The 127,853-nt window shown below is 41.8% G+C and overlaps 1 protein-coding gene across 1 annotated transcript; it reads left to right on the top strand.

Annotated features, from left to right (window-relative positions):
• Nucleotides 1-18,630: 18,630 nt before the first annotated feature.
• Enpp6 (ectonucleotide pyrophosphatase/phosphodiesterase 6) lies at nt 18,631-104,249 on the top strand. The gene is made up of 8 exons (XM_042702044.1): nt 18,631-18,871; nt 52,075-52,254; nt 71,150-71,261; nt 82,213-82,354; nt 83,535-83,714; nt 87,494-87,631; nt 98,829-98,952; nt 104,044-104,249. The coding sequence occupies exons 1-8, from the start codon at nt 18,631-18,633 to the stop codon at nt 104,247-104,249; spliced, it is 1,323 nt and encodes a 440-aa protein (XP_042557978.1).
• Nucleotides 104,250-127,853: the final 23,604 nt, after the last annotated feature.

The raw sequence follows: 127,853 nt of genomic DNA on the forward strand, positions 1-127,853 counted from the left end.
CTTATTCTGATTGCTTCTAAGTTTTATTCTAATTGCTTCTAAATGAGATGATAAGCCACGTAAGGGTGGCAAGTCATATCGGAGGAGGAATTGATTAAAGAGAAAGAACTCAAGTCCCAATGGGAAATTGGCTGGATTAAAGAAATGGTAGGGCAAATTCCCACTTGAGGATTATGACCATAAATGATGGTAAGCCCAGCTAGTAGGCTTTAGTGATTTCCTCTGATCCATTTGCTTGCAGAGTATTTGGGCAGTTGGAATGAGCCAGAGTCATGGTTCTGCCTGGTGAATGATGAGCAAGGGGCAGAGAGGGTTGAAGGTCAGGTAAGGTAGGGATGATAATGGTCACTGAGAGGTTAAGGGAGAGGTCATCAGATGGAAGGAAGGAAGGACATAGCAGAGTCAGTTGAGAGATGGACTGGTGTGGAAAGCAAATTCTATGAGTCAGGATTTTAGAGGAGATATGGAAAAGATAAATAATAATGGTTCAAAAGTGGTACAGATCTTGTTGAAGCTATGGACAGTGGTAGTTATTGGTCATGGCTCTGTTATAGCTCAGGTTGGGACTGATCATTTATGGAATAGCCATATTTCTCATCAATAGTTTCCACATAGAGAGGACTAGCTTGGAAGAATGATTGAAATCAGTATTTAGCAAACTGTGACCCAATGACCAGACCCAGCTTCCTCCCCATTTCTAAAATCCAGTGGGCTGGGACCCACAGCTGGCCAATCCATGCTGTATTTTCTGTCCTTGCTTCTTGTGAAATAATCACAGTTTTTTTGTGTGCGTGTGCCAATCCTGGGGCTTGGGTTCAGGGCCTGGGCACTGTTCTTGAGCTTCTCTGTGTTCAAGGCTAGTGCTCTACCACTTGAACCACAGCGCCACATGAGCAGAAAAAGCCAGAAGTGGTGCTGCTGTGGCTCAAGTGGTAAGAGTGCTAGCCTTGAGCTGAAGAGCTGAGGGACAGAGCCCAGGCCCAGAATTCAGGCCCCACAATGGACCAAAAAAAAAAAAAAAAGAAAAGAAAGAAAAGAAAAAAATATACAGAAAAAGTATGTTTAACTTGAAAGACAAACTAATGGATCTGTAAATATTCACTAAAGTTTACTTAATTTTTGGAGCGATGTGGGAGGTCTGGCTGCTATAGCTTCTGAAACCACTTAAATATGATCCGGGGCAAAGCAGGAGCAATCCGGCACATGGGTCTTTTTAGTTCTTCAAATATGCACAGTTCTTCGCACCCCCAAAGTATATTATTTACTCTGCAGTCATTTTTTCTTTAGTTCCTCTTTTTGTAACTGCTAGATTCAAGGATACTCTCTTCCCTGACTACCTGATATAAATAAGCCACTGTGTCTGACTCTACCAATGACAGGTTGAAAATATTGAAAAAGAATTGCATCTGTACTGGACCTGTTTAAATTTTTTCCTTGTTGTTACTCCTTAGTCATTACGGTGAGACAGCCATTTGCATAGCGCTAGGTATTGTAAGTCACCTGGTGATTCACTACGGGAAACTGTATTTAGCTTAACTGCTAAGTTCTTGTGCCATCTGCTTCTTTGATTCAGAATTCTGAATCCCTTTCACTCCCTCTACACTGCTAAACAGGTGTCTTTCCTACTCTTCCCTTACTAAAAGGACTATAGGTATAAATCTATTCTCTTCTATGTAAGTGGAATCATAAGGCATGCAAAGCATAAGTCAATAGAATTTAAAATGTATAATATATGCAACTATAGGTACATACAAATTATACATACATGTTTTATTTTATATATAATGTGTATATAAAATTAGAAATCACATATCATCAACTATAATATTTTCATGCTAAGATATATTTAAGTATTACATAATATACAACTGTATATACATTCATTAAAATGTATTTCAGTTCTAGTTATATACTATACTTAAATGTATATGATACATTTTAATATATTGACATATTTATACCTATTTCTGTTTCTATGTATATGATTTCTCCATTTGAATAGTCATTCATATTTCTAAAATTTATTTGTCAAATAACAATATAAAATTAAACTTTGGGCAGTGTTAACAGATCAAATTAGGGAAACAAAATAACAATAAGATATATATTTAAACTCTCCTCTGTTGCTGAAGTAAATGTATGTTTTACAACTCTTGTGGTCTGTTTTAATTACACCCACATATACATACACACACGTGTGCATTTCCATTGTATTTACTTTTAAGAGAATCACCTAGGAATCAAAATCGAAGGCTCTAGCTCACAGTGGCAGTATAGGTTGCAGATTGTAGACAGACATGAAATCCCGAAGGGAGCCAGTAGATGTGGTGAGCAAACCCTTCCCAAACACCTTTCTAGCTTTTGAAACTAAAGCCATTTCAGCTATATTTGCTGGGCGGGCTGAGGGACTGAGCTGTATTTTGGAAACGGAGCGCCACCTAGTGTCCATTTTCTTTCTGACGTCTAAACTTTGAGGAACTGCTGTTTCCCAGGCACCCACTTCTTCAGACTTCGTTTCTTTCTGCTCTTATTCATAGTCAGGTACTGAGCTTACCACAGTTCGTTGACATCATAGGCCTTGTTTTTTAAAAGTCACTGATTTTGTGTTTTCTGTTACTAGCTTCAGTTAAGCAAAGCCTGGAACTATTCAGCTTCATAATGAGAATTAAGACACAAACAAGCAAACAAGTCCCAGAACTGAACACAATGTTTTGCTTCTCAGAACTTGGCATAGTCCATGTTGTTTTCAGAACATTAGTTCTGAGGACTTTGCTTCTCTGCCTGCTGCTTTCAATTAGCGAGTGTGGGCAGATGCACACGCAAACTGCCCAGATGGGGATTGCCTTCCTTCCCTTTACATGTTGGTGTGTTTCATTATTGCTGAAGCACAGATCCTTTCCCCTCAGTTCATTTTAGAACTTACATGAGAGTATTGTTACATCTGAGCCCTCAGAAGTTAGATGCTGAGCCAGATGCTAGGGGCTCACACCTGTAATCCTACCTACTCAGGAGGCTGAATTCTGAGGATCATGGTTCAAAGTCAGTCTAGCCAGACAAATCTGAAAGTTTCTTCTCTCCAATTAACCAGAAAAAAGACAGGAATGGAGGTGTGGCTCACCTGGTAGAGTGTCAGCTCTGAGTAAAAAAGCCAAGTAAGAGCAAGAGGCCCTGAGTTCAAGCCCTGGTACCAGCATACACACACACACACACACACACACACACACACACACACACACACAATGCTGATGGTAAATATTGTTTTACAAAATATAACATTTTGAGAAAGCTATTCATTTGAGCCTTTCAAGGACATAGAATGCTCAATAAGCAATTATTGACGTGAAAACCATCTTGGTGTAAAGGCGAGAAAGTAATATGGAGATCCTTTCTGTTGAACATTCTTCTTCCCACATTCTACAAGAATTTGAAAGATAATGAAGAGAATCAATTTTTTGGGGGGTAATTCATTGGAGGTAAGAGTCTCATGGACTTTCATGCCTGCCCTGGCTTCAAACCACGATCCTCAGATCTCAGCCTCCTGAGTAGCTAGGATTACAGGTGTAAGTCACCAGCGCCTAGCTAGAGAGTTAATTTTTAATTTGTGTCTCGAATTTTGGAAATTTTTTTGTAACTATTTCCAGTATTCACATCTCATCAATATCATAATAATAATTATTATTATTTTGGGTCCAGTCGTGGGGCCTGAACTCTGGGCCTGGGCGCTGTCCCTCAGCTCTTCAGCTCAAGGCTAGCGCTCTACCACATGAGTCACAGCACCACTTCCGGCTTTTTTCTTTTTGCTTATGTGGTGCTGAGGAATCGAACCCAGGGCCTCAGGCATGCAAGGCAAGCGCTCTACCACTGAGCCACTTTCCCAGCCTTCGTCAATATCATAATTATGAGCGGGGAGTTTTTAAGCAGAATTCAGAGGCAGCTCCTGCTGCTACTGCGAGGCTTCTTAGCAAACTCACCAAGGCTGTGTTTAAGTTGAGGGGCCTTTCTGTTCAGAGGTCATGGCACACAATGGGCTGAGCAGCTCCTGTGCATCCTATGCCTGGAAGATTCTATTTTCCTCAAAGCGACTCCCGTTTCTGCCAGTCAAAGGTTGAACATTGCACACACAAAGGTCAGGATAGGATTTTAGGTAGTAGCCTGGGTTTCCATAGAAACTAAGTACAGTCGAATCAAAGCCATGAGTGAACTTTTCCGCACTCGTGAGAAGCCAGGCATGAGGCTGGAAAGGGGTATTCACTGAGCCTGCAGATGGTGTGAGAATATCACCTGCAGATTTCCCCAAATGACTCAGCCCCGGCAAATGGAGATGTCTTCACATACAAAAGAATACACGTGGGAGTGCCAGCAGTGGCCTCATGGGACACAGCTGGGCATCGAATAGTGCAGGATAGTCCAGCTTGAGGAGTAAGAGTTACCATAGCCTGGCATGGGTACCTCCAGCTGGTAATCCTAACTGCTCAGGAGGCTGAGATCTGAGGATTGTGGTTCAAAGCCAGCCTGGGCTTGGGAGTAAAGTTGGAAGGAAAGCTATGGCTCAGGGGAAAGAGTGCCACCTTTGAGCAAAAAGGGATCTATGGAATAGTGCCCAGGCCCTGAGTCCCAGTACTGACAAAAGAAAAATTGTACTACCCATTCTGGAAACATACTATCCCTAAACAACCCTAAATGTGCACTGTAGTTGTAATGAAGAATGTGTGTCTCTAGGGTTTTGTGTGTGTGTGTGTGTGTGTGTGTGTGTATTTTGTGTTTGTTTTTTTGTTTTGTCAGCTATGGGGCTTGAACTCTGGGCCTGGATGTCCCTAAGCTATTCAGCTCAAGGTGAGTGCTCTACCACTTGAACCACAGCACCACTTCTGGTTTTCTGGTGGTTTATTGGAGATAAGAGTCTCATGTACTTTCCTGCCTAGGTTGGCTTTGAACTGCAATCCTCAGATCTCAGCCTCCTGAGTAGCTAGGATTACAGGCGTGAGCCACCAGTGCCTGGCTGTCTCTGGGGTTTTAATGAAACACACATCGCATTTTGCTGGCTCAAAGCTTCCCATTTCCTGGGGTGGTGGGCAGTGGGGGGGGGCAGTTAGGGGAGTTGGAGGCTCAGCAGCTCTCTTAGTAGCTGCATGGAGCTGAAGCCCTGAATCATGATGTTGGCACCCTAGAGCCTGTCTGGGGTGCAGAATCCATCTCCCACTTTTCCCTCTGCATGCTGAAAACTTGGGAGCCTGAAGGGTGAAGGGTTGAGCTTGCAAGGTGGGCTGGGACCGTGTGGAGCCACGCCTAGTGCTTCCTCCTCACAGCACACAGGAATGGGATCCCAAAGAGCTAAGTGACAACATCTTGTCTGCTTCATTTTAAATATATCCATTATTTAATGAGGTTCTGTGTGAGAATTGAGAACCCCAGTTTGTAAAGATCAGCTCTTGTCTATGAGCGAGAACACAGAACACAGTAGACCTAGAGTCGAAGAATGGCTTTGAACCCCGATTCCTGAGTGCTATGGTTTGAATGGCTGTCCTTCAAAACCTATGGCTTGCCAGGTACTGGTGGCTCATGCCTGTCATCCTAGCTACTCAGGAGGCTGAGATCTGAAGATCATGGTTTGAAGCCAGCTCCGGCAGGAAAGTCTATGAGACTCTTATCCCCAATTAACTATTAAACACCACCACCACTACCAATAACAGGAACACTCTTCCCCACTCCCCAAACCAGAAGTGGAGCTGTGGTTCAAGTGGTAGAGTGCTAGCCTTGAGGACAAAGCTCAGGGACAGTGTCCAGGCCCTGAATTTAAGCCCTAGGCCAGCGAAATAAAGCAAAAACCACAAAACAAAAGAAACTGGTTTAATTGCCTTTGCACCAGTGTGAAAAGGTTGGACTTTTAAGAGGAGGGCTTCATACTCATGTGTGTCATTAGACACGGGAGACCTCAACCCCCTTTGCCCTTTCTTGCCTTCTTGACTTCCACCACGTGCTGATACAAGAAGCCCATGCTGGAGGTCAGCAACTTGATTGTGGACTTTCTCCAGCACTGTGAGGCATACATTTCTCTTCCTTATAAATTACCCCGCATCAGATACTCCGTCATAGGATGGCAGAATGGTCCCGACACTGAGTGAGCTTGCACTTTTCCGCCAGCTCATCTCTCTTTCTATGTGCTGAAGATCTCACCTTCTTGGAATCTGAACTTTTGTGCCTTCTTAAATGCAATGCACTGCAATGTAATCTACTTTAAACTCGGGTTGCAGGAGTTAGGACAGGCTTGTGGAGAGAGCGGCTGCAGTTTGTTTAGGGTGAAGCCCCTAGCACACCTGCAGGGATGTGGCTCAGAGGCAATTCATTTCAACCTCTTAAGGGCAGGAAAAAAAATGAGGTCTACATCACATCATCGTTTGCCATTGTACTTTTACACGACCAGGCCTTAACCATCTGTAACGCATCTCAGTACTGCTTGCTAGTGTCCGTTATGGAAACTCATTGCTTCTTATGGGAATCATTTGAGTTTGATATTATCCTTTCTTATGTTTACTGGAGAAAGTTAAAAATCATATGCTGTCATTGCTATCCATATTTAATAATTATTTATATATTTCCCACAGCATTTTATGCCTTTGGCAGCCCTAGGGTCCCTGGCATGTCTTAAAAAACCAACAACAACCAAACTTTGGCCACTAGAGGGAGACAACTCTTTAAAGAATGGAGGCAATTTCTCAGGTGTTTCTGATTGCTTATGTGAACAGTGGTCCTCACTGGATGATGGTGGGAAGGACAGAATCTCTGCTCTCATTCCCTATGCAAAGAAGCCAACACCTTCATCCCAGCCTTTCCCCCCCCCCCCAATCCCACCCCTCTTTCTACCACAGCTGCACTCACATTCAGAGTTCAGGGTCTTTTAACCCAGGAGCTGGCATGATAACATTTAAAAATACTTTTCTAATCTTTTCTTATTGAAGTCTAACTTTGTGGAAAGAAAAAAAAAACAATAAATTGTCAGGGCTGATACAATAGAAAAATGTAAGAATCCTGAAGTTTCTACAAGTGTTGTCACATACAAGTGAATCAAAAGCCATTGCTCACCCAGATTAAACTCTGTCATGGGTTCTGAAGTGGGAATGTTCCCTGGGTTTCTGGAGTCTCTGACACAAGAATTGCTCCTGATAGCTTATAACTTAGAACACTTGATTTATAGGCCAGGTTCAGTGGCTCAAATGTATAATCCCATCCACTTGGGAGAAAGAGAAACAGAGGGTAGTGGTCCTAGACTAGCTTGTGCAAAAAGTTGGTAAGATCCTGTCTAAACCAACAAACCAGGCATGGTGGTTCCTACCTGTAATACGATAGCCTATTCAAGGAACATAAATAGGAGGATCAGAGTTCCCAGCCACGCTGGGAAAAAAAACCAAAAAAATAACTAAGGCAATAAATGGCTTGTGGATAGGGCTTAAGTGGAAGAGCACCTATCTAGCAAGTGCAAGGCCCTGAGTTCAAACTCCAGTAGCACGAAAACAATGAATAAATGAAATATATAGTATCTGTGTGAAGGGTTCCAATTGAACTGTATGAGTCTGCTTGAGGCTCTATGGAGGAAAACCAGCCCCTGATGCTGAATAGTCAGCGTAGGCCTACAGTGACATTCAGTAGATGGGGCAGCAGGATGGACAGATGTTAGTGCTTGTTAGGCGAGGGTAGATGCCCACTGTCTTCTCCCTTCCCGACACTCCAGCAGATTCCGATGCATCTCTACAAGCTCCAATACAACATGCACTGTGATGTGGGGGTTCACCACACTGTTTATGGGTTTTGAGGAGATAAAAGGGTCTCAAGCTATAATTTCCCCAGATACCTTATTTCTATGGAGGTGACATTGCTTGTAGGCCTTTGTGCTATAGGATCTTGATTGGCATTTCCTATCCAACTTTTATATGACGTGGGTTTTCCCTTAGCTTTGTTGATTTGATTATACTATCTGTTTCCTGTCTGACATATATATTTAAAATTTCCAGTACTCTTAGAATCTGGTAGTCTTGAATCAGCTTCTGTAGATTATTATTAGTAGTAGTATTTTTAGCCATTTGGCATTCTTTTAACTTTCAAATTTATTCAATTTTAGAACTTTGTACTTTTTTCTCTTTGACATCTATAGGACCTGTAATTATGCTTCTTCATTCTGTTTCTATTTGTTTATGAATGCGCTTTTTCTTTCTCTCTTATCAAACTTACCACTTTTTGTTTTTTTTTCATTTTCCATGATACTATAGCTTTATATTTTAAGTAATGTTTTGTGTGTGTGTGTGTGTGTGTGTGTGTGTGTGTGTGTGTGTGTGTGTACTGGTACTGGGGCTTGAAATCAGGGCCTAATGTTCTTACTTGGCTTTTTTGCTCAAGGTTTGTGTTCTACCACTCAAGCCACACTTCCATTTCTGGCGTTTTGTTGGATCATTGGAAGTAAGAATCTTGAAGATTTGTCTGCTGGGGTTAGCTCTGAACCTCAGTCCTCTAATCTTAGCCTTGTGAGTAGTTAGGAATACAGGCATGTGTCACAGGCCCCCAGTGTAAAGAAAATTAAGTCAATATACCAGAAAGATACCTGCTTGTTTAGTGCAGCTCACTCACAATGGTCAAAGTGTGCTCAGTCAGGGTGCCTAAAAACTAATGAATTGATAAAGAAAAATATGCTCTCCCTCCATCTCCCTCCATCTCCCTCCATCTCCCTCCATCTCCCTCCCCCTCCATTCTTCCCTCTCTCTCTCTCTCTCTCTCTCTCTGTTTGTGTTTGTGCCATGGAGTGTTACTCAGCCATAAAGAAAAATGCAATCATATCACTTATAGGAAGATGGGTGGATCTTGAGATCATCATGTTGAGTGAGTTAAGCCAAACACAAGAAACCAAATATTGCACTCTCTTATATATGTGTGGAGTATAGAACTAAAATGATGCAGCAGCGGAAGGGAGAATGGATGGGATACCGCAGGATTAAAAACGATTGAAGGATGGTGCATGTATGTATACGTATAGATATCTACACACATATGTAAATACACATAACGAAATCCACCAAGCACTGTCTGAAAAGTGGGGAAGAATGAGGGAGGGATAGGAATAGGATGGAGGTGTTGAATTTGTTCCTAGTACATCTTATGTATGTATGGAAATACCGCAATGAAAACCACTCCTCACAAATGTGTATTAACTAAAAAATACATTAAAAAAAAAGAAACATCCCATTTAAAACATGGGCCAAAGACTTGACTAAAGAAGTTATCAGATGATAAATCAGCATATGAAAAGATGCTCCCTGTCATGTCAACAGTAATGTAAATTAGAATAATAAGATGCCACCACGTTCCTATTAGAATGGCCAAAATTCAGGACTCTGACAATGCCAAATACTGGTGCAATATGGAGCTACCGAGACTCTCACTCAGTCCTGGTGTAAATGCAAAATGACATCCACTTTGGAAGACTGATCTTTTCCTTATAAAACTAAACACTCTTATCATTTAACCTGCCAGGTTAAATGACAAAGGAGATGTGCACTTATGTCCACACAGAAGTCTGCGTATAGATGTTTATAGAAGCCTTATTTATATTTACAACAACTTGGTCCTTCAACAGGGAAACGAATAAGTAAATTAAGGTACATCCAGATTATTAAGTATTATTTAATACTGAACAAAAATGAGTTAGTAAGCTATAAAATGACACAGAAGACTATATGACTAAATGGAAAAAAACCAACCTTAAAAAGCTTTACACTGTAGGTGTGTACTTGGTACACTGACAGCCAAAACTATGAAGACTGTAAAACAATCAGTTGTTGCCTGGGTTTAATTTGGGTGGGGTGGGGGAGAATATGAATAGGTAGAACATAGGAACATAGGAATTTTAGGGCAATGAAATTTTTTTTGGGGGGGTCACTCATGGGGCCTGAACTCTGGGCCTGGGCGTTGTCCCTCAGCTCTCCAGCTCAAGGCTAGCACTCTACCACTTGAGCCACAGTGCCACTTCCAGCTTTTTCTGCTTATGTGGTGCTGAGGAATCGAACCCAGGGCCTCATGTATGCAAGGCAAACACTCTACCCCTGAGCCACCTTCTCTGCCCCAATGAAAGTATATTTATGATGCTATAATGAGGCACTTTCCCCAACTTATAGAATGACAGTACCAAAAGTAAACCATAATATAAACTTTGAACTTTGATGTGTCAGTGTTAAGTCCATAAATCATTATAAATGTACAATAAATGAATAGATGGGAACAGGGGCTCAGGAGGATCTCTGTGACCTAAAACTCAATGACAAAACAAAATCCGTTGCTCATTGTATGTGAGCTAAGTGCATGGCCCACACTTATCCTGTTTTCACTTTACTATGATCTTTGCTGATGCCACTTACTGTGAATATATATGTATTATATAAATACACACATATTTCTATTTTATACATATATTTCTGTTTTATATATATGTACAGAATTGGCTGTTCTAATAAATAAGCATCACTTACATGGCTAGTTCATAGATAAATCATGAATCTAATCAAGAATCAAGAATAACTTTGGATGGAAGAGCTAGATGCCAGTGGTCCACATCTGTAATCCTTGCTACTCAAGAAGCTGAGATCTGAGGGGTTACAAGACAGCTTTAAAAACAGCTTATGCAGTAAAGTCCATGAAACTGTTTTCTCCAATTAACTGGCAAAAAGCCAAAAGTGGAGCTGTGGTTCAAGTGGTTGAATACCAGCCTTGAGTGGAAAAAGCTAAGCAAGAGACCCTGAGTTCAAGCCCTAGTATTGGCACAAAACAAAACGTCAATAAAACTAGGTGAAAGAGAAAAGCAAATTGCAATAACCACTGGTCTTGATCATTGGGTGAGCAATCGGGCCTTGTTACATGTGTTTGAGTAACACACTCTGTATATATCATGTTACCTTGTGCAATGTTAAAAAACTGAATTTCAAAGCACAGCTGACTGAGTCTCAAACAGAGGTTGTGGACCTATATTAATCAATACAAGCAAGTGGCAAATGCTTTACCAGCAAATAACAAAAGATGGTGGGGTGAGAGGAGGCTGAGCTTTATTTAAAGCTGCAATCTGCAAAGTTATATAATTTATCTCCGCATGCCCTCAGGCAAGTTCCTTTGTTTATGTGAACCTTGCTAGCTCTTCTGAAGGATAAAAAGACTGCAACTGTATTATATCTACTTCTGTTCCAGGCTTGCAATTACCTAATTTGTTGATCCTTAGTACCTTCTTTCAAAACAGTCTTCTCATTCAGCACAACCAAGACACAATGACTTTTTGTGAGGGCATTTTAAGTTAACCTACTGCTTCATTTCTTTGCCTAGTCCACATTTTAAATGTAAACTCATTTTCCTTTGACAAACCATTTCCGTCCCCCCCACCCCCAGTTTTCTTAAAAAAATAACACTAAGCAGTTTCTATTGGTTTTAAATGAGTTTTTGCATTTTGACTCTTGTATAATTATTAAGTAATCAATCTTACTTTCCTCTGCATACATGATGATTTCCATTTAGCCAGCAAAGACATCAGGAAAGAACCTTGGTCATTTGTACAGGAGAATTTGAGCCAGGACTCAGAGTTGCTCATTCTTGACGGCTGGGCTGAGATCACTTCCCTACTATATTGAAGATAAAGTTCCTTTGTTACCTTGGATGGTTTAAATTAGGTTAACGTCCCCCCTTTTTCTGATTTATATGATGAGGTGATTGCTTAAAGATGGCAATTCTCCTACAGTCACCATCTTGACAAATAGTACTGCTCTGTCATTTAAGGCAGAAGCTTGGGAACCATCCAAGAACCTTCTCTCTCTCCTGCCACCCACGTGTTTAATTCATCACCAAGATCCGCTGAGTTTTTCTAAGTTACGATTCTGGCCTAGAGAAAACCAGAAAGCATAATATAAATGACTTCTATGAACTAATCTTCAGGTTTGTGGAATTTTTAGCATGTCTATGTATATGTATATATAGGATATATATATAAGAGAGATATATATGTATATCTCTCTTATATATATATTTACTTTAAGGGTATTTTGACTTTTTTGTTGAGGTGTTTGGGTTTGAAATTAGGGCCTTGTACTTGCTAACCACATCTCACTCCTAGGGTTTTGTTTTGTTTTAACAATCAGAACATTATATACAGATTTGTAGCCCTTGCCCCAATTTTGACATTTATAATTTCCATAGATTCTGTACTATTATTATAGAGTATTGTACTGTAGATTTATCTATTAACATTTTGTACTATATGCTTCCCTCTGCAACTTGCTCATCTCATTCAATTTTGCTTTTGAGAGTCACTCAAAAACCACTTGATCTAATTCACACTTTTGAACTCTGTAAACAAAATTTGCGTTTGGTAGGGTCATAAGCCATTTGTCACTGGAACCACTAAAGTAAGTATTTTGATATTACAGACAAATCTCTGTGTGTTTCAGTAAAGACACTAGAAACTTCACCACCATGAGATGCAAAGTGAATAGCTTTATTTAAGGTAGTAGGGTCATGGAACACATATATTTGAAATAACCTTCTCTCTTAGATGCTAAACAAAGGGTAATTGTTATTTTGTTGTTTTGTATTTTCAAAAAGCATTTATATCTTCTAAAGTTTTCTGCTACTGATGCCTAGGCTTTTGGTTGGAAATTTTTATAACTGTTGAGAAAAATTTTAAGCTTACTGAAAATTTTCTATAAGTTTATAGATTGTTCCCATAAACCATTCACTCAAGTTCCCTTACTGTTACCACCATACATACTATAGCTTGGTTACCAAAACAAAGAGGTTAACATTAATAGATTACTCCTAACTGAACTACAGACATTAGTTGGTTTACCGACATTTATTTTCTTTTTTTGCTGGTCCTGGGGTTTGAACTCAGGGCCTGGGTACTTTCCCTGAGCTTCTTTTCCTCAAGCCTAGTGCTCTACCATTTGAGCCACTATACCACTTCTGGCTTTTTCTGAGTAGTTTATTGGAGGTAAGAGTCCCATGGCCTTTCCTCCCTAGCTGGCTTCAAACTACCATCATTTGAGCTCAGCCTCTGGAGTAGCTAGGATTACAGGTGTGACCACCGGAGCCCAGCTCCAACATTTTCTTAATGTCTCTTTTTATTTAGGGTCCCTGGCATTTTCATCTTTTCAGTCACTCATTGGACATCTGTAGGTTTGTGTAAAGAGTTCATTTTTTTCAACGCAACAGCTTTGAAGTCCCTGGAAAGTAACGTAGGCAACTCACACAACAGAGGTGTTATTTGTAGCAACTTGTATGATTCCCAGAACCAAGTCAACTAAGAGTACGTAAAGATTCAGGGTTTTCTTAGATTTTTTTCCTTAGTAACAAACACAGCCAGCCAATCTCAGCTTTCAATTCAATGGGTCCTTCATTTCATTTGGAATCAATCTTCCTTTGGATATTACAACTCTAAACCAATGGTGTTACTTACACCTACATTTTGGCTGCATTTAAGAGAAGACTCAATGTAGTTGAATGAAAGAAGGTTTATTTCTTTATCAAGTAAAAGAAATCCTGAAGTGGAAAGTCTAGGGAATCAGAGTTCATTTGCTTTTCTTTTTCATTGTCTTTTGCATGTAATTTTACCTTGAAGATCACTATATGGTCCAAGGTGATGCCTGGAGCTCCAATTATCATCTGAAACCAAGGAGGACAAAGAAGTTCCTACTGGGTCCACTCTTAAGAAGAGTCAAATCCTTAAAAAAATTCCACAGAAATCATACCTAGTGATTCTTACTCTCATCTCATTGACTTTGGTAAAGGAAGTAGAGATATGTTTGTTATGAAATTAAAAAGTCATGAAAATCACCATCTAAATAAAAACATAAAATATATTCTACATCCCAGAAACTTCCTTCTTTTTTTTTTCATAATTACCAACTCCTTCCTCCTAACCAAGGTAACCATTGACTTTTATTGTAATTATACTTTTTTGTCAATAGTTTTATGAACTATACATTTTTCCTTACATATTTAGATTTGCTTATTTGTTTGGGTTTGGTATAAATTGAATCATATAATAATTTAAGAAGTCATGGTTGTGTTGGGACAGAAAGGGGGAAAGAAAGAACAGGAAGTTAGTGGCTAACAATCTCAGGACCTAACATTAAGACTTTTCAAACCACTGGTTTCATTAACATATATTTGTGATTTATCTAGATTCCAATCCCTTATGCAGCATAGTCTTAGCATTCTAGGAGAGAGTATTAGCATTTTTCACCTTCTCTAATCACTTGAGGAGCTCTTGGTGGTATTTCCTTGCTCACTGAGAGCATACTCTTCCTCCAGCACTTTTCCTGGAAGAATGTGAGTTCATGCAGAATATGAGATGACAATGCATGAATTAAGAACTCTGAGGCCTGTGCATCCTTTGCCAGACCACTGCTGGGTCCACAGGGACAAGTAGCTAAATCTGCCTATTGATCCACGACCCACTGATGACTCTGCTTCCATTACTGCAGGGATCTGCTTGGACTTTACTCTACTTGATGGATGTGCCACAGCTATGATTATACATCCCAATGCTGTTATACCACAGCAAAAAATAGGACCCTGTCATTGAAGTGTTTCATCAGTTTTCCAAAATGGAGGTTCAAATATTCTGATGACATTGAATGACTTAGGTGGAGATGACATCACACAGAGCTTGGTAAAGCAGACTTCTTGATATCTATTGGTTTCCCATCTAAGTATCATGAAACTGGCTAGGCAGGTAAGACCTGCTCAGTATCTGTGGAAGATATAAATTGCACTTATGCAGGGAGGAAAACGTGCTTCACAATTCTTTTCCTTTTAATTTGGGTAACATAAATAACCTGAGAAACTGTAAGGCAATTCTCTTCATGTTGCATTTGGATTGTTCATGATTAGCACATAGAAACACGACTGAGTTTGACATGCTTGTTTTGTGTTCTGCAATGGATGAGTTTGTATACTAGTTTTAGCAGGTTTGTTAATTTTTAGGGTTTTCTATATGGAAGATCATGTCACCTGAAAATAGAGATAACTTTATATTTTTCCTTTCCAATTTGGATGTCTTTTATTCCTTTTTCTTGTTTAATTGTTCTGGTTAGGCCTTTGAATAGTACTTTTAATAGAAGTAGTTACAATAGGCACCCTTGTTCCCATTCTTAAAGGAAGAGCTTTCTAGGTTTTAGCATTGACTATGATGTGAGATGTCATTTTTTTTTAACATATGGCCAATACGTTGAGGTGGGTTCCTTCTTCTCTATTGCTCTTTTAGCTATGTCTCTTTAAGTATTTTAGTGATTGCTTTTGGAGTTGCAATATACATCCTTATTACAGTTTGCTTGCAAATTATATTTGATCTCTTTTTACTTTACTCTATCTATTGGTCTCCTCCCATTCCAGATTAAAAACTTCACAATAGTTTAATTTAAATGCTTTACTCTCACCTTTTAAGGTATTATTTTTAGTTCCTTTTTGGTGGGGGAGGGGTTAGGTCTGGAGCTATACTGGGCAATGTATCTGAGCTTTTGTGCGCAAGGTTAGTGTTCTACCATGTGAGCCACAGCTCGACTTGCAGCTTTTCTTTTGTGACGATTAATTAGACATAAGAGTCTCACAAAGTTTCCTCTCCAGGATAGTTTTGAGCCATGATGCTCAGATCTGAGGATCCTGAGCCTCCTGAGCAGCTGATATTCCAGGTGTGAGCCACTGGTGCCCAGCTTATTTTCGTTATCTTAAAGTACATTAAGAAAATAAAAATAGGGGCTGGGAAGGTGGCTCAGTGGTAGAGTGCTTGCCTTGCATGCATAAGGCCCTGGGTTCGATTCCTCAGCACCACATAAATAAAAAAAGCTGGAAGTGGTGCTGTGGCTCAAGTGGTAGAACACTAGCCATGAGCTGAAGAGCTGAAGGACAGCATCCAGGCCCAGAGTTCAGGCCCCATGACCAGCAAAAAAAAAAAAAGAAAGGAAATAAAAATAGGACTTGGGGAGTAGCTCAGAGGTAGAAAATTTGTCTAACATGCATGAGACCTTGGATTTGGTTCCCAGAACCACAGAAAAGAAAAAGAAAAATATATATAGTTCATACTTTCCCACATATTTTCCATGTATTATCCTTGTTTCTTCCTTTCTGTGAATCTTACATTCCCTCTTAGTTTATTTCCCTTTGATTTGAAGAACATTCCACAATATTTCTTCTAGTAGGAGTCTATTGGTGGCTAATGCTTCAGCTTCTATCAGAAAATATTCCTATTCCATCTTAATTTTTTGCATAACATTTTGATGAATGTGTGTTCTTTCAATTCTTGAATTCTAGATTCTGACCATAAAGAAGGCAAAAGAACATTTCCAACTGTCAGGGATTGGGACAGGAATTTTGAGGAGCTGATTTTTTTAAGTTTTAGATAAAATAAGGATGGAGATGGGCCAACCAGGGCCAACACAGGCTTCCAAAATTGGGGTGGATTAAAAACAAACAGCAAGCCGGGTGTCGGTGGCTCACGCCTGTAATCCTAGCTACTCAGGAGGCTGAGATCTGAGGATCGAGGTTCAAAGCCAGCCCGGAAGGAAAGACCGTGAGACTGTTATGTCCAATAAACCACTAGAAAGCCAGAAGTGGCGTTGTAACTCAAGTGGTAGAGTGCTAGCCTTGAGCTGAAGAACTCAGGGACAGTACCCAGGCCCAGAGTTTAAGCCCCACGACTGACCAAAAAAAAAACCTCAAAACAAAAAATGAACAGCAAGGGTTGTTATTGGCAGACACGGACTGACTTCTACAGACGAGAAGGACTTTAAAGCTTTTGTTATATTTCAGAGTATAAAACTATGGAACTTGAACTCAGAGCCTGGGTGATGTATCTGAGCTTTTGTGCTCGTGGTAGAGCACACAGATCACACAATTGCTTGGTTCCAGAATCTCTGCTGTGGAATCATGCCTTCTGTCTCCCATCTCAGCCAAAAGTGAGGCCTAGAAAGCTGACCTATTAGATGGTTCATTTTAGGTATTAGCTGATTGGATTAAGGATGATAGATAATATAGCAAAAAAACAATTATTATAAGAATGACATGGTGAGAATTCTCTCTCCATGTGTCTGTGAGGGGAGCTTGACATGGGAGCCAATGGTCTGATTGGCCCAGTGGGGACTGGCACCATCCAACCAGCTGGATGATCTGGTAGAACAATAGGAAGACACACACTCATTCTCTTTTGGAGTTGGTGGACATACTCCTGTTGTTTGCCATGAGAACTCACAGGGCCTTTGGCCTTTCAACTCTAGACCTCACACCAACAACTCTAAAGTCATTTAGGTGGTTTGCTTCTGGGAATTACACATCATTGCTTCTTGAATCCTAAGCTCTTAGCATTAGCACTGAGCCAGATCCCAGGGTTTCCAGTTTATAGACATTATGGGACTTGTCAGCCTCGTTTATCCCATGGGCCAGTTTCCCTAACCAGGGTCACCTCTCATATAGCTACCTCTATTCTATAAGTTCTGTTTCTTGAAGACTTTGACTATGACATATTTCTGTATCAAGATGTGCATTGGCTCATTGCATAGAGCTCATGCATGTCCCTAGTAAGATTGGAAACAGATGAAAGAGCTGCTATGAAGAAGTCTTGAGATTTGGAGACTTGGCAGTCACTGTCTCCTTGCTCATCTGTGCCTGGTAGTTTCTCTCTACTTCCTTTCTGTCATTCATTCCCTCCTTTGCTTAGTTCTTTCTTCCTGTCCTGAAGTCTGCTTGGTTATTTCCAGCCCTGCTTTTCCATTTCAAACTCCTGTTCTTCAGCTCTCCATCTCATTTTTATCTATGTTGGGCAATGCATTTTCAGACCAACTGGCTCAGAATGATTTCCCATTATGCACTTCTGGAAACTTCTCTGCGGCTCTGGCTCCTCTGTCTACGGCTCCTCCTACAAATGGGTTTTGGTCACTAGCAGCTTATTTACATTTGGATGATAAAATAGTAACACTGCATAGAGATGCATATGAAGAAAAAAATTAGTGGCTGAGACCTAGACAAACAATTTTTTAAACACTATGGCTATGGTGGACAGTTCTGGAAAGCTCATAGGCGCACTAGATTTATGGTTTGTTGTTTACACCCTAAGTGAACAGGGTTGAGTTCTAAATTGTAAGTAAAGATGTTAAAAAGGTTAAATTGGGCAACAATGTGGGAGAACAAATTAAAAGGTGGTGCCTCTCCCGGGCCCTTCCCTTTGGTTAGCACAATTGCAAAATGCGGATGACTTCGTCATCTTCCAGAATGCCACCTCTCTGAGTATTTGTATTTCTGGAACATCCACCCCAAGCAGTATGATTGTATTTTCCCCCTAGTGTTAATTCAAGGTTGTTTAGGAAGCCAAAGTGTACTCTCTCTCTCTCTCTCTTTCTCCCTCTCTCTCTCTCTCTCCCTCTCTCTCGACTTCGTGGGGTGAGCAGAGATGTTTTCAAATATGGGTGCTGTTCCTTTAAATTCTGAAAGTAAACTTGGCTCAGGGAAGGCCAGCAGCTCAAGGTCCAGCCCCTAGAAAAGAGAATAGCTACAGATTGTCCATCCTCAGTCTGTGGAAGGGGCCAGCTGTGCCAGCTGGGTTGTGCCAGGCTCCTGGCAAGCATGGAAGTAAAGCTTGGGACTGTCTTGCTGGTCTTGTGGCTCAGCCTGGCTCAGCCAGCTTTTGCCCGCAGGAAGCTCCTAGTGTTTCTACTGGATGGTTTTCGCTCAGACTATATCAGTGATGAGGCCCTGGAATCCTTGCCTGGCTTCAAAGAGATCGTGAGCAGGGGAGTAAAAGTGGATTACTTGACGCCCGACTTTCCTAGTCTCTCCTACCCCAATTACTACACCTTAATGACTGGTGAGTACTGGCCCCGCTTCTTGGAGTTGAGGCTAGAACCAAGCAGGGAACACGGGAGACAAACTAGCATGGGAGATTTACCTGTTTCGGTTTCCATAATTCCTCAGGACTCCAAAACAGGCAGGGGGGTATTCATGGATGATAAGACTCCCCCGTCCGTCCCTCCCCACCCTACGTACTCCAGTTGTATTGTTTCCCAATATTTCTCACAAGGTCCTCTTTCAGATTCTTAGTATGGAGAAGAGACAACTATAGCAATGGATGATAGCTGATGCTTTTGCAAGTGATTGTTGACAAGTGACAAATCCTGGCTAACTCTATGTTTTGTAGCTTCAAGTATAAAACATGGACCAGTGTCCACGTGATCACATCAAATTCCCCGTGTCTCTTTCTTCTGTGTTCCCCTATTGTCTTGGAGTGGTGCTCCTTGGTTTTTCAATGTAGTGGACTGTGAAGGTTTCTCATAGGAGTCCTCAGATAGTCCTCCTGGAAGGCCAGGAGAGGAATTTTAGGCCACACCCTTTGGTATTCATTCAGTAATGCTGCTTTCCCTTCTTTTGCTTATTTTGGAGTTCAGCAAAATGATGTAGAGATGAAAAGTACTGTGTAGTTCAGGTTCCCTATTTTCACTTCTAACCTCTATAAAGAGCAATCAGACAAAAACTAACAACAAGCTCTGAGTTCAAGCCCCAGGACTGACAAAAAACAAACAATAACAACAAAAAACAAACAATAACAACAACAAAAAGTCCTCTAACAAAACAAAGGAAAATCCAGCTAACCAGGCTACATGCTTTGGGGTAAATGGACTTGCCTAGGAATGCCCTTCACCTGGAATTACCACAACTGGAACCACAAGCCCTCCAGCCTGGTCCTCCATCCTGCCCCTTCTCTGTGCAATTATATATGCACATTGTGTGGCCCACACAATGGGATTCCCAGCTTTTGGTGTGCTTTTCACTCACCTTTATAAGAGCCAGCAAGAGACTCAAAGAATTTAGCAAGTTATCCAGAGAGGCTATTCCAGTTCACTGTTATTGAGGGTTATGCAGGCCTTAACTATGTGTTCTGAGGCCAGGGAGAACTTTGTCAATTATGTTAGCAAATCAGGCATGAGAACTCTGGTATCTCATTACAGATAGCTCCAGAACACCAAAGCTAAAGGAGTCTGAAAAAATAGACTGATCTCTTCACCTGTGTGCTCTGAGCACAGGGAGAGCCTAATAGATGATAGGAACAGGAAAAAAAAAAAGATGAGAATTCTGAAATCTCTTACTTCATGTGTGGGTACTGTAGACAGGTGCACATAAAAATGCTCTTAACTGATGTTCAACATTACAGGAAGAGATAGTTGTGTTGCTCTTGGAGGAAGAGGGGGAAAAAAGGCAGAATGCACACAAACACCACATATATTATTTATTTATTGTTCCCCAACAGACAAAAAACTCCCAGTATCTAAGATAAACAGAATTAACAAAAGCCTCTCTGGTCCTTGCTTGGCATGCCTCTCCCTTGCAGGGAAGCAGTTTGTAGGCTGCTAGGCCACACATAGAAGTTATTGTATGGTCCAGCCTGACTTCAGCTCTTTACAGCAAGTTTCATACACATGGACTACCCCCTCTCCGCTTGTCCTCCAGGGCCTTGCTGGGAGACGCAATTCATAAACTGCCACGTGCAGCTTTCTCAATAACAGTGGAAAATGAACAAAATCTATTTTAGAAAGACTCTAGTAAATTAAAACAAAACAAAACAAGACGGGGTGGGGGAGGATCCTTATAAGCTCCACAGAGGCTCCCAGTCGGTGACATGGTCTTTTGTTTGTCAGATCTACATTCCCCGACACTGGCACAAAGCCTCTGCCACACTGAGACACACTTACTTTTCAGGCAATGGGTGTTTTCATTTCTGGCCTTCTGATGGGGAGAAGGTCCAGCTCCATTGAATACTTGACTATAATTTCACCCTTACTGTCAAACTGAGACTGGCCATAAAAATCTTCATACACATTATTTCTGTAGATCTTGTAAATGCAAAATATATGATGTGATTTGAAAGTTCTGTTTGGGATACAAGTTGGCCTTTCCACTTTTTGTAGAAGCAATACTACATACAAGACCTGTCTAGCAATGCTCATGTTTATGTACAAATGTCTTCGGGTGTGATTTGTGTATATCTGCTGAGCAAATACACAATTCAGGGGCAGAATTTGGAGGCTTTGGAAGTTACCTCACCTTTACTGTCCTAGACCTGACTCAGCGATCAATTTGAACTGTTTTCCTCAATCACCCTGCTTATTTTCCACCTGATGTTGAAAAATGATTTTTTTCTTAAGTAAGAAAACTATAATTCCATTGAGAATGATACTTAAACTATTGGTTTAAACATTTGAGCATTTTATGAACCAACCAGATCTTTTGGGTTCTAAAAGAGAGAGGCTGTTTTAGGATTTCTCATCATGCACAAGAGAATGCACTACCATCTCACTTCATTATATGAAGTATTGTATGAAAGACATAAACCCTTGATATTCTTCCTCTTTACATCATCAGGTTACCGGGTGGGGAGGTGCTTGGAGTCCACACAACTTACTTGGGCATCGGTCTTTGCAGGAAAGACTTCAGCAGGCCTTTGTCTTGCATTTGGCCTCTGTTTCCTCAGCTGTAAAATAAAGTGAGATGAACTGCAAGGTCTGAATCAGGCAGAGGTTGCAGGGTCTGTCAGATGCAGACATAAAGTAAGCAACGCAGAGAAAACTACAAATGCTTCCAGGTGCTGGTGGCTCATGCCTGTAATCCTAGCTATTCAGGAGGCTGAGCTCTGAGGATCACAGCTGGAAGCCAGAGCAGGCAGGAAAGTCTGTGAGATTTTTTTTTTTCATTTAACAAGTTCTTATGTTTATTTATTTATTTATTTTTTAGTGTGTATATTTTCTTTTTTTATTATGAAAATACTGTACAGAGGAGTTACAATTACATGGACAAGATAATGAGTACATTTCTTATCAAGCATTGTAGCCTCCTCCTTTGTTTCCCCTTCCCATCCTCCCCCTGCCCCCCCCAATCCTCCCTGCCCCCTGGCCGCCCCCTCACGAAAGTTGTAAAGTTCGTTTTCGACATAACGACTTGTACATCTCATTGTTGCAATGGGTCCACCTGTATCCCTATTTAAACAATTTGTTTTTCCCCTTCCCCTCCACAAATTATACCAACATCAAATACAGTGAAAGCAGGGGTTATACTGTGGGGGAGGGACATACAAAGCAACAAAGAAATAATCTTATAAATGTGTTAGAGTCTGTGAGATTTTTTTTTTTTTATCTCCAATTCACTACCAGTAATCCAGAAGTCTTGCTGCAACTCAAAGTGGTAGATTGCTAGCCTAGAGCAATAGAACTCAGGGACAGTGTCCAGGCTCTGAGTTCAAGCCCTATGACCACCAAAAAAAAAAAGTTAGAGAATTACGAATGTTAGGTTGGACTTCTTGCTCTTTCTTATAGGTTAGATGTGGTTTGTGCCCCAAGAATCCATGTATTACAGGATTGGTCCTTGATGTTGAGAAACAGTGTGGGTCCTAGTGGGAGGTCTTTAGGTCATTGGGGGCTCAGCCCAAATAAAAACAACTCTAACTTCTTAGGAGAGTGAGCCTGAATTCTCTCTGGCTTCCTGTTTCAGGCTGTGATTTCTTCCTTCCACACGCATTCCACCATGACAACTTTCTGCGATCAAGCCTTTGCCCAAAACCATACCAAAAGAATTACTTAATCTGGGACTTTCAGCTTCCAGAAATGTGAAACTTTTCTTTATGAAGTTACCCAGCCTTAGATATTTTACTATAGCAACAGACAAATACACTACTCTGAGAGGCCATTGTGTAGAAATTAAGCAAATGGCTAAAACTCCTTAGAGAAGGAGAATTTCATAGGGAAGTCATGTGGTTGAGTGGTGAGAAATTCAGCAGTCATATTTGTAAGGAGTCTTGGAAAACCTCTAGCCCAGTCACTGACATGAATACACTATGGCAGAATTGTTTGGTTTTCAAAAATGTGTTTATAAAGCTAGGAACTGGTAGCTTATGACTGTAATCCTATCTACTCAGGAGGCTGAGATTTGAGGCTCACGGTTCAAAGCCAGCCCAGGCAAGAAAAGTCTGAGATTCTTATCTCCAAATAACCAGAAAAAGACAGAAGTGGAGCTGTGGCTCAAGTGGTAGAGAGCCAGCCTTGAGCAAAACTTCTCAGGGACAGTGCCTGAGTTCAAGCCCCAGTACCAACACAAAAATAAAGTGTTTGCTGTATTAAAAAAAATTCCATGAATTTGATCAAGAATGTCAATCCAACAATTAATTGCTGGGAGCACTGATTTCGAGCCAGTAAAATGGTTTAAATTTTGAAAGCTCACCTTTTTACCCAAGGAGTTTACATTCAAGTTAAGGGAGAAAGACTCTCAGAGAATGGGTACTCAGTAATAAGTTAAAATGAATGACAAGGTGTGAGGAGCAGACTTGTGCCTTGTGCTCTTCCCCATCTCTAGTTGACATTTTCAATACCTAGTCAGGATGTAGCTGTACTTGTAGATAAGATCTTTAAAGAGGGGATTCATATAAGGTTGTTACAGTGGACTTTGTTCCAATATAACTGTTTGTAGAAGGAAAGAAGAGACTCTAGGGTTATCTGTGCCCAGAGAAAGGCCAACTTTTGAGTTATGAGATGGTAAGAAGAGGCCATCTGCTAACCAAGAAGAGAGGCCTCAGAAGAAACTAAGTCAGTCAACACATTCACCTTGGACTTCTAGGTTCCAGATGTTGAAAAATAAAAATTTCTGTTGTTTAAGTCATTCAACCTGTGGTGTTTGTTATGGCAACCCAAGCTAATTCAAGCAAATAATAGTTGCCCAATACACTATAGAAAACAGAGGAAAGGAGAATGACCTTCCAGTTGGAGTAGCATGAGAAGCATTTTGAAGATAGGATCTGAGCTGGAGTAGCCATGAGCATGAAATCACTAGCTTTTTTTTTTAATGCATAAGCTTTCTGAAGAGCTGTTTGTAAATAAACTTAAGGTTAGTTGGTATACAACAATAGTTTAAATGCCATTGAAATGCTGTCTTACTTTATCTTACTATGGACCTTTGTGAAAAACTAGTCTCTTTTTGAGGATGAACCCACATTGGAAGGAAAATAATGATTTATTCAATCCAGATCATGGTTAAGAGAACATACTACATATGTTTTAAGGCAGCATAAATTAGTTTTGTTTTGCTAAGGCTGATGGCAACATTTGTTTGTAATCCTTGCATATTTCTTGCTAAGAAATTGGAGAAAGTGACCCAGAAATGCCCCAAGTAGCAGGGAAGCCGTTGTAGAGCTTTGTTTTATGTTTGTGCCAGTACTGGGCCTTGAACTCAGAGCTTGAGTGTTGATTCCTTAGTTCTTTTTCTCAAAGCTGTCATTTTATCACTTGAGCCACACTTCCACTTCGGCTTTTTGATAGATAATTGGAGATAAGAATCTCACTGACTTTCCTGCCTGTGTTAGCTTTCAATCATGATTCTCAGGTCTCAGCTTTCTTAGTAGCTAGAATTACAGGCATGGCTGCTGGTACCCAGCTACAGTGTAGAATTGTCTCTTTACTGCCACAATCTACAGGGCATGAAAATATGCTGAAATAAATTTGGTACGTATTATCATCTCAACACTTAAAATTAGTAAGTAAAGTGCTATGAGGTTGTATGTTTGCTTCTGAGCACTCAGAATGCCAGCAACAGCTGAGACAGGAGGACCAGCATCAGAGGCCAGGTTCTCAGCCCCAGAGCAGGGCCCTGGCCCTGAGTCTTGAGGTAGCTAGGAAGTCATGCATGGGACTGAGACCCAGGCCAGACATCTTCCAGAACCAGCTCAGGAGGCAGCCTAAGGAATAATGGCTCTTCATTAATCCTCTGTGAGTTTCAAAACAAACACCAGGATGTGAATTGCTTAGAATTCCTGTTTGTGCCAGTGCATTTCCCATTTCACGTTCAGAAATTACGTGTGACACAAATTCCTACCAGATATTAGTCTGACGTCACAGACTGCAAAGGGAAAGGTATGCTTTCCTCTCACTTTAAAGAAAATGTCGGACTTAAATGAAAAACAGCCATCCCTAGAAGCAAAGGAAATCAACGTGGAAAAGACTTGAATGCTCACATGTTGAAAATAAACCCACATTCTCAGACCTTCTGTAGAAGTCAGGCTACACAAGCCTCTACTCACCCACAGCGCCAGAGAGGAGAGAGACAGTGTTTCTGGTTCCTTCTCCTCTCTGTCTTCCAAATCAGCACTGACATAGAGACATTCACCCTGAATGTCAGCTTCCTTAGGCTCCAATAAATGAGCTGTGTTTGAAGTGCATACATCCTCTCTTCCCTTCTCTTGGGTACCAATTCCAATTTACACTGTTTTCATAGGTGACCTTCTAATGGTCCGCAGTCCATCCTCAACTTCCATATCCTTGCCCATGGTCAGCATAGGGTACAGTTTAGACTCCTCCATTTTGATTTCCTCGTTGGGTTCTGAGACTCAATCTCTATTCTCCATTTCCTCTTAGTTCATTGACACACCCCCTGCCTTCCTTGCTCCCTTCTGGTGGTCTGCCTCATCTTATTTTTCTGTCTGTATCAGGACTTGAACTTGGGCCCTCAAAGTTATTTGGCTTTTTCTTGTTCGGCTGGTGTGCTACCATTTGAGTTATACCTTACTTAAATTTTGTCACTTATTTTCCTAGTACGCCTAATAACATCCACATTCCTACTTAAAAACTACAGTCTCTGTAATGAGCCTTGATGAAGCTGCCTGAAGAAACAAACTGGTTGGTGACGTCTAAGGCAATAGAAGTCATAAAGAGCTCAAACTAGCATGCTCTGAGGGAAAAAAAGATGTGTTGAAAACATCTAGAAAAAACAAGTCTTTGGGCACATCATTATTGAAACTCCCATCAACCAACCTCTCCCCACTGAAGTGCCACTGTTCAAAAAGTATGTTGCTTTTGGCTTCAGTGGTGATGAGGAATTCTTATTATATGGAATTTCACTTCTAGGCACTTGGTCCCTAAAGGAAATAGTGGTTAAAGTAGAAGGTAAAGCTTTAAAACGTGGTGAAAGTTTTTCATTACTGTAACAGTGAACCCCTTTCCAGAAAGTTCTTCCACACAGAGCCCTTGCAGTCTACCCACTATGGCCAATTTCATCCTACTCTTTCCAAAGCTTCTGGGAATTATCCTGGACCCTACTGCTCTCAGAACCTGCTTCCTCATGGATGCTGTGCCCAAAATGGGTTAAAGCCATTTAAAATTAATTTGGAGGGAGCCTGACTCAGCACGTGAACATTTCTTTCAGACTCTTTAAACAACACCTACTCAGGTTTCGGCGTCCCCTTCTGTGAATACAACTATTGTGTCCACAGTTCAGCCAGGTGGGGACTTGGGGCAGGTCAGGGCTTCCTGCACGTCTTGTGTTAAGCACTTGGCTCTGGCTGGAGACTTTGCTTGATCTTAATCAACTCCTGTCTTCAGCCCAAGAAGAAAAACAATCCACCAGCCTGAGTCTTGAAGAAGTGATACAATATCATAAATGGATTTGTGGCTCGGAATACTGCACATAGTTCATTCTTGGAGGAAGCTGTTTCCCGCAGTGTCTTCGGGAGGAAGTGCTCCTGTGCTTGCTTAGTATGAGGCAGGGTGTGTGGGGTCACTTGAGAACATAAGCAAGTGTCTGCCACAAAGTGACCCAACCTGTGCTTTGTGGGTCATCAGTGGGTTGGGCCAGGCAGGTCCCACTTTGGTGATAGGTAACTTTGTCCACAAATCCCAGAGTGCACAGTCAGTGTTCATGGTGAACCAGAAAGGACCCGAGACGAGGAAGCAGGGGACCTGAGTCTATCATGATCAGCTAGGACTTTGCAAAAGTGATACTGCCTTTCTAGTCCTGAGTTCTTGTTGCTTTAAAATGAATGATTGGACTGGATAGGGGGAAGCTGGGGGTTAATTTTTCTCTAGAGAGTGTGACATGTGTACTGGAGATGCACCGGGTATTGAGGATCCAGTTGTGAGGGGATTGTTAGGAGGAAGCAGAAGGGGAGAATAAGCAGAAGCCCCTTCCCCCGCTTCCCATGACTTTATCTCTTACCCGGGAGGATCATTTGTTAGGGTGACCTGCTTCTCACATTTGACCCCACAAAGATGCCAGTGGTACAGGACAAGGACTGTGGGCTAAGAAGGTTGATGGGGGGGGGGTGCAGGTCAGATCCCCATGTTTCTAGATGTGGTGATCAAGACATGCATTGAGTTTGCCCAAGAGGCTTCTGGACCTCAGCTTCTTCTTTGAGAGTCTACAAATCAAATCAAAGAAGTTAAGCAGGCATGCTGTATAGCACATGTAGTTTTCCCTGAAAGCTTATCTGTATATAAATATGTTAAGCTTTGGCTTTCATGATTGAAGGCAAAATCCTTCAACAAATAACAGGTTTGGGAGGCAAACCTCCGCTACTATGTTCTGCAATCTGTGGGTCTGGTATGGGATGGGCTGCCCAGTCTCTTCATCCCTCCCTCTACCCTTGCAACTCAGACTAATGAAAAAATGGCAAAGGATCACTCTTCAGAAGTGCTATGTGAACGTGGACACCCTCTTACTTCTCTGGGGGTTGGTTTTCTCCTATCAAAAGTAGATGGCCTGCAAGATACCCTATCACTGAGTATAACAAAGAGGAAAGGCGTGAGCTTGAGGTCAGCAGAGGCAGCCTCTCTTCCTCCCTCTGGGTAGCCAGACTTTGCTATAAGACAAGAAGCACTGAGCAGCTTCTGACATTCCCTGGTTCAGAGGCATCAAGACCCAGCAGAAGATTTATGCCAATTGGAGGCAAGCAAATATGCCTTTAAAAACGCATACAAAATTAGGAATCTTGGTTACTGTTTGAACAATATCTTTTTTGAACAATATCTGTCTTTTGGAACAGTCTGAAATATTAAATTGAAAACATATCTATATCCAAAGCAGACTTTGGGTGGGGAAAGCAGTTCTGGGTTTGAACTCAAGGCCTTGTGCTTTGTAGGCTGGTTCGAAGCCAGCCCAGGCAAGGAAGTCCACAGGACTTTTATCTCTAATTAACCATCAGAAAACAGGAAGTGGCACTGTGGTTCAAAGTGGTAGAGCACTAGCTTTGGGCATAAATGTTCAGGGACAGCAGTCAGGCCCTGAGTTCAAGCCCCACAACTGAGAAAAATAATAGCTTTTGAAAAAGATGTTTCTCTGCCTAGTGGGGATACAGAAAAGTTTTGTGTCTTAGTTGGGCTGTATTGAAGACTGTTGAACAGCAACAAGCCAGAGCTCAGGAGAGTGTGGCTAAGATTGCCATTAGCCCTTGGACACCACTACCATCCTTCTGAAGAGAAAGAGAATCTACAAAACTCCATCTTGTGTGCAGCCTCTGAAGGGCTTCCATCTTCCAATGGGCTTCTGGAGCTACCCTGGCAGGCCAGACGAGTCTACATAGTAACTACCCTGTTATGGGTCTCAGCTCCTCCAAAGACATCAGAAGGGGACGGGAAATGGCCATATCTGAATCTTAAGCTTGTTCAGAAGCTTTGATTGGTTGGTTACACTTTCCTGGCTTGGTGCCAGTCACTAGACATCTATCTGACCTCTTGGAGGAAGGCTTAAATTATCTATTTTTCTAAATAGACTCTGGAGTTTTGTTGCTGAGGCCCAACTCTGTTGGTTGAAATTATCCTTTTTATTTTCTTCTACTAAACAATCCAGTGCACTCATCTGTTTTGACACTGGATTCTGTATTCCTCTGCTCACACTCCCTAGACCTTTAGATTCTCTCTCACATCTTCACAGTGGCTATCCTTCTCATTGCTAGGGCCCAAAGCAACACCATCCCCATGTTCCGTCTGTCATCTCAAACTTTCTACCACTCCAGGGTCTCCCTGGTTTTTGCTGGATGCTGTGGGTGGATCAGCTGTCAGTTTGCAGTTACTCCCAGTCTGGCCCTTTCCCCTGCAGTTGGCCTTCTCCCAAACCATGATATCCTTTTCTGAACATATCTGTGGAGAACTCTCATAGTCCATGGTTCCATGCATTTGCCTGTGTAATATATGACACTCAAACTACAGGAATGAGTTTGGGAATACATAATACAATCCATTCTACTCCTATCCAGTTGCCCCCAAAGACATCCAGAATTACAAAATGTAAAAAGCAGAAAATACTTTGGGCATGCTAATGTATTTTTCTCATTGAGAAAAACCTGACACCCAGGTCTGAGATTCAGATCCAATAGCTAGCTTAGGTCTGCCTCGGTGAGCAGGTATGGACGTCCAAGAATTCTTTCCCAGAGTTTCTAATCTGTTTGACAGACTGGCTCCTTCACTTAAGTTCTCAACTTTTGCTCTGCCTCTTTTCTCACTTCCATACACAGCTCCCAGAATATGCAAGTACAAATGGAGATGAAATTCAAAGCAATGTGTGTGTGTGTGTGTGTGTGTGTGTGTGTGTGTGTGGTAGATTTCATCAAGGTCTGGTCAGAGCTGGGCACCAGTGGCTCATGCCTATAATCCTAGCTACTCAGGAGGGTGAGGTCTGAAGATCACAGCCTGGGTAAGAAAGTCCATGAAATTTTTATCTCCAGTTAACTACCCAATAACCAGAAATGATGCTGCGGCTCAAAGTGGTAGAGCACTAGCCTTGAGCACAAAAACTTAGGGACAGTGCCCAGGCCCTGAGTTCAAACCCCAGGACCAGAACAACAAAAGAAGGAGGTCAGGGAACAGATGGACCCACCGCCTAGAAGGTTGTAAATAGTGTTCTTAGTCCTCCTCCCTCCCTCCTCATGCGATGGATAATAATAATAGCTGAAAGCTGGGCTGTGATTTCTTTCACTCCTTGCATAACCTCACCAAGTTCCAATGGAACAGATGAGAACTCACTCCCAATCTGTGTCCTAACATCTTGCTAAAAACTGGAAGGATGAAATGAAAGCAAAAGTGACTTAATTTACCCACCTCCCAACCACCTGTTCTATTACTCTTTTGTATTCTGTGTCTTGAAAATCCACCCCAGCAGTGGATTTGCAGTGGCCATCAGCCTTATTCTTAACCTTCATCCAAGGCCAGATGTGAAATTCCCAATAGGACTAGACTTTAATAATGACCTCTCCCTCTCCTGCTCCCTCCTCTGTTTCTATTGGAGGCCTTCCTAGAACCCAGTACTACCCTTTGCTGATACTACCTATTACCTCAGGAGCCATCTCCTTCTGCCCCCAAACAGCCAAAGCCAGCTTCTTACCACATACCTTGCTCTTTGAATCCAAAGTAAGACGTCCTTCTTGCAGGAGGCTTTGACCAACAGATTTGCAGAGTTGATGAATGTCTTACTTTATTTATTTGTTCATGCCATTATCATTTTCTTTCTGAGCCATAGATATTGCTAGTTAATTCCATCACCATATAGAGTGGAGATGTGTTGATACAGTTGATTCATTTATAAATTTAACCCCTTGAAGGTCATACTGGCCATCTACTATGTGAGCATGATTGCCAATATAGTGAGGACATAGTCTCTATTTCAGACAAGTTTTGGATTAAGTTGGAATAATTAAATATATGTTGAAAAAATATGACCAAAAGACACAGGAGAAGCAGAGATAATTTCTGAGAGTCTGATGTGTGGGGAAGGTTTGCTGAGTTTTGGTAAGTCCAGGAGGATTTGAACAGATTGAAACCTGAGGGAAAGACCTTGCAGGTGGATCACAAAACACAAGCCAAGGGACAGAGATGGGAACAATTCAGACCAGATCTGGGCTTAACACCATTACTCTCCCAGCTCTAAGCAGTGTAGGTTTGAGGATCAAGAGATTGGCTGCTTCAATCTAGGATGAAAAGGCTGCGAGTTTAAGTCCTCAGTGCCAGAACAAACCCGAGGTAAAGAATTTGCTAGACCCCCGTGGAGAGGAAACTGGCGGTACTGATTGGATTTGGAGAATTAGAAAAACATCTCAGGATCAGATAAGAATTCCAGCTGGTCTGAAGGTAATGTCAATGAATCACTCTGTGTATAAATTAGATCCAAGTTCACAAACTGGGCACATAAGAAATACATTTTACGTATCTCATATCTACAAATACCTATGACTGATTCTGGAAAACATTTTGCTAGGTGAAACAAGCCAGACATTTTGTATCAAACAGATACTGTATGACTCTATTTATATGCAATTGCCTAGAATGGTCAAATTCACAGAGGCCAAAGGGAGAGCTCTGAGTGCCAGGATTACGGGGGAGACTGGATGGAGAGCTGGCATTTTGTGGGCTCACAGAGTTTGGGGTGGGGTAATAAATGTTCTGGAAGTGGTCAGCAAGCATGATGAAATGGCAATGGGAATATACAAAGTCACTAAAATGTGTACCTCACGTGGTGAACCTGGTAACTGTATGTATATGTCACCACAATGGAAACATTAACCTCTCTAGTGAGATGTGAAGTGGCATTTCACTGTGTTTTGTGTTTGTGTTTCCCTAATGACAAATGGTGTTCACAATCTTTCCATGTGTTTTCTGGCAAGCTGGTAACTTCTTTGGAGAAAGGTCTCTTTAAAAACCCTTTTGCTTGTTTTTAAAATGGATTTTTTTTTTGGTCGGTTGTGGGGCTTGAACTCAGGGTCTGGGTGCTGTCCCTGAGCTTCTTTTGTTCAAGGCAAGTGCTCTACCACTTGAACCTCAGCACCACTTCTGGCTTTTGCTGTTCATGTGGAATGGAATGAGGAATGGAACCCAGGTTTCATGTGTGCTAGGCAAGCACTCTATCACTAAGCCATTCCCAGCCCCTTGTAGGAGTTCTTTAGATATTCTAAGTTTAAATTCTTAATGCGATATATGATTTTGGAATCCGGGCTGTGGTTAGTCTTTTGACTTTCTTGATGGAGGATCTGGAAATACCAAAGCACTTAATGTTACTGGAGTCTATTTATCTTTTTGTTCTATTAGCACTTGCACTATGTCTGTCATATCTGAGAAATAATTGCTTAACTCATCATCCTAAAGAATTATCCATAGTTTTCTTCTAAAAGTTTCAGACTTTTAGGAGGCGTGTGTGTATGTGTGTGTGTGTGTGTGTGTGTGTGTGTGTGTGTGTGTGTGTTCGTGTATAGTGTGATGTAGTATCACAGCACCATTTGTTCAAAATACTATTCTATTTCCATGGATGAAAAAATACATACTTATCTATTTCAACTGCATATATAAATGTTAGTTTCTTCTTGGGTTCTCAATTTTATTCCACTGCTTTATGTTCTCATATAGATATAGATAATGTATCCATGTATATATTTTTCCTTTTCTTGTGCAAGGATTGTATTGTCATGAATACTACAGTTCTGTAGTGAGTATTGAAATTAGGACATATGAGTTCCCCAACTTATTTTTCTGTGAGATTGCTTTGGCTATGCTGAGTTGATGATATCTTCAGAGGAAATTTAGCATAAGCTCTTTGATTTATGCACAAGAGCTGAAATTTTGGTAGGGATTGTGTAGACTCTGTAGTTTAGTTGGAGAAACATTACTATCTTAATGATATTAACTCTTCCGATCCTTGAATATGGAATGTCATTCTATTCATCTCAGTTTTAATTTCCATGCATAATTCTTGCATTTTATTAAATAATTCCAAATATTTTCTTCTTAGAGTTATGAATGGAACAAGTTTTCTAATGTCATTTTTACAGTATGTAAAACACAACTGATTATCTTGTGTTTTGTTACCTTAATTTTTAATTAACTCCAATATTTTAATGGATTTCTTAGGATTGCCTACATACAAGAATATACACAAACCTATTTCCTCCAAGTAACAACTTCTTCCTTTCTAATCTTGATGCCTTCAGTTGATCTATATAATCTTCTTAGCAGCTATGGCAGATCTTCCTAGGAGCTGTGTGAAGATATTTTACTGGTGGGCGAATTTAACTCTCGAGAGGTTAAGTACCTTTTGAGATCATTTGCCAGGAGGTGAGTGAACTGGGTTCAGAACAGAGAACTCTGTCACTGTGTCCCTGTTTTACCACACCACCTCTGGCTGGCTGACAGAATGAAAAGACAATGGATGGTCTATATTTCTGCAACATTCCTACTGTCTTCCTTTGTTACATGAAGCCAGCTTCAGTCAAGCAGGGAGCAGAAAGTTCACTTCCCAAATGTCTACCACACTTTGTTCCATGCTCAGTGTGAGGCACATTCACACGTAACCTTCCCAAAGGCCTGTACGGCAGTCACAATAGTCAAGTCACCAATGAGGGAAACAAGGCTGAAAGATATTCAATCAGTGAAAGAACTGTGGCAAGTATGAAATCCTGTGCTTCTTCTAAGTCATCATGCTACCTTTTCCTGATTCCAGGAAAGTGATTCTCGGGGCAGCACAGTCCTGTGCATTCAACTCAGCATTTATCCCACAGACAGTGATCTTGCAGCTGTATGACGCACAGAGCACACGCCTGCATACAGATCCCCAGCGTGCATGAGTCCCTGCCTTTCCAGGCTTCCTCCCGACTAAGAAGCCTCATGGATAACTATTTTTTAAACCCTCCTTTGTGTGCCTCAATGGACAATGTGAACAATAAGTGCCTCTGGAGTTGAGGACAAAGGAGAGAATTCAACCTTAGACACTCAGCCTCTTATTTCAAATGGTGGAGGTTGCACAGTTGTGAGGAGTGGTTCACACAAGTGGTTTTTTGATAAGTCACATCTGGGATCCTGCCCTAGACCACCAAGATGCAACTCTGAGCTAGCTGCTTCTAATCACACTTGGTTATGGAGCAGGCATGTGGAGCGCAGGGAGTCTGAATGGATCTAGGACAGCACCCAATGAGAGGAGGATTGACTCCGCCCACTCCCCCCCCCAACCTGCCTGATGCTCCCCTTCCCCCCCCCCCCCCCCCCCCCCCGTGCCCCTTAGCAGAAAGCTCCTTGCCAGCTTCCTGTCAAATGGATGATGATCTCTTTAGTGTGACAGCACATGAAAACTCTAATAAGATGACAAAGCTCACCACAGATACAGCTCTATCATTTTTTAGAGGTGACACACACACACACACACACACACACACACACACACCTTTACATACTTCAGGTAATAAGCACATTTCCTTCCTTTTCCATAGTATCATCTGTTCCCTCATTTTCTCCCATTCCTCCCTCCCATCTCTGCCCACGAGTTGCATGGTTCACTTTCATCAGTGTCCAGTGCAGCCAGTGGGCTCTGCTGCTGTACTTTTTCACCTATTTTCCATTGATTCTGCGCCACCCCCTTTCTCTCAGATGCACATGTGTATTCACCATACATGAGGTAAAGAATAGAGTCATCTGAAAATGAAAAGACAAATTAAGAAAAAGTCCTTTGTTTCCAAGTTTGTTTCAGTATGTATCTTATTCCATATACATATGAAGAGGTATTTGGGTATTACCACTTGATGATTTTCTCCTAAGACTATCTTCTTTTGGTCTCCCTGCATGTGAGTGTTCAGAATCCTGTAAAATTTGTCATATCTTGTTGTGTTTTAAATCTAACTTCTACATATCAGGGAGAACATGTGCCATTTGTCTCTCTGATCTTGGCTTACCTCTCTCAATATGATTTGTTCTAGTTATATTTGTTTCCCTGCAAATGACATCATTTTTATCCTTTCTAATAGCTGGGTAAAATTCCATTGTATATAGGTACCACAGTTTTTGGATCCATTCATCTATTGTGGAGCATCTGGGTTGTCTCCATATTTTGGCTATTGCGAATAGTGCGGCAGTGAACACGGGTGCGCAAGCGTCCTTGGAATATCCTGGTTTACGATACAGCTTTGTCATTTTCTTTGTCCTCTTTTCCCCATGGCCAGTCTATACTCAACCCAGGATATGTTCTGGGATCACAAAGCAGAAATCGGTCTAATTATGTATTTCATAAATGCAGGTATGATAAGAGGCAAATAGGCAGCAAAGACCGGTGACTGGTATCAGTATTCTGGTGTCTTAAAACCACTTCTTGCCTTTCACTCAAGAGATTTTAGGTTTTGGAGTTTAAGCCATTCATCACCAAGAGTCTGGAAAAGTCCTCAGAAATGTCGGCTCCCTGAGGTGTCTCGGTGTGAGGTAGAAGGGCTCCTGATTTAACGCTGCTCTTGCTTCCAGGTGGCTTCGTGGTCATCAGGAGAATACGAACCTTTAATAACATGAAATAAAAAGTCAATGCATCTGCCAGAATAAGATTGCCTTGTATTTTATGTAGCCATAGTTTATATTCTCTCAGCTCATTGCCAAATCCTCATCCTTCTTATACATCCCCTTCTTAACATTCACATGTGGATCATAAGCTTTGGCCTGGCTCTTCTCTGTCTCTTGATATTCATGAGAGGAGAGTCTTGCTAGAAACATGGGTCTGGTCTGGGTTATGAAGATAACTCAGACTTGGTTTCCTGGGATGAACCTATCTTGATTCAGTTTTCCCTTCCCTCCCTCCCTCCCTCCCTCCCTCCCTCCCTCCCTCCCTCCTTCCTTCCTTCCTTCCTTCCTTCCTTCCTTCCTTCCTTCCTTCCTTCCTTCCTTCCTTCTGTCCTTCCTTTCTTCCGTTCTTCCTTCCTTCTGTCCTTCCTCCTTTCCTTTCTTTTTCCCTACCTTCCTTCCTCTCTTCTGTCCTCCTCCTCTTCCTCCTCCTCCTCCTCTTCCTTCTCTTCCCTCTTCCTATCAATATTGGGGTTTGTACTCCAAGCCTCATTTTTTTGCTAAGAAGGCAATCTACCACTGAGCCATGCCTCAAGCCCTTTTTACTTCAATTATTTTTCAGATAAAGTTGTAAGTTTTTCCAGGGGCCAGCCTTAAACTGTGATGCTTGTACTTTCACCTCTTGAATAGCTAGGATTACTGGCTTTCCACACCATACCCGGCCCTTCAATTTCTCTTCTAAAATATCCAAGGGATTAAAGACTTTATGGAATAAGTTCAGATGCTTCTGCAAGGTCTTCTTTAGTTTCTGTTCTTTTGCTTTCTTGTCATCTGTTTCCACGGAAAATCTTCTGACCTTTTCTCATGGGCACAGAAAGGCAAGGTTTCTATCTGATACCATGGCCCTGTCCACTGCTATTGCCACGGAACTGAACTGGGAACTTGGTTTAGGATAGCACACGCAGGCCCATGTTTGTGCCTCAATTCAGTTTTCATGCACCCCCTTCTTCTAGTGGCCTGGCTTGAAGTGGGATTTGAAGGGAGCTGGCTAGAAACCTAGGCCAGATATTTCTGTTTAAAATCACATCTTTCACTCCCAATTTCCCTGAGAAGCAAAGTTGAATTTGGAGGGTGGAGGGCTATCTAATGGGTTCCATCCCCCTCTGTGTGCAATAGAGTACCGCTCACTTAGAGCTGTGGCATTGAAGTGAGGGCATCCCCTGTGTAAACATGAGGAACTGTTTATTACATCAACGCCAAGCCACCTCCCAGCTCAGCCCTGCTCACTCAGCATGGGAAGCTGCTCAGCCCCACAGCAGCCCAGCAGCCTCAGACCAAGTGGCCACTCCGGCGGGGAACCAGGGGACAATGGCAGGTACTCAGCCACCTCCTCCCTCATTTTGCTCCTTTAGCAATCTTCCTCAATCTGTCTGCTTCCCCTAGTGTCCTCAAGGCCAGACTGACTGCGCCATGGGAATCTGAACCGCTTCTATTGCAAAAAAGACACAAGTAAAATGCAACTCTAGCTGTATCCATGGGACCAGGCGATTGACAATCCCACGTGTATGGATGTATGAAGCCTTTATTGTGAAAGATCTTGCCTTGTGCCATGGGCAAGGCATTTTCCCCAGTCTTTTCAAGCTAAACTCTCCCTAACTTTTTCAGACCTCCGGGGTGATTTGGCACCAGTGTTTACTCTGACCTGCTCTACCTCTTCCATGCGATGCTATTTGCACAGACACGGAGGTGATGTTGAGTAACCACTAACAAACACAAAGTGGCTAGACAGTGGCATTCCTTTCTGGAAGCTTCTAGTCTGTGCTGACCTATGACACAAGTGGCACACAGAACTTCAGGTTCTATAGCTTGAAACATACACCCAGGACAATACTTATTGGGTTGAGATTTTAAGGAAAATGTTTGCTCTCCCAAGTCTTGGAATTTAACACAACGAAGGCAGCCTTTGATAATATTTTCTTGAGGAAACACCACTAGGAAAGACTTAAGACACAATGTAAACTGAGATTTGACTTCTAGAATTGAAACATAAACACAAGAATAAAAACAAAGCACCCTTGGGTTTCTCTGGCCATGGTCATGTTACAGTCTTTTCTGGGATGGTGCTCTGTCAGACCTGCTCCTTTACACTTAGCTGGACTGTACCATAAATGACCTTCTATGACTCTAGTATCCAATAATCTTACTTTCAGAAAAGTGTTTAATGTTCCATGAGAGCAGGGACCATGTTTTGTTCAGTGCTGGACCCCAGCTCCTAAATGAATTGTGACTCCTTCATTCATTTGTTAGACAATCATCTCAGAGTGCTTGCTGCAGACATAATGACTAGTCATCATTCATGCTTTTTAAAATGATCTATTGCCCTTGGGCACTGGTGGCTCACTCTTGTAATCCAAGCTCCTCGGGATGCTGAGATTTGAGGATCAAGGTTCAAAGCCAGCCTGGGCAGAAAAGCCTGTGAGAACCTTATCTCCAATGAACTAGCAAAAAGCCAGAAATGAAAGTGTGACTCAAGTGGTAGAGCTCCAGCCTTGAGTGAAAAAAGCTATGTGAAAGACTGAAGCCTCGGGTTCACAACCTAAGGCTGGCCATAAATGCATGAATAAATAACTAAAATATTTGCCTTCTGTAGGACTTGAAGAGAGCCAAGAAGAGCCAAGTTTCTACACTTCCGAAAGTAGTTGTTTGTTCTGATACTGTTGTGCAATGCAATAGACAAATAACTGAATAAAAATCCAAGGCCGGGGCAATGCATTTTATGATGCATTGAGTTGGGAAAGATGAAACTCATGAACAATGATAGGACAGTGCCATGTTTTAGAGGGCGTCTGAAAATGCCTTCCTCATAAGATGAGCTTTGCATAGAGCCGGATGAAACTGAGGTGCTGGCACGTGGGTGGCTAAGGCCAGTGTGTCTCACAGAGTGCATGACAGTGCAGAGGCTTCCAGAATATTGACAAAACAGCCAGGAGCCAGCATGGCTACGGCAGAGAGGAGGGCTTGGAGGTCTGAGGTCTTAGGGTGATCATATGTTAGGGGAGCACTGTTAATTACTACGCGCCGGAGGCTGTCACAAAGATGGCTTGACTTGCTGAACCTGACTGAGCATAGGCAAGAAGTCCATAGAGGGTCTAGCACAGAGGAGTCACTTTGGCTGGAGGACTCCATCCATCTGGTTGAAATGTCCTTAGAATTATAGAGGTCCTTTTCCCCCATGCCTTTCCCTTCCCACCTCCTTAACAAATGTATATCTTCTCAAATGCAGGCTTTTGCTGCCTACTCTTGATTCCTCCCCTTTATCTATAGCAAGTGTAATACATGTATTATGGGTCTCATCTTGTCTTGGTGCATGTTGCTCAAAAGACTTGATCTTGTCCTCCCTTGTCTTCCTTGTAAGCTATGCTGCAGATTTTCATACATATGTACATACACGCATGCATTTATTTTTCAGCACTAAAGACCCAAGCAAAGGTTTCACCAGGTTAGGTAACCACTCTACCACTTGAACTACACCCTACTCCACCCCCTCTCTGATATTGCTTCCCAATAGAAGTAGGAGAAAATACATTGGTTGACAACTAGCCATCGGTGCCTTAGAACAGAATTCTCTGTGTGTTTAGTAATTTGTTAGCTTAACTTAGTCTGTGGGAAATCTGGGGATATTAATTGTGAATTTTCCTTGAGTGAAATCTTCATTTGCGTTCTCCAAGTTGTGTTTTCTTTTTCTGCACTTTTTTTTTTTAGTTCATTACAATATTTTAACTTCAATGAAGGTCTGATTTTTAATATCTCAAATTCTGTTTCTTTCCAAATCCTTTCTGATTATTTTTGATACTCTCCCAATCTACATTAATCTTGATTCTTTTATTTTTTAACATATCATAAAATTTCTTATACATTTTTTTTTGTCAGTCGTGGGGCCTGAGCTCTGGGCCTGGGCGCTGTCCTTCAGCTCTTCAGCTCAAGGCTAGCGCTCTACCACTTAAGCCATAGCTCCACTTCCAGCTTTTTCTGCTTATGTGGTGCTGAGGAATCGAACCCAGGGCCTTACGCATGCAAGGCAAGCACTCTACTACTGAGCCACCTTCCCAGACCTATTATACATTCTTGGTATCATCATTTCAAACTGTAAAGCCCTTGGTGTTGCATATGTGGTTTTATTGTGTCTGCTGACACTCGCAATGATAGGATTCGTTAAAGGTGACATGTACGGCTTTACACAACTCTCAAAACTCAATGGCTAAACACTGAACATTTTCTCACTTTTATAATGTCAAGTTGGTGGACTGAGGTGTGCTTGATACATGTGGTCCTTCAGGGATCTTGGCTGATGAATACAGAGTCATATAAAACATGTGGCTCTAAGTTCGCTCTGAGCATCAACATCCTGCTAGTAGACAAGGGACAGAAGATGCCTGTGGGCCTTAGGGGAGGATTGGGCCAAGAAATGCATATGATATACACTTTGCCTTTTTTCCATTGGCCAGATTCAGCTCAAGGTTCCACCTTCACAGAAAGGTGGTTGGGAGATGTGATGACCAACTGAGCAGTTGCTTCACTACAGAAGAGAATTGCACCTCATAGAAGGGAACAAGAGACACTAACTGAGAACTAGGCATATGTATCTCATGACATGTCTCTGAGTATCCGGTAATTCTTTTATATCTTATACTTGGTTGAGCTTAGTCTGTAGGAAATCTGAGAACATTTCTTGAGGGAATATTCATTTACTTTCTCCAAGAAAGAAGGAATACTACTAAGGATTACAACTGGCAATCTTTTAAAATCTCATGTATGTGCATTTATCCAGGATGGAGCTTTGCTATGAAATCTCCTCATGAATATGTAGTCTGCCAGGTTCTACAGTAGTGTTGTTAATTGTGTCTGTCATTGGTGGAAAGTATTTCATTGGCTATACAACAGGAGACAAGTGTGTTTTTGTTTTTTGTTTTGGTTTAAGACAAGGTGTTGCTATGGCTGGCTTTGCACTTGCCGTCCTCCTACCTCTGTCTCCAAAGTGTTGGGATTAGCTCACAGAACTGGGGCACAATTGTTAACAGAGAGTTACTTCTCTGTTCTGTGTTCATACTATATCTCTAACATTGCATTTAATGTTGGTATTCATAAAACCACTTTTGAATTTTTAAACCAAAAGAAAATTTGACAATACTGGGGGCCCTGTGCTTGCTAGACAGATATTCTACCATTTGAGCCACACTCTCAGCCCTTTTAGAGGTGTTACTTTATTATATTATATTATATTTTTTTGGTGTAGATCCTGGGGCTTGAACTCTGGGCCTGGCTACTGTTCCTGAGTTTCTTTTGCTCAAGCCTAGCACTCTCCTACTTCAGCTGCTTATTGTTTTTTTGGGGGGAGGGGTGGTGGTGGTAGTGGTAGTTTTTAGTGGAGATAAGAGTCTCACAGACTTTTCTGCCTGGGCTGGCTTCAAATTGTGATCCTCAGATCTCAGCCTCCTGAGACTTGGATTACAGGTGTGAGCCACCAGCACCCAGCTTCCTTTTTGAGTTTTAATTTCTTTATTGAATGGGGTTTGCATTTAAATTAGGGTCAGCAGGGACTGCAATCATCCTATTTATGCTTCCTATCATAGCTGGAATGGCAGATGTATACTCCTAGGTCCAGCTTTTTCGGTTAAGATGGGGTCTCATTAACTGCCTTTTGCATGGGCTGGCCTGGGAATAACATTCCTTTCCATCCCAGCCTTCCATCCTCCAAAACAGAGGAGAGCCACTATAGGTGATAGGAGACTGAGGGCCATGACAAAATACAACATGTGGGTTTTATTTGAAAGCTGATCCAAGGAGCACAAGTGCGTAGAGGCGCTGTCTCTGAGGGTCTGCGAAAAGTGAGCACAGAATGTTCTGGGATGACATTAAGGAATTCATGCTGCGGACAGTCGATAGCAAACGCGTGCTCTTGTTTTTCGTTGTTCTTGTTTTTGTTTCATGGCAAAGTCCTTCAGTGTTGGAAGTAGGCACACAGATGTATCTGTGATTACAGGGTCATATGCACATGGCTGGAAACATATTAACTGAGCTATTATATATCTGTATATGGATAAATATGCAGAGGAGAATTCAAATGGTCTAGCTTCTTTGAACAACTAACTCACAGTCTAACAAAATGAATACCAGGTGGAATGGACGCTTGAGGTGTGTGGGATACCAAGAAAAGTCGGGGGGGCAATAGAGAAAGAAAGGGGAGGGAGAGAATGAAGCCCTAATATTCAGGGCATATCCTCTGAAAGTAGAAAAGTTGAAGGAATGAGTTGGGAGGGAGGGATGGGGAGAGATCTGAGGAGGGTGATATAGATCGAGATGCATTATCTCATAAACTGCCTTGTTGAATTGGAACCCTTTGTCCAGTGAATTGAGACAATAAAAATGTAACTTCGTTTTTGTCAGGCATGGAGCTTGACCTCTAGGCCTGGGCATTGTCCCTCAGCTCTTCAGCTCAAGGCTAACGCTCTACCACTTGAGCCACAGCGCCACTTCCAGACTTTTCTGTTTATGTGGTGCTGAGGGATCGAACCCAGGGCCTCACACCTGTGAGGCAAGCACTCTACCACTGAGCCACCTTCCCAGCAAAAATATAACTTTTTAGAACATTGAGTAGAAAAAAGATGTATCTAGGATTTACTTTAAAAAAAAACAACAACAGGCCAGTGTGGGGAGAAAGACATATGATACCAGAGTAGGGTGTTGTTGATCGTATTCATCGTGGTTTTGTACACTTGAAAATATCTATAAAATAAAGAATTTGTAAGCTGTGTCAAAGCTTCAGGAGATTGAAGTTAGGCTGCTGGCACATCTGATATAGATGAATGTGTGAGATTTTCCTTGGGAAAGTGGGCTTTGGAGACAGACCCAAACTAGGCTGGTTAGACCTGGTCTTCAGAAGCCATGCACAGCTGAGGGGCAGGGCCATGGTTTCCAATGATTCTAATTGGCCCCTCAATCGCAGGGTCCAGCCCAGGCACTATGAACTCAGAAGGAAGAGGGAAGAGCAGGCTAACATCTTTTTGTGATGGCTACAGGCAGATGAGCCCAGGAAATGAGAAAGGATGCAGGTGACAGAAAGCCAATGACTTTGGGAGGAGAGAAGGCACCCGTGGCTTTCACCCACGGGATCCTTCTCTCCTTCCTGTTGCCTTCCTCTGCCTCCCCAATAGCCAGAGTTTCTTTCCAAGGCCAGTGTCTATACTGGGGATGTTTTCCCCAGGCCTGAGGAATACAAATGCAGAGTTCTGACCCACCCAGCCAAGACCCTGGCATAATTTTCACTGTGCTAGTGTGGTAAGACCCCATTCTTGGCTCAGTTTGGCATGGGTTATTGAAGTGGAAGAATGTGGATGTGGAAGTAGGACATGAGAATCCGGAGTTAAGTCTGGACAGGGCCATAGGTCCTTATTTCTCAAGAGAAACTTCATTTGCTGTAGTAACTAAGTGGGATGAGCTTGGTCCTTCTTCTCCTGGTGTCATGGCATGGTTAGCTCAGAGGTTCCTGTGGATACTTTGGAGCCCTTGAAACCAGAGTTGGGAGGAATGAGGGCTGACACAGCTAGCTGGGCTCCTGGTCAGAACTCTTGGGAAAGGCTGCTAGTGGTGGAGATTATTTTAACTACCAGTAGAGGGCAGTGATGGGCCAAGTATTCCCCAGACTCTAGGCAACTTCTTTGTTAGCCCCTCTGTGAATGCCTTGGTCAATTTCCCAGTCCAGCCTACAAGCTCTTTAATCTTTCTAGTTTACTTGGTCCTGGAAAGAAAGAAGCAGATTCTATTAGTATTATTATTCTATTGCTGCTTTGCCCTTCTTTCTAGGGATGTGAAGGTTTGCATTAGAAGATGGTGTGTAAATACCATGTAAGAAATACTCGGGGCTAGCCATATCCCTCCCCAGGAGCCATCAAAAAGGATGTATTTGATAAGATTGTCCTTTGAGGAGAATCTAGGTGCTTGTGTGTATTTAGCACCAATCTACCATGACCCAGATGCTGTGTTAAAGTATTAGCTACCTCAAATCATTTATTCTTCCCGGAACATATAGTGGTATTCGTTTTTCAAATGAGGAGCCAGAGCTGGAGGTGTTGCTCAGTGGCAGCTCACATGCCTAGCAGGCGCAGAGCCCTGGATTCCATCCCCAACACTGCAAATAAAAGAAAAAGGAAAAAGAGAACTTCTCAAATAAGGAAATGAAGGGTCAATAAAACTTAGTGGATTGCTAGTAAGGCCGTTTCTTTCCAGTAGGCTTGAATTCTTGTCAACTCTCAGCCTGCCTGATGCTTCTAATTTGAACTCAAAAAGCTTCTCTTGCCTGATGGTGTCTACTGCTTGTACTGGAAAACTATCAATACATCAAGAAGATATTTCTCACACCTAACCAATTGATGAGTTGCTCATTTGGGTTACTCTTTTCTCCCTCAGGCAAATTGTCTCTTAACAACTTTTATTATATACAAAGAACACCCAAGAAGAGTGATAAACACAAACCATTAAGCAAAGCACATTTCTACTCAAGTTCATTTCTCTACCTGGTGGCAGCTGGTGATTGTTGATTGGTGGCTGCCATGATGATGTCAGCTACAGGGATAGGGTTAACTCCCCTATCATGAGAGTCTGGGTTTACTTCTTTTTGTACACATCTCCCATGAACTCAGACAGGCTAGCATCCTATCTACCCTACACAGTCTAGTGGCCATAAACAAAACCAATCACATGGACAAATGAATTTTCTTAAAAATATGTATGATGCAGCAGTAACTGGAGTTCTAAATGATCTTCCAGATTATGTGTTTATAAGGTGTTTTTCTTCCACTTGTTTCTTACTTCAACACCCCCCCCCCCAACCAAAAGGAAGTTTTGATTCTTTGCCTGTTCACACCAGATCAAGCAATTGAACTTACTGTAAGTTCATTCCTAAATAACTGGTATTGAGAATTCTTATCAATTCCTAGCATGAATGAGTGGTCCAGTAATAGTGTGGTATCTGGCCTCCATTTTTTAGAGACCACCCTATTATCCATTTCAAGTTTTTTAATTTTTTTTATTGTAGAAATACTGTACAGAGGGGTTACTGTTACATGAACAAGGTAATGAGTACATTTCCTATCGAGCATTGTTACCTCCTCCTTTGTTTTCTCCCTACCATCCCTTCCCTCCCAGCCTCCCCAGCTCCTCCCTCCCATCCCAAAGTTGTAAAGTTTGTTTTCAACATAGTGTCTTGTACATCTCATGGTTACAATGGGTCAACCTGTATCCTTATTTCAGTATTTTGTTATTTCCCTTCCCCTCCCCAAATTAGAAAAAATATATACCCAAGATGCAGGGCACCAAGATAAAATACAGTGAAAACAAGCGTTTTACACTGTGGGGAAGAACATACAAAAGAAACAAAAAAAAATCACATAGTACATTTTAAATATGTTAAAAACAATAGGGAGCAATAAAAAACCAGTAGTGTCCCTGTCTTGGTGTTCATTTCACTTCCAGGATTTTTAATAATTGAAAAGCTTGATGGGGAAAAGTGGCTTGAGTTGAAACCCTAACTCTGCCTCGTTTCATTGAATTAAATGCCGCCATTCCTTCTTGCTCCTGTCCAGCACTTGAGGAACACTTGAAGTTCTGTCTTGCTGTGAGGACTCCCATCCTGGAAGAATTCATTGTGGAATGGGAATGGTTGGGACTTATTTTCTGCCCATTGCTACCTCTGATCCTCTGAAGAATTTGGTCAGCCTGATGCTCTTGGGTGAGAGGAGGTTGGGCCAACTTAGAGATGGATACTTATCAAGGAAGGGGCCCAGGAGGAGGCGCTGCAGGAGAGATGTGGGCTGAATTTCATATTCTGAGATAGACATTCTCCAAATAAGAAACTTCTTCCTCCAAACATCCATTGTGTTTGGAGACATCTTGAAAAGAACTCAGTAAAAATCAGAGCATGACTCTAAAGAAACACTATTAAAAAATATTTAGTAATTAATGCAGCTATTTTCCCAGCTCTCTGCACAGAGGTGAAGATAGGTCAAATTGTCTGGAAACTTCTTTGAGCTTTTCCTTTTCCTTTCTTTCAGTGTTAGAGATGATACCTAGGTCCTCACGCATATTAGGCAAGTGCTCTGTTACTAAGTCACACTCAGTTCTTTGAGTGTTTCAATCAAAGCCCCAAAACTTTTGTTTTTAGTTCTTTTACTGTGTTCTAATTATTAAGGAATTATACCAAGCTAGTAGGAACAGCAGAAAAAGTAAACAGTACATTTTCTTTAGTCAAGTGACTTCAAAACTAGGAGCAAGAATGTCTGCAATCAAAAATCTCCCACCCCCCACCCCCACTCCCTTAGCTAGGCACTGTTGGCTCATCTAGAATCTTAGCTACTTAAGTGGCTAAGATCTGAGGATCAAAGTTCAAAGCCAGCCCAGGGAAGAAAAGCCTGAGTTTTTCATCTTCAATTAAACAGCAAAAAGTTAGGAGCAGAGGTGTGGCTAAAGTGGTAGAGTGCCAGCCTTGAGCAGAAAAAGGTAAGGGGCAGTGCCCAGGCCCTGAGTTCAAGTTCTAGTACTGGTGCACATGCACACACACACACAGATACACAGACACATACACATCTTTATCTTTTTTTTTTTTTTTAAAGAAAATCATTTTAGGATTATTGTTGCTTCAATCCTTACACTTCACAGTATAATCAAAGCTTGTTACCTCAGCCTTGCAATATTTGTGACTCAGACACTAATCACGACTGTGTGTGCCGCGTATATTAGTAGTTGCTTTTAAAGATGTGTAAATTGTGAAACTTTTCTTTCTATGTGATTTTGCCAGTTTCATTTGAAACCCCTTCTTTAACATATCAAGATCTGTCAGTGAACAAGTGAAGAAAATAAAATCTATTTCTCAACAAAGATGACCTACAAACTTTTGATTTATTAAGTTAGATCTTTTGAGCCATGCACTGTTAATTCTTCCACATTTCTTGGATGAAAAGTAGCGATTGGAAAGTTCCCTAATATAAACAGAATCTAACCTAATCCTTAGGCTCTCTAAACACTCACAAAAAATGTAGTAAGAGGAGACTAATTGCATGAATGTTAGACTTACTTAACATCCTCAGGATGCCTGATTGTAGGTTGGATATATAGACTTCTTGGAGTCCTGACAATTTGAGGTGATGTATATACACTCAGTCTCTAAATCGCATGCATTAATCTACAATCCCAGAATTCAAACTTTTGGAGCCTCTTTCTCCAACACTTGGACTCTTTTCAGAGGAAAGGGAAACCTAAGATTACCGTCTCCTCTTCTGACAGCATCTCCTCCTTTGGAGGTATTTATGGCAATGCTTCGGAGCGCTAGTGAATTGCAAGAGATAAGAATAAGTTTGGCATTCTGGAGATCCAGAACCACTTCCATGGGGTTACTTTGCTGACCTCTGAGGTAATTGCTGATCCAAGGCTTAGCAGGCCTGGAGCAGGTGGGAGGAGCTAGCAAGTTTTGCTGGGTGAGTCAGACACTGGCTTTGCCCAGAGGCTCCGCCCCCTCACTAGCCGTGGCCCCTCCCGGTGATGTCTGTCATTACAGACACAATTAAATCCTAGTGTACTATGTTACTTTCCTATATACATACTGATGAGATACTTTAGTTTATAAACTAGGCATAGTGAAAGATCAACAACAATAAGTAATAAAATAGAACAACGTGATTTTACGAGTCAATTTTACAATGCCAATGTGGCCTTTGGTGCTCTCTCTCTCTCTCTCTCTCTCTCTCTCTCTAGTGCTCAGCCCTCTTCTTGTGAGGATGTAGGATGTGTAATGCCTAGGTGATGTTTGGAGTGAAGTGAAGGGTACAGCATGGTGATGTATAAGGAGGGTAACTGTACACCATCTTCATAGATCCTTAGGAAGTTGTTTTGAGTCATCTGATGAAACTCCCACCATCTGCCATCCCACCCGAGACACAAATCATCCCTTTGTCCATTGGCTCAGTGCTGTATATGCTATGTGCTTGCTAGTCACTTGTAGTGTCTCATTGATCAGAGACATGGTCACTACATCTCAGTGTGGTGTTCACCTATTGAAGCTCCTGAAGAGGAAAGCAAACAGTGTTTAAGCTATTCCTTGCTAAGTCCTTTCCTAGGAAAGAATGCCTCTTCATTCTCAATGCTTCTCATGTTTTAACTTAAAATATGCTCACACATGGTCCCTTTACAATGTTCTTCATTTTCCTATATAGTTTTAACTGGATAGAAAAGAATCTTTAATATCTTGACCAAATTCAAATGGTCCTAGAACAATAACCTTTTCTTAAAAATATTACTGATGATAAAGATAGCTCTCCGTGGTTTCAGTTTGTGTGGCTATTTTTATGGTCCTCTAAGGGCTAGATCACTTCTAGAAAGCTTTCTCTAACTCATAATTCTGGAGTCTGGGAATTCTAAATGATAGGACTCTAGTGTCTTGGCTTGTAAGAGAGGCAGAAAGGGAGAAGTCTTGTCACAAAAGGGGCCAAGCAGGTGGGCTGACGTCTTATAACTACACTATCTGAGGGGAACTAAATGACTCCCTTCCAAGGGCTGTATTGCCTCCCACTGGGACCAACATTTTAAAGGTTACACTCCCCATCCCCACCCCCAACACTGCTACTCTGAAGACAGAGCATGCATGTTGAGTGAACTGAAAACCAAAGACTAAACAAAGAAAGAAACAACAGAAGGAATGAACATTGAATATTCAAAAAGAATGAGAAAAAGAAGAGTTAGTCACCATAACCTTACAGATCTGATGGATAAAGAAAGACAAACTGTGCCTGGTACTTGGTGGAGCTGGTAAGGAGTGTTTTATTCAAGGGGGAGTCTCTCTGAAGGCGATGGGGACCCCCACAGTGGTATCTTGCGTGGGGGAGAGAAACTGGACTCAACTGTAAGAACAGCAAGAATGAGTGGGGATTCTTAGCCAGAGAGCAGGTTGGGGGTCAGTAGATGAAAAATTACTAAGAATAAAGACCAGGGCTAAAGGGAATTGTAACTAGGCCAACTTACCGGAACTGTGGCTGAAGGCAGGCAGGACTGACAAGATATAAAGGAGGTTAGATACCAATGGTTGGAGAGTGTCCCTGAACCAACTTAATAGAATTCTGGCTCAGACTGGTCTCTGCTGGCCACAGAGAGAAACTCCAGGTCAAGTCCCGTTGTCCAGACTCCAATGAGTCTGATTAGACTTAAGAAAAAACTCTCATTAAATGAGATGCAGGAGAAGGCCTTTTCAATTACAGTCACAATGGAAATGTGCTCTATTTACTTCTGTGTTATGAAGGTAGCCATTTTGGAGGCAGTGGAAACACATAATACCGCACAGTTTATGCGGCTGTGCTGAGAGAATACACTCGAATAAGACCTTATGGAATATGACATGGAAATGTCACATCCCATTCCTTTTGTACAGCAGGTGTAGGTGTGGGAACTGTTCATGAGCTCTCTCTAAGAAAGACAAGCGTGGATGTGGATGTGAAAGCCCCACAAAGTCATCCTTTGAAGGGGAAGAACGGAAGTGGACATTGTTTACAGCAGATCTGAAAACCAGTTCAGATCTGTGCTGTGAGGAAGTCAGGAACATTGCTCCTACCATCTTGAGCAAATGTCCCAAATCACCAAACCACAGCAGAGCTCTGTTTAGAAAGCACAAACTAGAGAAAGACTAAGAGGAGTTACAGACATATAAAAATAGATATGGGCCAGGCAGGAATATGAAAATGAACGCCGGTGGGCTGTAGAAGTGAGTACATTGTTTTGTTCTGTTTATTTTTTTAGCCACCACTTTTACCCAAGATATAAAGAATGAGAGCAAGAGAGAAAGAGAGTGAGAGAGGGGGCAGAGGGAGAGAGAGAGAGAGAGAGAGAGAGAGAGAGAGAGAGAGAGAGGAAATGAGTGTGAGCAGAGAAAGAGAAGATAGACAAGGAAAGTAACTTGAGTTAAAGAACACTCACAGACTTCCAGTCTAACTATATTAATGGAAAGAAGCCCAGCTCAGCTAAGAGAGAAGATCCTGGACAGACAGGATGAGAAGTATGTGTCTTCTTGCTGACTTCCAGAAAAGAAAGGAAGCTCTTCCCAGAACAAACAGTGTCTCTGAAGATTGGCGCAGTATCTACTATTTAGCCTTTGAAGAAGACATCATCATAATTTCAACTGAAGGTTAACTTTCTAAATAGGAGTCTGAGTGACTTTCTTATTGAAAGAGCTCCACTCTATAAATTCAGAATATTTTCTCTTCCTCTCTCTCTCATCATATACATACTCATACACACAAATACACACACAAACTAGTCATCTACAGTTCTACAATTTACAGAAGGATCCTTATCATTTTTTTGCGGGGGGTCATGGGGCTTGAACTCAGGACTTGGGTACTGTCCTTAAAACCTAGGAAACAACAGAGGAGCAGAAGAGAGTTTCGTAACGCCATTTCTGGCTTTTTGGTGTTTCATGGGAGATCAGTCTCACAAGCTTTTCTTCCCCAGGCTAGCTTTGAACTGCAGTTCTTAGACATCAATCTCCTAAGTAGCTAAGGTTACAGGTGTGAGCCACCAGCACGCAACCGATATGTATATTTTTGGCCATTATTTTTGGTGGCTTTGTACTTCTTTGGATGGGGTATCTTGTGAAAACAACACTACATGGGGATTCTTTGTCTATTTTGTCTAAAAATGGTCCAAGCAGTTCAAATTCCCTGTAACTGAAAACCAAAGACTAAACAAAGGAAGAAACGACAGAAGGAGTGACCATGGAAAATGTTCAAAAAGAATGAACAAAAAGAAGAGTCACCGTAACCTTATAGATCCGATGGACAGAGAAAGAAAAATCATGCCTGCCCTTGGGGAAGCTGGTCAGGAGTGTTTTATTCAAGGCCCTTGGTGAAGCTGGTCAGGAGTGTTTTATTCAAGGGGGAGTCACCCTGAAGGTGATGGGGGTCTTCACAGTGGGAACTTGCACTGGGGAGAGAAACTGGGCTCAACTGCAAGAACAGCAAGAGTATGACAATGATGATGGGATTGAGTATTTCTCCTTGTCACGGTCATACTTGTCATCCCTAGGCCTTCTGGTCCTTACCTGGTGATTCATTTAGAGGCTCTTTGGTCATTGACCTCTGTAGTCACCTCTTTCCAGTTTTTGTACTCTCCCTGAGTCTCTGTGCACACCAGGTCCATGTGAAATGCATTTCTTGCCCTTGGGAGGGCAGTAGAGAGCATCTTCAGGGCAGCCTGTCCAGGAGACTGTATCCAGTGCATTACCTTGCTGAGTGAAAGGGTCAGGAAGGCAGCATTATCAGGATGATAAACGTTTTTTTTTTTTTTTCTTTTCCTAAGACTTTGAATAAAGGACTTTGAATAAAGGAAAGAGATAAAGACTTTTACTTATAAGAGTGGCTCCCTTAGTGTTACGTGATCAAATTTTCATAGGCAAAATAAAGTAATGGAGTTAGACCAAAAAAAGTGTAGCCCTAAGGATGTTCTAACTAAATCATCAGCTAGAACATTCTATGTTCAGCAACATGGTGGTGGAGATGGGCATGAATGACATGATCAACCACTCAGCAACATAGTAGGTGAGATTCTCAAATTACAGCTGCAACCAGATTCCCTTCCTAACCTTAGCCATAGGTGGCCTATATCGTTGGGGCAGAAAATTGCCCAGGTGAGTATTAAATCACAAGCTACTTGAGGAATGGGATCATTTATTCAGATTTGAACCTCTGTGTTAATCACAGAACAAAGTGGATAGGGATGTGTGTGTGTGTGTGTGTGTGTGTGTGTGTGTGTTTAGTAAAAGTGAATTCAATTTCCTTTACCACTAGAGAAACTGTTAGATATTTTAATTTCATTTGTTAAATCTAAGTAGTACTCATGGAAAAGCTTCAATCAAGATAAAAACAAAACACTAGTCTTGACAGCTTTGAGTAAGAACTATTTTGTTTACCTCTTTGGGCTTTAAACTTAAACCATGGTTCATGGAATGCCTGGCTTTCTGAAATATAGTATTTTTTTTTTCCTTATGTTATGTTTGGTGCCCAAATCTTCCAAATTGTATTTCATAGTTTTTCTTTTGTTGTTGTTTAAAATGAAGTTTTGGAAGGTGTGGAGACAAGAAGAAACAGCAGTAAACAAACAACAACCAAAACAACAAAGCCCCTTTGATTAAGCCTGGTTAGGGAGCCCAGCAAAGTGGTTTCATTCTGGTGCCAAATGACACTCACTAAAATTGCAGCAATTTTTGATGTACTTGCCAAAGTTGGTGTTATTTTTACTTTAAAGATGTAACAGATTGCTCCATAATAAATAATTGAAGCCTAATGTTTCAAAAGGGTCCAAGGGTTTGGGTGTTTTACTTCTACCATCTCTTCTGGGACTAAGCTGTGTCCAGCAGATCCACTCCTTGTTTCAATGCAAGTCCATTTGGGTGATTGTTTTTCTGCAAAATCAAATCTTTTTATTTTAAACCATCCTGTTCCAAATGTCATAGGTTCTATCATTATTCAGTACTGAAGCAATAACTGCACTTATCCAAGAAGAGGGAGAATGAACTTCAGAACAGCTGGATTTCTGAGCTCGTGGGAGAAAGTGTTTAGAGAAGGAGGTCTGGGGTGAGAATCTGTAATTTCCTTGCTGACTTGTATTTAGACCTAAAGCTAGGAACAGAAGGCTAAACTGTACAAGCTGTCCTCCATGTTTAGCACAGTCCAGACTGGGCAGGTTAGCTTCATACCAAATGGCACTGTGAGGGTTGATTGGATTGTTGGCTTTTACGATTTAATCTAAGGAAGAAGTATCCAATACAAAAAAAAAAAGAATTAATGGTGGATTTCATGTTGTTCTAAGAATATCTTTTATAATCTGAAAATAAGTAAAAGGAACCCAACCATGAACTGACAGCTTTCCCCTCTCACTGATCTAGGCCGCCATTGTGAAGTTCATCAGATGATCGGGAATTACATGTGGGATCCCAGCACCAACAAGTCGTTTGATATTGGTGTCAATAGAGACAGTCTGATGCCTCTCTGGTGGAATGGCTCAGAACCTCTGTGGATCACTTTGACCAAGGCCAGAAGGAAGGTCTACATGTACTACTGGCCAGGTGAGTTTGTTGGCCTCTGAGCTTCTCCACTCATCCAGATCTCCAAACACTATGGAGTATGTGAGGAAAAGCAGTGGGATAGTCCTGCTGAAAGACCAAAGATCCCAGAAATGCGATCTTTATGTAACAACTACATCTTATGGGCCCATTTTTAATGATCTTTGTTTTGAAATCTCTAACATCAGATCAGAAATAATACCATTTCCTGATTCCCCTGGTTCAAAAATACTGTTGCAATATATCATGGTTTTCTTCTGTTGTTCGTGGGCAAAATTTTGGATATGTGAGAGATAATATGGAAAAGAGAATTCAAACTACTCACGTCATGGAAATTCGTTTAATGAAGTCCCTTCTACAAATCCTGTATACACGAGGTCATTAAGAAGTAGAATTCTTTTTCTTACTGTAATGAGGTAAGTAGTAAACTTACCCTATGCAACTGTATTGGCTCCTTTGAGAAGTCCATGGGATACTCTCATCCTGATTGAATTCCTTCAATCAGAAGGACTCAGTGCTAACAGGATAATCAATTTACCATTCTCTCCCTATTTCTGGGATTCACTCATTTGATAGATGTAAGCAATTTGACTTTCCATGTGCATAGCTACAAGCACTTCCCCCCTAATTATTAAGGCTCTAATACTAATGATCATCATTGTGGACAAAGCTGTCAGGAGAGGGGGGGAGGGGCTAGAAGAAATGAAAGGAAAACCGAACAGCAGCCTGATAGGAGATAGGAAGGAGCGGCTGATGGGATCTCACTGGCTTGGCTGAAAGGGCAGCAACAGCTGAGAAAATCTTGAGGGCATGGTGGGTTATGGGATAAGGTAGCTGGCAGGGATGGGGGAGAGTGAAGAGAATGAATAAGCCAAGGCTGAGTCACAGATGGTCCACATGGACGGTGTGAGCCTTCAGCAGGAGTTTGGAGGATGCTGTCTGGAGATAGCTACCTGGAGAGTTGCTTAGGGCATGCCAGGGTGTGCCAGCCCAGAACATAGACAGATGGAAACCACAGTAAGCAGTCCTGCGGCCTGGCTGTGGCAAGGGTATGAAATCTGCCTCAGCGCCGCTATGGGCATCTGAAGGTGAGCTCAGGAAGGTAAGCGTAGGCTGTGTTAAGTCAGAAATGGGTAAGAACAGACACAGGCTTGTTCTACCAGCAGAGATACATTCAGGGGACATTTGGGATTGTGTCCACAGTGGTCACCTAGGCTGACATGAGAAGGTTTTGACTAAGGGAATCATTCAGGGGCTTCCTTATCTCAAAGGAGGCTGTCTTTTATGGAGTTGGATGTTAGATGAAAGATGCAAATCTAATGACTTATACAGAGGGATGAATCCTATTGGGGAACTCATTGACTAAGGCTAAAAAGCTTAGCTGTGCTTTGTGGTTATTCTCAGAAGCACGAGGAGCATATGTGTATCAGAACAGGAAAGGACTAGATGGGGTACATGGCCTTAGAGATCAACCTTAAAACAAATTTAAATACCATGGAGACTATTATCATAATGCAATAGGGGCCACCTTCCACTGTATCTGATTCGTTCTATTTTATTTATCACAAACCTCTATATATCACCAAGTATCTAATAGATCTCAAAGCTATTTCACATGTAAAAGATCTCATTGCTCTTCCAAAACAGCTCCTAAGGGCAAGAAAAGCCATTCACTTCCTTTGATTCACAGTTCAGCAGCTAATATGATGTGATAAAACTGTCCTGAAATCAGTTATCAGTTCTCTTACTAACAATTAGGAGGAAAGGAGCTAAAATGATAGCCTCCTCCAATTTCCTCAGTGACCTAAATGAAGATTAGATCAAGGTCTGGATGTGCTGACGTTCTGGTAGAAACTGGATGACAAGTCTCTTGTTTCTTAGACTATGCCTAGTCCTTCTAGACTGGGTTTCTCAGACAAAGCTCCTCTGAGAGTTGGCTCTCTCAGCTGCCCAGCTGTGCCCTGGTAGCCTCTATTTCTCCTGCTGGGATTAATGGTCATTGCTGTCCTTTCTCTCTTGACTTTGGTCCCCTCTAGCCTCAGCCAATAGCCCAGTATGTGCTCATTTGTCTACATGAGTAAGTGAAATGTAATGGCATTGCTGCTTAACATGACTTCATTTTATTTTTCTTCTTCAATCCTCCTCTTCATTCTTCATTCCTCATGGGACACTGTGCAGACTCCTTGATGAGGCCTGGAAAGGTTCATTTCTCCAGTGAGCTGTGTTATGACACTCCAAGTCTCACCATTAAGTCAATATTTAGAAGTGCAATTTAGAAATGGCAGTAGTTCAAGTCTTCCTGTCAGGGCTAAAGCAACAGACTGACAAATTGAGCAATGGTAAAGAGTTCAACCTGCCCCACCTCAGATCTTGAGACATTTAATGTCCTGTCCAATGGTACTATCAAATTGCGAAAGGAAAAATAGGTGCTTCAGCAAATGATTGCAGACTGTAAATCAGTCAGGAATTGGTGCCTAGTAGTGTTCTACAAAGGATTAAAGCTAAGGATGTCCGTATATTGGTGGTTCATGCCTATAATCCTACTCAGCTATTCAGGAAACAGATCTGAGGATTGTGGTTCAAAGCCAGCCTGGGCAGGAAAGTCACTCCATTTGATCACAGAAAAATCTGGAAATGGTGCTGTGGCTCAAGTGATAGGGTGCTAGCCTTGAGAACAAAGAGCTTCAGGGACAGCCCCCAGGCCTTGAGTTCACAAGCCCCAGGGCTAGGAGAAAACACACACACACACACACACACACACACACACACACACACACACACACACACACAAAGTGAAGTATGTGATGTTTGCAAACTTTATTCCTCTATCCCATTCCTTCAGCGAGATGTCAAAGAAATTTTCTTTGCAGATAAAATGAAATGATTCCAGTATCCACTTCATATTAAAGAGCAACTCAGCAGTAAAGGATATCTTGAGGGCTGAGGAGCCAGGGACCTGGTCTTGGGAGGATGCTAAGATGATGAATGGAAAGAGTTTGCACTCCTCACACGATCAGTGCTACCTTAGATGGTGGCAGTAGTTTTTAAGTTCATTCTGGCAGCTCTCACAAAATATCAAATATTAATTCCAATATGAATACCAAAATATTGATAAAAATGTAGTCACTTCTTAAAAACTCTGTGGTTAAGACTCTGGTATTCCAATTTTACAGCTATCCTATATATTGCTGTATTACTCCTGACATCAAGTGGTCATGTAAACTTGGCTGTGACCATTCATCAGCTTCTGGGATGGTATTGGCCATGAGTTGGAGCTTCTTCTACCTCTTTCCATCCCATGCAGGTTTTGGAACAACACTAATATTGCCTATGCAGAGAAATATGTATGTCATTGGTCTTTACCCTCGCCCTTTTTGAAGTTGAGTTGGAAGGGAAATTGACAACTCAATAGGCACTTAATTCAACTCCTACATGGCTTTAGCTGTTACAATCAATGTGATTTCATTTGGGTAAGTGAAAGACATATTGATGATTGGTCAAAACCTCTAGATCATATACAACTTCTTCTTTCTTCCATAGTGGGTTATTGAAGCCAGTGTGGCAGGCTGACCTTAGATGCATACACCCCGCTGTAGTGCAAATCAGAAGTCCAGCATCTATCCCATAAGGGTGTGAGTTAAGATTAATGCTCAGCCATTGCTTTTATATACATGATTATCAAACATTTAGATAAAAGCTGGATTTTAAAAAAACCTGGAATTGTTGGCACTGCAAATAAAAACAATCTGTTGTAGTCAATACATTTCTCAATAAGATCATTCATTTGGCATTGGACTTTGAGATTTATGTAATCTTAGCTCTGGAAGACACCTTAATGTTTGTACTTCTGGTCCTAACACTCTTGAATTAAGAGCTTCGTTAGGGAACTGACCAAAACTAGTCTCAGTGGTAGAGAGCTCGCTTAACATCTGTGAAACCCTGAGTTTTATACCCAGCATCTCAAAACAATACAGATCTCATTTCAAGAAAATTAAACCCAGGGCTGGGAAGGTGGCTCAGTGGTAGAGTGCTTGCCTTGCATGCATGAGGCCCTGGGTTCAGCACCACATAAGCAAAAAGAAAAAAGCCGGAAGTGGCACAGTGGCTCAAGTGGTAGAGCACTAGCCTTGAGCTGAAGAGCTGAGGGACAGCGCCCAGGCTCAGAGTTCAGGCCCCACAACTGGACCAGCCCCCCCCCCCCAAAAAAGAAAATTAAACCCAAACATGCTACATTTATTGTACTCACGTACTACAATGATCAGGACTGCAAGAAATTTTTTGTTGTGGTAACACATTTATACCCATGATACCTAATTGATTTTATTTATCATAGAAAGTGAATGCATTAAAATTTTATCAACATATCAGAGGAACCCTAAGTTGCTGCAATTAATGCTGTCCAGCCAGGCTAGGTCTGAGTCAGAATTTATTAAGACTCTTTGGGTAGAAAGCACATTGCATCATTTCCTTTGTCAGTAACTTTGGCAAGCTGTGCATCACTGGTGTTATCTGTCTGTGTCAGCAAGAAAAAGATTACAAATTCACATTTCAAATGTGAGATTGTCTCTGAAGAAAAGAAAAAGATCTTCCCAAGCATTCTGCAAGATTCCTAGGCGACAACCATTGCTGTTACAGAGACACCAAAGAGGTGTTGACTCTGGATTGCTGCCTGAAGAAGCAATTGCTCCAGCATACAAAGTTTTCATAGCTTCCAACCACACCCAGTCTTCTTTTGCAAGATGGTACCATGGCCAAAAGTGCTCACAGTTTTTTTCAGCAGCATGCATTGTGGTGATTGGAAGGTCTTGACGGAAAATCTGGGGATACACTTGTATGGCTTACAAATCATGGCAAATGCACTTCATGAAACATCTTTGAAGAGTGTGACTCAAGGCTATGGGATAAACTCTCAGAAGACGCCATAAGGAGAATAGGGAGGGGGAGAATGCATCAAAAATTCAATGCATATCCTACAAAATGAAGGAACGTGAGGGAAGGTGTAGGTTGGGAGGGATGGTTGAGAGCGTTTGAAGGGATGACATTGACCAAGCTGCATTGAATTTATAAACTGCTTTGTTGAGTAGCAACTCCTTTGTACAATGAAAAATAATACAAAATGAATTAAAAAGACAGCCATAAGCTAAAACAGATATGGGCTCTCTTCATCTTCCACCCTTATCCCTAAAAACATACCACTCAGTGAAGGAGACAGATAACAATCTAATGCTTAATCCAAATGCATGTAAAAGCACAATTATGGAAAGTATAACAGTGAAAAGTGTACTTCACTATGACATCATCTAATGAGGGAGCTGTTGTGGCCTGAGAGGGTTGCTTGCCAAAGGTTTTCCTGGAGAAGGTCATGAGCTCATGCCCCAGAGGATAGGTAAGGTGCCAGCAGGGAGGACTAAAAGAGCAGCATGTGTTAATGTCCTTGAAAAGATGAGAAGAAACATGGAATGTTCAAGCAAATGCAGGCAGGGATGAGGGGTGTGGTGAGAGAGGCAGAGAGGCTGAGGAGTCAAGATGAAGAAGGTGTAGGACACATAAAGATGCCTCAAGAGGCTTAGAAGTCACTGGAAGATGTTTAAGCAAGAAGTGACAGCATCATAGTTCATGTCAGAAAGACTATCATGGCTGCAATGTGGAGAAGGAATGGAGGCATCGGAATGGATGGATGAGGAGTGGCTGGCTGGGCAAGACATTATTGAGATGAGCGTAGCTTGGACTGCAGTAGTAGACTTGGTGAGAAACAAATTTAGGTATTAAAATTACCAGGATCTGGTGATGGGTTGGATTTAGGATTAAGGGATTGGTAAATGATAGGCATGATATTTATTTTCTGGTTTGGGATGGATGATGATTTTCACTACCAGGTAATTAAAGAAATTGGAAGAGAAGCAATTAGGGGCAGAGGAGTATGAAGATTGAGTTATTCAGTCATGAGGCACGTAGAGCGCTGGAGATAAAAATAGGACTTGTTGGCAGGCTGGAGGTCAGTTAAGCTGTGGATGTGGAGAAGTTGGATCGTGTGAGGAGAAGAGTCCTAAATACTGCCTTAAGGAAATCACATGTTTAAATAGCCAGATAAAGGAAGATGATTCTGTAACAGAACCAAAGAGAAGAGACTTGAGAGGCAAGAGGAGGGATCAGGAGGAAGTAGAAAGTACAGTATATGGAAGTAGTATTATTTTTATCTGATAACACAGGGAAGTTTCACTAGTTTAAATCTGGTGACACACACTATTATAGAAATAAAAGAATACAATGACTTCTTGAGGGGAGTGGGCACCCTTGTGTTAAATGTCACTGAGCTTTGTGGTAACTATAAAAGGAGCATTAGATTTATTAGCTGGGACATTGCTGGTGAGCTCAGAACTTCATAGCTGTTAAATTTCTCTGTTTCACAAACTAGATTAAAGAAATGTCCATAATAATAACTCCAGGATTTCCATTAGTATCCTTATGTTGCAATGAAGTCTTACCTTCAATAGAAGCAATGGTAATTATACATCATGCTGTAGATGTTTAGAAGAAAGAAAAATAGAAATAATATATATCATGTAAATATATTTCTATATTTATATAAGTGTAATGCCTAAATAATAAAATTTGCATAATGTTTTCTACAAAGGCAATTTTCAATGAAACAAGAAAAAATATGAAAAAACACTTTTTGTTTGTTTGTTTTGTTTTGTTCTGGCTAGTGAATCCCCTAAATCCCATTAAGTATTTGTACATTCCAATGCTACACAGGAAACCTCCCCTCAGGCAGGAAAGATAGCTAAAAAAATAAGCATTTGTTACCCAATATGGATGATATTGTGAGTATGAGAGACATTACGATAGATTAGCTTCTATATATTGCAGATTTGTATAACATATTCTATGATATTTTTTATTTGCAATGAGCCATATACTTAGATTGTATATGCACCCTGTACCATATGCCTATTATAGTATTATACATTGTAACCCAGTGTTTAGTGTACATGTTGTAGCGATTCTTAGGAGTTACTGGGGCAGAGGAAAGTAACATTTGTTAAGATTCAGAGACAAGCTGGGGCACTTCATATTTGTGACTATACAAGGAGTAAGTCAGTCTCCACCTAACCAACTGAGGCAGAAATTGGTCTACATAAAACTAGAAAAATGTCCAGACTTTTACGTTTATCTCTGTGCTATGGAAAGGTACTTATATTCAAGGGACAGTGGGTATTAGCAAGGTTTGATCAATTGCTAAAACAAGCCTCAGAACCTCGGGTCTACAATGGGGTAGCTGACTCTCCTTCAAATAATGATACAAGCACTCAGGTATCTTGTGGCTTTGCCATCATCAATGCATGACTTCCTTGGTCCCACAGAAGATGAAGGGCCTGAGAGATCACATGTGAAGGATTTTGTGAACCAGATCTGATCCACATCACTTCTGCTCCCATTCTATTGGCTGGAACATTATACACGGCCACAGCTAATCACCAGGAAGGATGAGAACCAGGTCTAAGAGGACACATATTTGGCAATTGGTTCGGTCTTAGGTGCCACAGAGGATTTACTGAAATGAATTATGACATACTTAAGTGTATTCTGATAAATTATCCCACACTGTGAAGAGAACTATTCTGTTTCAGGATAGGCAGCAGTAGTGTACATAAAAATATAGAAAACGATGTGACAAGATGCACACTGAAGTGATAAACAGTAGTAGCCACCGGGTACAATTTTAAAGGCTCATGTACTTTTTTGCTTGTCTATATTTTTCTGACTTATCTTACAACTAGGATGTGTTGGTTTTATAGCAAAAAAAAAAGTGATGCAGGTTATTACCATTTTCTAAACATTTCTAAACCTCAATAGTCAACCCTTGAGACTGTGTGCATTTACACTGTGTTAGGTATAAGTAATTATAAGTAATCAAAATAGGACATGAAGCATCCAGGAAGATGTGTGTGGTTCATACACAAATGCTATGCCATTTCCTATCAGGATGTAAGCTTGTGTCTTGGCATCCTCAGGGGTCCTCGAACAAATCCCCTGAGAATACCAAAGGGGCCACAGACATAGTATTTGTTTGATTACATTGGTGTGTTGATTGAATTATTTTCAGGCAAATTGCTTTGTTTCAAGTTTATTTCAACTCACCTATGCAAACTATTTAATATATTCTTGGGGGAGCCAGTTGCTTCCCTTGGGTCTTCAATGAAGAACATCAAGACATGCTTGCAGAATATCTACAACGTGTTTTCATACTGCCTTCAAGTGCCCTCAGCTTACCCAGTCATGCCGCCGGGCTCATGTGCTGGAGTGGCAGGAGACAGTAAGGACTCCTTTAGTGAAAGTGATTCTCTGAAAACAGTCAGCTGGTGACACTGTTCACCGATGTAGTTATTCTGTGACCATGTTCTTGTGTAGCTTGTGTTCCAGACACATAAGGCTCAGACTGAATACACCATAGCCTCGCACCCTGAAGCATAGTACCTGCTGCTGCAGCCATGCATGTGTGAAATGTGACTATATCACAGCAGGACACATACAGTGTGAATCGCCCTCGGAGGTTTAGTACATCTCTTCGCACTTTGTTTGTTTGTTTGTTTGTTTTCCCCAGGGCTGAGAACCGAACCCAGGGCCTTGCGCGTGCCAGGTGGGCGCCCTTCCTCTGGGCTAAACCCCCAGCCCCTCTTTGCACTTTTGTAAGGTCACACTTTCCTATAATCAATTGAGTTCCTCATCCAGAATAGAAACCAAAATGTTATTTAATTTAATATTGAAGTAAAACAGGAAGAAGAAAACTGAAGAGGATAGAAAACAAGGGAAAGAAGAGAGAAAAGGCTGGGTACAGATGGCTCATGCCTGCAGTTCTAGCTACTGAGGAGGCAGAGATCTAAGAATTGCAGTTTTTCAGCCTAGGCAGAAGACTGGGAGACTTCTTATCTCCAATTAACCAGCAAAAAGCCAGAAGTAGTGGTGTGGCTTAATTGATAGAGCACTTGAGTGGAAAAGACAAGAGAGAGTAAGAGGTCTTAGTTCAATTGCCAGTACTATCACATACAAAAAGAGAGGAGGAGGAAGGGGAGGAGGAGGAAACAAAGGACGAAGAGGAAGAAAAGGAAGAGGAGGAGAAAGAAGAGGAGGAGAGAAAGAAGAAGAGTAAAGAGGAGGAGGAAGAGGAAGAGGAGGAAGAGGAGGAGTAGAGGAGGAGGAGAAGGAGAAGGAGGAGGAGGAGGAGTAGAGGGGGAGGAGGAGGAGGAGGAGGAGGAGGAAAGAGGAAAGGGAAGAACTTGTGAGTCCATGGAGGAGGGGAAGGTAGAGAAGGAAATAAGGCAGGCAGGAAGTAGGAAGAGGGAGTGGTCAGTATGTGGCACTCCAGCCAGGAAGTTGCTGCAGGGTTCTGCAGGCTTACTCCCCTTCTCCTGATTGCTGCTCCAGGTCTTCCCTACAAAGCAGCCTTCAGCCTTGAAGCTCTGAGCCATCCTCTGCCACACCATTGGTGTTTCATCCTCCACTTCCATGATACCTCTACTCTCACCTGACCTGAGCCAGAGATTTCAACAGGAACCGATGATGCCATATCTCAGGCCTTGCAATATTTCATCACAGCAGGCCTCATACCTTATAAACTAAAGGAAAAGCCACCTTGGGAATCTCAGCCTTTGTGTGCTGCAAGTTGAAGTGCCACCCACAGATCCCATAGCTTTTCAACGGGCTGATTTGAGGTTCCAGGCATTCTTCCAGCTTGGGAGCTTGTGGAGGGCCAAGGGTCATTTCTAGCAAAGACTCCTTCTCACTCAAAGCAGATGCTGATGTGGAAGGCTCAGGAACTCAGTGAGGTGGCCCATCATCTTCATCTGCTTGAGAATAGACACTGGACTCTGACTTTCAGCTTCCCTGGAGTGCTCCAGTGAGAACTCCTCTTCTGTCGAGTATCTGCAGAGGTCTTAGTAAAAGACTTCTTTCTGCCTACCTACCTCCCCAGCTCACAGGATAGTGGAGGAAATGGAAGTTCAGTGTTTATACAACTAGGAAGTTTGTGAATTAGGCCACCATCCATGGCTGTCTGAGTTCAAATTCCACAGAAAGACATCTGCTGTGGCACCTGAGTTCTAGCTAAGTCTACAGAAGTCTTGGCATGGCTAGAATATCAGCAGCCTTCAAGACTTGAGTTGCCCAAAGATGAAGAAACGCATTTGAAGTTCCTATTTTCTGTATTAAATTAGTCATCAGAAGAGGATACAGGATTTTGGGCTTTGGGTGATTGAAGGCAGCCCACATGGTCTAGATTCCTCCTAGGCCTCCACCTTACTCATTGTTGGAACCAAATATCTCCGGGAACAAGAAGCAGGGTTGGTGGGCAGCGGTACCCAACCAGCCACTGCTGTGCCAGTGCTAAGTAGACCTGTGGGCTCCCTGCACATAATCCAACATTTCACAGGGATTTTGCTGTGGTGGGAGAGAGAGCTTTGCCCCCTCCCTTTCTAGTCCCCTGTTCTCCTAACACTCTGCTAGAGTCCTTGGGGGAGCTGTAGGAAAGAAATGGAGAGGAAAGAGGCAGAGCATGGGCTCTAATTCAGCTTAGCCATTTAGTTAATGTGAGCTCTGGGGACAGTCACTTAACCTCTCCATGGTCTCCTTTCATCACCTTTCCACAAAATCACAGATATGCACCCCGCAGGCTTGTTGGGCATGTTGAATGAAATAACGTAAGTGCGCAGTGGATCGGCTGGAATATATTGTCAATGGCTGTAATCTGCCCTCAATGGCTGGGAAGGTGCTTTGGTTTGAGCCCATTTGATTAACTTTATATGGCAATCTGACCTCAAAAACAAAGCTGCAAAGTCATACCAAGAACTCAAAAATTTGTACAAGAGCTCAAAGGTGGCTGACTAAATCTCAAGCCCTTTAGAGTGTCAGGAGAATTCTGAGATAAGACGTGAGGACCAGTAATGAACTGGAAGGGGGAGTTCCAGGGAAGAGAGGGATGGAGGCTCTAGGTACCAGCTCCATGGAGAAAGAAAAACAGATCGTGAATGTTTGATGTCTCAGGGTGCAGGTCCAGGAAACAATGGACAAAGGCACTGCGCTGCCTAGCAAGCAGAATTGACCTCCAAGAAGGTTACCTAAGGGATGCAGAAAGGAGACTAGAGGCACAGCACTCACCCACAGCCTCTTCCTGGCTCAGAACTGTTGACATGCCTAGAAACCAAGACTTCTCATTACACATGGGATGAGAAGTTTTAAGGCCTTGGAGTTTGCAGGCCAGAACTCAGCAACCCAAGTAAGTTTTACTAGAAAAGGTTTGGCAGCCTCTTGCATGCTCAGTAAGTCCTGTGTGCTGGGATTAAAAGACCAGTTTAATGAATGACCTCTTCAGGGAAGGAGTTTTTTTTGCCAAGGACTATCATGTGATACAGGAAGACACGCTGACATCCTTGGTGGTTTCTTCAAGCATATGTTTGGACCTGAAGATTTAGTAAGAGGCATCTCAGAGCCATAATTCCAGGCGTGGTCCCAGGGTGGACTCGTGAACTAGAGATTTTTTTTTTTTCTGATCCAAAGATAATTAACAAAGACAGAATGAAATGAAAACTCTACCTTTGGCCTCATTCAGCAGACCTCAAAGCTGAGTGCGACATTCTTTCTCTCACCTTTGTTTCCTAGGAGCCACTTTCTGTGCGCACTGGGTGGTGTTCCGCAGAGTTTCAAGACTCGGCTCTAATGGATGAGCTGCTTCTCATCTAATTTGTCCTTCCCACCTCACCCGCTCTCTGTATATAAGGCCAGTCTTCAGCAGTGAGCTGCAGGCTAGCTCCCCTCCCTCCCTTACCCTTCTCTCTATCTGAGGAGAATCACTACCACAGTCCTGCTCACCCCATGAGCCAGGCTCACCCTGGGGAAAAGGCCTCGGAGATCAAAGGCCATCCTTCCCCCCCACCCCCCAGAGACTTGTTCCCACAAGCTCTGTGCCTCAGATGTAGTTTCCTGGAAAAGGTTACGTGTTTCTATGAGAGTTAATTGGCTTAGCTGTTTTAATAAGCTCTCCTGAGACATGTATTCAACAGTTGCACACCTGTCTCCCATCACATAAAACGCAACTCATAGGAGTTATTGTTACAAGATGTGTCGAAGTTGGCAAGCAGGAGCCACATTTAGAAGGTGAGACCTGGCCTCTAGGAAGTGGAAAGAAATGTGATTTTTTTTTTTTATGGTTTCAACTTGGTGGTCCTAAGAAAGCAAGGCACATTAGGGAAACATTGGTCCCAGTAGAACCTTACCAGAGCTCAGAGATGTGATGGGTTGGTGAAGAGGGAGGCCTAAGGACATTGCCTTCTCCCAGCCTCGACCCTGGTCAAAAGAATGGGATTCATGGAAGACGGCTGGCTGTGGACGTGAGATCTGGTTATTGCACAGAGATGCCCTATCTATGGGACATCAAACACAGTGTATTTGTCTTGATGCATTTTTCTCCATAGAAGTAAAGTCTTGTAGAAAAAGAATCTATTAAAATGATTTTCTGATGGGTAAAAATTGTCTTGAAGAAGAAATGCATTCAGGTATTCAGATTTCTTGCATGTTTGCACCAAGGTGCATGGGCACCATGATGAGTCTAGTTGGTTTGTCTTTATGATCTCTCTCACTATATTTCCTACTATTTATTTATTGCCTTGTTGGAGAGCATAAGGTGGGAATAGCCGGTATGAAAGGTAGACTCTATAGTAATAAGTGGTAATTATGGACAATTCCTTTCCAAGCTCCCTGGGAATGATGAAGAACAGAATGGGGAAAAGAGAAAACATACCCTCACGGTTATCAGGAAGCCCAAATCTTATTCTCAGATTACCATTGTCTTCGTTGTTGGCTTCAGAAACTCATGCTTCCCTGTGGTGTTGGGCTGATCTGTAATGCTTTCATTGGACCAAACTGCATGTTCTCTGTGAAGCCATGGAAGTGGCCTGGAGGCAGCAGCCTGGAGGTTGAGCAATGCTCGCCCACATTCATGTGTGGCAAATCCAGAAAAGGAGCCCACAGACTACTGATTATAGAACAGCTCATGAATCCACAGCTCTACCCCCTCCAGTCTGCTCATTTCTATCAGATAAAGACAAAACAAAACTAAATGCCCACACAAGTCCATCAAGAATAATTAACTTTTCTATCTCTGAAACCAACAACTCCATTGACTTCACAGTCCATTACATCTCCAGGGTAATTTTTTGCTGGCCTTCTTTTGCCAGTCACTTATGCATGCTGGGTTGTAATGTTACTTATAAGATGAAAGGGTTCTCTTTTGAGAATCCACTTGGGAGAGACCAATAGAGCAGAAGTATACTTGCCTCAGTCTTTGTCTAGTTGTTTGCTCATTCTGTTCCTCATGGCAGTCCATCCCTTCCATCCAAATTAATGATGCCTACAGGACTTATATTCAGAACATCTCTCCTGGCTTAGGGTAGGATCATTGCTTGGTTAAGATAGGCTCATTGGCTCTTGCATCATCTGAATAAATAGTAAAGGATAATGCCCTATTGGCTTTGTATTGAAGTTTCTTTTTCTTTCAGGTTTGATGTTTTCTGGACATTACAGTTCCCATACAATGCACCTGCTTGGCATCTTTTCCTAACTGCGAAGTCTTCCAACTGAGATCTCAAGTATTTCCAAGAGCCAGGTGTGGGAACTCACACCTGCAAACCTAGATACTTAGGAGGCTGAGATCTGAGGATCAAGGTTTGAAGTCAGCCTAGGGGCAAAAAGTACATGAGACTATTATTCAATTAAGCACCAAAGAGCTGAAAGTGGAAATGTGGCTCAAATGGTAGAGCACCAGCCTGAGCAACAAAGCCAAGAAAGAGCATGAAGGCCCTGAGTTCAAGGCCTAGTACCAGCATAAAAAAAAAGATCTCCAAGAGCAAGAATGGTTTTTAGGGAATAGTTTAAAGGCTCCTAGCTTTCATATTTATAGCTAAAATAATCCTGACTGAAAGGTGTTGCTACACTCCTTTATATAAAAGAGGACAACTCTCGTTCAACCATCTCACAAATACGCATTGTTTCTGTCATTCTGGCAGTATGTAAAAGCCCCCAGCACCAAACAGATGGCAAAAACCTTGGAAAAATGAATAAACCTAGTGACAATGTAGCAAAACTTTTAAAAAGGTAGTCTATAATGTTCACTTTTAAATTATTTAAGAAAAATTTAATTATCAGTTGAGATATTTTAAAATTTATTATAGGTTAACTAAAGGAATTTTGACATTCAAGGAATTAAATGACATTAGTAATTCTATTTTCATCAGCGTTCTTAGGACTTTTCTTTCCCCATTTTTGCTGGACTGGGGATTGAACCTAAGGCCTTAAGCATTCTAGGCAAATATGCTACCACTTGAATTATACTCCCAGCTCTGTGTTTTTATTTTGTTTTTGAGATAGGATCTCAATAACTTTGCTAAGGCTATCCTCAAACTCATAATTCTCCTACCTTCATCTCTCAAATAATAGAGATTATAGGTGCATACCACCATGTCTAGCTTCTATTTAAGACATATTAGAATTGACTCTAGTCTTATCTCATTCTAAAGAGCTTTGTATTTGTCCATGGACACATGAATTAACTTTTAAAGAACATCTCTGTTCCTATCATTAATAGGCTAACTTCTAATAAAACATAATTTTTACATGAAAAATTATTTGCCAAAACTTGGAGTTCTACTTGATATAGCAATAGGCTAAGCTATTTGAAGCTATATGTCTGTATTCATGTACATACGAGAGAGATGTCGAAAGAGGTACATTTGGCAGTCAGTAACACATCTCTAGTCCAGGCAAATGCTAACCTCAAAAGCAAGAGTTGAGAGGCTTAACTGAATACACTTTTGCCAGAATCATAGGCTAGGAAAAAAATAAAACATGGAGTTCAGGACTCTTCAAGAAGAAGAGAACTTGTAAACATTCCACACCTCCAATTGTGACAGTGAATGACATCATCCTAGAGATAAGAATGAGCTACATGTAGACAAGGGAGGGAAGCCTTTATAAAGACGAAACAGAGCTTTGAGACATCTTAATCCATGAATAAATCCACTATGGGTGAAAGTGGCCTGCCCTCAATCTAAGTGACCACTATAAGCAAAGACTGCTGCTTTTTAGATGGTAACAAGATATAGCTATTAAATGATAGCTAAAATTTTCAGAGAGAATAGGAAGTAACCCCAAATAGAAAACAAGGCCTAGCCTTTCCAAGAGAAACAAAGCAGACAATAGATTCAAATCTATGGGTACTTTGATATGAGACATTCAAGAAGTATGAAGAAAGAACTAAGGGAAAATGGAGACTTGCATTAGTAAATTAAAATCTTTCTTGGAACAAATTTCTAGGACTACCAGAGCTAGGATGAACAGAGCTATCCAGGCAAAATGTGGAGGGACAAAGAGAATTAAAAGGCAGAAAAGCATGCAAAACACATATGAAACACAGTGGAAAGATCATAGAAGAAGAGAAATGGAATGAGACAGAGTCAATATTTGAGAGAGAATAAGAATTCTAAAATTAACAGCTACATCAAAGCTAGTTTTATTAGCTAGGTGCTGGTGGCTCATGTCTGTAATCCTAGATACTCAGGAGGCTGAGATCTGAAGATCAGGGTTCAAAGGCAACCCAAGCAGAAAAGTCCATGAGACTCTTAGCTCCAATTAACTACCAGCAAACCAGAAGAGGAGCTGTAACTCAAAGTAGTCTTGAGCAAAAAGAGCTCAGGGACAGTGCACAGACCCTGAGTTCAAGACCCACAACTGACAAAATAAGTACAATGAAACCCAAGAAAAAATATTATTAATTTTGAAGTTGTTAAAATGCAAAGATAATGCAAAAATCTTAAAAATAGCTAGAGAGAAAAGTATTCAAAAGGGCAATAAGAGTTACAGTGATGGGCTGGGAAGTTGGCTCAGTGGTAGAGCGCTTGCCTTGCATGCCTGAGGCCCTGGGTTCGATTCCTCAGCACCACATAAGCAAAAAGAAAAAAGCCGGAAGTGGCGCTGTGGCTCAAGTGGTAGGGCACTAGCCTTGAGCTGAAGAGCTGAGGGACAGTGCTCAGGCCCAGAGTTCAGGCCCCACAACCGGACCAAAAAAAAAAAAAAAAAAAGAGTTACAGTGACTTTGTAACAGAACTATTGAGATCTAAAATACAATGGAATTGTACCAAAATGCTAAGAGGAAACAATTATCCACCTAAAACTATCCACTTATATCATGAAGAGGAAAGAGATGCAGGAAACAAAAAGCTGAAAATAATAGAAAATATGCTCAGAAAATCTCAAGGAAGTTATTTATGTCATGTAGGAACTTTTATTTTCCTTCCATCCATGTATCCCTCCCTCCCTCCCTCCCTCCCTCCCTCCCTCCCTCCCTTCCTCCCTTCCTTCCTTCCTTTTCTTCTTCATTTCAATACTGGAGATTGAACTCAGGGCCTCCTACTTGCAAGGCAAGTTCTCTATCAATTGGGCTACGCCCCTAGACCTTTCATTTGCATTTTGTTTTTGAGATAAGTTCTTACTTTTTCTTGGTTTGCCTCACACTCATGATCCTCCTGTCTCCACCTGAATAGCTAGGATTATGTGCACTATTATGTCCCATTTATCAGTGTCATTTGTAGACCCCAGCCTCTCCTTATCCTTCTGCTCTTTTAACATGATGCCTTTTCATATTAATAGTTGTTACCTTACAATTTCAAGGTGGCTGCCACAGGTCCAGAGGTCATGTCTTCATTATCTGAATTCCAAACTGTAAAAGATGGAGAGACAGTACCAATAGTACAACTTTATCTTTCATAAGGAAGCAAAGCTTTCCACCACAAGTTCTTCAGTATATCTCAGTGGATACTAAGTTCAGTTCCTCAGTAGATCCCAGAACATGGCTACATGAGCATTCCTAGCCATAAGGAAACCTTGAGAATGAAAAGCTTATTGTTTCCATAGTAATAAGAGATGGAAGATAAGTTCAGCATGGTTTTAGTTTAGCTCTCTACCCCACAAGTCTACTACACAAACCACTAAAAAATTAATCTTTCTTACTTTTTGTTGTACTTACTTTTCTTCTTTTGAGGACATAAATATGCACTAAATATTTACAAAAAGGAATTGCCTTTGGTGATATTATTTTAGTCTTTTTTTTCTACTTACAATATTATATCAATAACTATAATTGGCATCATTTTCATCCCTTTGGGGTATTTTGCTCTATGTATATGCCACAACCAAACTATACTGTAGTTTTTTAGACTATGTTCTCAGAAGTGTTTTGTTAGGCAAAGCATGTATATAATAAAAATTATCTTAATATTGCCTAACAACCTTATCCCCAGGTTATGGCAGTGACACAAGAATCCACCCCAAGATGTGTGCCTCCTACAGCAGCCCCCACTCACCCAATTTTCATTTCCATGATTTTAGTTTTCTGTGGTCAACTGCTGTTTGCAATAAATAATTCATAAGCTTTCAGTTATACACCATTCTCAGTCGTGCGATAAAAATCTTGTGCTGTCCTATTCTGGCTCACAAGAGACATGAACTACTCCTTTGTTTAATGCATCCACACTGTGTATGACTCCTTCCTCCATCCTGCTGCTCGACTTCTGAGAATAAGAGAAGACTGGGGCAGAGAGACTGAACTCACTCATATCCAAATGCCCCTGGTTCTTTTACTACGTACTGGGAGAGTCAAAGCCATGGCTCAGAATTCTTGTGTCAAACTTGGTGACGTTTGCTCCCTCATCTACTGGAATGTTAGGTCCAGTTAGTCTTTGTGTGCCACAGGATACCAAAATGCCTATTTCATAAATATCTCACAAATCAGATTCTACCAATGCTGGATTCCAAAATAAGCATGGTGTACTAGAGATTTAATAGGTTCTTTTGGTCATATTTCATTTATTTTAACTTTTTGTTATAAAGGTGATGTACAGAAGTGTTACAGTTATGTAATTCAGGTAAAGAATACATTTATTTTTGGACAATGCTACCCTTCCTTTCCTCTCTCCCAGTCAAGACTTCATAGTTTTGAAAAACACACAGAAAGGCATTTCTGTGTGTTCATTAATTTTTACTTTGTTTCCATTATCAAATTATTGCTATCTCTGCCAGGGGCCACCAGTGTTGCACAGGGATGACATTTAAGATCCTCTGTTCCAAGGAAGCAAAAAGCATCATCTAGAAGTCATTTTTTGGTGTCAGTAATGAGACTTGAACTCACAGCTTCCATACTCTCACTGGGCTTTTTTTTTTTTTTTTTTTTTGTTGGTCGTGGGGCTTGAACTCTGGGCCTGGGCGCTGTCCCTCAGCTCTTCAGCTCAAGGCGAGCACTCTACCACTTGAGCTACAGCGCCACTTCCTCACTGGGCTTTTTTATTCTTAGTTGATTCTGTCACTTGAGCCACCAAATCCCTAGTCTGGCATTTTGCTGGTTAATGGAGACAAGAATCTGGGATTTGTCAGCCCAGTCTGATTCTCAGATCCCCCAGCATACACTGAGTTACTAGGATTATAGACAGGAGCCATCAGTTCTAGCTTACCAGTTCTTTTTATTTTTATTTTTTGTCAGTCGTGGGGCCTGAACTCTGGGCCTGGGCGCTGTCCCTCATCATTTCAGCTCAAGGCAAGTGCTCTACCACTTGAGCCATAGCTCCACTTCCGGCTTTTTCTGCTGATGTGGCACTAAGCAATCGAACCCAGGGCCTCATGCATGCAAGGCGAACACTCTACCACTGCGCCGCCTTCCCAGCCCTTACCAGTTCTTTTAGTTCGTGAAAATGAACATAAATTTATTTTGACTAACAATATCTGGTCTCTGAGGTCAGCTTCAAACCCTACCTTAAAGATTGGCACCAGAGTAACCATTTGCCTTCTGTTTCCTTCCTAGGCTGTGAGGTTGAGATTCTCGGGGTCAGACCTAAATACTGCTTGGAATATAAAAACGTCCCAACGGATATCAACTTTGCCAATGCTGTCAGTGATGCTCTAGACTCACTCAGGTAAGTGTCCCAAATCCTTGGTGATACTATTGCTCCCATTCCCAGAACCAATAATGGGAACTGAAGTGTGTTAAGAGGTCCTGACATAGTGCAATAAGGTCTTGTATAGTTTTTTTTTTTATGGTGACTGTTGGCTACTACTAGGGTATAAGTTTAAGGAAGTAATTTCAGGCAGGGTACTCTTTAGAAGTGTTGAATTGCAAGGCAGTTGTCAAGATTTTAGGATTTTTTTTGTGCTATTGGACAACAATGACATAAGTATCAACATTTTCCTTAATGATTTATTGAGAAATTACATTTTTAAGACATTAGGATTAGGCAAAAAGGTGACATCTGTGAATAATGAATTTGGAGAAATTGCTGATTTTACCCCTCCTTGGAGAGGTACAAGACATATTCACATATTACGACATGGAAGTTTTCTTTCTTCTCACATGGAACAATGGCACAGGATTTGAAAAATGAAGATATTAATAATGCTGCTCTGAACAGCACACATGAATCTGTCAGAGAAACTGATTACAAAATAACTCAAGATAAAGTCTTAAGTGACTACCAGAAATCACTGGAAAAGTTAATCGAAAAGGCAGACCAGCTCAATATGGTGGTTCATTTTTGTAATCTTAGATACTTCAAGGCTAAGACCAGTAGTATCATGGTTTAAAGTCCAGAGGGGGGGAAAAAAAAGCTTTTGAATTTCCCCATCCAAACCAATAAATAGGAGTGGAGCCGCATGCCTGTCATCCCAGCCATGTGGGAGGCTGAGAGCAGGAAGATGGCGATTCTAGGCTAGCCTGGGCAAAAAAGTTGGTAAGATGCTATCTCAACAGAAAAATCGGGTGTGCCGGTAGAGACCTGTCCTCTCAGCTACACAGCAGGAAGTGGAAAACAGTTGGATCACAGTCCCGACGGGCCAAGGCAAACTATAAGACCCTATCTCAAAAAATAACCAGAGTAAAAGGGATTAGATTGCATGGCCCAAGTAGTAGAATATCTTCCTAGCTGGTGCAAATCCCTGAATTCAAATGCTAGTACTACCATCAAAAACAAAGCAAAAGCAAACAAAAGACAACCAGCTGAAAACCTGCATGAGAGATTAGAGGCTGAGCATATTGCCAGGTCTCTATTTTCCAGGGTTGTACTTGAGGTCATCTTGGCTGCTGAATTCATTTCCTGGTAAAGTTGGAGTAGAAGACTCATAGTGATCCGAGTATAGACACCTGGATAGGACCTTCAGCATCCAAAAAATGGAGGATGGCTTGTAGCTGGCACAAGGAGAGCTAACCCATGCTAAACATAGTGGGCAGATCACTAGCCCTAGTCACATGAACTAGCCCTAACTGAGGTCACATGGCCATTGTGAATCCCATTTCACTTCCTTTATACTTCAAGATACAAGGTAAGTGGCAACTGTCAAGGGAAAAAGGAAGCCTTGCCTCCACTGACTCCTAGAACACTCCATGTCTATGAAATAAAGGGCAGATTCCAGGAGAAGTACTCTTTTTATTTTTTGTGCCAGTCCTGGGGCTTGAACTCAGAGCCTGGGTGCTGTCTCCAAGCTTCTTTTGATCAAAGCTAGTGCTTTACCACTTGAGCCACAGCTCCACTTGAGGAATATTTTTTAAATGTTCTTTGCATGCTTACAAAATACATGTTCCATATGATCTTGCCTTTTAGTTACCCTCCCTCCTTCCCTCCCTCCCTCCCTCCCTCCCTTCCTCCCTCCCTTCCTTCCTTCCTTCCTTCCTTCCTTCCTTCCTTCCTTCCTTCCTTCCTTCTTTCCTTCTTCCCTTCCATCCTTTTGCACTACTTGGACATCAACTCAAAGTCCCACCCTTGCTCAACTTTCTGGCTTGACTGGCACTTGAGCCATGCCTCCAACCTGGCATTTTGCTGATTATTTTGGAGATAGAGTCTCTTGGACTTTTCTGCCTGAGCTGACCTCAAACCCTAGTCCTCCAGATCTCAGCCTCCTGAGTAGCTAGGGTTACAGACTTGAGCCATTAACTCCAGGCTTACATTGCTTTCTTTTTCTTGCCATATGACAGGAAAAAAACACACAAGTGATGCACTAGAATATTGTGCTGCCATCTAGTTTGCACAAGCCAGACAGAATAGTACAACATGAGCAGCAGATGCTCAGAGCTGGGAGTTTGGAATAACTCAATGTCTAACCAATGCTGTTTCCAACATATATACAATGTTACAGTTCTCTGCAGCCTACTGTATGCCAATAGGAAAGTTTGGAACTTAGTTGCCATACAAATACCATCAAATTACCCACCAATCTGTTGTCAGCATGATCTCTTTTCCATTCATCTTGTCTTGGAACTGAATGGACTCTTACAGCTACAGCAGAAGAAAGAAAGAAAGAAAGAAAGAGAGAGAGAGAGAGAGAGGGAGGGAGGGAGGGAGGGAGGGAGGAGGGAAAGAGAGAGAGAAAGAAGGAAGGAAAGAAAAAAGGAAAGAAAGAAAGAAAAGAAAGAAAGAGCGAGCTTACAGCCATGAGAATCTCAGGTCAACACAGGCTGAGATGCTTCCCACCGTACACATGCTTCAGGGACAGTGGAATGCTGGGGGAATAAATAAATACTTGGCTCTACTTCCTCCTCAGAAATGTTGCTATTTTGCACAGGGGGTTGTTTTGGTTTGGTTTTCCTTTAGAAGCCACATGACAAGTAATAGAATGGCATCTTTATCTTGGTAATTGGGAGGGTTTGTGGGAATTGTTGTTGTTGGTAGTGATGCATGTGCTCAGTAGTCAAGACATTGGTCTCTTTTAGAGAAAAAGGCTGAGAAGGGTTGGAGATGTGGTCCCAGGCCATGTCTCAACATGGAGCTAGAGCCCTGCCACCCAATCAGAACTATTCATGTTTATTTCCATGTACATGGCCATGAGCTCTGTGGATATCATTAATAGTACACAACAGGAGTGACGGCCCTGGAGTTGGACAGTGAGGGCCTGGGCAAGACTGAATCGGGCTGATGTAATTGCCTTATGGGTCATGCACATTGACAAAGTTAATGGGGCCACCAGAAACAGCCCCTTTGAATAGTATGTGTGAAGAAGGAAGGCCTTCATCTCAAAAGCTAGATAGTATTTCAGATGAGAGAGGAAAGCCAAGAGGAAACTGAATAGGCCAGCTGTACTACTATGGCAGCAGTAAGATGTTTCCAGCCCTCCCACAAGGAAAAGTACTTTCTTCAACCAAACTTACATGATCACATTTCTCATTACTTTCTTAAAAAACAAACTAAAAACTAGAGGTTGTGGGTCCATATTTTTTTTTTCTAACCTAAGCTCTTCAGAAGTTTAAATCTTCTAGAATTTTTAAATCTAGTCCTCTTCAGGAGTGAAGTAAATATGACAAAGATGCACAGTCCAAGACAGGCTGACACAATCAAGAACTCTATCTGTGGCAGCTTGTGCTTGCAATGACGTGGCTCAAAGGAATCATTAGTTCTCATGGAAGGTGTGCCTAAGCAAAGTCCTGTAATTAGTTATCTTTCCATCAGATAGCCCTGAGTGAAGAAGCATGAAAAGAATTCCCTAGCCTACCTCCTGGTTTCTGTGCAGCTCTAGCTCAGATTCCTAGCTGGGATTTGAAGAGCACTTAGGAGTTTCCACATCAATGTCCAAACCTGAGTACTCATTTCTTTAAGTCAGTACTACCTACCACGTGTACATATTTTTGCCAGGAGACTGGGACATGTGCATAATCTTTGATAGAAAGTAGGAGAGGCTGTTAACATCTTGGACATGGTGACCAATGTCTGTGTTGCAGAGCACTGAGGAGACAGATAAAAATCAAATTTGAGGCCAGCGCAAGAGAAAATTTCTCAAGAACTTATCTCAACAGATAAGCTGAACTTGACGGCTCAGCTCTGGCATCCCAGCTATCTAGGAGACATAGAAAGAAAGACTGCAGTCCCTGACTGGGCTTGAGGAAAAAATAAGACCCTAGCTGAAAACTAAAGCAAAATGGGTTAGGGGTGTGGTTCAAGTGGTAGAGTGCCTGGCTAGCAATCATGAAGACCTAGGTTCAAAAACTAGTACTATTGAAACAAAAGAACAACAACAACAAAATCTTAAACATGGAGTCTTATCCAGGGACATTTCAACGGGGCCCAGATAGGTCAGGAAATCATCCATATCTGGATAGGAAGGGATAACCGAGTATCCACGTTTGACCTGGGCATACCTTCCAATGCTCATAAAGCTTTCTAGAAACTGGTCAGATCTTTTTGAGATGCTACTTTGAACTTAGACCACTTTTCAGCATAGAGAAAAAAGAAGGGATGAGAACTGATGTTTTTAATACCACTATCGGTGGGCCTAAAAATTTTGTTTCCGTTCACCCATTTCTTTTCTCTCTCACCCACCCAATGACATAGATGTTACTCTTCCCATCTTACAGGAGAAGGCACTAACTGTCTGAAAGTTAACTACTGTGCCTTGAATTTCACAAGGTAGTGGGTTTGGGGTGGGGGACAGCACTCAGCTCTTTCCAGAAGGGCCTAGTCCCTAGTCTTCTGGGCGTTGCTTGCCTGTAAAGCCATCAGTCCTCCTACAAAGTCTGTCTGCAGCAGTTAGACAGTGAGGGAAAATGGAGAGACACCTGTTTGGAATTGGCTTCTTTGGGAATATCCAGGGCCTGGGCTTTTGTAGAGCTGGGGTGAACTGGGGTCTCTAGAGCCTGCTTAATACCTAATATAACCAGCAGCAGCTGCCCCTCATGCTGTCTGTCCTCTGCCCACCCCCCTGCTCCACACACAGGGACTCAATACTTAGCACCTTAGCCTGTGCTACTGTCCTATCTGACAAACAAAGAGAGCTGTTTGTGATGCATGACTGGGGGTCCATCCTCCCGGGGAACTCTTTTTTCAGGACTTTCGTGGCTCAGTGAGCAGGAAAAGATGCCTGCTAAAGCCACACTAAGCTGTAAGTAGCTCCTGGGTGGTAAGGAAGGTGCTAGCGAGGCAGCCAGAGGACCCTGCCAGCCTCTTCCATTCCTGGCCCAGAGTGTTGACCATGACGCTCCTCACCAGTGGTTGGGAGCTGTGCGGCAGGACTGCAGGCACAGCTGTGGAACACACCTCCAGAGGAATTCACTCATCATCCAGAACCTCCGTGGCTGCTGCGGGGTAAAGGGTCTGGATGGATGATGTCAGCTGGGTCAACAGGGAATGTGGCTCAGCTGTCTTGGTCTGGGAACTTCCCCTTTCTGGACTAAAAAAGGAGGGGTGAGAATGTAGTTTAGGCTCAGCTGAGCCTGGGTTCCTCTCATTCTTCCTTCTCCTGTGGCAGGAAGGAGAAAGAGAAGGCATTCCTTTCCCCTTCCTTCTCTTTTCCTGTGTAGCAAGCAAGCCCTCTGAAGACATCACCCATCCAATGCCCAGTATAGGCACTGGGTAGTCTTTTTGGGTGGAGTAAGATTTAGAGATTTTTTTTTTTGCCATTCATCTGAGATGTGTTTGTTAGTGAGAAGAAAGAATCGGAAACAAGATTTGTGCTGTTCTAACGCCCATCCAAAAGTAATTTTCAAGCTGGGTGTAGAGGCATGTACCTATAGGAAGATCAAGAGCTTAAGGCCAGCCCTGGCAAAGTTACGGAGACCTTATCTCAAAAGAAAAGGACTGGGAGCTCAAGAGGTAAAGCATTTGCCTAGCATGCCCAAGGCCTTGAGTTAAATCCCTAATACCACTAAATAAACAAATAAAAACTATACTAAATAGGGGCTGAGAACATGGCTCAGTGGTAGAGAGCTTGCCTTGCACGCATGAGGCCCTGGGTTCGATTCCTTAGCACCACATAAACAAAAAGAAAAAAAGCCGGAAGTGGCTCAAGTGGTAGAGTGCTAGCCTTGAGCTGAAGAGCTGAGGGACAGCACCCAGGCCCAGAGTTCAGGCCCCATGACTGGACCCCCCCCCCCCCCCCGGAAAAAAAGCTATAGTAAATAAATGAGAGAGGAAGGGATAGAGAGAAAGGAAGGATGGAGGAAGGGAATGAAAGAAGGAATTTTTCAAAACAAAAGCTTCATCTTTTTATGGAATGATACCAAGGTCCAGGCTATTTTACTACTGGAGGAGTGGGGAGAGTGGCAGGCCTGGTTAGAAGAACATGAGAATCCACACCCAGTCTATGGAATGAGGGAGCATGAGAGGACATGAGCATTATTACAGAAAGAAATGCTTAATCGTACAGAGGATAATAAGACTATAATTTGGGTTCTGGGTGATGGTGTCTCAAGTCTGTAATGCTAGTAATCCTAGTTACTCAAGAGGTTGACATCTGGGTATCATGGTTTGAAACCAGCCTGATCAAGAAAGCCCATGAGATTCTCATCACTGATTAACCAAGCCAAGGACTGGCAGAAAAAGACTATAGTTTGGGGATTGCTTTCTCTATTAGGTCAAATAATTTTGATCTTATCAGGTTCCTAGCAGGTAGTACCTAAGTTTCCAAAGTCTGAACGCCAATTGGTAGTCAGATCTGGTATCTTTTGAGCAAGCTTTGCAGGCAGTGCTCTGTATGGCACTGAAAAGACACAAAGAATTTTAGGGCCTTATTTTTCAGTTTGGCTTTATGTTCTAGCATCGTTAGAGCTCACATAGTGCTGATTTATACAATATGTCACCTGACTAGGTGGCCATACTTCCAGCATTAGGCTTGTTGTGGGGAAAACCTTGTTTAATACAAAGATGGCTTACAACATTGAGGCCTCTTCAAAACAAGTCAGTAGTAATTCCTTTAACTTGCTTCCTTTCTCTAATTCTTCTTCCTTCACAACTCATTCCTGTAAGCAAATCCTGGGGTCTGAGCTCAGCCTGGGCATTGTCCTTGAGCTTTGATGCTCAAGACTGGCTGGCACTCTACCACTTGAGCCACAGCTCCACTTCTGATTTTCTTTTTGGTGGTTAATTGGAGAATCTCATACACTTTTCTTGCCTGGGCTGGATGCAAACTACAATCCTCAGTTCTCAGCCACCTGAGTAGCTAGGATTATCGGAGCCACCAGTACCCAGTCATTATACACTTTTTATATTGCAAAGCAACCTGGAGAGAATCTTAAGGTGATGGGAGACATGGATGGCTCTGACGTTTCAGAGCCAATGGACAGATGAAGCTTGCAGGGAACTGGGTGGATGGCCTCAGGCCCTTCTGGCTGGATCCTGAGCCTTAAAGCTGTCAATGGGCAATAGCAGCCCTCCACTTACCTCTCCCGACCCGACCAAGCTGACCTGCGATGAAGACCAGGCCCTAGTGGGAAACAGCTGGCTACCAAAGATTTGTCTGCAAAACTCCAAACAGGCAAAAGCTCTTAGCTCTTGGAGACTTCGATCCTTTAATGAACCAATGAAACTTGAATATAAAAACCTTTCACAAGAACAATCCCCAAATGGCCAGCCTTCCATACCAAGTGTTCCTGGCCTGTGGGGTTGACAGTTTCCCCAGACCCAGCTATGAGGTAAACTGGGATTCTTAATAGTGTTCTGATCTCATAGAGATTTATAAAATCAGCCTGGTGACAGCTACCTCATGGAGAAGGTTTAAAATGAAGAGCTCTTTCTGGGTGCTGGTGGCTTATGTCTGTAATTCTCACTACTCAGGATGCCAATATCTGAGGATTATAGTTGGAAGCTGGCCTGGGTAGACTCTTATCTCTAATTTACCACCAAAAAGACCTAGGTAGAGCTGTGGCTCAACTGGTAGGGTGCCAGCCCAGAGTAAAAAAGTCAAGTGAGAGCACAGGCCCTGAGTTCAAGCTTCAGTACTGGCACACACACACACACACACACACACACACACACACACACACACACACACACACACAAGTTAAATGAATAACATACAATAAGTGGACAGACCTAGAAATAGCTATCGGATTTTAATTGCACATTAAACCTTGTTTTTGAAGATGCCTCATTTTAGTAAGTCTCCACTGTGTGAAAGATAATTTTCCCCACAAATAAGCCAAGTGTGGACCCTGTTTAGACAGATGGTATAGTCCAAATCAGTATGTCTGACTGCCCCAGATGCTAAAACATGAAGGGGATTAACAGTAGGACTTACCTGCAGGACAGATTTTCTTTTTGTAAGCTTCCACCATGTTCAGAGGCAGCAGTGGAGGGAATACCATGGGCCCTGTCGGTGAACATGGGCCTCAAACAAGTCTTAGGCTGTGGATGAAAGTGAAATTGCCTAATTCAAACTTTCCCCCACTGCCTACACACTGGTGGGACCCTAAAGTGACTTTTTGTGCTCAACTGAGCTAGAGATGCGGAGGGGATTTGGATTAGTCATTCACACATTAGCAAGTATGAATAATGCTAATATCATTGGTGAGAAACAACTAAATAATAACCGAAGCCCATCTACACTGTGGAGGAGGGTGGTAATGGAGCTTGTTAGAAAAGGGTCAGTTTGTTTTGTTCTAAAAAGGGAACATTTCACTAACAATTTCACTTAACTTGAGATCAGTGCATTCTTACAACTGTTCCCAAAGAACCTGGTAGAACATGAGAGAAGATTCCAGACAGAATGTACTTGAGAATTTGCCCACCAGTTGAGAGGATAGTGTAGAAGTGGGCAGACTCTCAAAGGCCTGGTTCAGGAGAGGGAAAGGTATTTGGCCTTTGGAGATGGAAGGTTTGCATTTCCAGTTCTAGCTGCATTCTACAGATCTGTGAGAATCCCTTCTAAAACATTCCAGAACCTTCACAGGTCTGTTTCTTCATCTACAGATCAGGACGCACCCTTCAGTGAGGACAGAATCCACTGCAGCTCCCCACTCTGGAGACAGAGCCAACCCCCAGACGCAGAGTTCTGTGTATGAAGTGAGGGACCCCATTTCCCTGTGACTCTTCACCCCATGTCACACCCAGCTCTCTAGGGTTTGGGGGGAGTCTGTGAGGCAGTAGGGGACATGTCCACAGATCACTGAGGCTAAACAGACATTCCCTTTAGTGTGGGCTACTGGGTTCCTCTGAATCTAAGGGTTACATTCTAAACACCCCAGTTTGAATTCTTGCTCCTGCTTTAACAGCTCTGTGGTACTAGCAATGGTCTTGAACCCTCTGAACTCTTTTAGGGTTGTTTTGATGATCCAACAAGAAAATGAGTGTAACCCTCCCCCCAACCCAAAACCCCACAGCACAGTGTTTGACTCACAGTAGCTACCATTTACAGAACACTTACTATTATTCATTCAGTTGATAGTTGCAGAGTTCCAGTGTGCCCAAGGCTGAACTAGAGCTGCAACACAAGAGAGAATGAATCACCCTTCCTAGGGAGAAAGAAGCTCACAATTTAACAGAGAGAAAAGGACACATAAGTGGGCAATTATGGCACAGCATGGAAATTCAGAGCTCCGAAGTGAGCTTTGAATAGTCCTAAGAGCCTGTGGCCACCCAACCCAGTCTTGGAACACCAGAGGAAACTTCCTGGAAGAGGTAATATCTGCTCTAGACCTGCTATGGGAGAAAGCCTAGGCTGTGTGACTCTGATTGTGTTGAGTTCTCTGAACAGCCATGAAGCTGCTTCCCTCCTTGTGGATGGCAAGATCAAAGGCCTTGCAAGCTCTCAGCGATAGTCTTTCATTCTTCCTGTTTACAGTGCAAGGAAAACCATGCTCTGTGTGTGTGTGTGTGTGTGTGTGTGTGTGTGTGTGTGTGTGTGTGTGCGTGTTTAAAATACAGTTTTTCAGAAGAAATGCAACAATCTGCCAAGAGTATTATTGTCTCCTGGTACTGTGAAAAAGTAGCTCGAATTTCTTTTCTATTGCTTCATCTTTTGTCAATTCTTGTTATGTCATCGTCATCATAGCCAGCACCAGCATTACCACCATCACCATCATCATCATCATCATCATCATCATCATTCTGGTCTCTTTCAGGTGCTTTGTGGGTAGGGTTCGGGCACAGCCTGACCTGGGAAGGGGAGTCACAGAAACACGTAGTGTGTGAGGACAGGGAGAACATTTTCCAGAGTCCTCCCTCCTCACTCTTCCAGCATTTATGTCACTAGCTTCCTTTAAGTCATTCTTAGCCAAGCACGGAGGGTTAAATAGCTTCGCTTTCTACCACTTACTGATGGATGGCCAAAAGGGGGAGTTTGAGGCCTTTGGAAGTAAGGTTACCACTGGAATCCATTCCATGTCCAAATTGGAATAGAACAAGTGTCCTGGTTTGTGTGCTGATGTTTGGCCTGAAGCACTAACTGCTATGCCCTCTACAAGCTTGCTGTGGCTGCTCATTTCACTGTCAGATGGACCCATAATCTACTGCTGTATTTAGAGACGCTCTAAAAGTGCAGAGTATTGTAACAGTTGCCTCAGCCGGGCGCCGGTGGCTCACATCAGGATTATAATCCTTAGCTACACAGGAGGCTGAGATCTGAGGATCATGGTTCAAAGCCAACCTAAGCAGGAAAGTCCATCAGACTCTTACATTCAGTTAACCACCAGAAAACTGGAAGTGGCACTGTGGCTCCAAGTGGCTCCAGCCTTGAACAAAACAGCTCAAGGTCAGCACCCAGGCCCTGAGTTCCAGCCCCACAACTGAAAAACAGCAAACCAAACCAATAAAACAAAAACAACAACAACAACAAAACCACAGTTACCTCCTTCCCTGTTGCCTCCTTCCCCATTTTCTGATCTTCCAATGATAGTGAAGACATTACAAATTTACCTGGGCCTGTTAGCACACTTTCCAACTCTTAGAACATGATGAACACTGTCATGTGGCCAGACTAAGGTGCCCAAGGTGCTTGGTACTAGTCACCCTACACTGGGTATCAATCCACCTTGCTCATTTTTGAAGTTTTGAGTTTGGGCCTTGGTCTCCAGGACTGGGTTCGGGGCAGTGGGGGGGGGGGTGTTATCTAGCACCCTTAGTAGGGCTGGTGGGTCAAGAGACCTCCCTCCCGCCCCTCTCCTTCTGCTTCTTCTAGGAGTGGCCGCGCAGACCTAGCGGCCATATACCACGAGCGCATTGATGTGGAAGGCCACCACTACGGCCCTTCATCACCGCAGAGAAAGGATGCCCTCAAGGCTGTGGATACTGTCCTCAAGTACATGACCCAGTGGATCCAGGTGACCTAAAGCACGGACGGCTCCTTCCTGTTACCCTCTTCCTCTCCATCGCTGACTCCATTGCTCCTCTCAGCACCTCTCTTCTTACTGAGCCTTTTCTTCTCACACCACATCTTGAGGGTCCAAGAGACTCTTCATTCCACGGCGGGGGCCCGTGGGGTTGAGATGGCCTGGGTGTAGCTTATCGACCACATTGGCTGGACAGCCGACCCAAGGTCTTTAAAAGCCCAGGAAGTCTGGTCATGCGCTGCCGGGGAACATGGAAGCCAGACCTGGGTTCTGGTTGAATGACTTTATAGCAAGTGTTTGTTTGTTCCTTTGGTTTTATTGTTTGTTTACTTTCCCCTAGCTTTAATTTTTAAATCTGTCTTGGGAGCCAGGGATCTGCCTCACATTACCACCTGAGTTTGTTGAAAGAGTAGAAGAGCCGGGCGCTGGTGGCTCATGCCTATAATCCTAGCTACTCAGGAGGCTGAGATATGAGGATCGCGGTTCAAAGCCAGCCCGGGCAGGAGAGACCGTGAGACTCCTATCTCCAATAAACCACCAGAAAACCAGAAGTGGCGCTGTAGTTCAAGTGGTAGAGCGCTCGCCTTGAGCTGAAGAGCTGAGGGACAGCGCCCAGGCCCAGAGTTCAAGCCCCACGACCGACCAAAAAAAAAAAAGAGTAGAAGAAATAAAAACGGCAAGGGTACCCTAAAAGCTAGAAGAGTGTGTGCTCTTGTGGGCAGGCTTTGAGTGGGGGCTGACCCCTGCCCCTCTCTCAGATTCTTCTGTCATGACTTTGAAACTTCATTTTTTTTGTTGGTGGTGGTGGCAGTGAGACTTGAACTCAGGGCCTAGGCGCTGTCCATTAGCCTCTTTGTGCTCAAGGCTAGCACTTGAGCCACAGTGGCACTTCCGGCTTTTTGAGTGGCTAATTGGCGATAAGAGTCTCATGGGGACTTTTATGCCCAAAGTGGCCTCAAACCACGATCCTCAGATCTCAGCCTGCTGAGTAGCTAGCATTACAGGCATGAGCCACTGGTGCCTGGCTTTTGAACCATCTTTTCAGGACAGATGGGTAGATGATTACGTTCAGAGCAAAGAAACTATCTTGGCACCGATGATTTCTGGCTAACATGATGTCTTAAGGAGACTTCCCGCTGGTGAGTAGTGACCTCTTCTGCCCGCCCCACAGGAGCGGGGCCTACAGGACCTCCTGAATGTCATCATTTTCTCAGATCATGGGATGACGGACATCTTCTGGATGGACAAAGTGATTGAGCTGAGCAAGTACATCAGCCTGGATGACCTACAGCAAATGAAGGACCGAGGGCCAGTCGTGAGCTTGTGGCCAGCCCCTGGAAAGCACTCTGAGGCAAGAGACGCCATGATGGGAGGAGGGGCATCTGCATCAGCCTGTGTGTACCCTCTCCTGGGACTTTTCCTGTAGCTTTAATGCTGCAATCTAGAGTCATGATAGGAGCGCTCATGATCACCTAGTTCCTCATTTGCTTACAAGAATTCACTCATGTCCCCCACTCTGTCCTTCTCTATAAAGATATCTGGCCCACTGAACTTGATGCAAATCAAAATCAGATAAAAAAATATACAAAGGCTAGATATATTTCCCCCCACCCCCAGCCCAACATACACGTAAGGCCCCTATTAAAGTTCTCTTCTTTTATGATTGGCTTCAATATAACATCGAGGAAAAAGGTGTTGATATAAAGAAACCCAGAAAGTTCTTTCTGTGGAAGGGAACCACCACTCTGATCTGTTTTCACCAAGGGACTGAAGGTAATGAACAAGAAGCCTGTGTTCAATGGGGTAGCGTCTTATCTCACAGCCAAACATGATAGGTTCAAATCCCAGCTCTATCAATTGCTGGGAACTGGCCCCTCTGCTTCTCCTTACAGAATTGTGGCCGTGTAGTAACAGCTACCCTCTGGCTGCTATAAAGTGAAGGCCCCCAGAAGCATGGTAGGCCACTGGAAAGATTGTATGTCTCTAATTGAGACTATCACCATCAAAGGGAAAAGTTCCTGCTGGCTTTAGGACCATCACCTTAGCTACTTAGGAGGCTGAGATCTGAGGGTTATTGCTCTAAGCCAGGCCCAGCAAGAAAGTCTATGAGACGCTTATCTCCAAGTAACCAACAAAATGCTGGAAGTGGAGCTGTGGCTTAAATGACAGAGTACTATCCTTAAGCAAAAAAAAAAAAAAATACAACACAACAAAACAAAACAAAAAGCTCATAGTGCTTAGGCCCTGAGTTCAAGCCCTAGGACCAACAAAAACAAAACAGGGGGTAGGGAGAGATCCCAAGTAGGTGTGGTTGAGTTCCCACAGTATGAGGAGGAGGGCAAAACTTGACCTTGCCTCCAGGAACTCATCTACCCTGAGATGATTAGACTTCTGCTTATCTTCTCTCAAAGTAGTAATTATAGCTGGCTGTAAGCGGTAAACCATCCTGAGGATATAGGGAGAGACTGACTGCTTAGCTCTGAAGTTACCTCCTCACCTCCCCATTCAGGTTGGCTAACTTCTGCCCTTGCTTAGCTGAAGCTGAACTGTCCAGGAGGCATCTGGGGGAGGTGAGGCTGCTGTTGGGAGAGGGTGGCCAGCCACAGGGAAGTCTGGAGGCGGCAGAGCTATGGTCTCTGTCCATCATCACAGCAGCAATGCAGTTGGCTCTGGAAAGCTGTTCTTAACCACGGAGCATGGGCAAAGGCCAGAATCCCATTGGCTTGGCCCTCCCTCCTCTCGCCCCCCCCCCCCCCCCACCTGCCCTGTCTCTGTGGGGCTAACGACCAACAACACCACTATTCCCAATCTTGTTCCACTCCTCAGGGGGAACTCCTTTTTTTCTTTGGCCTCATCGTCAGAAAAGGAAGGTACTAAGTACGTTTGCACAGTAAACTCTCTAAATATAAAATTGGAAAGAATGTTTGCACAGGTTCTTGAGGACAAGTGGTGTCTTCCTGGCAAGGAAGAGGGTCTTTGTCTCCAGTTTGGCACTTGGGAAGGTGATATCTCCAGAGTGTTTGGCCATTGACAGCTTAGGAGTGGGGAAGAGCTTCTCCCCATGCAATGTTTGAGTCCGGCTTCACCTGCAGCCTACAGCGGTTGCTAGATCATTCAAAAGTAGGGGTTGTGCTTGGGTGATAGTTTGTCATGCAATGGACACAATACTTTGTAAGACCTGTCACCACGGCTTTTTGTTGCATGGGGTTCCTGGAACTTCACCTCAGGGCATTGCTACCCTTGAGCATGAGCCTTTTTTGCTCAAGGCTAGCACTCTACCACAAGAGCCACAACAGCTTTCTGCTTTCCACTTCCAGCTTTCTGCTTGTTAATTGGAGATAAAAACCTCACACTTTCCTGTCTGGGCTGGCTTCGAACCTTGATCCTCTGATCTCAGACCTCTGAGTAGCTAGGATTACAAGCATAAGCCAGACTTTCACAGGGTTTTGTAACTTCTCTAAAACCAGCCTGCCAATGCATCCTACTTTTTTTTTTTTAAAGAAACCTGGTTCTATCAAATAGGATCCCTAACTTTTGGGGCTAAAAGAAGCTTTCCACTAGCCAGCCTAAAGACTATTTTTCTGGGTTGATAAACACAATTTTAAATCCCTGTAGCCCTAGAAATATATCCTAATTTGGTTAAATGCTTGCAAGTCAACATTAGCTAGTTGATTTTATTCATAGCCACAAATATTTAAGATATTAGAAGAATGTACAATGTTATATGTCTGTTATGAGATTAGCAATGTAGTTAATAAGAAGCAATTACTAGTGCTTTTAAGATTTTCATAGGCAAGAGACACTTTCCAGGATGAGTTAAAGTGCACATACATCCTTTTTCTTTGATCATTGTGGTATTTAACATTAAGAAGACCAGTTGTTCATTTGCCTTTTTTTTTTTTTTTTGTCAGTCATGGGGCTTGAACTCTGGGCCTGGGCGCTGTCCCTCAGCTCTTCAGCTCAAAGCTAGCGCTCTACCACTTGAGCCACAGTGCCACTTCCTGTTTTCTGTGTGGTTTATTGGAGATAAGAATCTCACAGACTTTTCCTGCCCCGGCTGGCTTTGAACTGTGATTCTCAGATCTCAGGCTCCTGAGTATCTAGGATTACAGGTGTGAGCCACTGGCGCCTGTATCATATGCCTTTTACTTTAAAGTAATAGAACATTACAAAACAAGAGGTCTTTATAATATGTTTCTTCATTATTGTGCATATACAAAAGAATTATTATATGTAGGGTATAAAAGCTAACGTAGAAATCATCACTGAAGGTTCCCAAACCATTCAAGAAACAAGACATGAAAATTGCCTGTGACATCTTCCCTGTCTCCTTCCCAGATCCTATCACCTTTTCTGCCCCTTGCCCAGAAGATCCACTTTCCTAAATTTTATGGTACCATGTTTGTCATTCTCTTTATAGTTTTACAATATATATTATTTATTTTTGTCATGACTTGAATTTCCTATAACAGGAAAAATCATCTTGTCTGTATTTTTCTGTAGCTTGCACTATTTTTCCTTAAACTAAGATCCCTAAATTTTTTTTGTTGGTCATGAGGCTTGTACTCAGGACCTGAGTGCTATCCCTTGATCTCTTTTTGCTCAAAGCTAGTGCTCTACTACTTTGAGCCATAGCTCCATTTCTAGTTTTCTGGGGGTTAATTGGAGATAAGAATCTCATGGGCTTTCCTGCTTTGGTTGGCTTTGAACCACCATCCTTAGATGGCAGCCTCCTGAGTAGTTAGGATTATAGGCATGGGCCACCCGTGCTCCATGTCTCTGAGATTCTTTCATGTATCTCTGTTGCTGTAATTCATTCATCTTCACTGTTGTATAGTATTCCATTAAACAACCATTTCAGTGATTATTTTACTACTTTTACTGGGCTATTCTTTATGTCACAGGGCACATATAAAGGAATTTATTTTTCAGTATTCCTAGAGGTTTCCTGCTTAGGTTAGAGGGTATGTAGATCTTTAAAACCAGCTTGATTTCCAAGTTATATAAAAGCTTTTCACTTTTATGTACTCAGATCTAGCAGATGTTTGATAATCTACTTCAAGTCTAATATTTATTCATTACATTTAAGAACTAGATTGCAAACCTGATCGTCCTTGGTTGTCTTTGCAGATCTATAACAAACTCCGCACTGTGGAACACATGACGGTCTACAAGAAAGAAGCCATACCCAGCAGGTTCTATTATAAGAAAGGGAAATTTGTTTCCCCTCTGACTTTAGTGGCTGACAAAGGATGGTTCATAACTGAGGTAATTATAAAATGACTACCAATTTGCTCGTTACACACATTTTTATCAAAAATAATTCCAAAGGCAAATAATAATTATTTAGCTTCTTCACACTCAAGAGATAAGTCCCATCTAGCTGTCATTCATTGTAGTATTTCCCTCTTTCGAAAGACTGGGTCAGGTGACTTTACAGACACAAACAACAGACATGAACCCAGAGTCACGGTATAGACTTCATGGCTCCAGCCCCAGTATTGTAATAAATGGGGCTTAACTCAATTATCTTGACTTCCAATAGAACCTGTTCAGTTTAAAGCGGAATAATTACTGTGAACCCAAGTAATTGCTTTAGGGCAATGGAAAAGCAAAAGAGAGGCCCGGCTTTGCTTTCACCTCTCAGAGAAATGTTTGACAAACAGAATACCGCAGATCCAGAGCCCTGGTCTGCCAGCTTGATTTTACAGAGGAGATTGTCTTGCATTTTTGGTCCAAACCCTGATTGTGTCATGCTTGAGTGATTTCAACAGCCTCGTCCTTGTCTGCTTGAACTCGGAGTTCACCAGGCTCTTGAATCAGCTCAGGATGTGGGCCATCGTGGGAAGATTGTCCCTGAGGAGGAATCCATGGCAATGCCATGTTTAGAATCATTCTTTAGGACAACATGGGTTCTTATAGATACAAGTCTGAAGGTGGATTGTGTTTAGATCCGACTACAGGGTAAGGCCAACGATGTTTAAGACCCAGAGACAAAGTGGGTGGTAATGAGAGGAATATCCATAAGGCTAATGAGTGCACGTACGGGGCTCTGTGTGTGAAAAATTGGGCTTCTAGGACAGCAATTTCAGTTATTCATCAGGACTGAGTTTTTCCTATGTATTCAAGCTGTCACTCAGGACTTTGTGGACAACAAAGCAGATCTGGTTAGCCATGCTTGTTAGTACATTATATAGGCCAGCTAGGTCATTCTACAGCAGGCTGTGCCTTTCTCTGTGATATAATCTAAAGAATGCTTGAAGATCAGAGGTGGAGAAAGGAAGATCATGAATCCTGAGTAGCCTGGACCACATAACAAGTTCCTGTCCCAAATGGTAGAGCACTTGCCAAACCTCCCCCCGCCCCCCACCCTCCGTGAGACCTGAGTTCAATTTCCAGTGCTGCCTAAAGAAATGGTCTCCAAGAGAGTCCATTCCCTTTAAATGCCAACTTTCTGCACCAATAGAATGTTTGCAGACTTCCCTTAATAAGAACCCTTAACTGAGTTTATTCCTTCTTTTAGAGAGCTGTCACAAGAAAAGATAAAGAACCAGGCACTGGTGGCTTGTGCTTATAATCTAGTTACAAAGGAAGCTGCTCTCTGAGGATTGCATTTCAAAGCCAGCTTGGGCAGGGAAGTCTATGAAACCCTTATCATCCATTAACCACCCAAAAGCCAGAAATAGTAGAATGACTCAAGTGGTAGAGTGTCAGCTTTGAGTGAAAAAACAAAAACAAAAACTCAGGACAGCACCCAGGCTTTGAGTATTGGCACAAAAGAAACAAAGAAAGAGTGAAAGAAAAAAGAAAGACAAGGAAGCCATTTCATTTGTCACCTGGAATTGCTTTGGTGTCGAGAGGGACTTCTGGTACCCCATCAGTGTCCAGAGCGCTTCTGGTAGTTTAACATACAGGCTGGTTTAGCAACTGTTGTTAGTGCTTCCTCTGGCCTCCTTTCTAAGGACAGGCAGATATCTGAAGGTATTTGTGTTCTCCCAGGAGCGGATAGGAAAACAAAAAAAATGTCACTGACAGAGGTCAAGCTTAAGCCTGTGCCACCAGCCAAGTGTGATTTTTCTTCTAAGACTGGAAATGGGGTGTTTAGCTGATGTCCACCACTTCCCCTGCCTCCCTAAGACCTGGCCACACCCTCTGGAAAGGCTTTCCATTGCTTCTTTCTGCAAGAGGATGAAGGCCACCTCTTCTCTCTCCATGAGGCTGTGGAGCCTGCTTAAGTTGGCCTCATTGACACCTGACTTTTGCTCCCTGGTCCTCAGTTTGCCACATTGCCTCTCACTCTTCCAGAAGGTGTTTGTTAATGGGCTGGAACTGTGGTGATCTAAGGACTCTCAAGAGATAAATCTGGGGCTGGGAAGGCGGCTTAGTGGTAGAAAGCTTGTCTAGCATGCATGAAGCCCTGGATTCGATTCCTCAGTACCACATACACAGAAAAATCTCGAAGTGGCACTGTGGCTCAAGTGGTAGAGTGTTAGCCTTGAGCAAAAGAAGCTCAGGGATGGTGCCCAGGCCCTGAGTTCAAGCCCCAGGACTAGCAAAGGAAAAGAGATGACTCTGGTGGTGCTAAATATCGTTTGTATATGTTATCATCAGGTACAACCCAACAACACGCAAATTAGGGAAACACTGTGATTCGTTTCCACCAGATTGGAATATACTCTTCCATCCTTATCCACTAAGACCAGCAATAATCCACCTATCAAACTCAGCAAGCATTAGTTGAGAGCCTACTACATATATATGGGAGGTTGTAGCTGCACAGAGGGGAGACAGTTCCTTGCCTGAGGTATACAGCCTTGCGGAGGCAATAATACTTACTGTTCACCCCTCGTTCCACCATTTTTGGTGCTTCCCGAACCCTCTCCTGATCAGATAAACTTACATACAAGACCAAAGATACAGAAATCAAACACAGAAAAAAGAAAAATAAACACAAAAAGTAAAAATGAAAAACCTCTTGTTTTCATTTCTTGGAGATCATTTCCATAAGCATCATTTTATATGATCATATGCACATCGCTATTGAGCCTTTGTGATCTCCTAAGACTATACTCCTTTGGTCTCACTGTGTGAATTTTTACAGTCCTGTTTAACTTATCATGTCCAAGTGTAATTTCTTTTTTCTCATGCTTGGACCACTAAAACTTGAATGAGCTTCCCACAAAAGTGTTGCAGTGACATTTGCAAGTTATTTTACATTTTTAAGATAGTATTTCAGTAAAATTATATTTTTAAATTTTAGTTCAGAGAGCAAGCAATAGTGATGGTAGTCTTGAAGTCAGCACCCCAGTCTGCATTCATCCTTCATGGATATTATTCTCCCAGTGATCCTGAGTTCATGGAGACTCAGAGTTCCCTGTTCTGCTTGAGGTTACAAGGAGCAGCAAAAGTCAGGACCTGCATCCAAGTGTAACCATGCTACTCCAAACACTTCGTCAAAATGCTCCATGTGATATCCCAGCAGGCGCCCCCTGCTGGCTCCTCATGGGATGGAAGGGTGTTTTAGCTCTTTCCGGCCAGCAGCATCTTCCTTTATTTTCTTTTCTGCTCATGTCACACTGCAGAGACCTCTAAAGTTGCTCAGTAGCAACCTTGGCTTCTCTTTTTCTCTTCATCCCAAGCATCAACATGAGTGGTTTTGCCTATACTTGAACCAAAATGCTGTTGTTTGTAAAACTCTTTCCTGTGCAAAACTTGTGTTGAGAAAGATAAAGGAAGACAGTACACCTTCCATCATCCTACAAATGTTCCACTTACAGAAGGATCCCTGAGATACCTTCTACCCTTAAAGTCTGACCTTTCCTTTGAAGACCAATTCAAATACAATTTCTTATTTGAAACACCCAACCAGTTCTTAATTTACTCCATCTTGGGCTTTTCATTAGTCTCCAAATCATTTAACCTAGTGCTGTTTGTCTGTTTTGGGACTGTCCACTCCTGGGGTGAAAATTTCTAGAAGGCAAATCTTTGGAATCTCATAGAACTTCATATACTATAGAATCTTGGCATGTTATTAGAAGTGTCTCCATACTTGTTAGCAAGTTGAGTGGAGTAATGAAAGCAGAGATGATTGATTTGGGGTTGCTTACTGATGGATTGTTTTACTCAGTGTTTGTAAATCAGTTACCAAGTAAGGAAAGTTAAGTCAAGCGTTCAATTTTGGCTCATTATTAGTAGTCCTGGATGTTTAAGGGGTTTAAGCCACAGGTGATGGTTCTCTTAGCTTCAATTAGCCCAAAGCTGAGGCCCTCAGGATAGGACATGTGAAATCTCTCCAGTCCCCACCCAGCTTCAAGGACTAAATTCTGTGATGTCTCTTGAATAGTGTCTACCTTATACCCCTGAATTCCAAATAAGGAAGATTGGGCCAGAGCCTGGGGCATCTCTGTAGATCTATTTCTGTCTACATTGAAAGAAATGCAGCCAGTTTAGGCCCAAGCTTCTGCAGGAGGCCAATATTTTCTCCAGAGGAAAGATTTATTTTAAGAGCTGGCAAAGGATATGAAATGCCAGGCTCAATTCTAAAGCCTGTGGTTGAGTGGCAGTTAGGCCAAGACCCAAAATATTTGGGGAAATCAAGACAATCTGGCAAGCATGGCTTCTGAGTAGTAGTGGCAGCTATAGTGGTATTGTCTAGGCCTAACTAATTGAGCGTCAGGAAGTCAGATGTGGAGGGCTGGCAGGAGCTGGCTCTCTGTGGTGATTAGGTGGCCTGTGGAAGCTGTCTAGGGGCACATGTGTCCCCCTCCCCTTTGACATGCTTCAGTACATTCAATTCTGGCAAAGGAGGAAAAGACAAAAAACAAAAAAACAACCCTCTATCCACTTAGCGTTTCCTCTAACACCTTGCTCTATTCTAAGGACTTCTGCTTCTCCTAATCCCTGCTGATTTTACTACCTAGAGTTTTCCATGTCAAGGATCAAGGTATATGTGGAAAGGGTCCAGCCAGAGGCCCAAGGATGAACAATTAAACTCTTTTCAGAAATGATTGGAGGGACATCTCTTTGTAGTAGAATGTGATAAACACTTATTTCTGATTCATAGCCATCATTTCCCAGGAGCTCCTACAGGTCCTGCAATAGGAACATTTAAAACAGCAATACTGCAACAGCCACACAACCATGGTATATGACCAGAACCACTGTTCCGCCTCTATTCTAGCTACAAAACCATGTAAGCCAGTCAAATGGCATCATTTCCTGGGAGACTTCACTGAAGCATCCACATAACTTGGTTGTTATTTTGGGATATCTTTTTCAGTTTAGGATGAGCTCCCAAGTTTATTTTATTTCCAGAGCAATGGAAGGGGCCTGTTAAAATCATGTCTAGGACAAGATAGTAGACTCCATTTTTATTAGGCATCTAGTACATGTTAGTTTTCACTTTGTACTTGTTTTAATGTGAGCAGATTTTTGTGGTGTCCTTCCTACACCAAGATCCATTGAAATGCTTAAGGGAGGAAGGTAGAAACATGGTCCCTGGTCTCACATCTGTTCCTGTGTGAGAAATTTCCCAAGACAGTCAATTTAAAAAGCAGAAAAGGAGCCAAGCACCAGTGGCTACTCAGGAGGCTGAGATCTGAGGATCACAATTCAAAGCCAGCCTGGGTTGGAAAATCCATGAGTCTCTTTATCTCCAATGAACCACCAGAAAACCAAAAGGGGCATTGTGGCTCAACGTGGTAGACTGCTAGCCTTGAGTGAAAAGAGCTCTGGGACAGTGTCCAGGCCCAGAGTGCAAGCCCCACAACTGACAAAAAGAAAAAAAAAAGCAGAAATGTTTATTTTGGTTTATTGTTTCTGAATTTTTCATGGTTACCTAATTCTGTTGTTTGGAGCCCATGACAGCACAATAGAACATGGTAAGGGCACATAGCAGAAAAGACCTGCTAAACTCATGGTAACTGGGGAACAAAGAAGGGAAGGGGTCCAATATACCCTTCCAGGGCATGCCCCCCAAAGACCTAACTTTCTCCCCATCTTCTAAAGGTTTCACTTCCTAAAAGTTCCACCATCTCCCAGCAGTGCCACAAACTAAAGGCCAAGTTTTTAACATACGGACCTTTGAGGGGCACACAAGACCCAAATTATAGCAAAGAGAAATGATAACCCAAATACTTAACAGCCAGTACAATGAGGATAGAATGCCAGTTGTAAAAGGCTGCTGGGGATAGCCTGGCTCTGCCTATTGGCCACACAAAGAGCTAGTAAACACGGATTCTGACCTCAGGATGCTAATCAGTAAAAATAGGGCATGTCTTCAGAAAAAGAAAATAATCATTCACCATGATGCTTGGTAGATTCTGTAGTACAGCTAGCTCCCAGAGGTGTTCTCAACTCTGCATTGCATTCTGGGAGAGATTAGTAAGAAGAAATCCCCTGCCTTCCTTGACCTCCAGCACGCAAATATCTAAGAACAGAGCTCGGGACAAGCTCAGGAGGGCTGCACAGTCAGGCATGAGAAACACCAGAGTGGACAGTAAGTGCTCTGGTTTTGAGATGGAGCCATCCTGGTGGCCTCTAGAGGAAGAAGAGCAGAAAGGATCCAATGAGACATAGCTGGAGGGCCAGACAAGACCTCAGAAAGAAAGTCATCTCTGGTCAGAAGAGAAACCACAAAATACAGACATCGACATCCTCAGCCATGCTGAGAGAAGTCAATTTGGGGTACAGAGCAGAAATTGGGGGCCAGTGGATCCACCCACAGCCCCTGACCCTTGGTCTTCTCAGAAGAATTTTTCTCTAAGGCTTAGAAATGATTTATCTATAGCAAGGAGAAATAATAGGGAGCAGACGATAAATATGCACGCTACTGCATCCCCAAAACATAACTAGAAACAATACCATGAGAGTTTGCCAACACAGGTACCTCGCCCATGTGCAAACATAGAAGATAATAACTACAAACGATTGAAGCTGTTTCATGCTTCCCTGATCTTCCACCTCCCCGCTCTTCCTGATCAGACGTCTCTAACTGTAGTCCTCTGTGCTGGGCTAAGCATCCTGAAATGGGGAGTTCAAAAGAAACCCTGGCATGCATGTGCTAGGCTTTATGTTGGCTTTCTGATTTGTGGGTAAGAGGTGATGCTAAGGATGATTGAAATAAACCTTGAGTCTAGAAAGCATGACTCCTCATTCAGATGCATCTCCCTGGTATTTCAAATGAAAGCAGGCTGGCCTAGGCATCATCATGGTAGACTGGCAGGTAATTGAGTGCAGGCACCAAACTAAAAGAACCCAAGACCAAAACATCACAAGTCAGCCATTCTTCCTGCTGTTTCCTCATGTGCACCTCTCCATTATAGTTCTTCTCCCCTGGAAATGATTAGTGAGTTGCATAGTTCATCATGGAGGAAGGCGGTCATTGTTGCATGAGCAGGGCAGAGGTCCTGGGGGGTGCTGAACAGAGCACACTGCGTGAGGATCTTTGAATTCCTAAGATGTCGAATGCAGAATGACCAGTTTATTCTTGTTTGCCTGGGACTGTTTAGTTTGATGACTGATCAATGCATTATGTGCAGCCTTCTCTCTCTCTCTCTCTCTCTCTCTCTCTCTCTCTCTCTCTCTCACACACACACACACACACACACACACACTCACACACACTCTATCCATTTCTCAATTTTAGCCAAATCTGGAAGGTCAAGGTACTGCTTCAGGGGGGTCACTAGGTGGCAGTAAGAGGCAGTCCATGGGTTTGGAAGGGTCTGTGGGGTCTGCTCCTCAACCAGCTGCCTGGGGATCTACAAGCTCAGGGCTCCTAATCTAGAGTCTCAACTTTTCCTTAAATGGGACCCTGTGAAGACACCTTGAGTAGATGATATGGGCACAATGTGAAGATGTGAAAAGCCACTGGGAGGAGTCAAGGAAGAAGACTATCAGTGCACCATTTTGAAATTCAGACTGTGATTAACAACATTGTCCACCCTGTTTACCATCCCAAACAGTTTATTTTATTACTTTAAAAAAAATCAGTTAAGGAAAATTGGTTTTAGAGAGGAGATTTGTCATTTTAATAAAAACGAATGGATTTATCTGTGGCCAGATAGATTCCCAACTGGCTTTAGGGCTGAGGTTTGCATTGTTGGATGTCTATGAAGTGACAACTGTCTGTTTTTACACTATCATTTTCTAATCAAGTACATTGTCTTCACTCCCTGTGCCCTGTCCATACACACAATGTGATCCATAATTAGTCATGAATAATAAAAATTAGTCATGAATAATAAAAATAAAAAGTTCTCAGCCAGGCACCGGTGACTCGCACCTGTAATCCTAGCTACTCAGGAGGCTGCGATCTGAAGATTGCGGTTTGAAGCCAATCTAGGCAAAAAAGTCCTTGACACTCTTAGCTCTAATTAACCACCAAAAAACCAAAAGTGAAGCTGTGGCTTAAGTGGTAGAGTGCTAGCCATGAGCAAAAAAGCTCAGGGATAGTACCAGGCCCTGAGTTCAAGCCTACGACTGGCACATGAACACACACACACACACAAAACCAAAAAAAATATTCTCCTTTGGGCTTCCAGAATCATTGCCTTGTAGACAAAGAGTGGAAAAAAAAATAACACATTAAGTTAGTTGACAAAGCTAAATTGGGATGTGTTATGATCTTCACCATACACAGAGGAAGAACAACTCTCCCCCAAAAACCCAACCCCCCAAACCCAGTCTTAAAAGTTAGAAGGTTCATAAAGCATGTCTGTGGAAATCTACAAGCTACAGCTGGAGAAGGAGGGACCAGGGATGATGGAAAGTCAGGAAATGGAGAGTCAATGAAATAGTGCAATTTGGAAAGCAGAAATGCTAGGGGAGCGATTTATGGGGTGAGAGTGGATGGGTGTGCAGTGTGATATGACAGCTAAATAAGCAAGGGAAAGTTCAACCTCACCACCAGAGCCCCTCGCCTCACAGCTGGGAGCATGTGGTGACCAGACCACAGCCATTGATTGAGTGCCTACTGTGTGCCAGTTCTCAGCATACAGCCATGCTTTCCTCCCTGAACCCTGCAAGGTGGCTACTGCCATCCCCGGATCCCACAAGGAAAACAAACAAACAAACTCAAGAGAATTGACATAGCTTGCCAGAATCACAGAGATGGAAAGTGGCAAATTGAAATTTAACCTTACAGCCAATCCAGTTGAAAAAAAAATCTCATTTCTCCATGTTATATCTGACCCACACTCAGCAGGTGAAGAAACAGGGGACAGAAGGACAGTTCACTGTCCAATTCTACAGGGACCTCTGGCTACGGAGTGTTGAAGGGACACAAAGGTAGAGGAAGGCAGATTTAGGTTTCCATCTTAGCATTTTCTCTCATCAGCTGTGTGACTGTAGGAGGCCTACTAAATCTCTCTGTGCATAGTGCTCTCAGTTACAAAGTGAAAGGAATATGTACTGTCCACACTGTAAAGTCGTGATGATCAGGCCAGTGTTACAATGGACTCCCAGGAGATATATCACTTCCTTAATACCTGCTACTACTTGTGAGTTTGTGACACAACCTAAAAACAGTGGTTTGTTGTCTTGAGTCCATGCATTCACCCAAAACAGCTGATTCCACTTCCTACATCTGAAATACTTGTAATACGGAATCCTACGCTAGGCAGGAAGATCACTGGACTTCGGGGAGCTAATAGTTAGTCTACAAGGAATGGCTAGAGTGGTGTTCAATAGGCTGCAGCTTCCTGGAATTCACACAACTTTCTTGAGGCTCCTGGTTTCGAAACAAGTGAGAATCCATAGCCTAAGAAAATGTAGTCCTTAAGTTGACAGGGAAGAGATGGTTCTGGAACCATCTGGTTTCCTCAACCATCTGGTCAAGGGAAATAAAGGCAGACTTGGCTAACAGGATTGAAAGCCCCATCTTTAAAGTGGTTGCATACTTGCAGGAGAGGAGACTGGTTCTTATTAGCTGCTCCCTAGGGTGAAGCCAGAAGTAAAGGAGTGTGTGGGGGGGGTGTGAGTATATGGTGGAAGGGGTCCTGGACCAGTGGTGAGTGAACACTTGAGGCTTTGGTTGCTGTTAGTAACATGAAGTGACTAGAGCTGATGCTCTGTTTTCCAACAACATTTCTTCAATACCGGCTGGTATCTTTCAACTCAATTCACTCCTGATATTAATACCTGGAGTCTGGAATGTTAGGGTTTACTTAGAGGCTTAGTTAGAGCTAGCTTTAGTTAGCATTACGCTTAGAGTTTAGAGTAGGTTAAGGGGTTCAATGTCACAACACTGCCCCATAGTCAGACACCAAGCATAAGTCCTGTGACTCCAGGCTTGTATCGAATTTGGCTACAAATTCAAGGAATCTCACCACCTCACAAATAATTCCCTGGAATGAAACATAGGATTCAGGAAAGGCCTGTACTTGTCACTGCAGTTATATTGTAAAGAACACAACTTGGGACCTGTCAGGTAAAGAGACGCTCATAGGAAAGCATGGAAGGAGAGGACACAAAGCTTCCAGTCTCTGGAAGTTGCCTGAACTATGTTTTCTGGGGGTGGGGTCTTAAGATGGTGTGTGAGTAATTAGATCTTTGGTCACATGATAAACTCAGAATTTAGTGCCTTTACCCTCCCTAATGGTTGGAGGATAAAACTGAAAGTTCTAGCCTTCTAACCTCATCTAGCCTGAAGCTATTCTGGTACCTTAACTCAATGACATCTCATTAGCATAAACTTGGTGTGGAGGGAGGCTCATTGTGAATGACAAAAGATGCTCCTGGTTACAACTCAGAATTTAGTGCCTTTACCCTCCCTAATGTCAGAGGGTAGAACTGAAAGTTCTAGCCTTCTAACCTCAAAGTTTGTCCCCTGGGGCCCCAAACCCATTCGGAAGCTATTCTTGTACCTTAACTCAGAGACATCTCATTAACATAAACTTGGTAAGAAGAAGGCTCATTGTGAATGACAAAAGATGCTATCAGGAAATTCCAAAGGTTTTAGGAGCTGTCTGTTCAGAACCAGGGACAAAGATCAAATTTATTTGATCTTTGATAACAGTGTTAACATCCCTTTGTAAGTGCATGTGCTGGTCTTGGGCTTGAACTCAGGGGTTGGAGTACCATCCCTTTGCTTTTTCCCTCAAGGCTCTACCACTTGAGCTACACCTCCACTTCTCGATTTTTGCTGGTTAATGAGTTAAGAGTATCTTGGATTTGTCTGCTGCAGATGGTTTTGAACCGCTATCTTCAGATCTTAGCCTCGTGAGTACTTAGGATTTCAGACAGGAGCTACCATGCCCAGCTTAACTAGAGCTCTATAGCAGTTTAGGAGGCTGCCACCCAAAGGTCAGAGCTACCTGGAATAAGAAGCTATCCAGCTGAGGTAGGATGCTGAGAAGGGAATCTCCACAATGAGGATGAGATGAGGGCCCCAGTTTGGACCAAAATGTTCACTCATCACAATTGCTGATATGTAGTATCAAGTCATTCCATTGCTTGATTTCAGAATCGGGAGATGCTTCCATTTTGGATGAACAGCACTGGCAAGCGGGAAGGCTGGCAGCGTGGATGGCATGGATATGACAACGAGCTCATGGACATGAGGGGCATCTTCCTGGCCTTTGGACCTGGTAGGCAAGGAAATGACTAAATACTCTTGGTGTTCCAAGCAAGTATCTGTAATAGCAGCTAATAGAGCCAGTATAGGCTGAAGTGGTTTCTTTATGGATCCTCTTTATGAGCCAAACTGAGCAAACCCAGCTCCTTTCCATGAAACATCTTTTGCTGGCTTCCTTTCAAATGCTTCTTGGTTTTGGCAATTGCAACCACATACTTTTCCTTGTAAATTTTAAATCCTAAGTGCAGTGCAGAAAATGGAATCCACATGTCTGTGATTCATTTTTTTTTACTTAATTCATCAAAACATTATTTCACAGCTATCTGATGGCCAGAGAAGCTTATCGGACACCAGGTTGCTGACAGCTGTGAGTTCCAAAGTTGATATGATTTCTTCACAGGGTCTGACTCTTGCAGAGTCTCTCCCTGTCTAGAGCACCCATCCCGGTGGGGTTCATTCAGTTTAAGGCTCAACCAGAAGCTAGGGTGTGTTCATGGGTAGACTCAGAAATGACCTTGAGATTGACTTTGAGAATGAGCCAGAGAGACTAGTAGAGATGTCTCGGATAAAAGCAAATTTACCAAGCCTTCCTTGATCTGATTATATTCCAAAGGGCTGGAAGAAGGGAATGCAAAGGACCTTTCTGATCATTTGATATATTGATAGGCCATTGTAAATTCACACCTTGGAAAGTTTTACCAAATATTCCAATAAACATTCTATTGAATACCATGTTCTTGCTAAAAGAAAAGAAAAAGGAGAGAAAAGAATGGAAAAAAGAAAAGAACATCCAATAGCTAGCAAGTATCTTTTGGCTAGCTCAACTATTGTCTTACTACTCCCCCGCTTCCTTTATGACTATAATCAGCCTGCTATCTGTTTTCCACATGCCTCTTCTGAATGTTGATCAGAACATGTCCATGCTACTCTTTCAGATGATAGGTTAGACATCCTACCTGTACGCTGCATTCTTCCCTCCAATGAATCCAGACCAAAGGCCTGTCAACTTACTCATCTCCTTTGGTCTGCCTTGGCTTACTCTACTCACCATAAAATAGCTGTGAAGGACCATGCATGAGTGTCTATTACTGCAAGTTCTGTGGATGCCTCTGGGAGCCTGAGCTTGGGGAATACATTGGTCAAATCCCCTCCCATCTGGAAAGCAAGTTCACAAGTTCCAAAGTGAGGATCAAAAGGAAGTACAGAGCACGAACTGAGTTCAGGACATCGGCCTCAGCATTCAGAGGACATCTGAGCAGACATTAAATGCTGAAAGTCATCAGGCTCAGGTCAGGGTACAGCATTTCAAAGCCAGAGAAATTAGGAGTGGCGCTTTAAGGACCATGCTGATTATAGATTAGGTAGAAGGTATTCTGGGGCCATGGTCTTTCAATGGAAAACCTTAGTCACCAGGGTTTTTGTTTGTTTGTTTTCATTCAAAAACCTCCCTTCTCCCCAGAAGTGGGAAGTAAGATCATGAACGCAGAGCAGTTGTCTGCTGAAGAGTGAATGTCAGCAGCAGTCTCAGGCATATTTGAAAGCCGAATCAACTCTAACCCCACACCAAAACTTTTAAATGAAGTGCCCCAAACAACATTAACTTAAAAGTTCAATTCAGTGGGGGAGATTCTGCCCATTAATGGAGGCCTCCATCATCTGCTCCTTTAAAACTAAAAGCCCTCAGTCTTTTACAGACTGAAAGACGACCCCTGATGAAAATGGACTGGGCTAATTGCAAAATGCTTCCAGCCAGATGCAGTCTTGAGAGTCTCCCACTAACCATCACGTTCCTGGCTCCAATTCTCATGAAAGATTAAACAGCTTTACACACCGACTGTTTACTCTGAAGAAAATTTAAGAGCGAGGCCTTTAATAGCCATCTAGCTGCACTTGGAGATAAAGGTGCTTCCTCCCTGATTAATTGTCTGAGCTTCTTGCTTAGAGAGAAAGCCGAGCATCCTTGCGCCTGCCCAGATACCAGCCTTCCAAGTCAGAAAGTCTGGGCCAGCAAAGAGAAAGAGAAGTCATTCTGAAGATAGCCTTTCTCTCTCTCTAGTTAATCCCAGTTTCTAATTCGAACAACCTAATCTTGCCCTGGAGAACTGTGCGTTCCAGCTAAGACAGCTGGAATGCAATTCCTCCAGCTGCGGTGAGCTGGAGCCTTCCTCTGAAAGCAGGTCAAGGTGGTCAAACTCCTCTCTTTAGGAACGTTATCTATCTATCTATCTATCTATCTATCTATCTATCTATCTATCTATCTATCTATCTATCTATCTATCTATCTTATCTAGCTCTTTGTTTATATATTTACCTGAGCATTTGGGGGATTGAACCCAGAGCCTTAGACCTACGCAAGTGCTCTACTTAGCTACTTCTCCACCCTGGGAAATTCATTTTTAATAATCCAAAGAACTTAAGCCCATGGAATTAACTTGAACTTTCAATCCAGATTTTTTTTTTAAAAAAAGTCATCTTGAACTAGTGAGCTTTTGAAGATTCTCCCAAATGAAATTGAAGAATTTTCTGGAAAGCTTTGCTTCTAGCCTGGATCATCTTTACATTGGGCCCAAACTAATATTCCTACAGAAGAGACAGCCATGAATGAACTAGTTGGAAAAGAAGAGTCAATTCTCCTTTGGACTCATGGACCCAGGAGTTAATTTTGTACTTCTAAAGCAAAACGACAGCAATCCTGTCCAACATTTTTGTCAGAAATGCCTGATCTCAGTTGTTTCTGGGAAAAGTTTAAAAACTGGATTAAAAAAAAAAGATTAGGAAAGGACACTTTGCATGTCCTATCACCCCCCCACAGCAGTGGCAAAGACATGGCCACATGTGGTAGGCAGAGTGGTCGTCACACCCTGGACCCATGGCAAGCCAACGGAGAGAGGAGTTGTTTCCATATCCCTGTGACAAACTTTCCATTGACTTCTCAAGATTTCTTCCGCTTCCTTCCCTTTTAGGTACCAGTACTAGGCTTGAACTCAGGGCCTGGACACTGTCTTTTAGCTTTTTCATCCAAAGTTGGTGGTCTATCACTTGTGCCATACCTCCACTTCTGGCTTTTTGGCAATTAATTGGGGATAAAGTCTCTGGGACTTTTCTGGCCAGGCTAGCCTCAAACTGTTGTCCTCCAGATCTCAGCCTCCTTAGTAGCTAGGATTATAGTCATGAGCTAGCAGAACCTGGTTCCTACAGAGACTTTTTGCACTGACCTTGGTTTACACTGAATTCTGCAACAAGCAAACCTATCACTTAAGAATTTGCTCTGAATCTATGTGGTAGTTTTGGAGCAAGTACAACTTGCTTCAATATGTGCAATTTCTGGACCAGAATTTGGTGTTGGCAATTCCAGAATATGTTGCTGTTACGGTTTGCATGCTTTAAAAATAAAGCATATGCAATCATTTTAGCAAAGCTTCTTTTTTTTTCTTTTTCCTTCCTTCCTTCCTTCCTTCCTTCCTTCCTTCCTTCCTTCCTTCCTTCCTTCCTTCCTTCCTTCCTTCCTTCCTTCCTTCCTTCCCTTCCCTCCCCCTCTTTCTTTGCCCTGGGGATCAAACTCAAGGCCTCTTGTTTTCTGCAAAGGTACTCTGCTATTTGAGCCACACCACAAATTCAGCAAATTTTTACCCAGGCTGGCCTGGACTATCGCCCTCCTATTTATGCTTCACATAGCTGGCTGAGATGACAGAGTAACTAGCACACCTTGCTATTGAGTGAGATGAGGTCTCACTTTTTTCCCAAGCTTGTCTCATACTACAATTCTTCCCATCTCTGCTTCCAAAGTAGCTGAGAGTAGAGGATGAACCACACTTAAAAAGCAATCTAAGAGTTTATTTTCTAAGACTTGACTCTGTAGCCCCCCCCAACTTCCTATTTCATTTACAATCTTAGATGTACTAAAATTAAAGGCCTTCCTGAGGTCTAAAAGCAAAGCTGCTAATGTGTGTTACTACATTCATATATTCATTGTTTAAGTGGACAAGCACTTTGTTGTGAGTACTTGATATGTCTAGCCATGGAGAAGGAGCAGGTGCACTCAATTAAAAATTCCTCCAGCTGGCTTTCAGAGTCACCTTCCTAATTATGCTGTGAATAGCCAGTCCTGGCACAACCCAGTTCCTGGATTACTGCTTCAGGCTCTTCAGGATTTCTACTGTATGGGCTCTTAGGTGAAGCTAGATTCTTGTCTCTATTAGATCTCTCAGGGCCTCCCTGGAATTCCTGACTCCATTATCAGTTTGCTCATTTTCCTTACGGCTACACTATTTTATCTGTCCCTGAAGGCTCCTCAGAAATGTGTAACTGATCTTCCAAATGTATTTAAAGCGTCATTGCCATTGCTGGTGAGCTCTCTTCCAGGAAAGTATACAACTTCATGTTCCATTATAACCTATAGCCTCATTGTGGCAGGAAGAGAGAGAAACATTCTTTTTTATATACGTTTATTTTTACGTTTAAGTAGTTGTACAGAGGAGGAATCATTAACCACAGTCGCTTATAAATATAACAAATCTTTATCAGTGTTACCTCTTTCATCATTCTCTCCCAATCCTACCCTTTATCTCAAATTTCATAAGTTGTAGAATATGCATTGAATTTTCTAACTGTATTTTCCCCTTTCTTCTCTTCATTTGTCTATCCCCTCTCATTGGAGAAACATTCTTGAGTTATTGTGAGTTCATAGCAGGAAATAGCATTCTATCTATTCGTTGTAGCTAGCTAGATATTAGGTAAGAATACTGTTGAAGTGAGACATACAAAAACAGTCTTTTCTGATCATGTCAGATCTCCAGTGTTCTACGGAAGTGGAACAACTTCAACTGGCCTTCTGGAACGTTCTGTTGTCATAGAGAGTACTCAGGCACACAGAAAGTTTGCCTGTACACCTGTCTTTTAAAAAGTCTCATCTCCAGGAACCAGAGACAGCTTTACAGATACTCTTCCTTCCATATTCACAGTAACTTGCTCCACGTATTGATCAAGCTGGCTTTCAAAAGCCAAAGTTGTCTTCGGCTGGAGTGAAAGTCCTCCACATTGTGACCCAGTCCCTCTCTGCCGAGCTACAACCACGTCAGCTTATTTGTTTTCCTTTTCTTTTCAGATTTCAAATCCAACTTCAGGGCTGCTCCAATCAGATCTGTGGATGTCTACAATGTCATGTGCAATGTGACAGGCATTACCCCACTGCCCAACAATGGGTCCTGGTCCAGGGTGGTATGCATGCTGAAGGGCCAGGTTAACTCATCAACATCTCTCCAGCTGAGCAGCTGTGCACTGGCCTTGATGCTCTTCTTATTGTTTGTATAACTGATCATACTGTGTGTCCCAAAACTTAGTCAGCACAGTGTGCTTCAAAGGGGAACCATAGTCTGTGTGAATAATAGCTTCCTTAACACAATCAGGGCCATGTAAGTTATGCATCTATCATTTGCTGTTCCTGCTTCTTTTTGTGTATATGTGCAAGTACTGGGGCTTGAACTTACACACTTGCTGAGCTTTGTCTCTCAAGGTTGGTACTCTACTTCTTGAACAGCACCTCTACTTCCATACTTTTTCCTGGTAAGTTGGAGAATGGAGAGCCTTTTGGATTTGCCTCTCCTGGCTGGCTTTCAACCACAATCCTCAGATCTCAGCTTCTTGAGCAGCTAGGATTATAGGGATGGGGCACAAGTGTCCGGCTTCCTATATCTTTACGGGGGAAACAAAACAAAACAGACTTTGTGTTTCCTAGAAGCAAGAAATCTTAGCTTTTCATTTCTTGGGATGTGTATAATTTTTCCCATTCTTTTAAACATGCAGTTACTGAGAATGAACTACTGGTTTGTTCCTGGAGTAGCCAAACTTGGAAAGGATATCATCTTGGCTTTCCTGTCTGTCCTTTTTGAACAAAGTTTCCCCTCAGATCAGATCCAGGAGTCATTCTTGGGATCTTTGGCTGTAATCCTGCACTGTCCCCTTCACTTTAGAGAAATAAGAAATACACAAGAAAACAGCCTCTGCTATCTGTTTGTGACCCAGCTTGTGGAGCTTTTCATCTGATGCAGAGTTCCAGAAACAAGATGTCCTAGCAGACATCAGCAAGCAACCAATAACAAAAACAAAAAATCACTAAGGATTAGACAACTCATAGAACAAGGTGAAAGATTTGAGTCTTTCACCAGAGTCGGAGTGCATGATAATGTCCCTTGTCTCAAAGAGCTAAAAAGCTAACAATGGGTATGGATTTCTGGGAGACATCATTACAGCCTGTATAGTATGAAGCCCTATGAATGACAGGCATGGAATGTTGATGGAGTGATGGATTGCTTGCCCACCCACCTGCGTGTATGACTGTTTTGTCAGACACTGCCACTTTAATTCAGACCACAGGAACACTTGACATGTCAATACAGGTTGAGAAAAGGCTGGATGTCTTACTAAATGAGAATATGAGCTGGCAAACAGAAATCTGAGCTCATTGCTTACAATATGGTAATACATTAAGCCTAAGTTTTATGTACCAGTAATCCTAAAGTAATGCTTGCTTAACAGCTACGAAAGGATTTTCTGAGTGGCAGAATTCCATAGAAAATGGTGGGGATAGGGAAAGGAGAGGGTGGGACAGAGTCAAATAGCATTGACTATTTGGTTAGGAAAACTGTCAAGATGGTGGTCAAAGTGCCATGTCAGAGAGTTAAGTTCTTTAAGAAGATCTTAGAAGAGCCACTAGCCTAAGGTGATATTTTTTTTAGCTAAGTTCTTAAGTTGGCTATAGAAGCATGCAAAATAAGGAATAACTGCTTCTCTCTGTCTCTCGTAGTAATACTGAGGTTTGAACTCAAACATTCTACCACTTCAGTCATACCTCCAGTCCTTTTTGCTTTTATAATATTTTCCATGCTTTTTGCCTATGCTTCTCACCTAGATAGGATGACAGGTGTGCAAACCACCACTTCAGGTAGTGGTTTAACTCATTAACTGTTTTCCTAGACTGTCCTCAAACCATGATCCTTTTGATCTCTGCCTTTTGAGTAGTTGGGCTTACAGATGTGAACCATCAGGCCACAGATACACACACACACACACACACACACACACACACACACACACACACACACACACATTTAATTTACAGGGTTGGCTTTGTTTTTTACTTTACTATACTACAGACATAATACACATTCAGTAGACTTTCACAATTGAACTTGTTCCTTTTCCTGATACCATCTCATGATACTTAGCAGTAAGCAGTGAGCTGTGGCTCTAGTCAGTCACTTGGTTAGTGTTGGTAAGCTAATGAGGTTTAATAGGTTATGTGTGCTCAGTGCCTTTTCAACTTCATGACATTTTCCAATTACGATGGGTTAAGCAGGACATCACTTCATCCTAAGTCCAGAAACATTTGTACATGAGTCCCATTATTGCATTCTAAACGAGTCTACACTAAATGCAAGTGAGACTTGGTGTCAAGAAAAGACAAGGCATTGGATGGGTCTCATCAGGACCAAGAAGACTTTACTTGGTGTTTATCTTGAAGGGAAAAAAATAGAATATCAGCATTCACCCTAACTCAGGAAGTCAGAACTGTCTCCTTGATTTGAATCATGAGAGCAAAGGATCACTGCTCAAAAAATATTAAATTCACCTTCACAAAAGATGTCTAAGGAGTTATGTAATATGTTTTTAAAGCTCCAGCAAGACACTGAATCAATTGGAAAGGAGGCAAATCAGCCTTTGTTGTGTGTCTGAAAGCAAATTAGTACTTCAGAACATTGGCACTGGTTGTTGGAATAGACATCTATTGTTCAGAGTTTTCTTTCTCCACAAAGGATGGGGTTTTGTTGAACTCTCTAGAGCCTACTTCCTTCCTTGTGAAGGAAGGATCCCTAAAAGATATCCGAGCAGTTGAATTAAAAGTGGATCATCAAATTCAGGACAGAATAAACATGTGCACACTCTTGCATTTCACTTTCTTGTGCTGTCTTTCCATGTTCTTTTACCCATCCTAAACATCTTCAAGTTACATAATAAAATTTCAGGTATTTTTCTGACAAGGTATAATTTTCCTTAGGTAATGTTAAATAAGTTAGTGAGAATAAGATAACAAAGCAATAATTAACACTGGTAAATAATAAAGAAAATTCAGACTCCAAATGATAAAAAGTTTAAAAAAAATGCTTTGCTGGCTGGGAAGGTGGCTCAGTGGTAGAATGCTTGCCTTGCATGCGTGAGGCCTGTGGTTCGATTCCTCAGCACCACATAGCAGAAAAAGCTGGAAGTGCGCTGTGGCTCAAGTGGTAGAACACTAGCCTTGAGCTAAGGAGCTCAGGCACAGTGCTCAGGCCCAGAGTTCAGGCCCCACAACAACTGACACAAAAAAAAAAAAAAGCTTTGCCTAAAATAGAGCACTCATTTAATGGCTTGTTTACTAACCATTCATTCATTTTTATTTTAAAGTTGCATACTATTTTCTCTAAATGTGTTTTGAATTCCATAGGCATAAATTCTGCTAGGATATCTTTTGCCTTGGGTTATTTTATTATGTTACTGTTGATTCCAGAAGGAAGAGCATTAGGTGGGCCTTTCAAGGAGAAATGAAAGGAATGATCCTTAATGATAAGATGGACTATTTTTTCCTGCCAACATGCTTCATCTCCAGAATCTAATCAAATTAAGTTCACAAAACCCAAGCATAAACTAGAATAGACTCAGAAAACTCTTTCTAGCTTAGAAAACTTCTGAATTTTAAAGCCCTATCTTTTAAAGGGTTTTTTGACTGTGAACTTTCTGGACTCTTAGCTACCATCTGACTCACTTCCGAGGTTGCAGGTTCAGAGGATCTGATCAAAGTCTTCAGACAACACATTTGAGTCACACTGATTCAAAGTTTAGGTTTGCTCTAAGGACCACTGGACTCTGATTTGGTCTTGGAACATCAGAATCCCCTGAGAACTATTTCAAAACCAGCCAGTTTCTCCAGTGCTCACAGGACTGATATCAGGTAGTAATACCAGTTGAGTTGAGTTGAGCTCCCAGTGCTCTAAAACCAAAGTAGATCTGTTAGTCCTATTGATGGAGAGAGGAACCAAGAGAGGCCAACTTGGCTTCTCTCCGTCCCTCATTTAGTGCTTCTTCAACAGTGCTGTCAGCAAATGTGGACGATGTTCCAAACACACAGCGGTTTTATGACTTTTCTAACCAATTGTTTTGCATTTCTGTAAATATTAAGAGATCGCAAACGCTAATTGTGTTTTATCTTTTTAAACAGTTTTGAATAGACCAAAGTCATATATACTATTTGCTAGAAGAATGGAAAAAGGCTGTTTTGGCAAACTGATCATAAACTATTGAAACTTGGTCTCAGGAATATACTACAGAAAATATGTTGCTTTGGAATCATAAAATAGCACCAAGTACAGTGCCTTAAATAGTTGATAATGCTCCTATTAGTATGTATTGGGTGGAAAAAGAATAAATGTCATTAGGAAGACTTGTTCAAACTCTCTTTGTACTTCTTCAAATTAAATACCTTTTTTTCACTTTTGGCTTGATGTCTTTTGTTATTACCGAATTAACATTATAATTATACTTATATTAATTTGTGGACTATGAAAATTCTGCCCTAGGCTTATAAACTAGATGGAAAGAAGGAAGGAAGGAAGGAAGGAAGGAAGGAAGGAAGGAAGGAAGGAAGGAAGGAAGGAAGGAAGGAAGGAAAGGAGGGAGGAAGGAAAGAAGGAAGGAAGGAAGGAAGGAAGGAAGGAAAGGAGGGAGGAAGGAAAGAAGGAAGGAAGGAAGGAAGGAAGGAAGGAAGGAAGGAAAGGAGGGAGGAAGGAAAGAAGTAAGGAAGGAAGGAAGGAAGGAAGGAAAGGAGGGAGGAAGGAAAGAAGGAAGGAAGGAAGGAAGGAAGGAAAGGAGGGAGGGAGGAAAGAAGGAAGGAAGGAAAGGAGGGAGGGAGGGAGGGAGAGAGGGAGAGAGGGAAGGAGGGAGGGAGGAAGGAAGGAAAGAAAGAGATTGTGTTTTAAGCACTTTAGGCATATTAAGCATTATAAATGCAATATCTTTGGGATTCAATTCAAATGCTGTACAATTTAATTTATTGTAAAATTTTAATCCAGTGACTTCTTTGTATATTTACATTACATATACATTCCACAATCTCGTCTAGAACATTTTTGTCATCCCAACTCCTTACTCAATAATGCATGCAATCACTCCCCACGCCCCCCCCCCCCCCAGACAGCCATTAAATGACTTTGTTTTAGATTTATCTATCCTGGATATTTTATAAAAATGGAATAATAACAGTATGCTCTTTGTGGATGGCTCATTTCACTTAGCAAAATAAATTAAAGGTTACAGCATCGAATCCTTCCCCTATTCCCTTTATTTATGAATAACATTCCATTGTATAGGAATACTGTAGGATAGTTTTCCTATTGATGAATATTTTGTTTCTCTTATTTTGTAGATTATAATATGAACATTTGTGCACACATTGTTGTACTCATATGTTTTTATTTCTCCTGGGAATATATTAGGAATTGAATTACTGAGGGACAACTTTATGTTAAATGTTTGAGGGAGAGCTACACTATTTTCCAACTTAGTGCACACAGTTTGCACTCTTACCAGTAATGTATGAGGGTTCCAGTTTCTCTTCATCCTTGCCAGCACCCATTGTGATCTGTTTCTCTTGAACTACAGCCATCCTAAGGAGTGTGAAATGGTATCTTACTGTGATTTATTTGTACTTCCCTAATGATCAATTGTGTTAAACAGGGTTTTTTTCTTTTTTCTCTTTGTGCATCTTTGTAGGAGAAATGTCTGTTGGAATTCTTTGCCCATTTTAATTGGCTTGTCATTTTTACAATTGAACTATAATACTTTACACAGTCTGTATCCAAGTCTCTTTCCCATTCTTTCTTAACTTCTTTAAATACATTCTTTGTGGCACAAAATTTTAAATTTTATGATGAAGTCTAATTTTGATCAGTTGTGCTTTTCTTTTTGCTTGGTCTGAAACCAGGATTGGAAATCCATACCTAATGCTTTTGTTCATTGGCTAGTGCTCTACCAGCTGAGCCACACCTCCAACCCCAGTTGCGTTTTTTGGATCATGCCTAGGAATGCTTTCTTGAATCCAAGATCATTAAAGTTTCCAACTTTGATAATCAAACCCAGGACAAGGCCTTACCCAGGTTAGGCAAGTGTTATACCAAGCTACATTTCCCAGCCATCTTCTCTAATTCTGCTAAGAGTACTTTAGATTTAACTCTCATATTTAGGTCTACAATCCATTTTGAGTTTTTGTGTATGGTGTGAGGAAGGGAAATAATTTCATTCTTTTTCACCAGGAATCTAGTTCTTTTAGCATTGCTTATAGCAAAACACAGTTACCTTTGAGATAAATGTGAAAGTTCCATTGGACAAAACACTTACTTTTTAAAGATTCCAAACACTATAGAAATTGAATTTTGTTTTCATTACTTTCCTAAAGATCCAAATCACTATAGAAGTTTGAACATTTATTCTCACACAACTACTGGGTGTGCTACTCTATCTATCTATCTATCTATCATCTATCTATCTATCTATCTATCTATCTATCTATCTATCTATCTATCTATCTATCATCTATCTATCTATCTATCTATCTATCTATCATCTATCTATCTATCTATCTATCTATCATCTATCTGTCTATCTATCTATCTATCTATCTATCTATCTATCTATCTATCTATCTATCTATCTATCTATCTATCTATCCTTAAGTAGTTGTAGAAAGGATTTCAATTCAGCACGCCAATTTATGAGTACAGTGTGTCTTGGTCATTGTCACTCTTTCATCATTTTCTCTCCATACCCCCAATCTGGTGTGTAACTCTTAAAAAATCATCCCATAAATTTAGAGTGAAATGTCTTCTATAGAAGGAGGACACTAATGTCAATATGGGAAGTGGCTCAGACCACTAGAAACATGTACAAACCACCCTACCCGAAAGAGTCACCTCTTCTAGCTGGGCCTGTATTGTTGGTCCCATTTCAGCTAGGATCCCTGGGACAGCCAGAATACAAACACTATCCAACGTTTACCACTCAAATGCACTCTGGGAAAGCCCAGAGAAACCTTATGGTCTCTCTAGAGGACCCAATAACAGCTTTCACATGGTCTTTCTCACCAGAATCCCAGGCAAAAGTGAAGTGCTCTCTTACGCAATGACCTCTCATCACGTTTCCCTATTAAGTATTTAGGCCCAAGCTCACCCTCCCTCCTCTACCTAAGGGACATTTTAAAATTGCAACTCAGGTCAATGCATTGTCCTGCAAGTCTTCAGTGATTTCTCATTGTCCAAATTTAGTCGTTCCAGCATGGCTTACCAGGCTTGGCATAAATTTATTCTTTTGTTCAATAAATAAATGCAACTTACTTGCATTTTACTGAATTTTCCTCTCATCTTTATCTATCTCTCTGCCTCACTCCTCTCCCCATTTTTTTTTCCTTTTTGGAGGTGGTACTGAGGTTTGAACTCACGGCCTCACATTTGCTAGGCAGGGCACTTGAGAGCTGAACCATTCCTTCAGCTCTTTTATGCACTGGTTTGCTAGAAGCCATTGCAAATAAGGCTTGATTCCATAAAATGACATTTTCCCTCCATTGTGCATATTTGTTTAACTCTTTGACAAAATATGATACATTTTATTTCCTCACAAACTATCTTCTCAATACTGAAGATCTTGGGCTCTCATGCTTTCTCAGCAAGCATCTGCTTGCTAAGCATCGCCAGCAACCCTCCACCCCCCTTTTGGCCTTTTATTTTTTTGATGTCTTGCTTTCTGCCTAGGCTGCCCTAAGCTCCAGTCCTCCTCTTTCCCCATGTCACTGGGAATGGCAGACACACATCACTCTCCAGTTATTTCTTTCCCCTGTAGTTAGGATAACAGGCAGCACTACAATGCCCAGGCAGGGACTGAGATAGAGTCTTGAAGTCTCATAAATATTTACATTTGGGCTGGCCTTGATGCTCAATCTTCCAGTCTCTCTGCCTACTAAGCAAGCAGCAATACTTAAACCCTTTTAAAGTCATGTCATTGTCAGAGAAATTTGTGTCAAACACAAACATTTCATTGATCTGAGTTCTGGCCTCCTTATATCAGGTCCTGGAAGACCACTGGTATGTTGTGAGTCATCAAATACTAGAAGGATGGATCTGTATACATTTCAGAAAAAAAGTAATGAACTATAATTATTTGAAATTCTGGAGCTGCCTCTAGACAACTGCTCCAGGTGTAAAGAATCAAACTGGTTTAGAAGGAATTCAAACTGGTAGAAACAAAATAATAGCACATGTATACCCTTCATTTGGGGTTAAACCGTGTCACTTCCAGGCCCTATATCTGAATATACAGTACATGAATGTGAGTTTCTTTGGAAATAGAAATGTTACATGTGTGATCAAGTTGGGATGATCATTCTGGATTAAGGTCCACCCTAAATCCTCAAAGGAAGGAGTCTTCTCTGGACTCTTGTGGGGACCATGGTATTTCTAAAACCTTGATTTCAGACTTCTGGCCTCTAGAACTAAGGGAGAATAAATTTTTGTTGTGTCAAGCTACCCAACGTGTGGTAATTTGTCACAGCAACCAGAGGAAATGAACACATCCTCCCAGTTGCTACTTGAGTCAATTTAGCTCATCAGTGGGTTCTTGAGTTCTTCCTTCCTACCAGGTACTGGGCTATGTTCTGAGATGCACAGATGGAAAGACATATGGTTACTGTCCTCAGAAGCTCACACTTCAGTCACTGCATTCTTCTACTTTTGAGCAGAATTGAATTTTCATTTCTGTGGGACTAAATGTTCTGGTTGCTAAGAGAAATGCATGGAGAGAACTTCAGAGAAAGCAGGAAGAACACAGTTAAGAAACCACCAGCTCATAATAGGGTGGGGGGAGGCAAGAAACTCAACCACTGTTTCCCAGTCAAGTCTGTCTGCTTCATCCCTCCATTCTGACTCTTGTGTATTTGATGTGTGTGACAGCCCTGTGTTAGCTCCACCTTGCCGGAATAATTCTCTCTCTGCAAAAGCAAAGATGATTGTGTTGCTTGCTTAGGGGGGAAAAACAATCCTTGCCTCTATAATTCCTTCAAAATTAGATTCCAAATTGTGTCTCCAACTCATTTTCTGTGGTTGATTTCTCCCTACATCTCCCATATCAAATTGCACAGCTGAATTCCCAGGATGGGCCATTCTCAACTCTCTTGCATTGGCTTTAGGTCCTGGATATTCCTTTCCTTCCTTTCCCTCTTTCATGTCCTGGATTTTCTGTGTTCTCTTGTATTTTTTATACTCTTTTATTATTATTCTTTTCATTACAATGCAAGTCACACTATATTCTAATAATTTGTTGTCTTCAACTAGGCTGCAAGTTAAACAGAATGTTGAAATAATGTTAATTCATTTGGGGAAAGTTTCCTTCCAGCAGTCAGCAAAGTTGATTTCAGATGGTCTCAAAATAGTTGGCAATTTCCATATAAGTTGAGTGTAGAATGAAAGTTACCAGAGCCTCGAGGTAGCAGTTGATGGGCAAAGCTTGATCAATGTATACTAAATTACAGTTAAATAGGAGGGAGAAGTTCTGATGTGCCATTGCACAGTTAGATGATTATAGATAATAATGTGTATTTCTAAAAGTTAGAAGAAAGGATGGGAGTTTCACCATAAAAAATGACAAATAGATTTGTTGAATGGTAACCCCTTTGTACAACTTACTTAAAGATAATACAAGTCGCTGGGCACTGGTAGCTCACACCTGTAATCCTAGCTACTTTGGAGGCTGAGATTTGAGGATCGTTATTCAAAGCAGCCCAGGTGGGAAAGTGTGGGAGAATCTTGTCTCCAATGAATCACCAAAAAAGCCAGAAGTGGAGCTGTGACTCAACTGGTAGAGTGATATCCTTGAACAAAAGAGGCTCAGGGTCAGTGCCTAGGCCCTGAGTTCAAGCTCCAGGATTGGCACAAAACAAACAAAAATATAAGTTAAAAATAAAATAAATAATAAATACATTTAATAATAAATAAAAATAAATAAAAAATAAATACATTAGGCTTAACCTAATGTAAACATTGCACAATGTATACATATGTTGAAACATTGCATGGTACTACTCCCTGTAATATGTGCAAGTCAGTCTTTTCTATATTAGCTTAATGGTAAAAAAAATAATTGGTAATTGTTGAGCCAATGAACAAAGGATCTAATGAATAAACAAAGTAAAATGGCTAGGCTGCTCTGGATGGAAGACAGTCTGAATCAGGACAGAGATTCCTCATTGTAGCCATGGATTGGAAAAGCCAGATGTAGAAACTGTTTTGCAAAGTAGCAGGATTTGAGTAATGACAAGCTGCGTGACACGAAATCCACAGGGCAAGGGTTTCTTTTCCAACATTTCAGCAGGCCCCCTCATTAGTCATGTAAAAGGAAGTGGAGTAACAGGGAGAAAGGAAGCAATGATAAATTAGCTCTATCTTCAACATATTTAATTCAGCTTTTCAACAAGACTCTAGTACAAGCTTCGACTGTCATCTTCCCTCTGCCTTAGAAGAAACAATGGAAAGGATCCCAGAGTCCTGAACACCCCCAACTTAGCATATGGAGCAAAGGAAGAATCCCTATCACCATCTTACTGCTTTTACACTCCCCCACCCCCCCCACCCTGCCTTGCTGGTTTGCCTTCAATTCCTTTCAGCAGCAGGAAGAGCGAGGATCTCTGCTTTGTACCTCTCTTGGCTCTTCTGCCTCACAGCTGGTTAGGAAAGTCTGATCACAAGGCAATGTCAGCCAGAAGAGCAGAGCTGACTTTTCTACTCCACATCCAAGGACACAGTACTCAGAGCAGCCCACAGTTGGAAAGGAATGGCAGAGAAAGAGAGGGTATGGGAAGCTGAGGGCCGGGGCAGGGTGGGGAGGTGGGGGGTGGGGGGAAAGGAGGGGGAGATGAGACAAGAAAGACGTTGTTACCTTTTAACTAACAGGGCAATTTTGGGAGCTTTTCATAGACCAGCCTGTTTTGACAAAATAAGAGGGATGTTGGGACAAAGGTTCTTCATAATTTCCATGTGTAATACATGAATACATTCTGGAACAATGTGATATGCTCTACTGAAAAAAATGCCACATTCTGTAGATGGTGTACTAAATGTCATAGAGTTGATGGTAAAAAATAAGGCTGACTAGAAGTATGACTAGAGTTAGTTTGCTGTAAGGAAATGTAAAAGAGATGGTGGTATGTGAATTAGCTTTGAATTCTGAGCTCAGGAGGAAGAGCAATTGGCCACAAACCAAGAGCCATGCAAGGTTAGAGATGTCCATAGTTGGGAGAAAGCCCAAATGTTCGCTTACATTTTTTCTTAAAATATAGTTTGACAAGATTCTGTGATGGTGATGATAGTAGAATGGGGTTTTAAAGCTTTCCAAATCCTACATTAAAAACACTGGACAGAAAAATTAACAATTCATGGACAAACTATCTCCAAGAATTCCAGGACACTACTGTAGCTTTTATAACTCAGGACAAACTACCTAGTCATAAGGTGTGCACTGTGTCAGTCAGTGTATGTAGGGGAAGAAGGAGCAAAAGCCAGAGGGAATTTGATCAGGAACAAAAGAATCTCAAAATGGCCAATGTGTATTCACTGGGAAGTAGGAGGGTGAATTTGAAGACAATCGAAATTGAAGGGCCTGTTGACCAATCCAACAGAGAGTAAGTGCAAAGACCCTGAATAAACTCTAAAGGCTGGGATGGTTTACCTACTTAACCCTTGAAACTGATTAGCCAAGGTGGCCCCAAATCAAAGTTTATGCTAAGAGGCAAATCAAAATACAGCAAGAGACAAAGGAACCGATGACACAGTAGCTCATGCCTGCAAACTTTAGCGACTTAGTAGGTTCAAAGTTTGAAGCTGTCACCAGACCCCCCAACTCTGCCCTCCAAAAAAAGAAAAAGAAAGAAAAAAAAAGTTTGAAGTTACCCCTGGTAGACAAGTTTTATTATGGAATCTCCATAATAAAGCTAGGCTGGAGTCATTGGCTTAGCTGGTAGAAAGCCAGCCATGAACAAGCAAGCTGAATAAGCGTGAGGCCTTGAGTTCAAGCTATGCATTCAAACAAGATGTTCTAAAAGCAGAAGGCTTTTTCCAAACTGTATCTGTAAATATAGAAAAGTTAATTTTGAAAAAAAAATTTACCAAGTATTTAAAGTCAAATGCTATCCTAAGACAACATTTAAAAAGGAAACACAGAGAGCAAAAAAGAAATCCTACAGACACTGAAAGTGTGCCAGGAAGACCTGCTCAGAAAGCTTACTATTTCAGGATGAGATAAAGTGCATTTTAAAAATACTGTACATGATGGGAAAGAACAACATAAATCAAATAAGAACTCAGAAAGGCTTGAATCCAAGAAAGAATGAGAGATACAAAAAACTATTTCAGATATGAAGTCTACACCAGATGGAAAATAAGAATCAATAATCACAACAGATAATGTCTTAGAAGAAATAAAAAGGGAAGGGCAGTACAAATTGGGAAATGAAAAGTAAATTTAATGAGAAGTAAATTTAGACAGATTAAAAGATTCAAAAGAAAATGACAAATACAGAAGACCAGAAACAATATATCTAACACACAGATATTAGGAACCTAACAGGAATAGAACAAATATTAAAGCTATTGTGTATGTGTGTGCGTGTGTGTGAGTGAGAGAGTGAAAGAGAGAAAGAGAGTTGCTTTCAAGTGTTACTTTAAGCTTAGCACTGAAAAAAATATGTGCAGTAGTTTGAACACTCAGTTTCTTCAAATCTCTAGACTGAATGCACACACCCAAATTTAGTTTATAAATTTTCTGGCAACTTCATCTCACTACACAAGTTCCTACCTATTACAATAATTTGTGTAGAATTATTTTCAGAATGATCAAGAATAAGGATTGTTCTTTGTTAAGTCACAGTTATCTATAGCTTAACAGTGTATGTACAGGCAGGATACACTAGAGCACAAGTATGATGGTTGAAATATGGCCCTGCAAGGAAAGTGCATCTTTGGCAGGGGTGGCAAATCATCCAGAAATTCAAGGATCATAGACACTAATCACATACAAAACTCAGGTAGAAGATGACATGAATATTTTATAAAAGTTAATATAGAAATGTCTATGTACACAAGTTCAATCTACCTAAAGATATTGTGATGTTCTTCCAGACTGAAGGCAGAGAGAAATCAACTATTGGCACAGATCACAATCCTCAGTGGGATGTTACTAGTTTAGATCTCATGGTCAAGATTCTCAGAAGTCAAGCTATATCATCATATATGCTTATAGATATTTTTGAGTAGGTGTGTCTACCAGTAGCACTGTGTCTACTGATGTCTAGAAGAAGTTCGTTGTAGTGGTTTTCATGTACACAGGATTGTCAAAATGTGTGCTCTCATATTGCAAATTAACTTTGCCCCATAAAGTATTCACATCTAGAGGAGACAGATGGCCCAGACGGCAGATACTCCTTTTAGGAGGTCACTGACCTCTAATATTATTGTAGTCACATTGATCCTTGGAAACATGCAGTCATTTACCTCTGGATTGTACCTACTGGGACAAGAACAGATATGTCTTAGCAAGTCATTGTGAGCCTGACATTCTGATGGATACTGACATATGAACTCTGGGCCCAGGTACTGTCCCTGAGCTCTTCAGCTCAAGCTGAGCACTCTACCACTTGAACCACAGCACCAGTTCTGGTTTTTTAGTGGTTGATTGGAAATAAGAGTCTTATGGACTTTCCTGCCTGGGCTGGCTTTGAGCTATAGTTCTTAGATCTCAGCCTCCTGAGTAGCTAGGATTATAAGCGTGAGCCACCAGCACCCAGCTGATATAGATATATATTCACATCCTCAGTTCTCAATGTCTTTTTCAGATCAAATTTTACCTGATGGATGTGTAAATTTATAATACAGAACATTTTGGCATCAAAAAATTTTGTTCCCTAGAGTGGTCAGCTCTAATTCAGGAAAATTATTAACCTTATAGACTGTTTTATTTCCTAATCTATCCAGAAAATATGATCCTCAAAAGTATTTGAGGATTAGTGCCAGAGGAAGAGCTAGGAACTAAAGAAAGCAAGGGAATGTTTGCTGAGATCGGAAAGAAAATAATACTTGACACTATGCATTGAAAAAATACACCATGTACTTGAGAATATCAACCTCAATAACTAATACCAAAAACAAAATACACTGCATTTAAGACAAAGAAAAATTATTTGAACATCCAAGCAAAAAAAGAAACTGGTTCACAACGAAAAGATTTTCGAACACAGTGCTTTATGGCAGAAGAAAATGGACTAATACATTTGAAATAACAATGGAAAGAATGTGAGAGCTAAGTATTTTATAGCCAGTAGAACTGGCTTTCTCAAATGTGAAAGGTACACATCCATGAGTCTTTGCTGATGAGATTTTCTATTTTCTAGCTTTTTCCATTCGAAAGATTTAGAAACAATTATATCTCCATTAGCATTCCTGGTGACCAGGTTGTGGTCTTTAAAATATCACTTTCCTCCATATGAAACCAGGACTTGTTGAAGAAAAGGCTGATCTTGAGTCATTAGTCATTTTAAATCTGCTCTTTAAAAAAATAAAGTAAGGAAAAAGCTAAAGAAAACATACCAAAAGAGTTGTGGTTGTGTCTAGGGGTGGCAGGATTGTAAGTGATTTAAAACTTCTTTATATTTTCTGTATTTTAATATTTTCTACTGTGATGAGCTTTAAAATAAAAAGACAAAGAATGAAGTATGTTATGAAAACATAGCATATAAAAAAAGAAAGTGTATTTTCTTGTGTGCTGGTCCTGGGGTTTGAACTCAGGGCCTGGATGTCCCTAGACATTTTTGCTCAGGGCTAGCACTCTACTGCTTGAGCTACATTTTCACTTCCAGCTTTTTGATATTTAATAGAGATATGAATTGTATGGACTTTCTTGCCTGGGCTGGCTTGGAACCATGATCTTCAGATCACAGCCTTCTGAGTAGCTAGGATCACAGGCATTAGCCACCGGCACCTGGCTAATAAAGTATCTTTTGAAAGAGATCATCAGGTAGCCAAGCAGCAATTAGAAATTTTTTGTAGAGGACTCCTTTTCTGAGGTAGGGGTCTCTCTTAAGTGATTATAGGCAGACAAGGCATTTGGCATAAGTCAAGAGGTTACAACCCAGCATTTCCTGGGTGAAATAGAAAGCTGTCCCTGACTGTTCTGTCCCAGCCAGAAAGCTGCAGCTCTGAGTGACTAATTCCCTGTGGCTCTGCTAGGGAGCAAGGACACATAGGAGGACAGGACATCAGCTCTTATTCCGAGTCATTTGGCTCCAGAGAACTGGGAGCTACAAGTACCATTCCAGAAGACACAGTATTCCAAGCAAGAGCATGCTTCCCATAGGAAGTCCCGCTGTGAAGCTGAAGAATAATGTGATCTCTTTACCTGAGCAGGAAACAGACAATGCACTGCACTTTCAGATTTTTGTTTGTTTGTTTGTTTGATTGTTGTTGCTTTCACCAGAGGTACCTCCAAGTGGGCTTCAATGACCACAGCAGATTCCAATGGAAGTGAAGCTTGACTATCGAACACAGCTGTAATATCAACTATTCAGGATGGTGGTTCAAGACCAACCCAAGCAAAAAGGTTAGTAAGACCCTCTCATGTCAATCAGTAAGCTGGGCATGGTGGCTTGTGCTGTAATGCTACATATCCAGAAGGTGTAAGTAGATGATTGGGGTCCATGGCTGACCTGGGTAAAACTATGAGACTTTATCTGAAAAATAGCCAAAAGATAAAAGGGCTGTGAACATGGCTCAAGTGGTAGAATGCCTACTTAGCAGAACACAAGGCCCTCCGTTCAAACCTTAATACTATACAATGTGTGTGTGTGTGTGTGTGTGTGTGTGTGAGTGTGAGTGGGGGGGAGGGAGAGGGAGAGAGAGACAGAGAGTCAGACAGAGAGAAAGCAACTAGAGAGGGAGCAACTTAACCCTTTACTTTGGACCCAAATTTTCTTCCTAAACCAATTCCCAGTTGCCTCAATTTCTCTCTTTCAAAATGAAGGCAGTTTCAGAATGTTATCTATCCTTCTGGGGTGCAATAAAGATTAATGAGAATATGTTTATAAATACCCTAAAAGCCCCTGAGAAAAAAAGCGGTTGTATAAGTGTGAAGTGTTGTGCATGGAGAGCTATCTTGGCATATACAAAAATAGAGCAAAAGAGTTCAAAAGGAGAATTTTAATCTTAAAAATATAGCTCAGAGTGGTTTCTCAGTTGTTCTGGGTGTTATCTAGGTCTCTGCAAGCAACTGACTGAAAGCCAGACAATTATAGAATGTAGGACGGGGGCCGGTCAGCAGCCTCCTCAGAAGGCTCAGCGTGCTTCACGTATATGTGAATGTGGTTGTCTGTCACTGGAAGCTGAGTGAAGGCCTGAAGGAGTAGATCCAGGAGTTCCTGAAGAAGCCATGAAGTTGTCCGTTGAGTGTTCTCCAGCATGCATGCAATCGCCTGGTGATGTAGATGTAAGGTGTATTTCCAGGTCTCAGCACCAGAAGTGATCAATGGATGGCCTGGAATTCTGCCCAGGAATGTGCATAGTGATAAATGGACTCTTACTTAGACCAGACTTTGCGAAGTAGTTGTTTAAACTTTACAGTCTGAAGGGTTGTAGGAAGCAGAATCATTCTCCCACGGCAGAAAAGAGCAAGGTTTGCCCAGATTCTAACTCTAGTTCTAAATTTTGCATTAGAACAGATAGTGGGAAATTGGTACCAGAAGACAGGGAAAGCAAAATCTCCTTGGTACTACTAGGCTCCATGATACTACTCCACATTGTCACATATGTCTCCAGAGTGACACATACAAACTGTGTCTCTGCTGTTAGATGAAGTAAATAGTCTAGATTCAAGTGTTCCAAGACAGAAGTGATAGCCATAAGCAGCTACTGAGCTCCTCAAATAGGGCTAGTTGGATCTGAGATTGAATGTAATATCATATATTTTCTTTATATTTTTATATCAATCATATGTGGAAATGATATTTTTGGACATTTTGTATTAGATAAGATGTATTAACATTGATTTCATTCAATTCTTTTGCCTTTTCTAAATGAATCTACCTGAAAGTTGGAAATTGCTTATGTGATTTGGGTTATATTTCTATTGGCTGTTACTGTTCAAGATCAATATGTTATTTGGATCTTAGTTTACAAAGTCCCTTGATCTTGATCTTCCATCTGGATAACCTTGGAGTGACAAGAACCCTTTCTTCATTGCTGTCATAGCCAGTGGCCTAATTATTATGGCAGAGAGAGAGAGAGAGAGAGAGAGAGAGAGAGAGAGAGAGCGCAGGAAGGTCTTTCCCAGCTCATTCATCAGTTCAGAAAACCAGACAACTAAATATAAATAATCCTACAATACTGAGGAGTCAGAGGCAGAAGTTCATTAACAAATTGAAAAGATAATAAAAATCTAACCCCATGCAAAGCAGATATGTCAATGTCCTACTTCATCCTGCTCCCAATGCAGAAGGGTTGAGTGGGAAGGGCTGCAAAGAATCAGTACCTCATGTTCCAGATACAGCAACAGCAAATGTGAGCCATCTCCTTTGATTTTCCCAGAGGAGGCCTTGTGCCCGAAAGAAACTTCCCCATGTCCTATCTGCAGTGACTTTAGAATACATTTTTAAAAATATTTCTTCAAGTTAAAGTAAGTTATTACATTATTATTCAACTTCTTTTTTACCACTGGCCCAGATACCAAGAACGAAAACATTAGCAAAGTTCTTTTTAAATGACAGAGCAAGCAGAGATAAATTTGTAGGTTATTTGAGAGCATGACAAATTTTACACCTAAAGAAAAGTGTAAGAAAAGAAGGTTCTCACCTTGTTAACTAAGCTGGAACTGAAAATAAAGATTCAGATGTGTTCTGATTTCTTGGATGCTTTGCTGCTCTACTAGGGTGGCCTAGAATTCTAAAAAGATTTTACAGACTCAGTAGCCTCCATCTTTCTGGTGCGATCATTTGTCCCTTTCTCCCATGAATTCTGATCTAGAAATTCCTAATGCACACCCACAATAACAAGCCCTCTGCTTAAATATTTTTATTAATTTTTTATTGTGATTAAGTGATTATATAAATGTCACAACTTTCATAGTATTGTGGGATAGTGATACTTAACGTCACAAACACATTCTAACCTTCATGAGGCCAATTGTCATTATCGTGGTCTATAAAATTTGTGAATTTTATGAGCTTTGACCATACAACTATTTCTTCCACATCGGGTGATATGTACATTTCTTTCCTTTTGCTTAGTGTCAGCTGTTCCCTCTTTCCCTCTCATTCCCTCCCTCCCATCACTGCCCTTGAGTTGCTTAGTTCGTTTTGATCAATGTCCAGTGCAGCTGATGGGTCCCGCTGCTGTATGTTTCCCCCTGTTTCCCTCTGTTTCTGTGTCCTCCTCCTAGTTTCCCTCAGATGTGCGCATATATACCATATAGGTGGTCAGCAGCATGGGGTCAGTTAGAAATGATACAACAAGATGAGTGGACGTCCTTTGTTGTCTTGTTTACTTTGTGGTATCTCTTTACTTTTTGGATTTAACATCCACTTATCAGGGAGATCATGTGCCCTTTGACTCTGCTCTTGGCTTACCTCACTCAAAATGATTTTTTCTAGTTCCATCCATTTCCCTGCAAATGCCATTATTTTGTTCTTTCTAATGGCTGTGTAATATTCCATTGTATATAGGTACCACAGTTTTTGGATCCATTCATCTGTAGTGGGGCATCTGGATTGTTTCCTTATCTTGGCTATTGTGAACATTGCTGCAATGAACATGGAGGTGCATGTGTCCTTGTATCCTGGTTCCGCCTAGGAGTGGTATGGCTGGGTCATAGGGGAGAACCTCCAGACTGCTTACCAAAGTGGTTGTATTAGTGTACATTCCCACCATCAGCTGAAATCTTGATATATCCATGCTTGTGTCTTAGATGATTTTTTTGGGGAGCGGGGAGTGTCCAGTCGTGGGCCTGAATTCTGGGCCTGGGCTCAGCTCTTCAGCTCAAGGCTAGCACTCTACCACTTGAGCCACAGTGCCACTTCCAGATTTTTTTTCCTGCTTATGTGGTGCTGAGGAATCAAACTCTCATGCATGCAAGGCAAGCGCTCTACCACTGAGCCACCTTCCCAGCCCTGTGGCCATGGCCATTTCATTTGAGGACCCAAATTGTAATCTTTGTTCATTAGCAAGAGATGTGATTTATGATGAAAAACATACAATTTTTCATGTGCTTAGTTCACAGCTTAGTACAGTCCTGGCTTCAGGTATGACCTCATTCACCCAACAGAGGAAACTATGCCAGACTAGAAATTAATGTGAAATCACAAAAAGTAGCATATTACTTCCCCTTACCCAAAGCTGATATCTATGAATATAGAATCCAAGAAGACTTACAGTCACTGTGGCTGTCCAGTTTAAGCAGTAGTCTATGAGAAAAATCATGGACATGCTTCCTAGTCCTATACTCTGGGTGGCAATGAGTTATTCCTCAGTCATGAAAGTCAGGGGTCAAAGAGTCTCCCCCATTCCACCATTTTTGTTTTACTTATTGTGGATTTTCTGACAGGAAATGGGAATTCAGTTGATAATTACCAGGCATACAGATAAGGTTTCCTCATTAAAGCCTCATAAAACCATGAAAATAAATCACTGCAAGTGGGGAGAGAAAGAAAATCTTCTGTTTAGACTTTTCCATGACCACTTAAGCCAATTATTTTTTTTTCTCTTCAAGGCAGAGATTTTATTTTCAGCTAGTGTAGGGTCTGATAATCAGAGGAAAGAATTTAAAGACCTCACAGAACTTTTCTGATTTCAAGTTAATGGCCTGGTATGTCAAGGACATGCTAAGCCTGGCAGAATAAATTATGAAACTGCAGCTGAAGAAACACAGTAGAGGAAGCCCACATTGTACATGTCTGCAGATACGATAGAAACCGAAAGAAATACTATAGTTTTCAGAAAATTGAAGGGGTCCATTTGTCCTGTTCCAGAGATCAAAGCTGTTTAGAGGCCCAGGAACACTGACAGTCCTAGACACTGAGAGACACAACTAGAAATTGAAGCAGACCCCTTTCCTGCCTCTTTTGCTAGAAGGGTTCTTTCTGAGCATGGGATCCCTTGTATGATTTGGTTTCAATATTCTCCATGTGTTTCCTAATTCAGGCACAGTTCAGGAGCTTTCCAGTTTTTCTAATCAAATTTCTCTGGTCCCAGGTTCTAGTTTCCCTTAGCATTCTCCAAAATCGTATTCATGCCTCAATACATTAAGTTAACCATCGCCTTCAGGTTATACTTTCAGGTTCCAGGAAAGTCTCAATTAGAGTGCTAAGGCCTTTTTCCCAATGCAGCCCATCCATGTCTGTCTCATCAGACTGCCAAGCTAGAAGAAGTAAAGAAACATATTGTAAAGCCATTGAATAATCTCAGACATCAATGAATCCAGAATACTCAAAAGAAAGTGTTTTGAATGAAGACAGCTAAAGCAGATTATTGGGAGGGAAGATGACCACCTGTCCAGATTGGTCCTGGATGGAGCAATTTCCAAGAGGTGAGACTTTCAATGCTGAAACTGGACAACAATGGACAAGTTGATTATCTTACTGGTAGAGTAGAGACAGTAAGTCAAACCCAGAGTAACACACATCTCATTCCTTCCTAAAAGACTGAAGCAATGACTGCAAAGTACCCAAACATAAGGAGGATTACAGTTCAGCCATTTCTTTGCCTCAGTAGGAAGTAGAAAAGGAAAATGAGGCATGAGGCTGGAGCCAAAAGGATTCATCTGCTTCATGTCTCTCTGGCTGTAAATGTGTCACTCAGTGGAAAGGAACAGTTTGATTTTAACCATTCATAAAGATCAGCTGCACAGCCCTGATAGGCCAGCATACGCTGCACAAGGGATCACAGTGGTGAGGACCCATCAGGATGTTGTTCTCTGTCTTCTGTAGAAAATACACTTTGCGTTGTGCTATCTGTACACATATACTGTCTAGTCCATTCCAGATCATCATTAACCTGTGCTTTCAAAGGAGTGAGAAAATAGCCTTTCTCAGACCCAAACTTCCCAGTCTAAAACTAGCTGCCAGGTACGTCCTTTCCCCCTTCTTCTCTCTTGCTGTCCATTTCTGCTTTTGCTAGTGCTCCAGTTAAACTTCTAGGTGGATGCAGAGAGGAGAGTAGACATTTAAAAACAGACCTCAGCTTTTGAAGCTCACAGCTCAGCCAAGGGTTTGTTTCTCGTGTGTGTGTGTGTGTGTGTGTGTGTGTGTGTGTGTGTGTGTGTGTGTGTGTGTGTGTGTGTGTGTTGGTCTTAGGGCTTGAACTCAGGGCCTGAACACTGTCCTTGAGCTTTTTTTGCTCTAAGCTAAGGCACTACCACAGCTCCACTTCTGGCTTTTTGGTGGTTAATTTCCTGCCCGAGCTGGCTTCAAATCACGATTCTTAGATCTCAGCCTTCTGAGCAGCTAAGGTACAGGTTTGAGTTACCAGTACCAGACATCCATATAACTGTTTAATAGAAAACATAAAATGATGAAATTTCCTACTACCCAACCACCTTAAGTATTACTTATAATACCAAACACAATGTAAATGCTATATCAATAGTTGTTGTCCTAGATTCTTAACAGATGATGACAAGAAAAGGCAAGTCCACATGTTCAACACAGAAGCAACTAGTCCCCAAACATTTTTGTATTGTGCAACTACTGTACAGAGGGGTTACAATTACATGAGCAAGATGAGTACATTTCTTATCAAGCATTGTAGCTTCCTCCTTTGTTTCCCCTTCCCATCCCTTCCCATCCTTCCCCCACTCCCCCCCCCCCCCACCCAATCCTCCTCCCCCCACCAAACATATTTTAATCCAGGGTTGATTGAATCTGTGCATGCAGAAAGTTAGGTTCAGAAAGCTGACTATAAATAAAGTATGCTATCAGAAGGCTTTGAAAACAACCACAAGTAGAAAAGTGCTAGGAAGCATTTTAGACTTAAAATGGTAGTAATGTATAGACACAGAGAAAGGAAATAAGGAGACTTTAGTCTTTTAGATTATTATAATTTAAAATGTAAAATTATTAATATAGCTTTCTTCTAATGAATGATAGTGTCTTAACAGGTTGTTGTCCTTTAGATGCAATTGAGACTTCCATTCATTTACCCAGCAAACATAGTTAAAGGCAGGTTACAATGGCAATGGAAATACAGAGATAAGAACCCCAGAGTGTGCTCTGAAATCACTTAATCAAGGAGTACAGGAAGTGAGTTGATAATTATAGCAGATTGGGATTAAAGATGCTGTGAGAATAGAAAGGAAAAGGATCAAATCCTTGTATAGAAGTTAAGGAACTTTTCCAGGAGACAAGACTATGGTTGAGCCAAAAAGACCCTCAATCAAGTAATATCCAGAGTCTGGAAGTGGGTGACAGAAAATAAATGCAGACTCTGGCACAACTAGTTCCTTCCAGAACCTCAGATGGCTCTGTTAGGTTTCTTGCAAATCTGCATATTCAACCTTTCAAAGAGAGCCCTAAGATGGATTGATACCCAGATTTGAATCCCATCTCTGATAATTTTTAGCTATGAGAGAAACTGCTTCGATGTATGCAGCCTCTACCTCCTACAGGCACATGTATATTGGTATACCTGTTAAAGGTTTTCCCATTTCCAAGTCTTGTGAACTAGTATTACATCAGCATTATATATTGGTTTGGGGACTATTTTAATTGATAATAAATGCCCAAAATGTAAAACTTTGACTAAAGTTTTTTTTTCACCCATTTTGATACAAAATGGGGATTAAGGGAACTTAGGTTTTATGTTTTTTTTTCTAATACAAGTCCCTAAAGAACATATACCAAAGTGTTCGAGAACTTCACCCAAACAGACTTTAAAACATTATGTGCAATTAAGTTGTTAGACATAATTATATTACATAATTGTCAGGTCTGTTTTCTTGAGCTTATAATGTACATGGAAAATAAATATCTTGAGGAAAGAAATCCCTACTGATTATTGAAGGCCTATATATGCAAACAAGATGGTGCTGTAAAGAGGTAACTTGGAACTCCAAGAAAGTACTTGATATTTTTATATGCTTATAGCAAATTGATGTTTTAACTGTAGTTTTATAGAATGTATTAATGCTTATATCAGAACTTCCATATGTTAAAGCAAATTGTTTTGAATGTATAACTATTTGAGTTTATGAAAGCATGTATACACTGTTCTAAAAGTCATGTGTTTCAATTTGTATATAATATTAATATGCAACTTTAGGTTTAAAAAACAGTTTTCCCACCTCTTACCTGAGAACCAAGAGCTACAAACAGTAGGCAAGGATAACAGGTTCATAGTCAACTGACAAAGCACCTTTCTATAGGTGAGTTTCCAATACAGTGGAAAGCTTGACCTATGTCCTTCTTAATCTTCAAGACTTTCGTGGGGAACTTAGCTTTGTGAGCTTTTCAAAGTCTAGTCCTGGGATCAGTACCCTTTATTAATAATGGGTTTACCAAAAACCAATGTAGAGAATTATACATGTTCCATTTTTTAATTTATCCTTAATTTTGACAGTATACATTCCTCCTTTGGGAAGAGGCATATGGTGTTACATATCTGAAATGATTATAGGAGTAGATGAATTTTTTTTTTTTGGTCCGGTCATGGGGCCTGAACTCTGGGCCTGGGTGCTGCCCGTCAGCTCTTCAGCCCAAGGCTAGCGCTCTACCACTTGAGCCACGGCGCCACTTCCGGATTTTTTCTTTTTTGCTTATGT

This window comes from Dipodomys spectabilis, unplaced genomic scaffold, assembly GCF_019054845.1.
Source record: "Dipodomys spectabilis isolate Male_0828 unplaced genomic scaffold, ASM1905484v1 ptg000009l, whole genome shotgun sequence".
Lineage (NCBI taxonomy): Eukaryota > Metazoa > Chordata > Mammalia > Rodentia > Heteromyidae > Dipodomys > Dipodomys spectabilis.

What these genes read in the sequence shown, in the direction of transcription:
- Enpp6 (XM_042702044.1), top strand. Translation starts at nt 18,631, where the DNA reads ATGGAAGTAAAGCTTGGGACTGTCTTGCTGGTCTTGTGGCTCAGCCTG. An exon ending in CCCCTGGAAAGCACTCTGAG is followed by an intron (nt 83,715 to 87,493) that starts GCAAGAGACGCC and finishes TTGTCTTTGCAG; the next exon opens with ATCTATAACAAACTCCGCAC. An exon ending in CTTCCTGGCCTTTGGACCTG is followed by an intron (nt 98,953 to 104,043) that starts GTAGGCAAGGAA and finishes TTTTCTTTTCAG; the next exon opens with ATTTCAAATCCAACTTCAGG.